Genomic DNA, 144,179 nt, shown 5'->3' on the forward strand with positions numbered 1-144,179 from the left:
AGCCATCCTGCGGTGTTGCGGCCAGGTCACAAGAAAGCGAGTTGAAGAAAGGAGCTCAGGGGCACTGTAATTCACAAACCTGCAGAGTTATAAATGACAGCTATCGTCCAAAAATAGACTGAAGTAAGGCTGCCAAGAGGACTTGAAAGCGGGGCAGAATTGCAGGAAACCCATTTCAGGAGGTAGACTGGAATTGCATTGAAAGCATAGGAAAAGAGGCAGAACGTCCACAATGATGCACTTGGCCAAAAAGGGCGTATGCGTTTTTTCCTGAATATATTCAGGAAAAAACGCATACGCCCTTTTTGGCCAACCAAGCAAGCTTGCAAAGGAAATCTGCACTACAATGAAGTCTCACTTCCCCCCGGTCAAAAGGGCCATCTGAAAAAAGTGTAAAGTCCAGAAAGGCAGGACAGGCCATGGAGAACTGGGAGCCTTGTTATGCTGATGGGCGGGATGTAAATTGCCAACAGACACTTGGGAGAAGTGTATGGTGTTTCCTGAAACATCTAAAAAACAAAGCAACAGAGCCTAGGGCACTTCCACTTATGGTCCTATAGCTTAGGGAAATTAAAATGAAAAAGACACAGCCACCCCAAAGTTTGGAACGGCTCTGTTTACAAGAACCTCGTTTACAGTACAAGTTCAACATCGCAGAAAGTGAAAAATGGATAAAGAAGTTGTGGTATTCACTTACAAAGCAATATCACTCAGCAATGAAATCTATGTCATCAGGCCCTTAGCAGCACAATGAGTGGATTCAGGTATGATGATTCTAACTGAAATAAGTCACACAGAAAAAGAAACATCATAAGATATCACTAATACACGGAATGTAAACTTGGCTACACAGGAACTGAATTACAGAACAGAACAGGGTCTCAAATTTAGAAAACCAACTTATGCTTGCTTAAGGGGAAAGGTGAGTTGGGGTGCTGCATAAAACCAGAGATTGAAATGAGCACAGATAAAGTTCCTTAAGCCAAATATGGAATAGACAAGAGCTACTCCTTGCTCAACGAAATGGACTCAACACCGCATATTAAACGCCTAAGAATGTACCTGACTAGTAAGTATCTTAAAACCTATAGATTGCTATGTCTCCGAAAGAGAATCAAGCATGTGTACAGGGGCATAAACGCAGCAGTGATAGGATTGGAGAGGTTCGGTGAGCAAATGAAGACCCTTTGAAGTCATATTGCATGGTACCCATTCCACGGGTTTCAACTACCCAGGTTTTAGGTATTCTTCCTTCAGCTAAAACATGCATGTGGAACCCAGAGTATGATCAACCATGTGATCGGGAGACGTGTTCAAATATGTCTCAGTTTTCCTCCCCTGGTACTCGGGTGCAACATTCCAGACGCTTTACTAACACTCTCCCCACTTGGAGAGTCAGCGCCTTTAACCTCCTGTTTGGCCCAGTTTGCAATTTCTGCGGAAGATGAACAGGAATAGCGAGAACCAATGAGAGACTAGCTGGAGGTGTCTGGACGGGCAAATTTAACTCTCATTTCCCACCAGGAAGAGGAAATAACCAGAGGCTCAGCGTGCCGTGCCGGAACCAGATTAGGGCCTGAAGCCATCCTGCGGTGTTGCGGCCAGGTCACAAGAAAGCGAGTTGAAGAAAGGAGCTCAGGGGCACTGTAATTCACAAACCTGCAGAGTTATAAATGACAGCTATTGTCCAAAAATAGACTGAAGTAAGGCTGCCAAGAGGACTTGAAAGCGGGGCAGAATTGCAGGAAACCGATTTCAGGAGGTAGACTGGAATTGCATTGAAAGCATAGGAAAAGAGGCAGAACGTCCACAATGATGCACTTGGCCAAAAAGGGCGTATGCGTTTTTTCCTGAATATATTCAGGAAAAAACGCATACGCCCTTTTTGGCCAACCAAGCAAGCTTGCAAAGGAAATCTGCACTACAATGAAGTCTCACTTCCCCCCGGTCAAAAGGGCCATCTGAAAAAAGTGTAATAAATCGAGAAAGGCAGGACAGGCCATGGAGAACTGGGAGCCTTGTTATGCTGATGGGGGGGATGTAAATTACCAACAGACACTCAGGAGAAGTGTATGGTGCTTCCTGAAACATCTAAAAAACAAAGCAATAGAGCCTAGGGCACTGCCACTTATGGTCCTATAGCTTAGGGAAATTAAAATCAAAAAGACACAGCCACCCCAAAGTTTGGGACGCCTCTGTTTACAAGAACCTCGTTTACAGTACAAGTTCAACATCGCAGAAAGTGAAAAATGGATAAAGAAGTTCTGGTATTTACTTACAAAGCAATATCACTCAGCAATGAAATCTATGTCATCAGGCCTTTAGCAGCACAATGAGTGGATTCAGGTATGATGATTCTAACTGAAATAAGTCACACAGAAAAAGAAACATCATAAGATATCAGTAATACACGGAATGTAAACTTGGCTACACAGGAACTGAATTACAGAACAGAACAGGGTCTCAAATTTAGAAAACCAACTTATGTTTGCTTAAGGGGAAAGGTGAGTTGGGGTGCTGCATAAAACCAGAGATTGAAATGAGCACAGATAAAGTTCCTTAAGCCAAATATGGAATAGACAAGAGCTACTCCTTGCTCAACGAAATGGACTCAACACCGCATATTAAACGCCTAAGAATGTACCTGACTAGTAAGTATCTTAAAACCTATAGATTGCTATGTCTCCGAAAGAGAATCAAGCATGTGTACAGGGGCATAAACGCAGCAGTGATAGGATTGGAGAGGTTCGGTGAGCAAATGAAGACCCTTTGAAGTCATATTGCATGGTACCCATTCCACGGGTTTCAACTACCCAGGTTTTAGGTATTCTTCCTTCAGCTAAAACATGCATGTGGAACCCAGAGTATGATCAACCATGTGAACGGGAGACGTGTTCAAATATGTCTCAGTTTTCCTCCCCTGGTACTCGGGTGCAACATTCCAGACGCTTTACTAACACTCTCCCCACTTGGAGAGTCAGCGCCTTTAACGTCCTGTTTGGCCCAGTTTGCAATTTCTGTGGAAGATGAACAGGAATAGCGAGAACCAATGAGAGACTAGCTGGAGGTGTCTGGACGGGCAAATTTAACTCTCATTTCCCACCAGGAAGAGGAATTAACCAAAGGCTCAGCATGCCGGGCCGGAACCAGATTAGGGCCTGAAGCCATCCTGCGGTGTTGCGGCCAGGTCACAAGAAAGCGAGTTGAAGAAAGGAGCTCAGGGGCACTGTAATTCACAAACCTGCAGAGTTATAAATGACAGCTATCGTCCAAAAATAGACTGAAGTAAGGCTGCCAAGAGGACTTGAAAGCGGGGCAGAATTGCAGGGAACCCATTTCAGGAGGTAGACTGGAATTGCATTGAAAGCATAGGAAAAGAGGCAGAACGTCCACAATGATGCACTTGGCCAAAAAGGGCGTATGCGTTTTTTCCTGAATATATTCAGGAAAAAACGCATACGCCCTTTTTGGCCAACCAAGCAAGCTTGCAAAGGAAATCTGCACTACAATGAAGTCTCACTTCCCCCCGGTCAAAAGGGCCATCTGAAAAAAGTGTAAAATCCAGAAAGGCAGGACAGGCCATGGAGAACAGGGAGCCTTGTTATGCTGAAGGGCGGGATGTAAATTGCCAACAAACACTCGGGAGAAGTGTATGGTGTTTCCTGAAACATCTAAAAAACAAAGCAACAGAGCCTAGGGCACTTCCACTTATGGTCCTATAGCTTAGGGAATTTAAAATCAAAAACACACAGCCACCCCAAAGTTTGGAACGGCTCTGTTTACAAGAACCTCGTTTACAGTACAAGTTCAACATCGCAGAAAGTGAAAAATGGATAAAAAAGTTGTGGTATTTACTTACAAAGCAATATCACTCAGCAATGAAATCTATGTCATCAGGCCCTTAGCAGCACAATGAGTGGATTCAGGTATGATGATTCTAACTGAAATAAGTGACACAGAAAAAGAAACATCATAAGATATCAGTAATACACGGAATGTAAACTTGGCTACACAGGAACTGAATTACAGAACAGAACAGGGTCTCAAATTTAGAAAACCAACTTATGCTTGCTTAAGGGTAAAGGTGAGTTGGGGTGCTGCATAAAACCAGAGATTGAAATGAGCACAGATAAAGTTCCTTAAGCCAAATATGGAATAGACAAGAGCTACTCCTTGCTCAAAGAAATGGACTCAACACCGCATATTAAACGCCTAAGAATGTACCTGACTAGTAAGTATCTTAAAACCTAGGGATTGCTATGTCTCTGAAAGAGAATCAAGCATGTGTACAGGGGCATAAACGCAGCAGTGATAGGATTGGAGAGGTTCGGTGAGCAAATGAAGACCCTTTGAAGTCATATTGCATGGTACCCATTCCACGGGTTTCAACTACCCAGGTTTTAGGTATTCTTCCTTCAGCTAAAACATGCATGTGGAACCCAGAGTATGATCAACCATGTGATCGGGAGACGTGTTCAAATATGTCTCAGTTTTCCTCCCCTGGTACTCGGGTGCAACATTCCAGACGCTTTACTAACACTCTCCCCACTTGGAGAGTCAGCGCCTTTAACCTCCTGTTTGGCCCAGTTTGCAATTTCTGCGGAAGATGAACCCGAATAGCGAGAACCAATAAGAGAGTAGCTGGAGGTGTCTGGACGGGCAAATTTAACTCTCATTTCCCACCAGGAAGAGGAAATAACCAGAGGCTCAGCGTGCCGTGCCAGAACCAGATTAGGGCCTGAAGCCATCCTGCGGTGTTGCGGCCAGGTCACAAGAAAGCGAGTTGAAGAAAGGAGCTCAGGGGCACTGTAATTCACAAACCTGCAGAGTTATAAATGACAGCTATCGTCCAAAAATAGACTGAAGTAAGGCTGCCAAGAGGACTTGAAAGCGGGGCAGAATTGCAGGAAACCCATTTCAGGAGGTAGACTGGAATTGCATTGAAAGCATAGGAAAAGAGGCAGAACGTCCACAATGATGCACTTGGCCAAAAAGGGCGTATGCGTTTTTTCCTGAATATATTCAGGAAAAAACGCATACGCCCTTTTTGGCCAACCAAGCAAGCTTGCAAAGGAAATCTGCACTACAATGAAGTCTCACTTCCCCCCGGTCAAAAGGGCCATCTGAAAAAAGTGTAAAATCCAGAAAGGCAGGACAGGCCATGGAGAACTGGGAGCCTTGTTATGCTGATGGGTGGGATGTAAATTGCCAACAGACACTCGGGAGAAGTGTATGATGTTTCCAGAAGCATCTAAAAAACAAAGCAACAGAGCCTAGGGCACTGCCACTTATGGTCCTATAGCTTAGGGAAATTAAAATCAAAAAGACACAGCCACCCCAAAGTTTGGGACGCCTCTGTTTACAAGAACCTCGTTTACCGTACAAGTTCAATATCACAGAAAGTGAAAAATGGATAAAGAAGTTGTGGTATTTACGTACAATGCAGTATCACTCAGCAATGAAATCTATGTCATCAGGCCCGTAGCAGCATAATGAGTAGATTCAGGTACGATGATTCTAACTGAAATAAGTCACACAGAAAAAGAAACATCATAAGATATCAGTAATACACGGAATGTAAACTTGGCTACACAGGAACTGAATTACAGAACAGAACAGGGTCTCAAATTTAGAAAACCAACTTATGCTTGCTTAAGGGGAAAGGTGAGTTGGGGTGCTGCATAAAACCAGAGATTGAAATGAGCACAGATAAAGTTCCTTAAGCCAAATATGGAATAGACAAGAGCTACTCCTTGCTCAACGAAATGGACTCAACACCGCATATAAAACGCCTAAGAATGTACCTGACTAGTAAGTATCTTAAAACCTATGGATTGCTATGTCTCCGAAAGAGAATCAAGCATGTGTACAGGGGCATAAACGCAGCAGTGATAGGATTGGAGAGGTTCGTGAGCAAATGAAGACCCTTTGAAGTCATATTGCATGGTACCCATTCCACGGGTTTCAACTACCCAGGTTTAAGGTATTCTTCCTTCAGCTAAAACATGCATATTGAACATACAGTATGATCAACCATGTGATCGGGAGACGTGTTCAAATATGTCTCAGTTTTCCTCCCCTGGTACTCGGGTGCAACATTCCAGACGCTTTACTAACACTCTCCCGACTTGGACAGTCAGTTCCTTTAACCTCCTGTTTGGCCCAGTTTGCAATTTCTGCGGAAGATGAACAGGAATAGCGAGAACCAATGAGAGACTAGCTGGAGGTGTCTGGACGGGCAAATTTAACTCTCATTTCCCACCAGGAAGAGGAAATAACCAAAGGCTCAGCGTGCCGTGCCAGAACCAGATTAGGGCCTGAAGCCATCCTGCGGTGTTGCGGCCAGGTCACAAGAAAGCGAGTTGAAGAAAGGAGCTCAGGGGCACTGTAATTCACAAACCTGCAGAGTTATAAATGACAGCTATCGTCCAAAAATAGACTGAAGTAAGGCTGCCAAGAGGACTTGAAAGCGGGGCAGAATTGCAGGAAACCTATTTCAGGAGGTAGACTGGAATTGCATTGAAAGCATAGGAAAAGAGGCAGAACGTCCACAATGATGCACTTGGCCAAAAAGGGCGTATGCGTTTTTTCCTGAATATATTCAGGAAAAAACGCATACGCCCTTTTTGGCCAACCAAGCAAGCTTGCAAAGGAAATCTGCACTACAATGAAGTCTCACTTCCCCCCGGTCAAAAGGGCCATCTGAAAAAAGTGTAAAATCCAGAAAGGCAGGACAGGCCATGGAGAACTGGGAGCCTTGTTATGCTGATGGGCGGGATGTAAATTGCCAGCAACCACTCGGGAGAAGTGTATGGTGTTTCCTGAAACATCTAAAAAACAAAACAACAGAGCCTAGGGCACTTCCACTTATGGTCCTATAGCTTAGGGAAATTAAAATCAAAAAGACACAGCCACCCCAAAGTTTGGAATGGCTCTGTTTACAAGAACCTCGCTTACAGTACAAGTTCAACTTCGCAGAAAGTGAAAAATGGATAAAGAAGTTGTGGTATTCACTTACAAAGCAATATCACTCAGCAATGAAATCTATGTCATCAGGCCCTTAGCAGCACAATGAGTGGATTCAGGTATGATGATTCTAACTGAAATAAGTCACACAGAAAAAGAAACATCATAAGATATCAGTAATACACGGAATGTAAACTTGGCTACACAGGAACTGAATTACAGAACAGAACAGGGTTTCAAATTTAGAAAACCAACTTATGCTTGCTTAAGGGTAAAGGTGAGTTGGGGTGCTGCATAAAACCAGAGATTGAAATGAGCACAGATAAAGTTCCTTAAGCCAAATATGGAATAGACAAGAGCTACTCCTTGCTCAACGAAATGGAATCAACACCGCATATTAAACGCCTAAGAATGTACCTGACTAGTAAGTATCTTAAAACCTATGGATTGCTATGTCTCCGAAAGAGAATCAAGCATGTGTACAGGGGCATAAACGCAGCAGTGATAGGATTGGAGAGGTTCGGTGAGCAAATGAAGACCCTTTGAAGTCATATTGTATGGTACCCATTCCACGGGTTTCACCTACCCAGGTTTAAGGTATTCTTCCTTCAGCTAAAACATGCATGTGGAACCTAGAGTATGATCAACCATGTGATCGGGAGACGTGTTCAAATATGTCTCAGTTTTCGTACCCTGGTACTCGGGTGCAACATTCCAGACGCTTTACTAACACTCTCCCGACTTGGAGAGTCAGTCCCTTTAACCTCCTGTTTGGCCCAGTTTGCAATTTCTGTGGAAGATGAACAGGAATAGCGAGAACCAATGAAAGACTAGCTGGAGGTGTCTGGATGGGCAAATTTAACTCTCATTTCCCACCAGGAAGAGGAATTAACCAAAGGCTCAGCGTGCCGTGCCAGAACCAGATTAGGGCCTGAAGACATCCTGCGGTGTTGCGGCCAGGTCACAAGAAAGCGAGTTGAAGAAAGGAGCTCAGGGGCACTGTAATTCACAAACCTGCAGAGTTATAAATGACAGCTATCGTCCAAAAATAGACTGAAGTAAGGCTGCCAAGAGGACTTGAAAGCGGGGCAGAATTGCAGGAAACCTATTTCAGGAGGTAGACTGGAATTGCATTGAAAACATAGGAAAAGAGGCAGAACGTCCACAATGATGCACTTGGCCAAAAAGGGCGTATGCATTTTTTCCTGAATATATTCAGGAAAAAACGCATACGCCCTTTTTGGCCAACCAAACAAGCTTGCAAAGGAAATCTGCACTACAATGAAGTCTCACTTCCCCCCGGTCAAAAGGGCCATCTGAAAAAAGTGTAAAATCCAGAAAGGCAGGACAGGCCATGGAGAACTGGGAGCCTTGTTATGCTGATGGGCGGGATGTAAATTGCCAACAGACACTCGGGAGAAGTGTATGGTGTTTCCTGAAACATCTAAAAAACAAAGCAACAGAGCCTAGGGCACTTCCACTTATGGTCCTATAGCTTAGGGAAATTAAAATCAAAAAGACACAGCCACCCCCAAGTTTGGGACGCCTCTGTTTACAAGAACCTCGTTTACCGTACAAGTTCAATATCACAGAAAGTGAAAAATGGATAAAGAACTTGTGGTACTTACGTACAATGCAGTATCACTCAGCAATGAAATCTATGTCATCAGGCCCTTAGCAGCATCATGAGTGGATTCAGGTACGATGATTCTAACTGAAATAAGTCACACAGAAAAAGAAACATCATAAGATATCAGTAATACACGGAATGTAAACTTGGCTACACAGGAACTGAATTACAGAACAGAACAGGGTCTCAAATTTAGAAAACCAACTTATGCTTGCTTAAGGGGAAAGGTGAGTTGGGGTGCTGCATAAAACCAGAGATTGAAATGAGCACAGATAAAGTTCCTTAAGCCAAATATGGAATAGACAAGAGCTACTCCTTGCTCAACGAAATGGACTCAACACCGCATATTAAACGCCTAAGACTGTACCTGACTAGTAAGTATCTTAAAACCTATGGATTGCTATGTCTCCAAAAGAGAATCAAGCGTGTGTACAGGGGCATAAACGCAGTAGTGATAGGATTGGAGAGGTTCAGTGAGCAAATGAAGACCCTTTGAAGTCATATTGCATGGTACCCATTACACGGGTCTCAACTCTCCAGGTTTAAGGTATTCTTCCTTCAGCTAAAACATGCATGTGGAACCCAGAGTATGATCAACCATGTGAACGGGAGACGTGTTCAAATATGTCTCAGTTTTCCTACCCTGGTACTCGGGTGCAACATTCCAGACGCTTTACTAACACTCTCCCGACTTGGAGAGTCAGTCCCTTTAACCTCCTGTTTGGCCCAGTTTGCAATTTCTGCGGAAGATGAACAGGAATAGCGAGAACCAATGAGAGACTAGCTGGAGGTGTCTGGACGGGCAAATTTAACTCTCATTTCCCACCAGGAAGAGGAAATAACCAAAGGCTCAGCGTGCCGTGCCGGAACCAGATTAGGGCCTGAAACCATTCTGCGGTGTTGCAGCCAGGTCACAAGAAAGCGAGTTGAAGAAAGGAGCTCAGGGGCACTGTAATTCACAAACCTGCAGAGTTATAAATGACAGCTATCGTCCAAAAATAGACTGAAGTAAGGCTGCCAAGAGGACTTGAAAGCGGGGCAGAATTGCAGGAATCCGATTTCAGGAGGTAGACTGGAATTGCATTGAAAGCATAGGAAAAGAGGCAGAATGTACACAATGATGCACTTGGCCAAAAAGGGCGTATGCGTTTTTTCCTGAATATATTCAGGAAAAAACGCATACGCCCTTTTTGGCCAACCAAGCAAACTTGCAAAGGAAATCTGCACTACAATGAAGTCTCACTTCCCCCCGGTCAAAAGGGCCATCTGAAAAAAGTGTAAAATCCAGAAAGGCAGGACAGGCCATGGAGAACTGGGAGCCTTGTTATGCTGATGGGCGGGATGTAAATTGCCAACAGACACTCGGGAGCAGTGTATGGTGTTTCCTGAAACATCTAAAAAACAAAACAACAGTGCCTAGGGCACTTCCACTTATGGTCCTATAGCTTAAGGAAATTAAAATCAAAAAGACACAGACACCCCAAAGTTTGGGACGCCTCTGTCTACAAGAACCTCGTTTACCGTACAAGTTCAATATCACAGAAAGTGAAAAATGGATAAAGAACTTGTGGTACTTACGTACAATGCAGTATCACTCAGCAATGAAATCTATGTCATCAGGCCCGTAGCAGCATCATGAGTGGATTCAGGTACGATGATTCTAACTGAAATAAGTCACACAGAAAAAGAAAAATCATAAGATATCAGTAATACACGGAATGTAAACTTGGCTACACAGGAACTGAATTACAGAACAGAACAGGTTCTCAAATTTCGAAAACCAACTTATGCTTGCTTAAGGGGAAAGGTGAGTTGGGGTGCTGCATAAAACCAGAGATTGAAATGAGCACAGATAAAGTTCCTTAAGCCAAATATGGAATAGACAAGAGCTACTCCTTGCTCAACGAAATGGACTCAACACCGCATATTAAACGCCTAAGAATGTACCTGACTAGTAAGTATCTTAAAACCTATGGATTGCTATGTCTCCGAAAGAGAATCAAGCATGTGTACAGGGGCATAAACGCAGCAGTGATAATTGGAGATGTTCGGTGAGCAAATGAAGACACTTTGAAGTCATATTGCATGGTACCCATTCCACGGGTTTCAACCACCCAGGTTTTAGGTATTCTTCCTTCAGCTAAAACATGCATGTGGAACCCAGAGTATGATCAACCATGTGATCGGGAGACGTGTTCAAATATGTCTCAGTTTTCGTACCCTGGTACTCGGGTGCAACATTCCAGACGCTTTACTAACACTCTCCCGACTTGGAGAGTCAGTCCCTTTAACCTCCTGTTTGGCCCAGTTTGCAATTTCTGTGGAAGATGAACAGGAATAGCGAGAACCAATGAGAGACTAGCTGGAGGTGTCTGGATGGGCAAATTTAACTCTCATTTCCCACCAGGAAGAGGAATTAACCAAAGGCTCAGCGTGCCGTGCCAGAACCAGATTAGGGCCTGAAGACATCCTGCGGTGTTGCGGCCAGGTCACAAGAAAGCGAGTTGAAGAAAGGAGCTCAGGGGCACTGTAATTCACAAACCTGCAGAGTTATAAATGACAGCTATCGTCCAAAAATAGACTGAAGTAAGGCTGCCAAGAGGACTTGAAAGCGGGGCAGAATTGCAGGAAACCAATTTCAGGAGGTAGACTGGAATTGCATTGAAAGCATAGGAAAAGAGGTAGAACGTCCACAATGATGCACTTGGCCAAAAAGGGCGTATGCGTTTTTTCCTGAATATATTCAGGAAAAAACGCATACGCCCTTTTTGGCCAACCAAGCAAGCTTGCAAAGGAAATCTGCACTACAATGAAGTCTCACTTCCCCCCGGTCAAAAGGGCCATCTGAAAAAAGTGTAAAATCCAGAAAGGCAGGACAGGCCATGGAGAACTGGGAGCCTTGTTATGCTGATGGGCGGGATGTAAATTGCCAACAACCACTCGGGAGAAGTGTATGGTGTTTCCTGAAACATCTAAAAAACAAAGCAACAGAGCCTAGGGCACTTCCACTTATGGTCCTATAGCTTAGGGAAATTAAAATCAAAAAGACACAGCCACCCCAAAGTTTGGGACGCCTCCGTTTACAAGAACCTCGTTTACCGTACAAGTTCAATATCACAGAAAGTGAAAAATGGATAAAGAACTTGTGGTACTTACGTACAATGCAGTATCACTCAGCAATGAAATCTATGTCATCAGGCCCGTAGCAGCATAATGAGTGGATTGAGGTACGATGATTCTAACTGAAATAAGTCACACAGAAAAAGAAACATCATAAGATATCACTAATACACGGAATGTAAACTTGGCTACACAGGAAATGCATTCCAAAACAGAACAGGGTCTCAAATTTAGAAAACCAACTTATGCTTGCTTAAGGGGAAAGGTGAGTTGGGGTGCTGCATAAAACCAGAGATTGAAATGAGCACAGATAAAGTTCCTTAAGCCAAATATGGAATAGACAAGAGCTACTCCTTGCTCAACGAAATGGACTCAACACCGCATATTAAACGCCTAAGAATGTACCTGACTAGTAAGTATCTTAAAACCTATGGATTGCTATGTCTCCGAAAGAGAATCAAGCATGTGTACAGGGGCATAAACGCAGCAGTGATAGGATTGGAGATGTTCAGTGAGCAAATGAAGACCCTTTGAAGTCATATTGCATGGTACCCATTCCACGGGTTTCAACTACCCAGGTTTTAGGTATTCTTCCTTCAGCTAAAACATGCATGTGGAACCCAGAGTATGATCAACCATGTGATTGGGAGACGTGTTCAAATATGTCTCAGTTTTCGTACCCTGGTACTCGGGTGCAACATTCCAGACGCTTTACTAACACTCTCCCCACTTGGAGAGTCAGCGCCTTTAACCTCCTGTTTGGCACAGTTTGCAATTTCTGCGGAAGATGAACAGGAATAGCGAGAACCAATGAGAGGCTAGCTGGAGGTGTCTGGACGGGCAAATTTAACTCTCATTTCCCACCAGGAAGAGGAAATAACCAAAGGCTCAGCGTGCCGTACCGGAACCAGATTAGGGCCTGAAGCCATCCTGCGGTGTTGCGGCCAGCTCAAAAGAAAGCGTGTTGAAGAAAGGAGCTCAGGGGCACTGTAATTCACAAACCTGCAGAGTTATAAATGACAGCTATCGTCCAAAAATAGACTGAAGTAAGGCTGCCAAGAGGACTTGAAAGCGGGGCAGAATTGCAGGAAACCGATTTCAGGAGGTAGACTGGAATTGCATTGAAAGCATAGGAAAAGAGGCAGAACGTCCACAATGATGCACTTGGCCAAAAAGGGCGTATGCTTTCTTTCCTGAATATATTCAGGAAAAAACGCATACGCCCTTTTTGGCCAACCAAGCAAGCTTGCAAAGGAAATCTGCACTACAATGAAGTCTCACTTCCCCCCGGTCAAAAGGGCCATCTGAAAAAAGTGTAAAATCCAGAAAGGCAGGACAGGCCATGGAGAACTGGGAGCCTTGTTATGCTGATGGGCGGGATGTAAATTGCCAACAGACACTCGGGAGAAGTGTATGGTGTTTCCTGAAACATCTAAAAAACAAAGCAACAGAGCCTAGTGCACTGCCACTTATGGTCCTATAGCTTAGGGAAATTAAAATCAAAAAGACACAGCCAGCCCAAAGTTTGGGATGCCTCTGTTTACAAGAACCTCGTTTACAGTACAAGTTCAACATCGCAGAAAGTGAAAAATGGATAAAGAAGTTGTGGTATTTACTTACAAAGCAATATCACGCAGCAATGAAATCTATGTCATCAGGCCCTTAGCAGCACAATGAGTGGATTCAGGTATGATGATTCTAACTGAAATAAGTCACACAGAAAAAGAAACATAATAAGATATCAGTAATACACGGAATGGAAACTTCACTACACAGGAACTGAATTACAGAACAGAACAGGGTCTCAAATTTAGAAAACGAACTTATGCTTGCTTAAGGGGAAAGGTGAGTTGGGGTGCTGCATAAAACCAGAGATTGAAATGAGCACAGATAAAGTTCATTAAGCCAAATATGGAATAGACAAGAGCTACTCCTTGCTCAACGAAATGGACTCAACACCGCATATTAAACGCCTAAGAATGTACCTGACTAGTAAGTATCTTAAAACCTATGGATTGCTATGTCTCCGAAAGAGAATCAAGCATGTGTACAGGGGCATAAACGCAGCAGTGATAGGATTGGATAGGTTCGGTGAGCATATGAAGACCCTTTGAAGTCATATTGCATGGTACCCATTCCACGGGTCTCAACTCTCCAGGTTTAAGGTATTCTTCCTTCAGCTAAAACATGCACGTGGAACCCAGAGTATGATCAACCATGTGAACGGGAGACGTGTTCAAATATGTCTCAGTTTTCCTCACCTGGTACTCGGGTGCAACATTCCAGACGCTTTAGTAACACTCTCCCGACTTGGAGAGTCAGTCCCTTTAACCTCCTGTTTGGCCCAGTTTGCAATTTCTGCGGAAGATAAACAGGAATAGCGAGAACCAATGAGAGGCTAGCTGGAGGTGTCTGGACGGGCAAATTTAACTCTCATTTCCCACCAGGAAGAGGAATTAACCAAAGGCTCAGCATGCCGGGCCGGAACCAGATTAGGGCCTGAAGCCATCCTGCGGTGTTGTGGCCAGGTCACAAGAAAGCGAGTTGAAGAAAGGAGCTCAGGGGCACTGTAATTCACAAACCTGCAGAGTTATAAATGACAGCTATCGTCCAAAAATAGACTGAAGTAAGGCTGCCAAGAGGACTTGAAAGCGGGGCAGAATTGCAGGAAACCCATTTCAGGAGGTAGACTGGAATTGCATTGAAAGCATAGGAAAAGAGGCAGAACGTCCACAATGATGCACTTGGCCAAAAAGGGCGTATGCGTTTTTTCCTGAATATATTCAGGAAAAAACGCATACGCCCTTTTTGGCCAACCAAGCAAGCTTGCAAAGGAAATCTGCACTACAATGAAGTCTCACTTCCCCCCGGTCAAAAGGGCCATCTGAAAAAAGTGTAAAATCCAGAAAGGCAACAGGCCATTGAGAACTGGGAGCCTTGTTATGCTGATGGGCGGGATGTAAATTGCCAACAGACACTCAGGAGAAGTGTATGGTGTTTCCTGAAACATCTAAAAAACAAAGCAACAGAGCCTAGGGCACTTCCACTTATGGTCCTATAGCTTAGGGAAATTAAAATCAAAAAGACACAGCCACCCCAAAGTTTGGGACGCCTCCGTTTACAAGAACCTCGTTTACCGTACAAGTTCAATATCACAGAAAGTGAAAAATGGATAAAGAACTTGTGGTACTTACGTACAATGCAGTATCAAGCAGCAATGAAATCTATGTCATCAGGCCCGTAGCAGCATAATGAGTGGATTCAGGTACGATGATTCTAACTGAAATAAGTCACACAGAAAAAGAAACATCATAAGATATCACTAATACACGGAATGTAAACTTGGCTACACAGGAACTGCATTCCAAAACAGAACAGGGTCTCAAATTTAGAAAACCAACTTATGCTTGCTTAAGGGTAAAGGTGAGTTGGGGTGCTGCATAAAACCAGAGATTGAAATGAGCACAAATAAAGTTCCTTAAGCCAAATATGGAATAGACAAGAGCTACTCCTTGCTCAATGAAATGGACTCAACACCCCATATTAAACGCCTAAGAATGTACCTGACTAGTAAGTATCTTAAAACCTATGGATTGCTATGTCTCCAAAAGAGAATCAAGCGTGTGTACAGGGGCATAAACGCAGGAGTGATAGGGTTGGAGAGGTTCGGTGAGCAAATGAAGACCCTTTGAAGTCATATTGCATGGTACCTATTCCACGGGTTTCAACTACCCAGGTTTTAGGTATTCTTCCTTCAGCTAAAACATGCATGTGGAACCCAGAGTATGATCAACCATGTGAACGGGAGACGTGTTCAAATATGTCTCAGTTTTCCTCCCCTGGTACTCGGGTACAACATTCCAGACGCTTTACTAACACTCTCCCGACTTGGAGAGTCAGTCCCTTTAACCTCCTGTTTGGCCCAGTTTGCAATTTCTGCGGAAGATAAACAGGAATAGCGAGAACCAATGAGAGGCTAGCTGGAGGTGTCTGGACGGGCAAATTTAACTCTCATTTCCCACCAGGAAGAGGAATTAACCAAAGGCTCAGCATGCCGGGCCGGAACCAGATTAGGGCCTGAAGCCATCCTGCGGTGTTGTGGCCAGGTCACAAGAAAGCGAGTTGAAGAAAGGAGCTCAGGGGCACTGTAATTCACAAACCTGCAGAGTTATAAATGACAGCTATCGTCCAAAAATAGACTGAAGTAAGGCTGCCAAGAGGACTTGAAAGCGGGGCAGAATTGCAGGAAACCCATTTCAGGAGGTAGACTGGAATTGCATTGAAAGCATAGGAAAAGAGGCAGAACGTCCACAATGATGCACTTGGCCAAAAAGGGCGTATGCGTTTTTTCCTGAATATATTCAGGAAAAAACGCATACGCCCTTTTTGGCCAACCAAGCAAGCTTGCAAAGGAAATCTGCACTACAATGAAGTCTCACTTCCCCCCGGTCAAAAGGGCCATCTGAAAAAAGTGTAAAATCCAGAAAGGCAGGACAGGCCATGGAGAACTGGGAGCCTTGTTATGCTGATGGGCGGGATGTAAATTGCCAACAACCACTCGGGAGAAGTGTATGGTGTTTCCTGAAACATCTAAAAAACAAAGCAACAGAGCCTAGGGCACTTCCACTTATGGTCCTATAGCTTAGGGAAATTAAAATCAAAAAGACACAGCCACCCCAAAGTTTGGGACGCCTCCGTTTACAAGAACCTCGTTTACCGTACAAGTTCAATATCACAGAAATTGAAAAATGGATAAAGAACTTGTGGTACTTACGTACAATGCAGTATCACTCAGCAATGAAATCTATGTCATCAGGCCCGTAGCAGCATAATGAGTGGATTGAGGTACGATGATTCTAACTGAAATAAGTCACACAGAAAAAGAAACATCATAAGATATCACTAATACACGGAATGTAAACTTGGCTACACAGGAACTGCATTCCAAAACAGAACAGGGTCTCAAATTTAGAAAACCAACTTATGCTTGCTTAAGCGGAAAGGTGAGTTGGGGTGCTGCATAAAACCAGAGATTGAAATGAGCACAGATAAAGTTCCTTAAGCCAAATATGGAATAGACAAGAGCTACTCCTTGCTCAACGAAATGGACTCAACACCCCATATTAAACGCCTAAGAATGTACCTGACTAGTAAGTATCTTAAAACCTATGGATTGCTATGTCTCCAAAAGAGAATCAAGCGTGTGTACAGGGGCATAAACACAGCAGTGATAGGATTGGAGAGGTTCGGTGAGCAAATGAAGACCCTTTGAAGTCATATTGCATGGTACCCATTACACGGGTTTCAACTACCCAGGTTCAAGGTATTCTTCCTTCAGCTAAAACATGCATGTGGAACCTAGAGTATGATCAACCATGTGATCGGGAGATGTGTTCAAATATGTCTCAGTTTTCGTACCCTGGTACTCGGGTGCAATATTCCAGACGCTTTACTAACACTCTCCCGACTTGGAGAGTCAGTCCCTTTAACCTCCTGTTTGGCCCAGTTTGCAATTTCTGCGGAAGATGAACAGGAATAGCGAGAACCAATGAGAGACTAGCTGGAGGTGTCTGGACGGGCAAATTTAACTCTCATTTCCCACCAGGAAGAGGAATTAACCAAAGGCTCAGCGTGCCGTGCCGGAACCAGATTAGGGCCTGAAGCCATCCTGCGGTGTTGCGGCCAGGTCACAAGAAAGCGAGTTGAAGAAAGGAGCTCAGGGGCACTGTAATTCACAAACCTGCAGAGTTATAAATGACAGCTATTGTCCAAAAATAGACTGAAGTAAGGCTGCCAAGAGGACTTGAAAGCAGGGCAGAATTGCAGGAAACCGATTTCAGGAGGTAGACTGGAATTGCATTGAAAGCATAGGAAAAGAGGCAGAACGTCCACAATGATGCACTTGGCCAAAAAGGGCGTATGCGTTTTTTCCTGAATATATTCAGGAAAAAACGCATACGCCCTTTTTGGCCAACCAAGCAAGCTTGCAAAGGAAATCTGCACTACAATGAAGTCTCACTTCCCCCTGGTCAAAAGGGCCATCTGAAAAAAGTGTAAAATCCAGAAAGGCAGGACAGGCCATGGAGAACTGGGAGCCTTGTTATGCTGATGGGCGGGATGTAAATTGCCAACAACCACTCGGGAGAAGTGTATGGTGTTTCCTGAAACATCTAAAAAACAAAGCAACAGAACCTAGGGCACATCCACTTATGGTCCTATAGCTTAGGGAAATTAAAATCAAAAAGACACAGCCACCCCAAAGTTTGGAACGGCTCTGTTTACAAGAACATCGTTTACAGTACAAGTTCAACATCGCAGAAAGTGAAAAATGGATAAAGAAGTTGTGGTATTCACTTACAAAGCAATATCACTCAGCAATGAAATCTATGTCATCAGGCCCGTAGCAGCATAATGAGTGGATTCAGGTATGATGATTCTAACTGATATAAGTCACACAGAAAAAGAAACATCATAAGATATCAGTAATACTCGGAATGGAAACTTGGCTACACAGGAACTGAATTACAGAACAGAACAGGGTCTCAAATTTAGAAAACAAACTTATGCTTGCTTAAGGGTAAAGGTGAGTTGGGGTGCTGCATAAAACCAGAGATTGAAATGAGCACAGATAAAGTTCCTTAAGCCAAATATGGAATAGACAAGAGCTACTCCTTGCTCAACGAAATGGACTCAACACCGCATATTAAATGCCTAAGAATGTACCTGACTAGTAAGTATCTTAAAACCTATGGATTGCTATGTCTCCGAAAGAGAATCAAGCATGTGTACAGGTGCATAAAGGCAGCAGTGATAGGATTGGAGAGGTTCGGTGAGCAAATGAAGACCCTTTGAAATCATATTGCATGGTACCCATTACACGGGTTTCAACTACCCAGGTTTTAGGTATTCTTCCTTCAGCTAAAACATGCATGTGGAACCTAGAGTATGATCAACCATGTGATCGGGAGACGTGTTCAAATATGTCTCAGTTTTCCTCCCCTGGTACTCGGGTGCAACATTCCAGACGCTTTACTAACACTCTCCCCACTTGGAGAGTCAGCGCCTTTAACCTCCTGTTTGGCACAGTTTGCAATTTCTGCGGAAGATGAACAGGAATAGCGAGAACCAATGAGAGGCTAGCTGGAGGTGTCTTGACGGGCAAATTTAACTCTCATTTCCCACCAGGAAGAGGAAATAACCAAAGGCTCAGCGTGCCGTGCCGGAACCTGATTAGGGCCTGAAGCCATCCTGCGGTGTTGCGGCCAGCTCAAAAGAAAGCGAGTTGAAGAAAGGAGCTCAGGGGCACTATAATTCACAAGCCTGCAGAGTTATAAATGACAGCTATCGTCCAAAAATAGACTGAAGTAAGGCTGCCAAGAGGACTTGAAAGCGGGGCAGAATTGCAGGAAACCGATTTCAGGAGGTAGACTGGAATTGCATTGAAAGCATAGGAAAAGAGGCAGAACGTCCACAATGATGCACTTGGCCAAAAAGGGCGTATGCGTTTTTTCCTGAATATATTCAGGAAAAAACGCATACGCCCTTTTTGGCCAACCAAGCAAGCTTGCAAAGGAAATCTGCACTACAATGAAGTCTCACTTCCCCCCGGACAAAAGGGCCATCTGAAAAAAGTGTAAAATCCAGAAAGGCAGGACAGGCCATGGAGAACTGGGAGCCTTGTTATGCTGATGGGCGGGATGTAAATTGCCAACAACCACTCGGGAGAAGTGTATGGTGTTTCCTGAAACATCTAAAAAACAAAGCAACAGAGCCTAGGGCACTGCCACTTATGGTCCTATACTTTAGGGAAATTAAAATCAAAAAGACACAGCCACCCCAAAGTTTGGAACGCCTCCGTTTACAAGAACCTCGTTTACAGTACAAGTTCAACATCGCAGAAAGTGAAAAATGGATTAAGAACTTGTGGTACTTACGTACAATGCAGTATCACTCAGCAATGAAATCTATGTCATCAGGCCCGTAGCAGCATAATGAGTGGATTAAGGTACGATGATTCTAACTGAAATAAGTCACACAGAAAAAGAAACATCATAAGATATCACTAATACACGGAATGTCAACTTGGCTACACAGGAACTGCATTCCAAAACAGAACAGGGTCTCAAATTTAGAAAACCAACTTATGCTTGCTTAAGGGGAAAGGTGAGTTGGGGTGCTGCATAAAACCAGAGATTGAAATGAGCACAGATAAAGTTCCTTAAGCCAAATATGGAATAGACAAGAGCTACTCCTTGCTCAACGAAATGGACTCAACACCGCATATTAAACGCCTAAGAATGTACCTGACTAGTAAGTATCTTAAAACCTATGGATTGCTATGTCTCCAAAAGACAATCAAGCGTGTGTACAGGGGCATAAACGCAGCACTGATAGGATTGGAGAGGTTTGGTGAGCAAATGAAGACCCTTTGAAGTCATATTGCATGGTACCCATTCCACGGGTTTCAACTACCCAGGTTTAAGGTATTCTTCCTTCATCTAAAACATGCATGTGGAACCTAGAGTATGATCAACCATGTGATCGGGAGACGTGTTCAAATATGTCTCAGTTTTCCTCCCCTGGTACTCGGGTGCAACATTCCAGACGCTTTACTAACACTCTCCCGACTTGGAGAGTCAGTCCCTTTAACCTCCTGTTTGGCCCAGTTTGCAATTTCTGCGGAAGTTGAACAGGAATAGCGAGAACCAATGTGAGGCTAGCTGGAGGTGTCTGCATGGGCAAATTTAACTCTCATTTCCCACCAGGAAGAGGAATTAACAAAAGGCTCAGCATGCCGGGCCGGAACCAGATTAGGGCCTGAAGCCAACCTGCGGTGTTTCCGCCAGGTCACAAGAAAGCGAGTTGAAGAAAGGAGCTCAGGGGCACTGTAATTCACAAACCTGCAGAGTTATAAATGACAGCTATCGTCCAAAAATAGACTGAAGTAAGGCTGCCAAGAGGACTTGAAAGCGGGGCAGAATTGCAGGAAACCGATTTCAGGAGGTAGACTGGAATTGCATTGAAAGCATAGGAAAAGAGGCAGAACGTCCACAATGATGCACTTGGCCAAAAAGGGCGTATGCGTTTTTTCCTGAATATATTCAGGAAAAAACGCATACGCCCTTTTTGGCCAACCAAGCAAGCTTGCAAAGGAAATCTGCACTACAATGAAGTCTCACTTCCCCCCGGTCAAAAGGGCCATCTGAAAAAAGTGTAAAATCCAGAAAGGCAGGACAGGCCATGGAGAACTGGGAGCCTTGTTATGCAGATGGGCGGGATGTAAATTGCCAACAGCCACTGGGGTGAAGTGTATGGTGTTTCCTGAAACATCTAAAAAACAAAGCAACAGAGCCTAGGGCACTTCCACTTATGGTCCTATAGCTTAGGGAAATTAAAATCAAAAAGACACAGCCACCCCAAATTTCGAACGGCTCTGTTTACAAGAACCTCGTTTACAGTACAAGTTCAACATCGCAGAAAGTGAAAAATGGATAAAGAAGTTGTGGTATTTACTTACAAAGCAATATCACTCAGCAATGAAATCTGTGTCACAAGGCCCTTAGCAGCACAATGAGTGGATTCAGGTATGATGATTCCAACTGAAATAAGTCACACAGAAAAAGAAACATCATAAGATATCAGTAATACACGGAATGTAAACTTGGCTACACAGGAACTGAATTACAGAACAGAACAGGGTCTCAAATTTAGAAAACCAACTTATGCTTGCTTAAGGGTAAAGGTGAGTTGGGGTGCTGCATAAAACCAGAGATTGAAATGAGCACAGATAAAGTTCCTTAAGCCAAATATGGAATAGACAAGAACTACTCCTTGCTCAACGAAATGGACTCAACACCCCATATTAAACGCCTAAGAATGTACCTGACTAGTAAGTATCGTAAAACCTATGGATTGCTATGTCTCCAAAAGAGAATCAAGCATGTGTACAGGGGCATAAACGCAGCAGTGATAGGATTGGAGAGGTTCGGTGAGCAAATGAAGACCCTTTGAAGTCATATTGCATGGTACCCATTACACGGGTCCTAACTCTCCAGGTTTAAGGTATTCTTCCTTCAGCTAAAACATGCATGTGGAACCCAAGTATGATCAACCATGTGAACGGGAGACGTGTTCAAATATGTCTCAGTTTTCCTCCCCTGGTACTCGGGTGCAACATTCCAGATGCTTTACTAACACTCTCCCGACTTGGAGAGTCAGTCCCTTTAACCTCCTGTTTGGCCCAGTTTGCAATTTCTGTGGAAGATGAACAGGAATACCGAGAACCAATGAGAGACTAGCTGGAGGTGTCTGGATGGGCAAATTTAACTCTCATTTCCCACCAGGAAGAGGAATTAACCGAAGGCTCAGCGTGCCGTGCCAGAACCAGATTAGGGCCTTAAGACATCCTGCAGTGTTGCGGCCAGCTCACAAGAAAGCGAGTTGAAGAAAGGAGCTCAGGGGCACTGTAATTCACAAACCTGCAGAGTTATAAATGACAGCTATCGTCCAAAAATAGACTGAAGTAAGGCTGCCAAGAGGACTTGAAAGCGGGGCAGAATTGCAGGAAACCGATTTCAGGAGGTAGACTGGAATTGCATTGAAAGCATAAGAAAAGAGGCAGAACGTCCACAATGATGCACTTGGCCAAAAAGGGCGTATGCGTTTTTTCCTGAATATATTCAGGAAAAAACGCATACGCCCTTTTTGGCCAACCAAGCAAACTTGCAAAGGAAATCTGCACTACAATGAAGTCTCACTTCCCCCCAGTCAAAAGGGCCATCTCAAAAAAGTGTAAAATCCAGAAAGGCAGGACAGGCCATGGAGAACTGGGAGCCTTGTTATGCTGATGGGCGGGATGTAAATTGCCAACAGACACTCAGGAGAAGTGTATGGTGTTTCCTGAAACATCTAAAAAACAAAGCAACAGAGCCTAGGGCACTTCCACTTATGGTCTTATAGCTTAGGGAAATTAAAATCAAAAAGACACAGCCACCCCAAAGTTTGGGACGCCTCCGTTTACAAGAACCTCTTTTACCGTACAAGTTCAATATCACAGAAAGTGAAAAATGGATAAAGAACTTGTGGTACTTACGTACAATGCAGTATCACTCAGCAATGAAATCTATGTCATCAGGCCCGTAGCAGCATAATGAGTGGATTCAGGTACGATGATTCTAACTGAAATAAGTCACACAGAAAAAGAAACATCATAAGATATCACTAATACACGGAATGTAAACTTGGCTACACAGGAACTGCATTCCAAAACAGAACAGGGTCTCAAATTTAGAAAACCAACTTATGCTTGCTTAAGCGGAAAGGTGAGTTGGGGTGCTGCATAAAACCAGAGATTGAAATGAGCACAGATAAAGTTCCTTAAGCCAAATATGAAATAGACAAGAGCTACTCCTTGCTCAACGAAATGGACTCAAAACCCCATATTAAAAGCCTAAGAATGTACCTGACTACTAAGTATCTTAAAACCTATGGATTGCTATGTCTCCAAAAGAGAATCAAGCGTGTGTACAGGTGCATAAACGCAGCAGTGATAGGATTGGAGAGGTTCGGTGAGCAAATGAAGACCCTTTGAAGTCATATTGCATGGTACCCATTACACGGGTCTCAGCTCTCCAGGTTTAAGGTATTCTTCCTTCAGCTAAAACATGCATGTGGAACCCAGAGTATGATCAACCATGTGAACGGGAGACGTGTTCAAATATGTCTCAGTTTTCGTACCCTGGTACTCGGGTGCAACATTCCAGACGCTTTACTAACACTCTCCCGACTTGGAGAGTCAGTCCCTTTAAACTCCTGTTTGGCCCAGTTTGCAATTTCTGCGGAAGATGAACAGGAATAGCGAGAACCAATGAGAGGCTAGCTGGAGGTGTCTGGACGGGCAAATTTAACTCTCATTTCCCACCAGGAAGAGGAATTAACCAAAGGCTCAGCATGCCGGGCCGGAACCAGATTAGGGCCTGAAGCCATCCTGCGGTGTTGCGGCCAGGTCACAAGAAAGCGAGTTGAAGAAAGGAGCTCAGGGGCACTGTAATTCACAAACCTGCAGAGTTATAAATGACAGCTATCGTCCAAAAATAGACTGAAGTAAGGCTGCCAAGAGGACTTGAAAGCGGGGCAGAATTGCAGGAAACCGATTTCAGGAGGTAGACTGGAATTGCATTGAAAGCATAGGAAAAGAGGCAGAACGTCCACAATGATGCACTTGGCCAAAAAGGGCGTATGCGTTTTTTCCTGAATATATTCAGGAAAAAACGCATACGCTCTTTTTGGCCAACCAAGCAAGCTTGCAAAGGAAATCTGCACTACAATGAAGTCTCACTTCCTCCCGGTCAAAAGGGCCATCTGAAAAAAGTGTAAAATCCAGAAAGGCAACAGGCATTGAGAACTGGGAGCCTTGTTATGTTGATGGGCGTGATGTAAATTGCCAACAGACACTCAGGAGAAGTGTATGGTGTTTCCTGAAACATCTAAAAAACAAAGGAACAGAGCCTAGGGCACTTCCACTTATGGTCCTATAGCTTCGGGAAATTAAAATCAAAAAGACACAGCCACCCCAAAGTTTGGGACGCCTCTGTTTACAAGAACCTCGTTTACCGTACAAGTTCAATATCACAGAAAGTGAAAAATGGATAAAGAACTTGTGGTACTTACGTACAATGCAGTATCACTCAGCAATGAAATCTATGTCATCAGGCCCGTAACAGCATAATGAGTGGATTCAGGTACGATGATTCTAACTGAAATAAGTCACACAGAAAAAGAAACATCATAAGATATCAGTAATACACGGAATGTAAACTTGGCTACACAGGAACTCAGTTACAGAACAGAACAGGGTCTCAAATTTAGAAAACCAACTTATGCTTGCTTAAGGGGAAAGGTGAGTTGGGGTGCTGCATAAAACCAGAGATTGAAATGAGCACAGATAAAGTTCCTTAAGCCAAATATGGAGTAGACAAGAGCTACTCCTTGCTCAATGAAATGGACTCAACACCCCATATTAAACGCCTAAGAATGTACCTGACTAGTAAGTATCTTAAAACCTATGGATTGCTATGTCTCCGAAAGAGAATCAAGCATGTGTACAGGGGCATAAACGCAGCAGTGATAGGATTGGAGAGGTTCGGTGAGCAAATAAAGACCCTTTGAAGTCATATTGCATTGTACCCATTCCAGGGGTCTCAACTCTCCAGGTTTAAGGTATTCTTCCTTCAGCTAAAACATGCATGTGGAACCCAGAGTATGATCAACCGTGTGATCGGGAGACGTGTTCAAATATGTCTCAGTTTTCGTACCCTGATAGTCGGGTGCAACATTCCAGACGCTTTACTAACACTCTCCCCACTTGGAGAATCAGTCCCTTTAACCTCCTGTTTGGCCCAGTTTGCAATTTCTGTGGAAGATGAACAGGAATAGCGAGAACCAATGAGAGACTAGCTGGAGGTGTCTGGATGGGCAAATTCAACTCTCATTTCCCACCAGGAAGAGGAATTAACCAAAGGCTCAGCGTGCCGTGCCAGAACCAGATTAGGGCCTGAAGCCATCCTGCGGTGTTGCGGCCAGGTCACAAGAAAGCGAGTTGAAGAAAGGAGCTCAGGGGCACTGTAATTCACAAACCTGCAGAGTTATAAATGACAGCTATCGTCCAAAAATAGACTGAAGTAAGGCTGCCAAGAGGACTTGAAAGCGGGGCAGAATTGCAGGAAACCCATTTCAGGAGGTAGACTGGAATTGCATTGAAAGCATAGGAAAAGAGGCAGAACGTCCACAATGATGCACTTGGCCAAAAAGGGCGTATGCGTTTTTTCCTGAATATATTCAGGAAAAAACGCATACGCCCTTTTTGGCCAACCAAGCAAGCTTGCAAAGGAAATCTGCACTACAATGAAGTCTCACTTCCCCCCAGTCAAAAGGGCCATCTCAAAAAAGTGTAAAATCCAGAAAGGCAGGACAGGCCATGGAGAACTGGGAGCCTTGTTATGCTGATGGGCGGGATGTAAATTGCCAACAGACACTCAGGAGAAGTGTATGGTGTTTCCTGAAACATCTAAAAAACAAAGCAACAGAGCCTAGGGCACTTCCACTTATGGTCTTATAGCTTAGGGAAATTAAAATCAAAAAGACACAGCCACCCCAAAGTTTGGGACGCCTCCGTTTACAAGAACCTCTTTTACCGTACAAGTTCAATATCACAGAAAGTGAAAAATGGATAAAGAACTTGTGGTACTTACGTACAATGCAGTATCACTCAGCAATGAAATCTATGTCATCAGGCCCGTAGCAGCATAATGAGTGGATTCAGGTACGATGATTCTAACTGAAATAAGTCACACAGAAAAAGAAACATCATAAGATATCACTAATACACGGAATGTAAACTTGGCTACACAGGAACTGCATTCCAAAACAGAACAGGGTCTCAAATTTAGAAAACCAACTTATGCTTGCTTAAGCGGAAAGGTGAGTTGGGGTGCTGCATAAAACCAGAGATTGAAATGAGCACAGATAAAGTTCCTTAAGCCAAATATGAAATAGACAAGAGCTACTCCTTGCTCAACGAAATGGACTCAAAACCCCATATTAAAAGCCTAAGAATGTACCTGACTACTAAGTATCTTAAAACCTATGGATTGCTATGTCTCCAAAAGAGAATCAAGCGTGTGTACAGGTGCATAAACGCAGCAGTGATAGGATTGGAGAGGTTCGGTGAGCAAATGAAGACCCTTTGAAGTCATATTGCATGGTACCCATTACACGGGTCTCAGCTCTCCAGGTTTAAGGTATTCTTCCTTCAGCTAAAACATGCATGTGGAACCCAGAGTATGATCAACCATGTGAACGGGAGACGTGTTCAAATATGTCTCAGTTTTCGTACCCTGGTACTCGGGTGCAACATTCCAGACGCTTTACTAACACTCTCCCGACTTGGAGAGTCAGTCCCTTTAAACTCCTGTTTGGCCCAGTTTGCAATTTCTGCGGAAGATGAACAGGAATAGCGAGAACCAATGAGAGGCTAGCTGGAGGTGTCTGGACGGGCAAATTTAACTCTCATTTCCCACCAGGAAGAGGAATTAACCAAAGGCTCAGCATGCCGGGCCGGAACCAGATTAGGGCCTGAAGCCATCCTGCGGTGTTGCGGCCAGGTCACAAGAAAGCGAGTTGAAGAAAGGAGCTCAGGGGCACTGTAATTCACAAACCTGCAGAGTTATAAATGACAGCTATCGTCCAAAAATAGACTGAAGTAAGGCTGCCAAGAGGACTTGAAAGCGGGGCAGAATTGCAGGAAACCGATTTCAGGAGGTAGACTGGAATTGCATTGAAAGCATAGGAAAAGAGGCAGAACGTCCACAATGATGCACTTGGCCAAAAAGGGCGTATGCGTTTTTTCCTGAATATATTCAGGAAAAAACGCATACGCTCTTTTTGGACAACCAAGCAAGCTTGCAAAGGAAATCTGCACTACAATGAAGTCTCACTTCCTCCCGGTCAAAAGGGCCATCTGAAAAAAGTGTAAAATCCAGAAAGGCAACAGGCATTGAGAACTGGGAGCCTTGTTATGTTGATGGGCGGGATGTAAATTGCCAACAGACACTCAGGAGAAGTGTATGGTGTTTCCTGAAACATCTAAAAAACAAAGGAACAGAGCCTAGGGCACTTCCACTTATGGTCCTATAGCTTCGGGAAATTAAAATCAAAAAGACACAGCCACCCCAAAGTTTGGGACGCCTCTGTTTACAAGAACCTCGTTTACCGTACAAGTTCAATATCACAGAAAGTGAAAAATGGATAAAGAACTTGTGGTACTTACGTACAATGCAGTATCACTCAGCAATGAAATCTATGTCATCAGGCCCGTAACAGCATAATGAGTGGATTCAGGTACGATGATTCTAACTGAAATAAGTCACACAGAAAAAGAAACATCATAAGATATCAGTAATACACGGAATGTAAACTTGGCTACACAGGAACTCAGTTACAGAACAGAACAGGGTCTCAAATTTAGAAAACCAACTTATGCTTGCTTAAGGGGAAAGGTGAGTTGGGGTGCTGCATAAAACCAGAGATTGAAATGAGCACAGATAAAGTTCCTTAAGCCAAATATGGAATAGACAAGAGCTACTCCTTGCTCAATGAAATGGACTCAACACCCCATATTAAACGCCTAAGAATGTACCTGACTAGTAAGTATCTTAAAACCTATGGATTGCTATGTCTCCGAAAGAGAATCAAGCATGTGTACAGGGGCATAAACGCAGCAGTGATAGGATTGGAGAGGTTCGGTGAGCAAATAAAGACCCTTTGAAGTCATATTGCATTGTACCCATTCCAGGGGTCTCAACTCTCCAGGTTTAAGGTATTCTTCCTTCAGCTAAAACATGCATGTGGAACCCAGAGTATGATCAACCGTGTGATCGGGAGACGTGTTCAAATATGTCTCAGTTTTCGTACCCTGATAGTCGGGTGCAACATTCCAGACGCTTTACTAACACTCTCCCCACTTGGAGAATCAGTCCCTTTAACCTCCTGTTTGGCCCAGTTTGCAATTTCTGTGGAAGATGAACAGGAATAGCGAGAACCAATGAGAGACTAGCTGGAGGTGTCTGGATGGGCAAATTCAACTCTCATTTCCCACCAGGAAGAGGAATTAACCAAAGGCTCAGCGTGCCGTGCCAGAACCAGATTAGGGCCTGAAGCCATCCTGCGGTGTTGCGGCCAGGTCACAAGAAAGCGAGTTGAAGAAAGGAGCTCAGGGGCACTGTAATTCACAAACCTGCAGAGTTATAAATGACAGCTATCGTCCAAAAATAGACTGAAGTAAGGCTGCCAAGAGGACTTGAAAGCGGGGCAGAATTGCAGGAAACCCATTTCAGGAGGTAGACTGGAATTGCATTGAAAGCATAGGAAAAGAGGCAGAACGTCCACAATGATGCACTTGGCCAAAAAGGGCGTATGCGTTTTTTCCTGAATATATTCAGGAAAAAACGCATACGCCCTTTTTGGCCAACCAAGCAAGCTTGCAAAGGAAATCTGCACTACAATGAAGTCTCACTTCCCCCCAGTCAAAAGGGCCATCTCAAAAAAGTGTAAAATCCAGAAAGGCAGGACAGGCCATGGAGAACTGGGAGCCTTGTTATGCTGATGGGCGGGATGTAAATTGCCAACAGACACTCAGGAGAAGTGTATGGTGTTTCCTGAAACATCTAAAAAACAAAGCAACAGAGCCTAGGGCACTTCCACTTATGGTCTTATAGCTTAGGGAAATTAAAATCAAAAAGACACAGCCACCCCAAAGTTTGGGACGCCTCCGTTTACAAGAACCTCTTTTACCGTACAAGTTCAATATCACAGAAAGTGAAAAATGGATAAAGAACTTGTGGTACTTACGTACAATGCAGTATCACTCAGCAATGAAATCTATGTCATCAGGCCCGTAGCAGCATAATGAGTGGATTCAGGTACGATGATTCTAACTGAAATAAGTCACACAGAAAAAGAAACATCATAAGATATCACTAATACACGGAATGTAAACTTGGCTACACAGGAACTGCATTCCAAAACAGAACAGGGTCTCAAATTTAGAAAACCAACTTATGCTTGCTTAAGCGGAAAGGTGAGTTGGGGTGCTGCATAAAACCAGAGATTGAAATGAGCACAGATAAAGTTCCTTAAGCCAAATATGAAATAGACAAGAGCTACTCCTTGCTCAACGAAATGGACTCAAAACCCCATATTAAAAGCCTAAGAATGTACCTGACTACTAAGTATCTTAAAACCTATGGATTGCTATGTCTCCAAAAGAGAATCAAGCGTGTGTACAGGTGCATAAACGCAGCAGTGATAGGATTGGAGAGGTTCGGTGAGCAAATGAAGACCCTTTGAAGTCATATTGCATGGTACCCATTACACGGGTCTCAGCTCTCCAGGTTTAAGGTATTCTTCCTTCAGCTAAAACATGCATGTGGAACCCAGAGTATGATCAACCATGTGAACGGGAGACGTGTTCAAATATGTCTCAGTTTTCGTACCCTGGTACTCGGGTGCAACATTCCAGACGCTTTACTAACACTCTCCCGACTTGGAGAGTCAGTCCCTTTAAACTCCTGTTTGGCCCAGTTTGCAATTTCTGCGGAAGATGAACAGGAATAGCGAGAACCAATGAGAGGCTAGCTGGAGGTGTCTGGACGGGCAAATTTAACTCTCATTTCCCACCAGGAAGAGGAATTAACCAAAGGCTCAGCATGCCGGGCCGGAACCAGATTAGGGCCTGAAGCCATCCTGTGGTGTTGCGGCCAGGTCACAAGAAAGCGAGTTGAAGAAAGGAGCTCAGGGGCACTGTAATTCACAAACCTGCAGAGTTATAAATGACAGCTATCGTCCAAAAATAGACTGAAGTAAGGCTGCCAAGAGGACTTGAAAGCGGGGCAGAATTGCAGGAAACCGATTTCAGGAGGTAGACTGGAATTGCATTGAAAGCATAGGAAAAGAGGCAGAACATCCACAATGATGCACTTGGCCAAAAAGGGCGTATGCGTTTTTTCCTGAATATATTCAGGAAAAAACGCATACGCTCTTTTTGGCCAACCAAGCAAGCTTGCAAAGGAAATCTGCACTACAATGAAGTCTCACTTCCTCCCGGTCAAAAGGGCCATCTGAAAAAAGTGTAAAATCCAGAAAGGCAACAGGCATTGAGAACTGGGAGCCTTGTTATGTTGATGGGCGGGATGTAAATTGCCAACAGACACTCAGGAGAAGTGTATGGTGTTTCCTGAAACATCTAAAAAACAAAGCAACAGAGCCTAGGGCACTTCCACTTATGGTCCTATAGCTTCGGGAAATTAAAATCAAAAAGACACAGCCACCCCAAAGTTTGGGACGCCTCTGTTTACAAGAACCTCGTTTACAGTACAAGTTCAATATCACAGAAAGTGAAAAATGGATAAAGAACTTGTGGTACTTACGTACAATGCAGTATCACTCAGCAATGAAATCTATGTCATCAAGCCCGTAACAGCATAATGAGTGGATTCAGGTACGATGATTCTAACTGAAATAAGTCACACAGAAAAAGAAACATCATAAGATATCAGTAATACACGGAATGTAAACTTGGCTACACAGGAACTCAGTTACAGAACAGAACAGGGTCTCAAATTTAGAAAACCAACTTATGCTTGCTTAAGGGGAAAGGTGAGTTGGGGTGCTGCATAAAACCAGAGATTGAAATGAGCACAGATAAAGTTCCTTAAGCCAAATATGGAATAGACAAGAGCTACTCCTTGCTCAATGAAATGGACTCAACACCCCATATTAAACGCCTAAGAATGTACCTGACTAGTAAGTATCTTAAAACCTATGGATTGCTATGTCTCCGAAAGAGAATCAAGCATGTGTACAGGGGCATAAACGCAGCAGTGATAGGATTGGAGAGGTTCGGTGAGCAAATAAAGACCCTTTGAAGTCATATTGCATTGTACCCATTCCAGGGGTCTCAACTCTCCAGGTTTAAGGTATTCTTCCTTCAGCTAAAACATGCATGTGGAACCCAGAGTATGATCAACCGTGTGATCGGGAGACGTGTTCAAATATGTCTCAGTTTTCGTACCCTGATAGTCGGGTGCAACATTCCAGACGCTTTACTAACACTCTCCCCACTTGGAGAATCAGTCCCTTTAACCTCCTGTTTGGCCCAGTTTGCAATTTCTGTGGAAGATGAACAGGAATAGCGAGAACCAATGAGAGACTAGCTGGAGGTGTCTGGATGGGCAAATTCAACTCTCATTTCCCACCAGGAAGAGGAATTAACCAAAGGCTCAGCGTGCCGTGCCAGAACCAGATTAGGGCCTGAAGCCATCCTGCGGTGTTGCGGCCAGGTCACAAGAAAGCGAGTTGAAGAAAGGAGCTCAGGGGCACTGTAATTCACAAACCTGCAGAGTTATAAATGACAGCTATCGTCCAAAAATAGACTGAAGTAAGGCTGCCAAGAGGACTTGAAAGCGGGGCAGAATTGCAGGAAACCCATTTCAGGAGGTAGACTGGAATTGCATTGAAAGCATAGGAAAAGAGGCAGAACGTCCACAATGATGCACTTGGCCAAAAAGGGCGTATGCGTTTTTTCCTGAATATATTCAGGAAAAAACGCATACGCCCTTTTTGGCCAACCAAGCAAGCTTGCAAAGGAAATCTGCACTACAATGAAGTCTCACTTCCCCCCGGTCAAAAGGGCCATCTGAAAAAAGTGTAAAGTCCAGAAAGGCAGGACAGGCCATGGAGAACTGGGAGCCTTGTTATGCTGATGGGCGGGATGTAAATTGCCAACAGACACTCAGGAGAAGTGTATGGTGTTTCCTGAAACATCTAAAAAACAAAGCAACAGAGCCTAGGGCACTTCCACTTATGGTCCTATAGCTTAGGGAAATTAAAATCAAAAAGACACAGCCACCCCAAAGTTTGGGACGCCTCCATTTACAAGAACCTCATTTACTGTACAAGTTCAATATCACAGAAAGTGAAAAATGGATAAAGAACTTGTGGTACTTACGTACAATGCAGTATCACTCAGCAATGAAATCTATGTCATCAGGCCCGTAGCAGCATAATGAGTGGATTCAGGTACGATGATTCTAACTGAAATAAGTCACACAGAAAAAGAAACATCATAAGATATCACTAATACACAGAATGTAAACTTGGCTACACAGGAACTGCATTCCAAAACAGAACAGGGTCTCAAATTTAGAAAACCAACTTATGCTTGCTTAAGGGGAAAGGTGAGTTGGGGTGCTGCATAAAACCAGAGATTGAAATGAGCACAGATAAAGTTCCTTAAGCCAAATATGGAATAGACAAGAGCTACTCCTGCTCAACGAAATGGACTCAACACCCCATATTAAACGCTTAAGAATGTACCTGACTAGTAAGTATCTTAAAACCTATGGATTGCTATGTCTCCAAAAGAGAATCAAGCGTGTGTACAGGGGCATAAACGCAGCAGTGATAGGATTGGAGAGGTTCGGTGAGCACATGAAGACCCTTTGAAGTCATATTGCATGGTACCCATTACACGGGTCTCAACTCTCCAGGTTTAAGGTATTCTTCCTTCAGCTAAAACATGCATGTGGAACCCAAGTATGATCAACAATGTGAATGGGAGACGTGTTCAAATATGTCTCAGTTTTCCTCCCCTGGTACTCGGGTGCAACATTCCAGACGCTTTACTAACACTCTCCCGACTTGGAGAGTCAGTCCCTTTAACCTCCTGTTTGGCCCAGTTTGCAATTTCTGTGGAAGATGAACAGGAATAGCGAGAACCAATGAGAGACTAGCTGGAGGTGTCTGGATGGGCAAATTTAACTCTCATTTCCCACCAGGAAGAGGAATTAACCAAAGGCTCCGCGTGCCGTGCCAGTACCAGATTAGGGTCTGAAGACATCCTGCGGTGTTGCGGCCAGCTCAAAAGAAAGCGAGTTGAAGAAAGGAACTCAGGGGCACTGTAATTCACAAACCTGCAGAGTTATAAATGACAGCTATCATCCAAAAATAGACTGAAGTAAGGTTGCCAAGAGGACTTGAAAGCGGGGCAGAATTGCAGGAAACCGATTTCAGGAGGTAGACTGGAATTGCATTGAAAGCATAGGAAAAGAGGCAGAACGTCCACAATGATGCACTTGGCCAAAAAGGGCGTATGCGTTTTTTCCTGAATATATTCAGGAAAAAACGCATACGCCCTTTTTGGCCAACCAAGCAAGCTTGCAAAGGAAATCTGCACTACAATGAAGTCTCACTTCCCCCCGGTCAAAAGGGCCATCTGAAAAAAGTGTAAAATCCAGAAAGGCAGGAGAGGCCATTGAGAACTGGGAGCCTTGTTATGCTGAAGGGCGGGATGTAAATTGCCAACAAACACTCGGGAGAAGTGTATGGTGTTTCCTGAAACATCTAAAAAACAAAGCAACAGAGCCTAGGGCACTTCCACTTATGGTCCTATAGCTTAGGGAATTTAAAATCAAAAAGACACAGCCACCCCAAAGTTTCGAACGGCTCTGTTTACAAGAACCTCGTTTACAGTACAAGTTCAACATCGCAGAAAGTGAAAAATGGATAAAAAAGTTGTGGTATTTACTTACAAAGCAATATCACTCAGCAATGAAATCTGTGTCATCAGGCCCTTAGCAGCACAATGAGTGGATTCAGGTATGATGATTCTAACTGAAATAAGTCACACAGGAAAAGAAACATCATAAGATATCAGTAATACACGGAATGGAAACTTGGCTACACAGGAACTGAATTACAGAACAGAACAGGGTCTCAAATTTAGAAAACCAACTTATGCTTGCTTAAGGGGAAAGGTGAGTTGGGGTGCTGCATAAAACCAGAGATTGAAATGAGCACAGATAAAGTTCCTTAAGCCAAATATGGAATAGACAAGAGCTACTCCTTGCTCAACAAAATGGACTCAACACCGCATATTAAACGCCTAAGAATGTACCTGACTAGTAAGTATCTTAAAACCTATGGATTGCTATGTCTCCGAAAGAGAATCAAGCATGTGTACAGGGGCATAAATGCAGCAGTGATAGGATTGGAGAGGTTCGGTGAGCAAATGAAGACCCTTTGAAGTCATATTGCATGGTACCCATTCCAAGGGTTTCAAATACCCAGGTTTAAGGTATTCTTCCTTCAGCTAAAAGATGCATGTGGAAACCAAGTATGATCAACCATGTGAACGGGAGACGTGTTCAAATATGTCTCAGTTTTCCTCCCCTGGTACTCGGGTGCAACATTTCAGACGCTTTACTAACACTCTCCCCACTTGGAGAGTCAGCGCCTTTAACCTCCTGTTTGGCCCAGTCTGCAATTTCTTGGAAGATGAACAGGAATAGCGAGAAACAATGAGAGACTAGCTGGAGGTGTCTGGACGGGCAAATTTAACTCTCATTTCCCACCAGGAAGAGGAAATAACCAAAGGCTCAGTGTGCCATGCCGGAACCAGATTAGGGCCTGAAGCCATCCTGCGGTGTTGCGGCCAGGTCACAAGAAAGCAAGTTGAAGAAAGGAGCTCAGGGGCACTGTAATTCACAAACCTGCAGAGGTATAAATGACAGCTATCGTCCAAAAATAGACTGAAGTAAGGCTGCCAAGAGGACTTGAAAGCGGGGCAGAATTGCAGGAAACCGATTTCAGGAGGTAGACTGGAATTGCATTGAAAGCATAGGAAAAGAGGCAGAACGTCCACAATGATGCACTTGGCCAAAAAAAGGCGTATGCGTTTTTTCCTGAATATATTCAGGAAAAAACGCATACGCCCTTTTTGGCCAACCAAGCAAGCTTGCAAAGGAAATCTGCACTACAATGAAGTCTCACTTCCCCCCTGTCAAAAGGGCCATCTGAAAAAAGTGTAAAATCCAGAAAGGCAGGACAGGCCATGGAGAACTGGGAGCCCTGTTATGCTGATGGGCGGGATGTAAATTGCCAACAACCACTCGGGAGAATTGTATGGTGTTTCCTGAAACATCTAAAAAACAAAGCAACAGAACCTAGGGCACTTCCACTTATGGTCCTATAGCTTAGGGAAATTAAAATCAAAAAGACACAGCCACCCCAAAGTTTGGAACGGCTCTGTTTACAAGAACCTCGTTTACAGTACAAGTTCAACATCGCAGAAAGTGAAAAATGGATAAAGAAGTTGTGGTATTTACTTACAAAGCAATATCACTCAGCAATGAAATATGTGTCATCAGGCCCTTAGCAGCACAATGAGTGGATTCAGGTATGATGATTCTAACTGAAATAAGTCACACAGGAAAAGAAACATCATAAGATATCAGTAATACACGGAATGGAAACTTGGCTACACAGGAACTGAATTACAGAACAGAACAGGGTCTCAAATTTAGAAAACCAACTTATGCTTGCTTAAGGGGAAAGGTGAGTTGGGGTGCTGCATAAAACCAGAGATTGAAATGAGCACAGATAAAGTTCCTTAAGCCAAATATGGAATAGACAAGAGCTACTCCTTGCTCAACGAAATGGACTCAACACCCCATATTAAACGCCTAAGAATGTACCTGACTAGTAAGTATCTTAAAACCTATGGATTGCTATGTCTCCAAAAGAGAATCAAGCATGTGTACAGGGGCATAAACGCAGCAGTGATAGGATTGGAGAGGTTCGGTGAGCAAATGAAGACCCTTTGAAGTCATATTGCATGGTACCCATTCCACGGGTTTCAACTACCCAGGTTTTAGGTATTCTTCCTTCAGCTAAAACATGCATGTGGAACCCAAGTATGATCAACAATGTGAATGGGAGACGTGTTCAAATATGTCTCAGTTTTCCTCCCCTGGTACTCGGGTGCAACATTCCAGACGCTTTACTAACACTCTCCCGACTTGGAGAGTCAGTCCCTTTAACCTCCTGTTTGGCCCAGTTTGCAATTTCTGTGGAAGATGAACAGGAATAGCGAGAACCAATGAGAGACTAGCTGGAGGTGTCTGGATGGGCAAATTTAACTCTCATTTCCCACCAGGAAGAGGAATTAACCAAAGGCTCCGCGTGCCGTGCCAGTACCAGATTAGGGTCTGAAGACATCCTGCGGTGTTGCGGCCAGCTCAAAAGAAAGCGAGTTGAAGAAAGGAACTCAGGGGCACTGTAATTCACAAACCTGCAGAGTTATAAATGACAGCTATCATCCAAAAATAGACTGAAGTAAGGTTGCCAAGAGGACTTGAAAGCGGGGCAGAATTGCAGGAAACCGATTTCAGGAGGTAGACTGGAATTGCATTGAAAGCATAGGAAAAGAGGCAGAACGTCCACAATGATGCACTTGGCCAAAAAGGGCGTATGCGTTTTTTCCTGAATATATTCAGGAAAAAACGCATACGCCCTTTTTGGCCAACCAAGCAAGCTTGCAAAGGAAATCTGCACTACAATGAAGTCTCACTTCCCCCCGGTCAAAAGGGCCATCTGAAAAAAGTGTAAAATCCAGAAAGGCAGGAGAGGCCATTGAGAACTGGGAGCCTTGTTATGCTGAAGGGCGGGATGTAAATTGCCAACAAACACTCGGGAGAAGTGTATGGTGTTTCCTGAAACATCTAAAAAACAAAGCAACAGAGCCTAGGGCACTTCCACTTATGGTCCTATAGCTTAGGGAATTTAAAATCAAAAAGACACAGCCACCCCAAAGTTTCGAACGGCTCTGTTTACAAGAACCTCGTTTACAGTACAAGTTCAACATCGCAGAAAGTGAAAAATGGATAAAAAAGTTGTGGTATTTACTTACAAAGCAATATCACTCAGCAATGAAATCTGTGTCATCAGGCACTTAGCAGCACAATGAGTGGATTCAGGTATGATGATTCTAACTGAAATAAGTCACACAGGAAAAGAAACATCATAAGATATCAGTAATACACGGAATGGAAACTTGGCTACACAGGAACTGAATTACAGAACAGAACAGGGTCTCAAATTTAGAAAACCAACTTATGCTTGCTTAAGGGGAAAGGTGAGTTGGGGTGCTGCATAAAACCAGAGATTGAAATGAGCACAGATAAAGTTCCTTAAGCCAAATATGGAATAGACAAGAGCTACTCCTTGCTCAACAAAATGGACTCAACACCGCATATTAAACGCCTAAGAATGTACCTGACTAGTAAGTATCTTAAAACCTATGGATTGCTATGTCTCCGAAAGAGAATCAAGCATGTGTACAGGGGCATAAATGCAGCAGTGATAGGATTGGAGAGGTTCGGTGAGCAAATGAAGACCCTTTGAAGTCATATTGCATGGTACCCATTCCAAGGGTTTCAAATACCCAGGTTTAAGGTATTCTTCCTTCAGCTAAAAGATGCATGTGGAAACCAAGTATGATCAACCATGTGAACGGGAGACGTGTTCAAATATGTCTCAGTTTTCCTCCCCTGGTACTCGGGTGCAACATTTCAGACGCTTTACTAACACTCTCCCCACTTGGAGAGTCAGCGCCTTTAACCTCCTGTTTGGCCCAGTCTGCAATTTCTTGGAAGATGAACAGGAATAGCGAGAAACAATGAGAGACTAGCTGGAGGTGTCTGGACGGGCAAATTTAACTCTCATTTCCCACCAGGAAGAGGAAATAACCAAAGGCTCAGTGTGCCATGCCGGAACCAGATTAGGGCCTGAAGCCATCCTGCGGTGTTGCGGCCAGGTCACAAGAAAGCGAGTTGAAGAAAGGAGCTCAGGGGCACTGTAATTCACAAACCTGCAGAGGTATAAATGACAGCTATCGTCCAAAAATAGACTGAAGTAAGGCTGCCAAGAGGACTTGAAAACGGGGCAGAATTGCAGGAAACCGATTTCAGGAGGTAGACTGGAATTGCATTGAAAGCATAGGAAAAGAGGCAGAACGTCCACAATGATGCACTTGGCCAAAAAAAGGCGTATGCGTTTTTTCCTGAATATATTCAGGAAAAAACGCATACGCCCTTTTTGGCCAACCAAGCAAGCTTGCAAAGGAAATCTGCACTACAATGAAGTCTCACTTCCCCCCTGTCAAAAGGGCCATCTGAAAAAAGTGTAAAATCCAGAAAGGCAGGACAGGCCATGGAGAACTGGGAGCCCTGTTATGCTGATGGGCGGGATGTAAATTGCCAACAACCACTCGGGAGAATTGTATGGTGTTTCCTGAAACATCTAAAAAACAAAGCAACAGAACCTAGGGCACTTCCACTTATGGTCCTATAGCTTAGGGAAATTAAAATCAAAAAGACACAGCCACCCCAAAGTTTGGAACGGCTCTGTTTACAAGAACCTCGTTTACAGTACAAGTTCAACATCGCAGAAAGTGAAAAATGGATAAAGAAGTTGTGGTATTTACTTACAAAGCAATATCACTCAGCAATGAAATATGTGTTATCAGGCCCTTAGCAGCACAATGAGTGGATTCAGGTATGATGATTCTAACTGAAATAAGTCACACAGGAAAAGAAACATCATAAGATATCAGTAATACACGGAATGGAAACTTGGCTACACAGGAACTGAATTACAGAACAGAACAGGGTCTCAAATTTAGAAAACCAACTTATGCTTGCTTAAGGGGAAAGGTGAGTTGGGGTGCTGCATAAAACCAGAGATTGAAATGAGCACAGATAAAGTTCCTTAAGCCAAATATGGAATAGACAAGAGCTACTCCTTGCTCAACGAAATGGACTCAACACCCCATATTAAACGCCTAAGAATGTACCTGACTAGTAAGTATCTTAAAACCTATGGATTGCTATGTCTCCAAAAGAGAATCAAGCATGTGTACAGGGGCATAAACGCAGCAGTGATAGGATTGGAGAGGTTCGGTGAGCAAATGAAGACCCTTTGAAGTCATATTGCATGGTACCCATTCCACGGGTTTCAACTACCCAGGTTTTAGGTATTCTTCCTTCAGCTAAAACATGCATGTGGAACCTAGAGTATGATCAACCATGAGATCGGGAGACGTGTTCAAATATGTCCCAGTTTTCGTACCCTGGTACTCGGGTGCAACATTCCAGACGCTTTACTAACACTCTCCCCACTTGGAGAGTCAGCGCCTTTAACGTCCTGTTTGGCCCAGTTTGCAATTTCTGCGGAAGATGAACAGGAATAGCGAGAACCAATGAGAGGCTAGCTGGAGGTGTCTGGACGGGCAAATTTAACTCTCATTTCCCACCAGGAAGAGGAATTAACCAAAGGCTCAGCGTGCCGTGCCGGAACCAGATTAGGGCCTGAAGCCATCCTGCGGTGTTGCGGCCAGCTCAAAAGAAAGCGAGTTGAAGAAAGGAGCTCAGGGGCACTGTAATTCACAAACCTGCAGAGTTATAAATGACAGCTATCGTCCAAAAATAGACTGAAGTAAGGCTGCCAAGAGGACTTGAAAGCGGGGCAGAATTGCAGGAAACCGATTTCAGGAGGTAGACTGGAATTGCATTGAAAGCATAGGAAAAGAGGCAGAACGTCCACAATGATGCACTTGGCCAAAAAGGGCGTATGCGTTTTTTCCTGAATATATTCAGGAAAAAACGCATACGCCCTTTTTGGCCAACCAAGCAAGCTTGCAAAGGAAATCTGCACTACAATGAAGTCTCACTTCCCCCCGGTCAAAAGGGCCATCTGAAAAAAGTGTAAAATCCAGAAAGGCAGGACAGGCCATGGAGAACTGGGAGCCTTGTTATGCTGAAGGGCGGGATGTAAATTGCCAACAAACACTCGGGAGAAGTGTATGGTGTTTCCTGAAACATCTAAAAAACAAAGCAACAGAGCCTAGGGCACTTCCACTTATGGTCCTATAGCTTAGGGAATTTAAAATCAAAAAGACACAGCCACCCAAAAGGTTCGAACGGCTCTGTTTACAAGAACCTCGTTTACAGTACAAGTTCAACATCGCAGAAAGTGAAAAATGGATAAAGAACTTGTGGTACTTACGTACAATGCAGTATCACTCAGCAATGAAATCTATGTCATCAAGCCCGTAGCAGCATAATGAGTGGATTCAGCTACGATGATTCTAACTGAAATAAGTCACACAGAAAAAGAAACATCATAAGATATCACTAATACACGGAATGTAAACTTGGCTACACAGGAACTGAATTACAGAACAGAACAGGGTCTCAAATTTAGAAAACCAACTTATGCTTGCTTAAGGGGAAAGGTGAGTTGGGGTGCTGCATAAAACCAGAGATTGAAATGAGCACAGATAAAGTTCCTTAAGCCAAATATGGAATAGACAAGAGCTACTCCTTGCTCAACGAAATGGACTCAAAACCCCATATTAAATGCCTAAGAATGTACCTGACTAGTAAGTATCTTAAAACCTATGGATTGCTATGCCTCCAAAAGAGAATAAAGCATGTGTACTGGGGCATAAACGCAGCAGTGATAGGATTGGAGAGCTTCGGTGAGCAAATGAAGACCCTTTGAAGTCATATTGCATGGTACCCATTCCACGGGTTTCAACTACCCAGGTTTAAGGTATTCTTCCTTCAGCTAAAACATGCATGTGGAACCCAGAGTATGATCAACCATGTGAACGGGAGATGTGTTCAAATATGTCTCAGTTTTCCTCCCCTGGTACTCGGGTGCAACATTCCAGACGCTTTACTAACACTCTCCCCACTTGGAGAGTCAGCGCCTTTAACCTCCTGTTTGGCATAGTTTGCAATTTCTGCGGAAGATGAACAGGAATAGCGAGAACCAATGAGAGGCTAGCTGGAGGTGTCTGGACGGGCAAATTTAACTCTCATTTCCCACCAGGAAGAGGAAATAACCAAAGGCTCAGCGTGCCGTACTGGAACCAGATTAGGGCCTGAAGCCATCCTGCGGTGTTGCGGCCAGCTCAAAAGAAAGCGAGTTGAAGAAAGGAGCTCAGGGGCACTGTAATTCACAAACCTGCAGAGTTATAAATGACAGCTATCGTCCCAAAATATACTGAAGTAAGGCTGCCAAGAGGACTTGAAAGCGGAGCAGAATTGTACGAAACCGATTTCAGGAGGTAGACTGGAATTGCATTGAAAGCATAGGAAAAGAGGCAGAACGTCCACAATGATGCACTTGGCCAAAAAGGGCGTATGCGTTTTTTCCTGAATATATTCAGGAAAAAACGCATACGCCCTTTTTGGCCAACCAAGCAAGCTTGCAAAGGAAATCTGCACTACAATGAAGTCTCACTTCCCCCCGGTCAAAAGGGCCATCTGAAAACAGTGTAAAATCCAGAAAGGCAGGACAGGCCATGGAGAACTGGGAGCCTTGTTATGCTGATGGGCGGGATGTAAATTACCAACAGACACTCAGGAGAAGTGTATGGTGTTTCCTGAAACATCTAAAAAACAAAGAAACAGAGCCTAGGGCACTTCCACTTATGGTCCTATAGCTTAGGGAAATTAAAATCAAAAAGACACAGCCACCCCAAAGTTTGGGACGCCTCTGTTTACAACAACCTCGTTTACAGTACAAGTTCAACATCGCAGAAATTGAAAAATGGATAAAGAAGTTGTGGTATATACTTACAAAGCAATATCACTCAGCAATGAAATCTGTGTCATCAGACCCTTAGCAGCACAATGAGTGGATTCAGGTATGATGATTCTATCTGAAATAAGTCACACAGAAAAAGAAACATCATAAGATATCAGTAATACACGGAATGTAAACTTGGCTACACAGGAACTGAATTACAGAACAGAACAGGGTCTCAAATTTAGAAAACCAACTTATGCTTGCTTAAGGGGAAAGGTGAGTTGGGGTGCTGCATAAAACCAGAGATTGAAATGAGCACAGATAAAGTTCCTTAAGCCAAATATGGAATAGACAAGAGCTACTCCTTGCTCAACGAAATGGACTCAACACCCCATATTAAACGCCTAAGAATGTACCTGACTAGTAAGTATCTTAAAACCTATGGATTGCTATGTCTCCGAAAGAGAATCAAGCATGTGTACAGGGGCATAAACGCAGCAGTGATAGGATTGGAGAGGTTCGGTGAGCAAATGAAGACGCTTTGAAGTCATATTGCATGGTACCCATTCCACGGGTTTCAACTACACAAGTTTTAGGTATTCTTCCTTCAGCTAAAACATGCATGTGGAACCCAAGTATGATCAACCATGTGAATGGGAGACGTGTTCAAATATGTCTCAGTTTTCCTCCCCTGGTACTCGGGTGCAACATTCCAGACGCTTTACTAACACTCTCCCCACTTGGAGAGTCAGCGCCTTTAACCTCTTGTTTGGCACAGTTTGCAATTTCTGCGGAAGATGAACAGGAATAGCGAGAACCAATGAGAGGCTAGCTGGAGGTGTCTGGACGGGCAAATTTAACTCTCATTTCCCACCAGGAAGAGGAAATAACCAAAGGCTCAGTGTGCCGTGCCGGAACCAGATTAGGGCTTGAAGCCATCCTGCAGTGTTGTGGCCAGCTCAAAAGAAAGCGAGTTGAAGAAAGGAGCTCAGGGGCACTGTAATTCACAAACCTGCAGAGTTATAAATGACAGCTATCGTCCAAAATATACTGAAGTAAGGCTGCCAAGAGAACTTGAAAGCGGGGCAGAATTGCAGGAAACCGATTTCAGGAGGTAGACTGGAATTGCATTGAAAGCATAGGAAAAGAGGCAGAACGTCCACAATGATGCACTTGGCCAAAAAGGGCGTATGCGTTTTTTCCTGAATATATTCAGGAAAAAAACGCATACGCCCTTTTTGGCCAACCAAGCAAGCTTGCAAAGGAAATCTGCACTACAATGAAGTCTCACTTCCCCCCGGTCAAAAGGGCCATCTGAAAAAAGTGTAAAATCCAAAAAGGCAGGACAGGCCATGGAGAACTGGGAGCCTTGTTATGCTGAAGGGCGGGATGTAAATTGCCAACAACCACTCGGGAGAAGTGTATGGTGTTTCCTGAAACATCTAAAAAACAAAGCAACGGAGCCTAGGGCACTTCCATTTATGGTCCTATAGCTTAGGGAAATTAAAATCAAAAAGACACAGCCACCCCAAAGTTTGGAATGGCTCTGTTTACAACAACCTCGTTTACAGTACAAGTTCAACATCGCAGAAAGTGAAAAATGGATAAAGAAGTTGTGGTATTTACTTAAAAAGCAATATGACTCAGCAATGAAATCTATGTCATCAGGCCCTTAGCAGCACAATGAGTGGATTCAGGTATGATGATTCTAACTGAAATAAGTCACACAGAAAAAGAAACATCATAAGATATCAGTAATACACGGAATGTAAACTTGGCTACACAGGAACTGAATTACAGAACAGAACAGGGTCTCAAATTTCGAAAACCAACTTATGCTTGCTTAAGGGGAAAGGTGAGTTGGGGTGCTGCATAAAACCAGAGATTGAAATGAGCACAGATATAGTTCCTTAAGCCAAATATGGAATAGACAAGAGCTACTCCTTGCTCAACGAAATGGACTCAACACCGCATATTAAACGCCTAAGAATGTACCTGACTAGTAAGTATCTTAAAACCTATGGATTGCTATGTCTCCAAAAGAGAATCAAGCATGTGTACAGGGGCATAAACGCAGCAGTGAAAGGATTGGAGAGGTTCGGTGAGCAAATGAAGACCCTTTGAAGTCATATTGCATGGTACCCATTCCACGGGTTTCAACTACCCAGGTTTAAGGTACTCTTCCTTCAGCTAAAACATGCATGTGGAACCCAGAGTATGATCAACCATATGAACGGGAGACGTGTTCAAATATGTCTCAGTTTTCCTCCCCTGGTACTCGGGTGCAACATTCCAGACGCTTTACTAACACTCTCCCGACTTAGAGAGTCAGTCCCTTTAACCTCCTGTTTGGCCCAGTTTGCAATTTCTGCGGAAGATGAACAGGAATAGCGAGAACCAATGAGAGGCTAGCTGGAGGTGTCTGGACGGGCAAATTTAACTCTCATTTCCCACCAGGAAGAGGAATTAACCAAAGGCTCAGCGTGCCGTGCCGGAACCAGATTAGGGCCTGAAGCCATCCTGCGGTGTTGCGGCCAGCTCAAAAGAAAGCGAGTTGAAGAAAGGAGCTCAGGGGCACTATAATTCACAAGCCTGCAGAGTTATAAATGACAGCTATCGTCCAAAAATAGACTGAAGTAAGGCTGCCAAGAGGACTTGAAAGCGGGGCAGAATTGCAGGAAACCGATTTCAGGAGGTAGACTGGAATTGCATTGAAAGCATAGGAAAAGAGGCAGAACGTCCACAATGATGCACTTGGCCAAAAAGGGCGTATGCGTTTTTTCCTGAATATATTCAGGAAAAAACGCATACGCCCTTTTTGGCCAACCAAGCAAGCTTGCAAAGGAAATCTGCACTACAATGAAGTCTCACTTCCCCCCGGTCAAAAGGGCCATCTGAAAAAAGTGTAAAATCGAGAAAGGCAGGACAGGCCATGGAGAACTGGGAGCCTTGTTATGCTGATGGGGGGGATGTAAATTACCAACAGACACTCAGGAGAAGTGTATGGTGCTTCCTGAAACATCTAAAAAACAAAGCAATAGAGCCTAGGGCACTGCCACTTATGGTCCTATAGCTTAGGGAAATTAAAATCAAAAAGACACAGCCACCCCAAAGTTTGGGACGCCTCTGTTTACAAGAACCTCGTTTACAGTACAAGTTCAACATCGCAGAAAGTGAAAAATGGATAAAGAAGTTCTGGTATTTACTTACAAAGCAATATCACTCAGCAATGAAATCTATGTCATCAGGCCTTTAGCAGCACAATGAGTGGATTCAGGTATGATGATTCTAACTGAAATAAGTCACACAGAAAAAGAAACATCATAAGATATCAGTAATACACGGAATGTAAACTTGGCTACACAGGAACTGAATTACAGAACAGAACAGGGTCTCAAATTTAGAAAACCAACTTATGTTTGCTTAAGGGGAAAGGTGAGTTGGGGTGCTGCATAAAACCAGAGATTGAAATGAGCACAGATAAAGTTCCTTAAGCCAAATATGGAATAGACAAGAGCTACTCCTTGCTCAACGAAATGGACTCAACACCGCATATTAAACGCCTAAGAATGTACCTGACTAGTAAGTATCTTAAAACCTATAGATTGCTATGTCTCCGAAAGAGAATCAAGCATGTGTACAGGGGCATAAACGCAGCAGTGATAGGATTGGAGAGGTTCGGTGAGCAAATGAAGACCCTTTGAAGTCATATTGCATGGTACCCATTCCACGGGTTTCAACTACCCAGGTTTTAGGTATTCTTCCTTCAGCTAAAACATGCATGTGGAACCCAGAGTATGATCAACCATGTGAACGGGAGACGTGTTCAAATATGTCTCAGTTTTCCTCCCCTGGTACTCGGGTGCAACATTCCAGACGCTTTACTAACACTCTCCCCACTTGGAGAGTCAGCGCCTTTAACGTCCTGTTTGGCCCAGTTTGCAATTTCTGTGGAAGATGAACAGGAATAGCGAGAACCAATGAGAGACTAGCTGGAGGTGTCTGGACGGGCAAATTTAACTCTCATTTCCCACCAGGAAGAGGAATTAACCAAAGGCTCAGCATGCCGGGCCGGAACCAGATTAGGGCCTGAAGCCATCCTGCGGTGTTGCGGCCAGGTCACAAGAAAGCGAGTTGAAGAAAGGAGCTCAGGGGCACTGTAATTCACAAACCTGCAGAGTTATAAATGACAGCTATCGTCCAAAAATAGACTGAAGTAAGGCTGCCAAGAGGACTTGAAAGCGGGGCAGAATTGCAGGGAACCCATTTCAGGAGGTAGACTGGAATTGCATTGAAAGCATAGGAAAAGAGGCAGAACGTCCACAATGATGCACTTGGCCAAAAAGGGCGTATGCGTTTTTTCCTGAATATATTCAGGAAAAAACGCATACGCCCTTTTTGGCCAACCAAGCAAGCTTGCAAAGGAAATCTGCACTACAATGAAGTCTCACTTCCCCCCGGTCAAAAGGGCCATCTGAAAAAAGTGTAAAATCCAGAAAGGCAGGACAGGCCATGGAGAACAGGGAGCCTTGTTATGCTGAAGGGCGGGATGTAAATTGCCAACAAACACTCGGGAGAAGTGTATGGTGTTTCCTGAAACATCTAAAAAACAAAGCAACAGAGCCTAGGGCACTTCCACTTATGGTCCTATAGCTTAGGGAATTTAAAATCAAAAACACACAGCCACCCCAAAGTTTGGAACGGCTCTGTTTACAAGAACCTCGTTTACAGTACAAGTTCAACATCGCAGAAAGTGAAAAATGGATAAAAAAGTTGTGGTATTTACTTACAAAGCAATATCACTCAGCAATGAAATCTATGTCATCAGGCCCTTAGCAGCACAATGAGTGGATTCAGGTATGATGATTCTAACTGAAATAAGTGACACAGAAAAAGAAACATCATAAGATATCAGTAATACACGGAATGTAAACTTGGCTACACAGGAACTGAATTACAGAACAGAACAGGGTCTCAAATTTAGAAAACCAACTTATGCTTGCTTAAGGGTAAAGGTGAGTTGGGGTGCTGCATAAAACCAGAGATTGAAATGAGCACAGATAAAGTTCCTTAAGCCAAATATGGAATAGACAAGAGCTACTCCTTGCTCAAAGAAATGGACTCAACACCGCATATTAAACGCCTAAGAATGTACCTGACTAGTAAGTATCTTAAAACCTAGGGATTGCTATGTCTCTGAAAGAGAATCAAGCATGTGTACAGGGGCATAAACGCAGCAGTGATAGGATTGGAGAGGTTCGGTGAGCAAATGAAGACCCTTTGAAGTCATATTGCATGGTACCCATTCCACGGGTTTCAACTACCCAGGTTTTAGGTATTCTTCCTTCAGCTAAAACATGCATGTGGAACCCAGAGTATGATCAACCATGTGATCGGGAGACGTGTTCAAATATGTCTCAGTTTTCCTCCCCTGGTACTCGGGTGCAACATTCCAGACGCTTTACTAACACTCTCCCCACTTGGAGAGTCAGCGCCTTTAACCTCCTGTTTGGCCCAGTTTGCAATTTCTGCGGAAGATGAACCCGAATAGCGAGAACCAATAAGAGAGTAGCTGGAGGTGTCTGGACGGGCAAATTTAACTCTCATTTCCCACCAGGAAGAGGAAATAACCAGAGGCTCAGCGTGCCGTGCCAGAACCAGATTAGGGCCTGAAGCCATCCTGCGGTGTTGCGGCCAGGTCACAAGAAAGCGAGTTGAAGAAAGGAGCTCAGGGGCACTGTAATTCACAAACCTGCAGAGTTATAAATGACAGCTATCGTCCAAAAATAGACTGAAGTAAGGCTGCCAAGAGGACTTGAAAGCGGGGCAGAATTGCAGGAAACCGATTTCAGGAGGTAGACTGGAATTGCATTGAAAGCATAGGAAAAGAGGCAGAACGTCCACAATGATGCACTTGGCCAAAAAGGGCGTATGCGTTTTTTCCTGAATATATTCAGGAAAAAACGCATACGCCCTTTTTGGCCAACGAAGCAAGCTTGCAAAGGAAATCTGCACTACAATGAAGTCTCACTTCCCCCCGGTCAAAAGGGCCATCTGAAAAAAGTGTAAAATCCAGAAAGGCAGGACAGGCCATGGAGAACTGGGAGCCTTGTTATGCTGATGGGTGGGATGTAAATTGCCAACAGACACTCGGGAGAAGTGTATGATGTTTCCAGAAGCATCTAAAAAACAAAGCAACAGAGCCTAGGGCACTGCCACTTATGGTCCTATAGCTTAGGGAAATTAAAATCAAAAAGACACAGCCACCCCAAAGTTTGGGACGCCTCTGTTTACAAGAACCTCGTTTACCGTACAAGTTCAATATCACAGAAAGTGAAAAATGGATAAAGAAGTTGTGGTATTTACGTACAATGCAGTATCACTCAGCAATGAAATCTATGTCATCAGGCCCGTAGCAGCATAATGAGTAGATTCAGGTACGATGATTCTAACTGAAATAAGTCACACAGAAAAAGAAACATCATAAGATATCAGTAATACACGGAATGTAAACTTGGCTACACAGGAACTGAATTACAGAACAGAACAGGGTCTCAAATTTAGAAAACCAACTTATGCTTGCTTAAGGGGAAAGGTGAGTTGGGGTGCTGCATAAAACCAGAGATTGAAATGAGCACAGATAAAGTTCCTTAAGCCAAATATGGAATAGACAAGAGCTACTCCTTGCTCAACGAAATGGACTCAACACCGCATATAAAACGCCTAAGAATGTACCTGACTAGTAAGTATCTTAAAACCTATGGATTGCTATGTCTCCGAAAGAGAATCAAGCATGTGTACAGGGGCATAAACGCAGCAGTGATAGGATTGGAGAGGTTCGTGAGCAAATGAAGACCCTTTGAAGTCATATTGCATGGTACCCATTCCACGGGTTTCAACTACCCAGGTTTAAGGTATTCTTCCTTCAGCTAAAACATGCATATTGAACATACAGTATGATCAACCATGTGATCGGGAGACGTGTTCAAATATGTCTCAGTTTTCCTCCCCTGGTACTCGGGTGCAACATTCCAGACGCTTTACTAACACTCTCCCGACTTGGACAGTCAGTTCCTTTAACCTCCTGTTTGGCCCAGTTTGCAATTTCTGCGGAAGATGAACAGGAATAGCGAGAACCAATGAGAGACTAGCTGGAGGTGTCTGGACGGGCAAATTTAACTCTCATTTCCCACCAGGAAGAGGAAATAACCAAAGGCTCAGCGTGCCGTGCCAGAACCAGATTAGGGCCTGAAGCCATCCTGCGGTGTTGCGGCCAGGTCACAAGAAAGCGAGTTGAAGAAAGGAGCTCAGGGGCACTGTAATTCACAAACCTGCAGAGTTATAAATGACAGCTATCGTCCAAAAATAGACTGAAGTAAGGCTGCCAAGAGGACTTGAAAGCGGGGCAGAATTGCAGGAAACCTATTTCAGGAGGTAGACTGGAATTGCATTGAAAGCATAGGAAAAGAGGCAGAACGTCCACAATGATGCACTTGGCCAAAAAGGGCGTATGCGTTTTTTCCTGAATATATTCAGGAAAAAACGCATACGCCCTTTTTGGCCAACCAAGCAAGCTTGCAAAGGAAATCTGCACTACAATGAAGTCTCACTTCCCCCCGGTCAAAAGGGCCATCTGAAAAAAGTGTAAAATCCAGAAAGGCAGGACAGGCCATGGAGAACTGGGAGCCTTGTTATGCTGATGGGCGGGATGTAAATTGCCAGCAACCACTCGGGAGAAGTGTATGGTGTTTCCTGAAACATCTAAAAAACAAAACAACAGAGCCTAGGGCACTTCCACTTATGGTCCTATAGCTTAGGGAAATTAAAATCAAAAAGACACAGCCACCCCAAAGTTTGGAATGGCTCTGTTTACAAGAACCTCGCTTACAGTACAAGTTCAACTTCGCAGAAAGTGAAAAATGGATAAAGAAGTTGTGGTATTCACTTACAAAGCAATATCACTCAGCAATGAAATCTATGTCATCAGGCCCTTAGCAGCACAATGAGTGGATTCAGGTATGATGATTCTAACTGAAATAAGTCACACAGAAAAAGAAACATCATAAGATATCAGTAATACACGGAATGTAAACTTGGCTACACAGGAACTGAATTACAGAACAGAACAGGGTTTCAAATTTAGAAAACCAACTTATGCTTGCTTAAGGGTAAAGGTGAGTTGGGGTGCTGCATAAAACCAGAGATTGAAATGAGCACAGATAAAGTTCCTTAAGCCAAATATGGAATAGACAAGAGCTACTCCTTGCTCAACGAAATGGAATCAACACCGCATATTAAACGCCTAAGAATGTACCTGACTAGTAAGTATCTTAAAACCTATGGATTGCTATGTCTCCGAAAGAGAATCAAGCATGTGTACAGGGGCATAAACGCAGCAGTGATAGGATTGGAGAGGTTCGGTGAGCAAATGAAGACCCTTTGAAGTCATATTGTATGGTACCCATTCCACGGGTTTCACCTACCCAGGTTTAAGGTATTCTTCCTTCAGCTAAAACATGCATGTGGAACCTAGAGTATGATCAACCATGTGATCGGGAGACGTGTTCAAATATGTCTCAGTTTTCGTACCCTGGTACTCGGGTGCAACATTCCAGACGCTTTACTAACACTCTCCCGACTTGGAGAGTCAGTCCCTTTAACCTCCTGTTTGGCCCAGTTTGCAATTTCTGTGGAAGATGAACAGGAATAGCGAGAACCAATGAAAGACTAGCTGGAGGTGTCTGGATGGGCAAATTTAACTCTCATTTCCCACCAGGAAGAGGAATTAACCAAAGGCTCAGCGTGCCGTGCCAGAACCAGATTAGGGCCTGAAGACATCCTGCGGTGTTGCGGCCAGGTCACAAGAAAGCGAGTTGAAGAAAGGAGCTCAGGGGCACTGTAATTCACAAACCTGCAGAGTTATAAATGACAGCTATCGTCCAAAAATAGACTGAAGTAAGGCTGCCAAGAGGACTTGAAAGCAGGGCAGAATTGCAGGAAACCTATTTCAGGAGGTAGACTGGAATTGCATTGAAAACATAGGAAAAGAGGCAGAACGTCCACAATGATGCACTTGGCCAAAAAGGGCGTATGCGTTTTTTCCTGAATATATTCAGGAAAAAACGCATACGCCCTTTTTGGCCAACCAAACAAGCTTGCAAAGGAAATCTGCACTACAATGAAGTCTCACTTCCCCCCGGTCAAAAGGGCCATCTGAAAAAAGTGTAAAATCCAGAAAGGCAGGACAGGCCATGGAGAACTGGGAGCCTTGTTATGCTGATGGGCGGGATGTAAATTGCCAACAGACACTCGGGAGAAGTGTATGGTGTTTCCTGAAACATCTAAAAAACAAAGCAACAGAGCCTAGGGCACTTCCACTTATGGTCCTATAGCTTAGGGAAATTAAAATCAAAAAGACACAGCCACCCCCAAGTTTGGGACGCCTCTGTTTACAAGAACCTCGTTTACCGTACAAGTTCAATATCACAGAAAGTGAAAAATGGATAAAGAACTTGTGGTACTTACGTACAATGCAGTATCACTCAGCAATGAAATCTATGTCATCAGGCCCTTAGCAGCATCATGAGTGGATTCAGGTACGATGATTCTAACTGAAATAAGTCACACAGAAAAAGAAACATCATAAGATATCAGTAATACACGGAATGTAAACTTGGCTACACAGGAACTGAATTACAGAACAGAACAGGGTCTCAAATTTAGAAAACCAACTTATGCTTGCTTAAGGGGAAAGGTGAGTTGGGGTGCTGCATAAAACCAGAGATTGAAATGAGCACAGATAAAGTTCCTTAAGCCAAATATGGAATAGACAAGAGCTACTCCTTGCTCAACGAAATGGACTCAACACCGCATATTAAACGCCTAAGACTGTACCTGACTAGTAAGTATCTTAAAACCTATGGATTGCTATGTCTCCAAAAGAGAATCAAGCGTGTGTACAGGGGCATAAACGCAGTAGTGATAGGATTGGAGAGGTTCAGTGAGCAAATGAAGACCCTTTGAAGTCATATTGCATGGTACCCATTACACGGGTCTCAACTCTCCAGGTTTAAGGTATTCTTCCTTCAGCTAAAACATGCATGTGGAACCCAGAGTATGATCAACCATGTGAACGGGAGACGTGTTCAAATATGTCTCAGTTTTCCTACCCTGGTACTCGGGTGCAACATTCCAGACGCTTTACTAACACTCTCCCGACTTGGAGAGTCAGTCCCTTTAACCTCCTGTTTGGCCCAGTTTGCAATTTCTGCGGAAGATGAACAGGAATAGCGAGAACCAATGAGAGACTAGCTGGAGGTGTCTGGACGGGCAAATTTAACTCTCATTTCCCACCAGGAAGAGGAAATAACCAAAGGCTCAGCGTGCCGTGCCGGAACCAGATTAGGGCCTGAAACCATTCTGCGGTGTTGCAGCCAGGTCACAAGAAAGCGAGTTGAAGAAAGGAGCTCAGGGGCACTGTAATTCACAAACCTGCAGAGTTATAAATGACAGCTATCGTCCAAAAATAGACTGAAGTAAGGCTGCCAAGAGGACTTGAAAGCGGGGCAGAATTGCAGGAATCCGATTTCAGGAGGTAGACTGGAATTGCATTGAAAGCATAGGAAAAGAGGCAGAATGTACACAATGATGCACTTGGCCAAAAAGGGCGTATGCGTTTTTTCCTGAATATATTCAGGAAAAAACGCATACGCCCTTTTTGGCCAACCAAGCAAACTTGCAAAGGAAATCTGCACTACAATGAAGTCTCACTTCCCCCCGGTCAAAAGGGCCATCTGAAAAAAGTGTAAAATCCAGAAAGGCAGGACAGGCCATGGAGAACTGGGAGCCTTGTTATGCTGATGGGCGGGATGTAAATTGCCAACAGACACTCGGGAGCAGTGTATGGTGTTTCCTGAAACATCTAAAAAACAAAACAACAGTGCCTAGGGCACTTCCACTTATGGTCCTATAGCTTAAGGAAATTAAAATCAAAAAGACACAGACACCCCAAAGTTTGGGACGCCTCTGTCTACAAGAACCTCGTTTACCGTACAAGTTCAATATCACAGAAAGTGAAAAATGGATAAAGAACTTGTGGTACTTACGTACAATGCAGTATCACTCAGCAATGAAATCTATGTCATCAGGCCCGTAGCAGCATCATGAGTGGATTCAGGTACGATGATTCTAACTGAAATAAGTCACACAGAAAAAGAAAAATCATAAGATATCAGTAATACACGGAATGTAAACTTGGCTACACAGGAACTGAATTACAGAACAGAACAGGTTCTCAAATTTCGAAAACCAACTTATGCTTGCTTAAGGGGAAAGGTGAGTTGGGGTGCTGCATAAAACCAGAGATTGAAATGAGCACAGATAAAGTTCCTTAAGCCAAATATGGAATAGACAAGAGCTACTCCTTGCTCAACGAAATGGACTCAACACCGCATATTAAACGCCTAAGAATGTACCTGACTAGTAAGTATCTTAAAACCTATGGATTGCTATGTCTCCGAAAGAGAATCAAGCATGTGTACAGGGGCATAAACGCAGCAGTGATAATTGGAGATGTTCGGTGAGCAAATGAAGACACTTTGAAGTCATATTGCATGGTACCCATTCCACGGGTTTCAACCACCCAGGTTTTAGGTATTCTTCCTTCAGCTAAAACATGCATGTGGAACCCAGAGTATGATCAACCATGTGATCGGGAGACGTGTTCAAATATGTCTCAGTTTTCGTACCCTGGTACTCGGGTGCAACATTCCAGACGCTTTACTAACACTCTCCCGACTTGGAGAGTCAGTCCCTTTAACCTCCTGTTTGGCCCAGTTTGCAATTTCTGTGGAAGATGAACAGGAATAGCGAGAACCAATGAGAGACTAGCTGGAGGTGTCTGGATGGGCAAATTTAACTCTCATTTCCCACCAGGAAGAGGAATTAACCAAAGGCTCAGCGTGCCGTGCCAGAACCAGATTAGGGCCTGAAGACATCCTGCGGTGTTGCGGCCAGGTCACAAGAAAGCGAGTTGAAGAAAGGAGCTCAGGGGCACTGTAATTCACAAACCTGCAGAGTTATAAATGACAGCTATCGTCCAAAAATAGACTGAAGTAAGGCTGCCAAGAGGACTTGAAAGCGGGGCAGAATTGCAGGAAACCAATTTCAGGAGGTAGACTGGAATTGCATTGAAAGCATAGGAAAAGAGGTAGAACGTCCACAATGATGCACTTGGCCAAAAAGGGCGTATGCGTTTTTTCCTGAATATATTCAGGAAAAAACGCATACGCCCTTTTTGGCCAACCAAGCAAGCTTGCAAAGGAAATCTGCACTACAATGAAGTCTCACTTCCCCCCGGTCAAAAGGGCCATCTGAAAAAAGTGTAAAATCCAGAAAGGCAGGACAGGCCATGGAGAACTGGGAGCCTTGTTATGCTGATGGGCGGGATGTAAATTGCCAACAACCACTCGGGAGAAGTGTATGGTGTTTCCTGAAACATCTAAAAAACAAAGCAACAGAGCCTAGGGCACTTCCACTTATGGTCCTATAGCTTAGGGAAATTAAAATCAAAAAGACACAGCCACCCCAAAGTTTGGGACGCCTCCGTTTACAAGAACCTCGTTTACCGTACAAGTTCAATATCACAGAAAGTGAAAAATGGATAAAGAACTTGTGGTACTTACGTACAATGCAGTATCACTCAGCAATGAAATCTATGTCATCAGGCCCGTAGCAGCATAATGAGTGGATTGAGGTACGATGATTCTAACTGAAATAAGTCACACAGAAAAAGAAACATCATAAGATATCACTAATACACGGAATGTAAACTTGGCTACACAGGAAATGCATTCCAAAACAGAACAGGGTCTCAAATTTAGAAAACCAACTTATGCTTGCTTAAGGGGAAAGGTGAGTTGGGGTGCTGCATAAAACCAGAGATTGAAATGAGCACAGATAAAGTTCCTTAAGCCAAATATGGAATAGACAAGAGCTACTCCTTGCTCAACGAAATGGACTCAACACCGCATATTAAACGCCTAAGAATGTACCTGACTAGTAAGTATCTTAAAACCTATGGATTGCTATGTCTCCGAAAGAGAATCAAGCATGTGTACAGGGGCATAAACGCAGCAGTGATAGGATTGGAGATGTTCAGTGAGCAAATGAAGACCCTTTGAAGTCATATTGCATGGTACCCATTCCACGGGTTTCAACTACCCAGGTTTTAGGTATTCTTCCTTCAGCTAAAACATGCATGTGGAACCCAGAGTATGATCAACCATGTGATTGGGAGACGTGTTCAAATATGTCTCAGTTTTCGTACCCTGGTACTCGGGTGCAACATTCCAGACGCTTTACTAACACTCTCCCCACTTGGAGAGTCAGCGCCTTTAACCTCCTGTTTGGCACAGTTTGCAATTTCTGCGGAAGATGAACAGGAATAGCGAGAACCAATGAGAGGCTAGCTGGAGGTGTCTGGACGGGCAAATTTAACTCTCATTTCCCACCAGGAAGAGGAAATAACCAAAGGCTCAGCGTGCCGTACCGGAACCAGATTAGGGCCTGAAGCCATCCTGCGGTGTTGCGGCCAGCTCAAAAGAAAGCGTGTTGAAGAAAGGAGCTCAGGGGCACTGTAATTCACAAACCTGCAGAGTTATAAATGACAGCTATCGTCCAAAAATAGACTGAAGTAAGGCTGCCAAGAGGACTTGAAAGCGGGGCAGAATTGCAGGAAACCGATTTCAGGAGGTAGACTGGAATTGCATTGAAAGCATAGGAAAAGAGGCAGAACGTCCACAATGATGCACTTGGCCAAAAAGGGCGTATGCTTTCTTTCCTGAATATATTCAGGAAAAAACGCATACGCCCTTTTTGGCCAACCAAGCAAGCTTGCAAAGGAAATCTGCACTACAATGAAGTCTCACTTCCCCCCGGTCAAAAGGGCCATCTGAAAAAAGTGTAAAATCCAGAAAGGCAGGACAGGCCATGGAGAACTGGGAGCCTTGTTATGCTGATGGGCGGGATGTAAATTGCCAACAGACACTCGGGAGAAGTGTATGGTGTTTCCTGAAACATCTAAAAAACAAAGCAACAGAGCCTAGTGCACTGCCACTTATGGTCCTATAGCTTAGGGAAATTAAAATCAAAAAGACACAGCCAGCCCAAAGTTTGGGATGCCTCTGTTTACAAGAACCTCGTTTACAGTACAAGTTCAACATCGCAGAAAGTGAAAAATGGATAAAGAAGTTGTGGTATTTACTTACAAAGCAATATCACGCAGCAATGAAATCTATGTCATCAGGCCCTTAGCAGCACAATGAGTGGATTCAGGTATGATGATTCTAACTGAAATAAGTCACACAGAAAAAGAAACATAATAAGATATCAGTAATACACGGAATGGAAACTTCACTACACAGGAACTGAATTACAGAACAGAACAGGGTCTCAAATTTAGAAAACGAACTTATGCTTGCTTAAGGGGAAAGGTGAGTTGGGGTGCTGCATAAAACCAGAGATTGAAATGAGCACAGATAAAGTTCATTAAGCCAAATATGGAATAGACAAGAGCTACTCCTTGCTCAACGAAATGGACTCAACACCGCATATTAAACGCCTAAGAATGTACCTGACTAGTAAGTATCTTAAAACCTATGGATTGCTATGTCTCCGAAAGAGAATCAAGCATGTGTACAGGGGCATAAACGCAGCAGTGATAGGATTGGATAGGTTCGGTGAGCATATGAAGACCCTTTGAAGTCATATTGCATGGTACCCATTCCACGGGTCTCAACTCTCCAGGTTTAAGGTATTCTTCCTTCAGCTAAAACATGCACGTGGAACCCAGAGTATGATCAACCATGTGAACGGGAGACGTGTTCAAATATGTCTCAGTTTTCCTCACCTGGTACTCGGGTGCAACATTCCAGACGCTTTAGTAACACTCTCCCGACTTGGAGAGTCAGTCCCTTTAACCTCCTGTTTGGCCCAGTTTGCAATTTCTGCGGAAGATAAACAGGAATAGCGAGAACCAATGAGAGGCTAGCTGGAGGTGTCTGGACGGGCAAATTTAACTCTCATTTCCCACCAGGAAGAGGAATTAACCAAAGGCTCAGCATGCCGGGCCGGAACCAGATTAGGGCCTGAAGCCATCCTGCGGTGTTGTGGCCAGGTCACAAGAAAGCGAGTTGAAGAAAGGAGCTCAGGGGCACTGTAATTCACAAACCTGCAGAGTTATAAATGACAGCTATCGTCCAAAAATAGACTGAAGTAAGGCTGCCAAGAGGACTTGAAAGCGGGGCAGAATTGCAGGAAACCCATTTCAGGAGGTAGACTGGAATTGCATTGAAAGCATAGGAAAAGAGGCAGAACGTCCACAATGATGCACTTGGCCAAAAAGGGCGTATGCGTTTTTTCCTGAATATATTCAGGAAAAAACGCATACGCCCTTTTTGGCCAACCAAGCAAGCTTGCAAAGGAAATCTGCACTACAATGAAGTCTCACTTCCCCCCGGTCAAAAGGGCCATCTGAAAAAAGTGTAAAATCCAGAAAGGCAACAGGCCATTGAGAACTGGGAGCCTTGTTATGCTGATGGGCGGGATGTAAATTGCCAACAGACACTCAGGAGAAGTGTATGGTGTTTCCTGAAACATCTAAAAAACAAAGCAACAGAGCCTAGGGCACTTCCACTTATGGTCCTATAGCTTAGGGAAATTAAAATCAAAAAGACACAGCCACCCCAAAGTTTGGGACGCCTCCGTTTACAAGAACCTCGTTTACCGTACAAGTTCAATATCACAGAAAGTGAAAAATGGATAAAGAACTTGTGGTACTTACGTACAATGCAGTATCAAGCAGCAATGAAATCTATGTCATCAGGCCCGTAGCAGCATAATGAGTGGATTCAGGTACGATGATTCTAACTGAAATAAGTCACACAGAAAAAGAAACATCATAAGATATCACTAATACACGGAATGTAAACTTGGCTACACAGGAACTGCATTCCAAAACAGAACAGGGTCTCAAATTTAGAAAACCAACTTATGCTTGCTTAAGGGTAAAGGTGAGTTGGGGTGCTGCATAAAACCAGAGATTGAAATGAGCACAAATAAAGTTCCTTAAGCCAAATATGGAATAGACAAGAGCTACTCCTTGCTCAATGAAATGGACTCAACACCCCATATTAAACGCCTAAGAATGTACCTGACTAGTAAGTATCTTAAAACCTATGGATTGCTATGTCTCCAAAAGAGAATCAAGCGTGTGTACAGGGGCATAAACGCAGGAGTGATAGGGTTGGAGAGGTTCGGTGAGCAAATGAAGACCCTTTGAAGTCATATTGCATGGTACCTATTCCACGGGTTTCAACTACCCAGGTTTTAGGTATTCTTCCTTCAGCTAAAACATGCATGTGGAACCCAGAGTATGATCAACCATGTGAACGGGAGACGTGTTCAAATATGTCTCAGTTTTCCTCCCCTGGTACTCGGGTACAACATTCCAGACGCTTTACTAACACTCTCCCGACTTGGAGAGTCAGTCCCTTTAACCTCCTGTTTGGCCCAGTTTGCAATTTCTGCGGAAGATAAACAGGAATAGCGAGAACCAATGAGAGGCTAGCTGGAGGTGTCTGGACGGGCAAATTTAACTCTCATTTCCCACCAGGAAGAGGAATTAACCAAAGGCTCAGCATGCCGGGCCGGAACCAGATTAGGGCCTGAAGCCATCCTGCGGTGTTGTGGCCAGGTCACAAGAAAGCGAGTTGAAGAAAGGAGCTCAGGGGCACTGTAATTCACAAACCTGCAGAGTTATAAATGACAGCTATCGTCCAAAAATAGACTGAAGTAAGGCTGCCAAGAGGACTTGAAAGCGGGGCAGAATTGCAGGAAACCCATTTCAGGAGGTAGACTGGAATTGCATTGAAAGCATAGGAAAAGAGGCAGAACGTCCACAATGATGCACTTGGCCAAAAAGGGCGTATGCGTTTTTTCCTGAATATATTCAGGAAAAAACGCATACGCCCTTTTTGGCCAACCAAGCAAGCTTGCAAAGGAAATCTGCACTACAATGAAGTCTCACTTCCCCCCGGTCAAAAGGGCCATCTGAAAAAAGTGTAAAATCCAGAAAGGCAGGACAGGCCATGGAGAACTGGGAGCCTTGTTATGCTGATGGGCGGGATGTAAATTGCCAACAACCACTCGGGAGAAGTGTATGGTGTTTCCTGAAACATCTAAAAAACAAAGCAACAGAGCCTAGGGCACTTCCACTTATGGTCCTATAGCTTAGGGAAATTAAAATCAAAAAGACACAGCCACCCCAAAGTTTGGGACGCCTCCGTTTACAAGAACCTCGTTTACCGTACAAGTTCAATATCACAGAAATTGAAAAATGGATAAAGAACTTGTGGTACTTACGTACAATGCAGTATCACTCAGCAATGAAATCTATGTCATCAGGCCCGTAGCAGCATAATGAGTGGATTGAGGTACGATGATTCTAACTGAAATAAGTCACACAGAAAAAGAAACATCATAAGATATCACTAATACACGGAATGTAAACTTGGCTACACAGGAACTGCATTCCAAAACAGAACAGGGTCTCAAATTTAGAAAACCAACTTATGCTTGCTTAAGCGGAAAGGTGAGTTGGGGTGCTGCATAAAACCAGAGATTGAAATGAGCACAGATAAAGTTCCTTAAGCCAAATATGGAATAGACAAGAGCTACTCCTTGCTCAACGAAATGGACTCAACACCCCATATTAAACGCCTAAGAATGTACCTGACTAGTAAGTATCTTAAAACCTATGGATTGCTATGTCTCCAAAAGAGAATCAAGCGTGTGTACAGGGGCATAAACACAGCAGTGATAGGATTGGAGAGGTTCGGTGAGCAAATGAAGACCCTTTGAAGTCATATTGCATGGTACCCATTACACGGGTTTCAACTACCCAGGTTCAAGGTATTCTTCCTTCAGCTAAAACATGCATGTGGAACCTAGAGTATGATCAACCATGTGATCGGGAGATGTGTTCAAATATGTCTCAGTTTTCGTACCCTGGTACTCGGGTGCAATATTCCAGACGCTTTACTAACACTCTCCCGACTTGGAGAGTCAGTCCCTTTAACCTCCTGTTTGGCCCAGTTTGCAATTTCTGCGGAAGATGAACAGGAATAGCGAGAACCAATGAGAGACTAGCTGGAGGTGTCTGGACGGGCAAATTTAACTCTCATTTCCCACCAGGAAGAGGAATTAACCAAAGGCTCAGCGTGCCGTGCCGGAACCAGATTAGGGCCTGAAGCCATCCTGCGGTGTTGCGGCCAGGTCACAAGAAAGCGAGTTGAAGAAAGGAGCTCAGGGGCACTGTAATTCACAAACCTGCAGAGTTATAAATGACAGCTATTGTCCAAAAATAGACTGAAGTAAGGCTGCCAAGAGGACTTGAAAGCAGGGCAGAATTGCAGGAAACCGATTTCAGGAGGTAGACTGGAATTGCATTGAAAGCATAGGAAAAGAGGCAGAACGTCCACAATGATGCACTTGGCCAAAAAGGGCGTATGCGTTTTTTCCTGAATATATTCAGGAAAAAACGCATACGCCCTTTTTGGCCAACCAAGCAAGCTTGCAAAGGAAATCTGCACTACAATGAAGTCTCACTTCCCCCTGGTCAAAAGGGCCATCTGAAAAAAGTGTAAAATCCAGAAAGGCAGGACAGGCCATGGAGAACTGGGAGCCTTGTTATGCTGATGGGCGGGATGTAAATTGCCAACAACCACTCGGGAGAAGTGTATGGTGTTTCCTGAAACATCTAAAAAACAAAGCAACAGAACCTAGGGCACATCCACTTATGGTCCTATAGCTTAGGGAAATTAAAATCAAAAAGACACAGCCACCCCAAAGTTTGGAACGGCTCTGTTTACAAGAACATCGTTTACAGTACAAGTTCAACATCGCAGAAAGTGAAAAATGGATAAAGAAGTTGTGGTATTCACTTACAAAGCAATATCACTCAGCAATGAAATCTATGTCATCAGGCCCGTAGCAGCATAATGAGTGGATTCAGGTATGATGATTCTAACTGATATAAGTCACACAGAAAAAGAAACATCATAAGATATCAGTAATACTCGGAATGGAAACTTGGCTACACAGGAACTGAATTACAGAACAGAACAGGGTCTCAAATTTAGAAAACAAACTTATGCTTGCTTAAGGGTAAAGGTGAGTTGGGGTGCTGCATAAAACCAGAGATTGAAATGAGCACAGATAAAGTTCCTTAAGCCAAATATGGAATAGACAAGAGCTACTCCTTGCTCAACGAAATGGACTCAACACCGCATATTAAATGCCTAAGAATGTACCTGACTAGTAAGTATCTTAAAACCTATGGATTGCTATGTCTCCGAAAGAGAATCAAGCATGTGTACAGGTGCATAAAGGCAGCAGTGATAGGATTGGAGAGGTTCGGTGAGCAAATGAAGACCCTTTGAAATCATATTGCATGGTACCCATTACACGGGTTTCAACTACCCAGGTTTTAGGTATTCTTCCTTCAGCTAAAACATGCATGTGGAACCTAGAGTATGATCAACCATGTGATCGGGAGACGTGTTCAAATATGTCTCAGTTTTCCTCCCCTGGTACTCGGGTGCAACATTCCAGACGCTTTACTAACACTCTCCCCACTTGGAGAGTCAGCGCCTTTAACCTCCTGTTTGGCACAGTTTGCAATTTCTGCGGAAGATGAACAGGAATAGCGAGAACCAATGAGAGGCTAGCTGGAGGTGTCTTGACGGGCAAATTTAACTCTCATTTCCCACCAGGAAGAGGAAATAACCAAAGGCTCAGCGTGCCGTGCCGGAACCTGATTAGGGCCTGAAGCCATCCTGCGGTGTTGCGGCCAGCTCAAAAGAAAGCGAGTTGAAGAAAGGAGCTCAGGGGCACTATAATTCACAAGCCTGCAGAGTTATAAATGACAGCTATCGTCCAAAAATAGACTGAAGTAAGGCTGCCAAGAGGACTTGAAAGCGGGGCAGAATTGCAGGAAACCGATTTCAGGAGGTAGACTGGAATTGCATTGAAAGCATAGGAAAAGAGGCAGAACGTCCACAATGATGCACTTGGCCAAAAAGGGCGTATGCGTTTTTTCCTGAATATATTCAGGAAAAAACGCATACGCCCTTTTTGGCCAACCAAGCAAGCTTGCAAAGGAAATCTGCACTACAATGAAGTCTCACTTCCCCCCGGACAAAAGGGCCATCTGAAAAAAGTGTAAAATCCAGAAAGGCAGGACAGGCCATGGAGAACTGGGAGCCTTGTTATGCTGATGGGCGGGATGTAAATTGCCAACAACCACTCGGGAGAAGTGTATGGTGTTTCCTGAAACATCTAAAAAACAAAGCAACAGAGCCTAGGGCACTGCCACTTATGGTCCTATACTTTAGGGAAATTAAAATCAAAAAGACACAGCCACCCCAAAGTTTGGAACGCCTCCGTTTACAAGAACCTCGTTTACAGTACAAGTTCAACATCGCAGAAAGTGAAAAATGGATTAAGAACTTGTGGTACTTACGTACAATGCAGTATCACTCAGCAATGAAATCTATGTCATCAGGCCCGTAGCAGCATAATGAGTGGATTAAGGTACGATGATTCTAACTGAAATAAGTCACACAGAAAAAGAAACATCATAAGATATCACTAATACACGGAATGTCAACTTGGCTACACAGGAACTGCATTCCAAAACAGAACAGGGTCTCAAATTTAGAAAACCAACTTATGCTTGCTTAAGGGGAAAGGTGAGTTGGGGTGCTGCATAAAACCAGAGATTGAAATGAGCACAGATAAAGTTCCTTAAGCCAAATATGGAATAGACAAGAGCTACTCCTTGCTCAACGAAATGGACTCAACACCGCATATTAAACGCCTAAGAATGTACCTGACTAGTAAGTATCTTAAAACCTATGGATTGCTATGTCTCCAAAAGACAATCAAGCGTGTGTACAGGGGCATAAACGCAGCACTGATAGGATTGGAGAGGTTTGGTGAGCAAATGAAGACCCTTTGAAGTCATATTGCATGGTACCCATTCCACGGGTTTCAACTACCCAGGTTTAAGGTATTCTTCCTTCATCTAAAACATGCATGTGGAACCTAGAGTATGATCAACCATGTGATTGGGAGACGTGTTCAAATATGTCTCAGTTTTCCTCCCCTGGTACTCGGGTGCAACATTCCAGACGCTTTACTAACACTCTCCCGACTTGGAGAGTCAGTCCCTTTAACCTCCTGTTTGGCCCAGTTTGCAATTTCTGCGGAAGTTGAACAGGAATAGCGAGAACCAATGTGAGGCTAGCTGGAGGTGTCTGCATGGGCAAATTTAACTCTCATTTCCCACCAGGAAGAGGAATTAACAAAAGGCTCAGCATGCCGGGCCGGAACCAGATTAGGGCCTGAAGCCAACCTGCGGTGTTTCCGCCAGGTCACAAGAAAGCGAGTTGAAGAAAGGAGCTCAGGGGCACTGTAATTCACAAACCTGCAGAGTTATAAATGACAGCTATCGTCCAAAAATAGACTGAAGTAAGGCTGCCAAGAGGACTTGAAAGCGGGGCAGAATTGCAGGAAACCGATTTCAGGAGGTAGACTGGAATTGCATTGAAAGCATAGGAAAAGAGGCAGAACGTCCACAATGATGCACTTGGCCAAAAAGGGCGTATGCGTTTTTTCCTGAATATATTCAGGAAAAAACGCATACGCCCTTTTTGGCCAACCAAGCAAGCTTGCAAAGGAAATCTGCACTACAATGAAGTCTCACTTCCCCCCGGTCAAAAGGGCCATCTGAAAAAAGTGTAAAATCCAGAAAGGCAGGACAGGCCATGGAGAACTGGGAGCCTTGTTATGCAGATGGGCGGGATGTAAATTGCCAACAGCCACTGGGGTGAAGTGTATGGTGTTTCCTGAAACATCTAAAAAACAAAGCAACAGAGCCTAGGGCACTTCCACTTATGGTCCTATAGCTTAGGGAAATTAAAATCAAAAAGACACAGCCACCCCAAATTTCGAACGGCTCTGTTTACAAGAACCTCGTTTACAGTACAAGTTCAACATCGCAGAAAGTGAAAAATGGATAAAGAAGTTGTGGTATTTACTTACAAAGCAATATCACTCAGCAATGAAATCTGTGTCACAAGGCCCTTAGCAGCACAATGAGTGGATTCAGGTATGATGATTCCAACTGAAATAAGTCACACAGAAAAAGAAACATCATAAGATATCAGTAATACACGGAATGTAAACTTGGCTACACAGGAACTGAATTACAGAACAGAACAGGGTCTCAAATTTAGAAAACCAACTTATGCTTGCTTAAGGGTAAAGGTGAGTTGGGGTGCTGCATAAAACCAGAGATTGAAATGAGCACAGATAAAGTTCCTTAAGCCAAATATGGAATAGACAAGAACTACTCCTTGCTCAACGAAATGGACTCAACACCCCATATTAAACGCCTAAGAATGTACCTGACTAGTAAGTATCGTAAAACCTATGGATTGCTATGTCTCCAAAAGAGAATCAAGCATGTGTACAGGGGCATAAACGCAGCAGTGATAGGATTGGAGAGGTTCGGTGAGCAAATGAAGACCCTTTGAAGTCATATTGCATGGTACCCATTACACGGGTCCTAACTCTCCAGGTTTAAGGTATTCTTCCTTCAGCTAAAACATGCATGTGGAACCCAAGTATGATCAACCATGTGAACGGGAGACGTGTTCAAATATGTCTCAGTTTTCCTCCCCTGGTACTCGGGTGCAACATTCCAGATGCTTTACTAACACTCTCCCGACTTGGAGAGTCAGTCCCTTTAACCTCCTGTTTGGCCCAGTTTGCAATTTCTGTGGAAGATGAACAGGAATACCGAGAACCAATGAGAGACTAGCTGGAGGTGTCTGGATGGGCAAATTTAACTCTCATTTCCCACCAGGAAGAGGAATTAACCGAAGGCTCAGCGTGCCGTGCCAGAACCAGATTAGGGCCTTAAGACATCCTGCAGTGTTGCGGCCAGCTCACAAGAAAGCGAGTTGAAGAAAGGAGCTCAGGGGCACTGTAATTCACAAACCTGCAGAGTTATAAATGACAGCTATCGTCCAAAAATAGACTGAAGTAAGGCTGCCAAGAGGACTTGAAAGCGGGGCAGAATTGCAGGAAACCGATTTCAGGAGGTAGACTGGAATTGCATTGAAAGCATAAGAAAAGAGGCAGAACGTCCACAATGATGCACTTGGCCAAAAAGGGCGTATGCGTTTTTTCCTGAATATATTCAGGAAAAAACGCATACGCCCTTTTTGGCCAACCAAGCAAACTTGCAAAGGAAATCTGCACTACAATGAAGTCTCACTTCCCCCCAGTCAAAAGGGCCATCTCAAAAAAGTGTAAAATCCAGAAAGGCAGGACAGGCCATGGAGAACTGGGAGCCTTGTTATGCTGATGGGCGGGATGTAAATTGCCAACAGACACTCAGGAGAAGTGTATGGTGTTTCCTGAAACATCTAAAAAACAAAGCAACAGAGCCTAGGGCACTTCCACTTATGGTCTTATAGCTTAGGGAAATTAAAATCAAAAAGACACAGCCACCCCAAAGTTTGGGACGCCTCCGTTTACAAGAACCTCTTTTACCGTACAAGTTCAATATCACAGAAAGTGAAAAATGGATAAAGAACTTGTGGTACTTACGTACAATGCAGTATCACTCAGCAATGAAATCTATGTCATCAGGCCCGTAGCAGCATAATGAGTGGATTCAGGTACGATGATTCTAACTGAAATAAGTCACACAGAAAAAGAAACATCATAAGATATCACTAATACACGGAATGTAAACTTGGCTACACAGGAACTGCATTCCAAAACAGAACAGGGTCTCAAATTTAGAAAACCAACTTATGCTTGCTTAAGCGGAAAGGTGAGTTGGGGTGCTGCATAAAACCAGAGATTGAAATGAGCACAGATAAAGTTCCTTAAGCCAAATATGAAATAGACAAGAGCTACTCCTTGCTCAACGAAATGGACTCAAAACCCCATATTAAAAGCCTAAGAATGTACCTGACTACTAAGTATCTTAAAACCTATGGATTGCTATGTCTCCAAAAGAGAATCAAGCGTGTGTACAGGTGCATAAACGCAGCAGTGATAGGATTGGAGAGGTTCGGTGAGCAAATGAAGACCCTTTGAAGTCATATTGCATGGTACCCATTACACGGGTCTCAGCTCTCCAGGTTTAAGGTATTCTTCCTTCAGCTAAAACATGCATGTGGAACCCAGAGTATGATCAACCATGTGAACGGGAGACGTGTTCAAATATGTCTCAGTTTTCGTACCCTGGTACTCGGGTGCAACATTCCAGACGCTTTACTAACACTCTCCCGACTTGGAGAGTCAGTCCCTTTAAACTCCTGTTTGGCCCAGTTTGCAATTTCTGCGGAAGATGAACAGGAATAGCGAGAACCAATGAGAGGCTAGCTGGAGGTGTCTGGACGGGCAAATTTAACTCTCATTTCCCACCAGGAAGAGGAATTAACCAAAGGCTCAGCATGCCGGGCCGGAACCAGATTAGGGCCTGAAGCCATCCTGCGGTGTTGCGGCCAGGTCACAAGAAAGCGAGTTGAAGAAAGGAGCTCAGGGGCACTGTAATTCACAAACCTGCAGAGTTATAAATGACAGCTATCGTCCAAAAATAGACTGAAGTAAGGCTGCCAAGAGGACTTGAAAGCGGGGCAGAATTGCAGGAAACCGATTTCAGGAGGTAGACTGGAATTGCATTGAAAGCATAGGAAAAGAGGCAGAACGTCCACAATGATGCACTTGGCCAAAAAGGGCGTATGCGTTTTTTCCTGAATATATTCAGGAAAAAACGCATACGCTGTTTTTGGCCAACCAAGCAAGCTTGCAAAGGAAATCTGCACTACAATGAAGTCTCACTTCCTCCCGGTCAAAAGGGCCATCTGAAAAAAGTGTAAAATCCAGAAAGGCAACAGGCATTGAGAACTGGGAGCCTTGTTATGTTGATGGGCGTGATGTAAATTGCCAACAGACACTCAGGAGAAGTGTATGGTGTTTCCTGAAACATCTAAAAAACAAAGGAACAGAGCCTAGGGCACTTCCACTTATGGTCCTATAGCTTCGGGAAATTAAAATCAAAAAGACACAGCCACCCCAAAGTTTGGGACGCCTCTGTTTACAAGAACCTCGTTTACCGTACAAGTTCAATATCACAGAAAGTGAAAAATGGATAAAGAACTTGTGGTACTTACGTACAATGCAGTATCACTCAGCAATGAAATCTATGTCATCAGGCCCGTAACAGCATAATGAGTGGATTCAGGTACGATGATTCTAACTGAAATAAGTCACACAGAAAAAGAAACATCATAAGATATCAGTAATACACGGAATGTAAACTTGGCTACACAGGAACTCAGTTACAGAACAGAACAGGGTCTCAAATTTAGAAAACCAACTTATGCTTGCTTAAGGGGAAAGGTGAGTTGGGGTGCTGCATAAAACCAGAGATTGAAATGAGCACAGATAAAGTTCCTTAAGCCAAATATGGAATAGACAAGAGCTACTCCTTGCTCAATGAAATGGACTCAACACCCCATATTAAACGCCTAAGAATGTACCTGACTAGTAAGTATCTTAAAACCTATGGATTGCTATGTCTCCGAAAGAGAATCAAGCATGTGTACAGGGGCATAAACGCAGCAGTGATAGGATTGGAGAGGTTCGGTGAGCAAATAAAGACCCTTTGAAGTCATATTGCATTGTACCCATTCCAGGGGTCTCAACTCTCCAGGTTTAAGGTATTCTTCCTTCAGCTAAAACATGCATGTGGAACCCAGAGTATGATCAACCGTGTGATCGGGAGACGTGTTCAAATATGTCTCAGTTTTCGTACCCTGATAGTCGGGTGCAACATTCCAGACGCTTTACTAACACTCTCCCCACTTGGAGAATCAGTCCCTTTAACCTCCTGTTTGGCCCAGTTTGCAATTTCTGTGGAAGATGAACAGGAATAGCGAGAACCAATGAGAGACTAGCTGGAGGTGTCTGGATGGGCAAATTCAACTCTCATTTCCCACCAGGAAGAGGAATTAACCAAAGGCTCAGCGTGCCGTGCCAGAACCAGATTAGGGCCTGAAGCCATCCTGCGGTGTTGCGGCCAGGTCACAAGAAAGCGAGTTGAAGAAAGGAGCTCAGGGGCACTGTAATTCACAAACCTGCAGAGTTATAAATGACAGCTATCGTCCAAAAATAGACTGAAGTAAGGCTGCCAAGAGGACTTGAAAGCGGGGCAGAATTGCAGGAAACCCATTTCAGGAGGTAGACTGGAATTGCATTGAAAGCATAGGAAAAGAGGCAGAACGTCCACAATGATGCACTTGGCCAAAAAGGGCGTATGCGTTTTTTCCTGAATATATTCAGGAAAAAACGCATACGCCCTTTTTGGCCAACCAAGCAAGCTTGCAAAGGAAATCTGCACTACAATGAAGTCTCACTTCCCCCCAGTCAAAAGGGCCATCTCAAAAAAGTGTAAAATCCAGAAAGGCAGGACAGGCCATGGAGAACTGGGAGCCTTGTTATGCTGATGGGCGGGATGTAAATTGCCAACAGACACTCAGGAGAAGTGTATGGTGTTTCCTGAAACATCTAAAAAACAAAGCAACAGAGCCTAGGGCACTTCCACTTATGGTCTTATAGCTTAGGGAAATTAAAATCAAAAAGACACAGCCACCCCAAAGTTTGGGACGCCTCCGTTTACAAGAACCTCTTTTACCGTACAAGTTCAATATCACAGAAAGTGAAAAATGGATAAAGAACTTGTGGTACTTACGTACAATGCAGTATCACTCAGCAATGAAATCTATGTCATCAGGCCCGTAGCAGCATAATGAGTGGATTCAGGTACGATGATTCTAACTGAAATAAGTCACACAGAAAAAGAAACATCATAAGATATCACTAATACACGGAATGTAAACTTGGCTACACAGGAACTGCATTCCAAAACAGAACAGGGTCTCAAATTTAGAAAACCAACTTATGCTTGCTTAAGCGGAAAGGTGAGTTGGGGTGCTGCATAAAACCAGAGATTGAAATGAGCACAGATAAAGTTCCTTAAGCCAAATATGAAATAGACAAGAGCTACTCCTTGCTCAACGAAATGGACTCAAAACCCCATATTAAAAGCCTAAGAATGTACCTGACTAGTAAGTATCTTAAAACCTATGGATTGCTATGTCTCCAAAAGAGAATCAAGCGTGTGTACAGGTGCATAAACGCAGCAGTGATAGGATTGGAGAGGTTCGGTGAGCAAATGAAGACCCTTTGAAGTCATATTGCATGGTACCCATTACACGGGTCTCAGCTCTCCAGGTTTAAGGTATTCTTCCTTCAGCTAAAACATGCATGTGGAACCCAGAGTATGATCAACCATGTGAACGGGAGACGTGTTCAAATATGTCTCAGTTTTCGTACCCTGGTACTCGGGTGCAACATTCCAGACGCTTTACTAACACTCTCCCGACTTGGAGAGTCAGTCCCTTTAAACTCCTGTTTGGCCCAGTTTGCAATTTCTGCGGAAGATGAACAGGAATAGCGAGAACCAATGAGAGGCTAGCTGGAGGTGTCTGGACGGGCAAATTTAACTCTCATTTCCCACCAGGAAGAGGAATTAACCAAAGGCTCAGCATGCCGGGCCGGAACCAGATTAGGGCCTGAAGCCATCCTGCGGTGTTGCGGCCAGGTCACAAGAAAGCGAGTTGAAGAAAGGAGCTCAGGGGCACTGTAATTCACAAACCTGCAGAGTTATAAATGACAGCTATCGTCCAAAAATAGACTGAAGTAAGGCTGCCAAGAGGACTTGAAAGCGGGGCAGAATTGCAGGAAACCGATTTCAGGAGGTAGACTGGAATTGCATTGAAAGCATAGGAAAAGAGGCAGAACGTCCACAATGATGCACTTGGCCAAAAAGGGCGTATGCGTTTTTTCCTGAATATATTCAGGAAAAAACGCATACGCTCTTTTTGGACAACCAAGCAAGCTTGCAAAGGAAATCTGCACTACAATGAAGTCTCACTTCCTCCCGGTCAAAAGGGCCATCTGAAAAAAGTGTAAAATCCAGAAAGGCAACAGGCATTGAGAACTGGGAGCCTTGTTATGTTGATGGGCGGGATGTAAATTGCCAACAGACACTCAGGAGAAGTGTATGGTGTTTCCTGAAACATCTAAAAAACAAAGGAACAGAGCCTAGGGCACTTCCACTTATGGTCCTATAGCTTCGGGAAATTAAAATCAAAAAGACACAGCCACCCCAAAGTTTGGGACGCCTCTGTTTACAAGAACCTCGTTTACCGTACAAGTTCAATATCACAGAAAGTGAAAAATGGATAAAGAACTTGTGGTACTTACGTACAATGCAGTATCACTCAGCAATGAAATCTATGTCATCAGGCCCGTAACAGCATAATGAGTGGATTCAGGTACGATGATTCTAACTGAAATAAGTCACACAGAAAAAGAAACATCATAAGATATCAGTAATACACGGAATGTAAACTTGGCTACACAGGAACTCAGTTACAGAACAGAACAGGGTCTCAAATTTAGAAAACCAACTTATGCTTGCTTAAGGGGAAAGGTGAGTTGGGGTGCTGCATAAAACCAGAGATTGAAATGAGCACAGATAAAGTTCCTTAAGCCAAATATGGAATAGACAAGAGCTACTCCTTGCTCAATGAAATGGACTCAACACCCCATATTAAACGCCTAAGAATGTACCTGACTAGTAAGTATCTTAAAACCTATGGATTGCTATGTCTCCGAAAGAGAATCAAGCATGTGTACAGGGGCATAAACGCAGCAGTGATAGGATTGGAGAGGTTCGGTGAGCAAATAAAGACCCTTTGAAGTCATATTGCATTGTACCCATTCCAGGGGTCTCAACTCTCCAGGTTTAAGGTATTCTTCCTTCAGCTAAAACATGCATGTGGAACCCAGAGTATGATCAACCGTGTGATCGGGAGACGTGTTCAAATATGTCTCAGTTTTCGTACCCTGATAGTCGGGTGCAACATTCCAGACGCTTTACTAACACTCTCCCCACTTGGAGAATCAGTCCCTTTAACCTCCTGTTTGGCCCAGTTTGCAATTTCTGTGGAAGATGAACAGGAATAGCGAGAACCAATGAGAGACTAGCTGGAGGTGTCTGGATGGGCAAATTCAACTCTCATTTCCCACCAGGAAGAGGAATTAACCAAAGGCTCAGCGTGCCGTGCCAGAACCAGATTAGGGCCTGAAGCCATCCTGCGGTGTTGCGGCCAGGTCACAAGAAAGCGAGTTGAAGAAAGGAGCTCAGGGGCACTGTAATTCACAAACCTGCAGAGTTATAAATGACAGCTATCGTCCAAAAATAGACTGAAGTAAGGCTGCCAAGAGGACTTGAAAGCGGGGCAGAATTGCAGGAAACCCATTTCAGGAGGTAGACTGGAATTGCATTGAAAGCATAGGAAAAGAGGCAGAACGTCCACAATGATGCACTTGGCCAAAAAGGGCGTATGCGTTTTTTCCTGAATATATTCAGGAAAAAACGCATACGCCCTTTTTGGCCAACCAAGCAAGCTTGCAAAGGAAATCTGCACTACAATGAAGTCTCACTTCCCCCCAGTCAAAAGGGCCATCTCAAAAAAGTGTAAAATCCAGAAAGGCAGGACAGGCCATGGAGAACTGGGAGCCTTGTTATGCTGATGGGCGGGATGTAAATTGCCAACAGACACTCAGGAGAAGTGTATGGTGTTTCCTGAAACATCTAAAAAACAAAGCAACAGAGCCTAGGGCACTTCCACTTATGGTCTTATAGCTTAGGGAAATTAAAATCAAAAAGACACAGCCACCCCAAAGTTTGGGACGCCTCCGTTTACAAGAACCTCTTTTACCGTACAAGTTCAATATCACAGAAAGTGAAAAATGGATAAAGAACTTGTGGTACTTACGTACAATGCAGTATCACTCAGCAATGAAATCTATGTCATCAGGCCCGTAGCAACATAATGAGTGGATTCAGGTACGATGATTCTAACTGAAATAAGTCACACAGAAAAAGAAACATCATAAGATATCAGTAATACACGGAATGTAAACTTGGCTACACAGGAACTGCATTCCAAAACAGAACAGGGTCTCAAATTTAGAAAACCAACTTATGCTTGCTTAAGCGGAAAGGTGAGTTGGGGTGCTGCATAAAACCAGAGATTGAAATGAGCACAGATAAAGTTCCTTAAGCCAAATATGAAATAGACAAGAGCTACTCCTTGCTCAACGAAATGGACTCAAAACCCCATATTAAAAGCCTAAGAATGTACCTGACTACTAAGTATCTTAAAACCTATGGATTGCTATGTCTCCAAAAGAGAATCAAGCGTGTGTACAGGTGCATAAACGCAGCAGTGATAGGATTGGAGAGGTTCGGTGAGCAAATGAAGACCCTTTGAAGTCATATTGCATGGTACCCATTACACGGGTCTCAGCTCTCCAGGTTTAAGGTATTCTTCCTTCAGCTAAAACATGCATGTGGAACCCAGAGTATGATCAACCATGTGAACGGGAGACGTGTTCAAATATGTCTCAGTTTTCGTACCCTGGTACTCGGGTGCAACATTCCAGACGCTTTACTAACACTCTCCCGACTTGGAGAGTCAGTCCCTTTAAACTCCTGTTTGGCCCAGTTTGCAATTTCTGCGGAAGATGAACAGGAATAGCGAGAACCAATGAGAGGCTAGCTGGAGGTGTCTGGACGGGCAAATTTAACTCTCATTTCCCACCAGGAAGAGGAATTAACCAAAGGCTCAGCATGCCGGGCCGGAACCAGATTAGGGCCTGAAGCCATCCTGCGGTGTTGCGGCCAGGTCACAAGAAAGCGAGTTGAAGAAAGGAGCTCAGGGGCACTGTAATTCACAAACCTGCAGAGTTATAAATGACAGCTATCGTCCAAAAATAGACTGAAGTAAGGCTGCCAAGAGGACTTGAAAGCGGGGCAGAATTGCAGGAAACCGATTTCAGGAGGTAGACTGGAATTGCATTGAAAGCATAGGAAAAGAGGCAGAACATCCACAATGATGCACTTGGCCAAAAAGGGCGTATGCGTTTTTTCCTGAATATATTCAGGAAAAAACGCATACGCTCTTTTTGGCCAACCAAGCAAGCTTGCAAAGGAAATCTGCACTACAATGAAGTCTCACTTCCTCCCGGTCAAAAGGGCCATCTGAAAAAAGTGTAAAATCCAGAAAGGCAACAGGCATTGAGAACTGGGAGCCTTGTTATGTTGATGGGCGGGATGTAAATTGCCAACAGACACTCAGGAGAAGTGTATGGTGTTTCCTGAAACATCTAAAAAACAAAGCAACAGAGCCTAGGGCACTTCCACTTATGGTCCTATAGCTTCGGGAAATTAAAATCAAAAAGACACAGCCACCCCAAAGTTTGGGACGCCTCTGTTTACAAGAACCTCGTTTACAGTACAAGTTCAATATCACAGAAAGTGAAAAATGGATAAAGAACTTGTGGTACTTACGTACAATGCAGTATCACTCAGCAATGAAATCTATGTCATCAAGCCCGTAACAGCATAATGAGTGGATTCAGGTACGATGATTCTAACTGAAATAAGTCACACAGAAAAAGAAACATCATAAGATATCAGTAATACACGGAATGTAAACTTGGCTACACAGGAACTCAGTTACAGAACAGAACAGGGTCTCAAATTTAGAAAACCAACTTATGCTTGCTTAAGGGGAAAGGTGAGTTGGGGTGCTGCATAAAACCAGAGATTGAAATGAGCACAGATAAAGTTCCTTAAGCCAAATATGGAATAGACAAGAGCTACTCCTTGCTCAATGAAATGGACTCAACACCCCATATTAAACGCCTAAGAATGTACCTGACTAGTAAGTATCTTAAAACTTATGGATTGCTATGTCTCCGAAAGAGAATCAAGCATGTGTACAGGGGCATAAACGCAGCAGTGATAGGATTGGAGAGGTTCGGTGAGCAAATAAAGACCCTTTGAAGTCATATTGCATTGTACCCATTCCAGGGGTCTCAACTCTCCAGGTTTAAGGTATTCTTCCTTCAGCTAAAACATGCATGTGGAACCCAGAGTATGATCAACCGTGTGATCGGGAGACGTGTTCAAATATGTCTCAGTTTTCGTACCCTGATAGTCGGGTGCAACATTCCAGACGCTTTACTAACACTCTCCCCACTTGGAGAATCAGTCCCTTTAACCTCCTGTTTGGCCCAGTTTGCAATTTCTGTGGAAGATGAACAGGAATAGCGAGAACCAATGAGAGACTAGCTGGAGGTGTCTGGATGGGCAAATTCAACTCTCATTTCCCACCAGGAAGAGGAATTAACCAAAGGCTCAGCGTGCCGTGCCAGAACCAGATTAGGGCCTGAAGCCATCCTGCGGTGTTGCGGCCAGGTCACAAGAAAGCGAGTTGAAGAAAGGAGCTCAGGGGCACTGTAATTCACAAACCTGCAGAGTTATAAATGACAGCTATCGTCCAAAAATAGACTGAAGTAAGGCTGCCAAGAGGACTTGAAAGCGGGGCAGAATTGCAGGAAACCCATTTCAGGAGGTAGACTGGAATTGCATTGAAAGCATAGGAAAAGAGGCAGAACGTCCACAATGATGCACTTGGCCAAAAAGGGCGTATGCGTTTTTTCCTGAATATATTCAGGAAAAAACGCATACGCCCTTTTTGGCCAACCAAGCAAGCTTGCAAAGGAAATCTGCACTACAATGAAGTCTCACTTCCCCCCGGTCAAAAGGGCCATCTGAAAAAAGTGTAAAGTCCAGAAAGGCAGGACAGGCCATGGAGAACTGGGAGCCTTGTTATGCTGATGGGCGGGATGTAAATTGCCAACAGACACTCAGGAGAAGTGTATGGTGTTTCCTGAAACATCTAAAAAACAAAGCAACAGAGCCTAGGGCACTTCCACTTATGGTCCTATAGCTTAGGGAAATTAAAATCAAAAAGACACAGCCACCCCAAAGTTTGGGACGCCTCCATTTACAAGAACCTCATTTACTGTACAAGTTCAATATCACAGAAAGTGAAAAATGGATAAAGAACTTGTGGTACTTACGTACAATGCAGTATCACTCAGCAATGAAATCTATGTCATCAGGCCCGTAGCAGCATAATGAGTGGATTCAGGTACGATGATTCTAACTGAAATAAGTCACACAGAAAAAGAAACATCATAAGATATCACTAATACACAGAATGTAAACTTGGCTACACAGGAACTGCATTCCAAAACAGAACAGGGTCTCAAATTTAGAAAACCAACTTATGCTTGCTTAAGGGGAAAGGTGAGTTGGGGTGCTGCATAAAACCAGAGATTGAAATGAGCACAGATAAAGTTCCTTAAGCCAAATATGGAATAGACAAGAGCTACTCCTGCTCAACGAAATGGACTCAACACCCCATATTAAACGCTTAAGAATGTACCTGACTAGTAAGTATCTTAAAACCTATGGATTGCTATGTCTCCAAAAGAGAATCAAGCGTGTGTACAGGGGCATAAACGCAGCAGTGATAGGATTGGAGAGGTTCGGTGAGCACATGAAGACCCTTTGAAGTCATATTGCATGGTACCCATTACACGGGTCTCAACTCTCCAGGTTTAAGGTATTCTTCCTTCAGCTAAAACATGCATGTGGAACCGAAGTATGATCAACAATGTGAATGGGAGACGTGTTCAAATATGTCTCAGTTTTCCTCCCCTGGTACTCGGGTGCAACATTCCAGACGCTTTACTAACACTCTCCCGACTTGGAGAGTCAGTCCCTTTAACCTCCTGTTTGGCCCAGTTTGCAATTTCTGTGGAAGATGAACAGGAATAGCGAGAACCAATGAGAGACTAGCTGGAGGTGTCTGGATGGGCAAATTTAACTCTCATTTCCCACCAGGAAGAGGAATTAACCAAAGGCTCCGCGTGCCGTGCCAGTACCAGATTAGGGTCTGAAGACATCCTGCGGTGTTGCGGCCAGCTCAAAAGAAAGCGAGTTGAAGAAAGGAACTCAGGGGCACTGTAATTCACAAACCTGCAGAGTTATAAATGACAGCTATCATCCAAAAATAGACTGAAGTAAGGTTGCCAAGAGGACTTGAAAGCGGGGCAGAATTGCAGGAAACCGATTTCAGGAGGTAGACTGGAATTGCATTGAAAGCATAGGAAAAGAGGCAGAACGTCCACAATGATGCACTTGGCCAAAAAGGGCGTATGCGTTTTTTCCTGAATATATTCAGGAAAAAACGCATACGCCCTTTTTGGCCAACCAAGCAAGCTTGCAAAGGAAATCTGCACTACAATGAAGTCTCACTTCCCCCCGGTCAAAAGGGCCATCTGAAAAAAGTGTAAAATCCAGAAAGGCAGGAGAGGCCATTGAGAACTGGGAGCCTTGTTATGCTGAAGGGCGGGATGTAAATTGCCAACAAACACTCGGGAGAAGTGTATGGTGTTTCCTGAAACATCTAAAAAACAAAGCAACAGAGCCTAGGGCACTTCCACTTATGGTCCTATAGCTTAGGGAATTTAAAATCAAAAAGACACAGCCACCCCAAAGTTTCGAACGGCTCTGTTTACAAGAACCTCGTTTACAGTACAAGTTCAACATCGCAGAAAGTGAAAAATGGATAAAAAAGTTGTGGTATTTACTTACAAAGCAATATCACTCAGCAATGAAATCTGTGTCATCAGGCCCTTAGCAGCACAATGAGTGGATTCAGGTATGATGATTCTAACTGAAATAAGTCACACAGGAAAAGAAACATCATAAGATATCAGTAATACACGGAATGGAAACTTGGCTACACAGGAACTGAATTACAGAACAGAACAGGGTCTCAAATTTAGAAAACGAACTTATGCTTGCTTAAGGGGAAAGGTGAGTTGGGGTGCTGCATAAAACCAGAGATTGAAATGAGCACAGATAAAGTTCCTTAAGCCAAATATGGAATAGACAAGAGCTACTCCTTGCTCAACAAAATGGACTCAACACCGCATATTAAACGCCTAAGAATGTACCTGACTAGTAAGTATCTTAAAACCTATGGATTGCTATGTCTCCGAAAGAGAATCAAGCATGTGTACAGGGGCATAAATGCAGCAGTGATAGGATTGGAGAGGTTCGGTGAGCAAATGAAGACCCTTTGAAGTCATATTGCATGGTACCCATTCCAAGGGTTTCAAATACCCAGGTTTAAGGTATTCTTCCTTCAGCTAAAAGATGCATGTGGAAACCAAGTATGATCAACCATGTGAACGGGAGACGTGTTCAAATATGTCTCAGTTTTCCTCCCCTGGTACTCGGGTGCAACATTTCAGACGCTTTACTAACACTCTCCCCACTTGGAGAGTCAGCGCCTTTAACCTCCTGTTTGGCCCAGTCTGCAATTTCTTGGAAGATGAACAGGAATAGCGAGAAACAATGAGAGACTAGCTGGAGGTGTCTGGACGGGCAAATTTAACTCTCATTTCCCACCAGGAAGAGGAAATAACCAAAGGCTCAGTGTGCCATGCCGGAACCAGATTAGGGCCTGAAGCCATCCTGCGGTGTTGCGGCCAGGTCACAAGAAAGCGAGTTGAAGAAAGGAGCTCAGGGGCACTGTAATTCACAAACCTGCAGAGGTATAAATGACAGCTATCGTCCAAAAATAGACTGAAGTAAGGCTGCCAAGAGGACTTGAAAGCGGGGCAGAATTGCAGGAAACCGATTTCAGGAGGTAGACTGGAATTGCATTGAAAGCATAGGAAAAGAGGCAGAACGTCCACAATGATGCACTTGGCCAAAAAAAGGCGTATGCGTTTTTTCCTGAATATATTCAGGAAAAAACGCATACGCCCTTTTTGGCCAACCAAGCAAGCTTGCAAAGGAAATCTGCACTACAATGAAGTCTCACTTCCCCCCTGTCAAAAGGGCCATCTGAAAAAAGTGTAAAATCCAGAAAGGCAGGACAGGCCATGGAGAACTGGGAGCCCTGTTATGCTGATGGGCGGGATGTAAATTGCCAACAACCACTCGGGAGAATTGTATGGTGTTTCCTGAAACATCTAAAAAACAAAGCAACAGAACCTAGGGCACTTCCACTTATGGTCCTATAGCTTAGGGAAATTAAAATCAAAAAGACACAGCCACCCCAAAGTTTGGAACGGCTCTGTTTACAAGAACCTCGTTTACAGTACAAGTTCAACATCGCAGAAAGTGAAAAATGGATAAAGAAGTTGTGGTATTTACTTACAAAGCAATATCACTCAGCAATGAAATATGTGTCATCAGGCCCTTAGCAGCACAATGAGTGGATTCAGGTATGATGATTCTAACTGAAATAAGTCACACAGGAAAAGAAACATCATAAGATATCAGTAATACACGGAATGGAAACTTGGCTACACAGGAACTGAATTACAGAACAGAACAGGGTCTCAAATTTAGAAAACCAACTTATGCTTGCTTAAGGGGAAAGGTGAGTTGGGGTGCTGCATAAAACCAGAGATTGAAATGAGCACAGATAAAGTTCCTTAAGCCAAATATGGAATAGACAAGAGCTACTCCTTGCTCAACGAAATGGACTCAACACCCCATATTAAACGCCTAAGAATGTACCTGACTAGTAAGTATCTTAAAACCTATGGATTGCTATGTCTCCAAAAGAGAATCAAGCATGTGTACAGGGGCATAAACGCAGCAGTGATAGGATTGGAGAGGTTCGGTGAGCAAATGAAGACCCTTTGAAGTCATATTGCATGGTACCCATTCCACGGGTTTCAACTACCCAGGTTTTAGGTATTCTTCCTTCAGCTAAAACATGCATGTGGAACCCAAGTATGATCAACAATGTGAATGGGAGACGTGTTCAAATATGTCTCAGTTTTCCTCCCCTGGTACTCGGGTGCAACATTCCAGACGCTTTACTAACACTCTCCCGACTTGGAGAGTCAGTCCCTTTAACCTCCTGTTTGGCCCAGTTTGCAATTTCTGTGGAAGATGAACAGGAATAGCGAGAACCAATGAGAGACTAGCTGGAGGTGTCTGGATGGGCAAATTTAACTCTCATTTCCCACCAGGAAGAGGAATTAACCAAAGGCTCCGCGTGCCGTGCCAGTACCAGATTAGGGTCTGAAGACATCCTGCGGTGTTGCGGCCAGCTCAAAAGAAAGCGAGTTGAAGAAAGGAACTCAGGGGCACTGTAATTCACAAACCTGCAGAGTTATAAATGACAGCTATCATCCAAAAATAGACTGAAGTAAGGTTGCCAAGAGGACTTGAAAGCGGGGCAGAATTGCAGGAAACCGATTTCAGGAGGTAGACTGGAATTGCATTGAAAGCATAGGAAAAGAGGCAGAACGTCCACAATGATGCACTTGGCCAAAAAGGGCGTATGCGTTTTTTCCTGAATATATTCAGGAAAAAACGCATACGCCCTTTTTGGCCAACCAAGCAAGCTTGCAAAGGAAATCTGCACTACAATGAAGTCTCACTTCCCCCCGGTCAAAAGGGCCATCTGAAAAAAGTGTAAAATCCAGAAAGGCAGGAGAGGCCATTGAGAACTGGGAGCCTTGTTATGCTGAAGGGCGGGATGTAAATTGCCAACAAACACTCGGGAGAAGTGTATGGTGTTTCCTGAAACATCTAAAAAACAAAGCAACAGAGCCTAGGGCACTTCCACTTATGGTCCTATAGCTTAGGGAATTTAAAATCAAAAAGACACAGCCACCCCAAAGTTTCGAACGGCTCTGTTTACAAGAACCTCGTTTACAGTACAAGTTCAACATCGCAGAAAGTGAAAAATGGATAAAAAAGTTGTGGTATTTACTTACAAAGCAATATCACTCAGCAATGAAATCTGTGTCATCAGGCCCTTAGCAGCACAATGAGTGGATTCAGGTATGATGATTCTAACTGAAATAAGTCACACAGGAAAAGAAACATCATAAGATATCAGTAATACACGGAATGGAAACTTGGCTACACAGGAACTGAATTACAGAACAGAACAGGGTCTCAAATTTAGAAAACCAACTTATGCTTGCTTAAGGGGAAAGGTGAGTTGGGGTGCTGCATAAAACCAGAGATTGAAATGAGCACAGATAAAGTTCCTTAAGCCAAATATGGAATAGACAAGAGCTACTCCTTGCTCAACAAAATGGACTCAACACCGCATATTAAACGCCTAAGAATGTACCTGACTAGTAAGTATCTTAAAACCTATGGATTGCTATGTCTCCGAAAGAGAATCAAGCATGTGTACAGGGGCATAAATGCAGCAGTGATAGGATTGGAGAGGTTCGGTGAGCAAATGAAGACCCTTTGAAGTCATATTGCATGGTACCCATTCCAAGGGTTTCAAATACCCAGGTTTAAGGTATTCTTCCTTCAGCTAAAAGATGCATGTGGAAACCAAGTATGATCAACCATGTGAACGGGAGACGTGTTCAAATATGTCTCAGTTTTCCTCCCCTGGTACTCGGGTGCAACATTTCAGACGCTTTACTAACACTCTCCCCACTTGGAGAGTCAGCGCCTTTAACCTCCTGTTTGGCCCAGTCTGCAATTTCTTGGAAGATGAACAGGAATAGCGAGAAACAATGAGAGACTAGCTGGAGGTGTCTGGACGGGCAAATTTAACTCTCATTTCCCACCAGGAAGAGGAAATAACCAAAGGCTCAGTGTGCCATGCCGGAACCAGATTAGGGCCTGAAGCCATCCTGCGGTGTTGCGGCCAGGTCACAAGAAAGCGAGTTGAAGAAAGGAGCTCAGGGGCACTGTAATTCACAAACCTGCAGAGGTATAAATGACAGCTATCGTCCAAAAATAGACTGAAGTAAGGCTGCCAAGAGGACTTGAAAACGGGGCAGAATTGCAGGAAACCGATTTCAGGAGGTAGACTGGAATTGCATTGAAAGCATAGGAAAAGAGGCAGAACGTCCACAATGATGCACTTGGCCAAAAAAAGGCGTATGCGTTTTTTCCTGAATATATTCAGGAAAAAACGCATACGCCCTTTTTGGCCAACCAAGCAAGCTTGCAAAGGAAATCTGCACTACAATGAAGTCTCACTTCCCCCCTGTCAAAAGGGCCATCTGAAAAAAGTGTAAAATCCAGAAAGGCAGGACAGGCCATGGAGAACTGGGAGCCCTGTTATGCTGATGGGCGGGATGTAAATTGCCAACAACCACTCGGGAGAATTGTATGGTGTTTCCTGAAACATCTAAAAAACAAAGCAACAGAACCTAGGGCACTTCCACTTATGGTCCTATAGCTTAGGGAAATTAAAATCAAAAAGACACAGCCACCCCAAAGTTTGGAACGGCTCTGTTTACAAGAACCTCGTTTACAGTACAAGTTCAACATCGCAGAAAGTGAAAAATGGATAAAGAAGTTGTGGTATTTACTTACAAAGCAATATCACTCAGCAATGAAATATGTGTCATCAGGCCCTTAGCAGCACAATGAGTGGATTCAGGTATGATGATTCTAACTGAAATAAGTCACACAGGAAAAGAAACATCATAAGATATCAGTAATACACGGAATGGAAACTTGGCTACACAGGAACTGAATTACAGAACAGAACAGGGTCTCAAATTTAGAAAACCAACTTATGCTTGCTTAAGGGGAAAGGTGAGTTGGGGTGCTGCATAAAACCAGAGATTGAAATGAGCACAGATAAAGTTCCTTAAGCCAAATATGGAATAGACAAGAGCTACTCCTTGCTCAACGAAATGGACTCAACACCCCATATTAAACGCCTAAGAATGTACCTGACTAGTAAGTATCTTAAAACCTATGGATTGCTATGTCTCCAAAAGAGAATCAAGCATGTGTACAGGGGCATAAACGCAGCAGTGATAGGATTGGAGAGGTTCGGTGAGCAAATGAAGACCCTTTGAAGTCATATTGCATGGTACCCATTCCACGGGTTTCAACTACCCAGGTTTTAGGTATTCTTCCTTCAGCTAAAACATGCATGTGGAACCTAGAGTATGATCAACCATGAGATCGGGAGACGTGTTCAAATATGTCCCAGTTTTCGTACCCTGGTACTCGGGTGCAACATTCCAGACGCTTTACTAACACTCTCCCCACTTGGAGAGTCAGCGCCTTTAACGTCCTGTTTGGCCCAGTTTGCAATTTCTGCGGAAGATGAACAGGAATAGCGAGAACCAATGAGAGGCTAGCTGGAGGTGTCTGGACGGGCAAATTTAACTCTCATTTCCCACCAGGAAGAGGAATTAACCAAAGGCTCAGCGTGCCGTGCCGGAACCAGATTAGGGCCTGAAGCCATCCTGCGGTGTTGCGGCCAGCTCAAAAGAAAGCGAGTTGAAGAAAGGAGCTCAGGGGCACTGTAATTCACAAACCTGCAGAGTTATAAATGACAGCTATCGTCCAAAAATAGACTGAAGTAAGGCTGCCAAGAGGACTTGAAAGCGGGGCAGAATTGCAGGAAACCGATTTCAGGAGGTAGACTGGAATTGCATTGAAAGCATAGGAAAAGAGGCAGAACGTCCACAATGATGCACTTGGCCAAAAAGGGCGTATGCGTTTTTTCCTGAATATATTCAGGAAAAAACGCATACGCCCTTTTTGGCCAACCAAGCAAGCTTGCAAAGGAAATCTGCACTACAATGAAGTCTCACTTCCCCCCGGTCAAAAGGGCCATCTGAAAAAAGTGTAAAATCCAGAAAGGCAGGACAGGCCATGGAGAACTGGGAGCCTTGTTATGCTGAAGGGCGGGATGTAAATTGCCAACAAACACTCGGGAGAAGTGTATGGTGTTTCCTGAAACATCTAAAAAACAAAGCAACAGAGCCTAGGGCACTTCCACTTATGGTCCTATAGCTTAGGGAATTTAAAATCAAAAAGACACAGCCACCCAAAAGGTTCGAACGGCTCTGTTTACAAGAACCTCGTTTACAGTACAAGTTCAACATCGCAGAAAGTGAAAAATGGATAAAGAACTTGTGGTACTTACGTACAATGCAGTATCACTCAGCAATGAAATCTATGTCATCAAGCCCGTAGCAGCATAATGAGTGGATTCAGCTACGATGATTCTAACTGAAATAAGTCACACAGAAAAAGAAACATCATAAGATATCACTAATACACGGAATGTAAACTTGGCTACACAGGAACTGAATTACAGAACAGAACAGGGTCTCAAATTTAGAAAACCAACTTATGCTTGCTTAAGGGGAAAGGTGAGTTGGGGTGCTGCATAAAACCAGAGATTGAAATGAGCACAGATAAAGTTCCTTAAGCCAAATATGGAATAGACAAGAGCTACTCCTTGCTCAACGAAATGGACTCAAAACCCCATATTAAATGCCTAAGAATGTACCTGACTAGTAAGTATCTTAAAACCTATGGATTGCTATGCCTCCAAAAGAGAATAAAGCATGTGTACTGGGGCATAAACGCAGCAGTGATAGGATTGGAGAGCTTCGGTGAGCAAATGAAGACCCTTTGAAGTCATATTGCATGGTACCCATTCCACGGGTTTCAACTACCCAGGTTTAAGGTATTCTTCCTTCAGCTAAAACATGCATGTGGAACCCAGAGTATGATCAACCATGTGAACGGGAGATGTGTTCAAATATGTCTCAGTTTTCCTCCCCTGGTACTCGGGTGCAACATTCCAGACGCTTTACTAACACTCTCCCCACTTGGAGAGTCAGCGCCTTTAACCTCCTGTTTGGCATAGTTTGCAATTTCTGCGGAAGATGAACAGGAATAGCGAGAACCAATGAGAGGCTAGCTGGAGGTGTCTGGACGGGCAAATTTAACTCTCATTTCCCACCAGGAAGAGGAAATAACCAAAGGCTCAGCGTGCCGTACTGGAACCAGATTAGGGCCTGAAGCCATCCTGCGGTGTTGCGGCCAGCTCAAAAGAAAGCGAGTTGAAGAAAGGAGCTCAGGGGCACTGTAATTCACAAACCTGCAGAGTTATAAATGACAGCTATCGTCCCAAAATATACTGAAGTAAGGCTGCCAAGAGGACTTGAAAGCGGAGCAGAATTGTACGAAACCGATTTCAGGAGGTAGACTGGAATTGCATTGAAAGCATAGGAAAAGAGGCAGAACGTCCACAATGATGCACTTGGCCAAAAAGGGCGTATGCGTTTTTTCCTGAATATATTCAGGAAAAAACGCATACGCCCTTTTTGGCCAACCAAGCAAGCTTGCAAAGGAAATCTGCACTACAATGAAGTCTCACTTCCCCCCGGTCAAAAGGGCCATCTGAAAACAGTGTAAAATCCAGAAAGGCAGGACAGGCCATGGAGAACTGGGAGCCTTGTTATGCTGATGGGCGGGATGTAAATTACCAACAGACACTCAGGAGAAGTGTATGGTGTTTCCTGAAACATCTAAAAAACAAAGCAACAGAGCCTAGGGCACTTCCACTTATGGTCCTATAGCTTAGGGAAATTAAAATAAAAAAGACACAGCCACCCCAAAGTTTGGGACGCCTCTGTTTACAACAACCTCGTTTACAGTACAAGTTCAACATCGCAGAAATTGAAAAATGGATAAAGAAGTTGTGGTATATACTTACAAAGCAATATCACTCAGCAATGAAATCTGTGTCATCAGACCCTTAGCAGCACAATGAGTGGATTCAGGTATGATGATTCTATCTGAAATAAGTCACACAGAAAAAGAAACATCATAAGATATCAGTAATACACGGAATGTAAACTTGGCTACACAGGAACTGAATTACAGAACAGAACAGGGTCTCAAATTTAGAAAACCAACTTATGCTTGCTTAAGGGGAAAGGTGAGTTGGGGTGCTGCATAAAACCAGAGATTGAAATGAGCACAGATAAAGTTCCTTAAGCCAAATATGGAATAGACAAGAGCTACTCCTTGCTCAACGAAATGGACTCAACACCCCATATTAAACGCCTAAGAATGTACCTGACTAGTAAGTATCTTAAAACCTATGGATTGCTATGTCTCCGAAAGAGAATCAAGCATGTGTACAGGGGCATAAACGCAGCAGTGATAGGATTGGAGAGGTTCGGTGAGCAAATGAAGACGCTTTGAAGTCATATTGCATGGTACCCATTCCACGGGTTTCAACTACACAAGTTTTAGGTATTCTTCCTTCAGCTAAAACATGCATGTGGAACCCAAGTATGATCAACCATGTGAATGGGAGACGTGTTCAAATATGTCTCAGTTTTCCTCCCCTGGTACTCGGGTGCAACATTCCAGACGCTTTACTAACACTCTCCCCACTTGGAGAGTCAGCGCCTTTAACCTCTTGTTTGGCACAGTTTGCAATTTCTGCGGAAGATGAACAGGAATAGCGAGAACCAATGAGAGGCTAGCTGGAGGTGTCTGGACGGGCAAATTTAACTCTCATTTCCCACCAGGAAGAGGAAATAACCAAAGGCTCAGTGTGCCGTGCCGGAACCAGATTAGGGCTTGAAGCCATCCTGCAGTGTTGTGGCCAGCTCAAAAGAAAGCGAGTTGAAGAAAGGAGCTCAGGGGCACTGTAATTCACAAACCTGCAGAGTTATAAATGACAGCTATCGTCCAAAATATACTGAAGTAAGGCTGCCAAGAGAACTTGAAAGCGGGGCAGAATTGCAGGAAACCGATTTCAGGAGGTAGACTGGAATTGCATTGAAAGCATAGGAAAAGAGGCAGAACGTCCACAATGATGCACTTGGCCAAAAAGGGCGTATGCGTTTTTTCCTGAATATATTCAGGAAAAAAACGCATACGCCCTTTTTGGCCAACCAAGCAAGCTTGCAAAGGAAATCTGCACTACAATGAAGTCTCACTTCCCCCCGGTCAAAAGGGCCATCTGAAAAAAGTGTAAAATCCAAAAAGGCAGGACAGGCCATGGAGAACTGGGAGCCTTGTTATGCTGAAGGGCGGGATGTAAATTGCCAACAACCACTCGGGAGAAGTGTATGGTGTTTCCTGAAACATCTAAAAAACAAAGCAACGGAGCCTAGGGCACTTCCATTTATGGTCCTATAGCTTAGGGAAATTAAAATCAAAAAGACACAGCCACCCCAAAGTTTGGAATGGCTCTGTTTACAACAACCTCGTTTACAGTACAAGTTCAACATCGCAGAAAGTGAAAAATGGATAAAGAAGTTGTGGTATTTACTTAAAAAGCAATATGACTCAGCAATGAAATCTATGTCATCAGGCCCTTAGCAGCACAATGAGTGGATTCAGGTATGATGATTCTAACTGAAATAAGTCACACAGAAAAAGAAACATCATAAGATATCAGTAATACACGGAATGTAAACTTGGCTACACAGGAACTGAATTACAGAACAGAACAGGGTCTCAAATTTCGAAAACCAACTTATGGTTGCTTAAGGGGAAAGGTGAGTTGGGGTGCTGCATAAAACCAGAGATTGAAATGAGCACAGATATAGTTCCTTAAGCCAAATATGGAATAGACAAGAGCTACTCCTTGCTCAACGAAATGGACTCAACACCGCATATTAAACGCCTAAGAATGTACCTGACTAGTAAGTATCTTAAAACCTATGGATTGCTATGTCTCCAAAAGAGAATCAAGCATGTGTACAGGGGCATAAACGCAGCAGTGAAAGGATTGGAGAGGTTCGGTGAGCAAATGAAGACCCTTTGAAGTCATATTGCATGGTACCCATTCCACGGGTTTCAACTACCCAGGTTTAAGGTACTCTTCCTTCAGCTAAAACATGCATGTGGAACCCAGAGTATGATCAACCATATGAACGGGAGACGTGTTCAAATATGTCTCAGTTTTCCTCCCCTGGTACTCGGGTGCAACATTCCAGACGCTTTACTAACACTCTCCCGACTTAGAGAGTCAGTCCCTTTAACCTCCTGTTTGGCCCAGTTTGCAATTTCTGCGGAAGATGAACAGGAATAGCGAGAACCAATGAGAGGCTAGCTGGAGGTGTCTGGACGGGCAAATTTAACTCTCATTTCCCACCAGGAAGAGGAATTAACCAAAGGCTCAGCGTGCCGTGCCGGAACCAGATTAGGGCCTGAAGCCATCCTGCGGTGTTGCGGCCAGCTCAAAAGAAAGCGAGTTGAAGAAAGGAGCTCAGGGGCACTATAATTCACAAGCCTGCAGAGTTATAAATGACAGCTATCGTCCAAAAATAGACTGAAGTAAGGCTGCCAAGAGGACTTGAAAGCGGGGCAGAATTGCAGGAAACCGATTTCAGGAGGTAGACTGGAATTGCATTGAAAGCATAGGAAAAGAGGCAGAACGTCCACAATGATGCACTTGGCCAAAAAGGGCGTATGCGTTTTTTCCTGAATATATTCAGGAAAAAACGCATACGCCCTTTTTGGCCAACCAAGCAAGCTTGCAAAGGAAATCTGCACTACAATGAAGTCTCACTTCCCCCCGGTCAAAAGGGCCATCTGAAAAAAGTGTAAAATCCAGAAAGGCAGGACAGGCCATGGAGAACTGGGAGCCTTGTTATGCTGATGGGCGGGATGTAAATTGCCAACAACCACTCGGGAGAAGTGTATGGTGTTTCCTGAAACATCTAAAAAACAAAGAAACAGAGCCTAGGGCACTTCCACTTATGGTCCTATAGCTTAGGAAAATTAAAATCAAAAAGACACAGCCACCCCAAAGTTTGGAACGGCTCTGTTTACAAGAACCTCGTTTACAGTACAAGTTCAACATCGCAGAAAGTGAAAAATGGATAAAGAAGTTGTGGTATTTACTTACAAAACAATATCACTCAGCAATGAAATCTGTGTCATCAGGCCCTTAGCAGCACAATGAGTGGATTCAGGTATGATGATTCTAACTGAAGTAAGTCACACAGAAAAAGAAACATCATAAGATATCAGTAATACACGGAATGTAAACTTGGCTACACAGGAACTGAATTACAGAACAGAACAGGGTCTCAAATTTAGAAAAGCAACTTATGCTTGCTTAAGGGTAAAGGTGAGTTGGGGTGCTGCATAAAACCAGAGATTGAAATGAGCACAGATAAAGTTCCTTAAGCCAAATATAGAATAGACAAGAGCTACTCCTTGCTCAACGAAATGGACTCAACACCGCATATTAAACGCCTAAGAATGTACCTGACTAGTAAGTATCTTAAAACCTATGGATTGCTATGTCTCCGAAAGAGAATCAAGCATGTGTACAGGGGCATAAACGCAGCAGTGATAGGATTGGAGAGGTTCGGTGAGCAAATGAAGACCCTTTGAAGTCATATTGCATGGTACCCATTCCACGGGTTTCAACTACCCAGGTTTAAGGTACTCTTCCTTCAGCTAAAACATGCATGTGGAACCCAGAGTATGATCAACCATATGAACGGGAGACGTGTTCAAATATGTCTCAGTTTTCCTCTCCTGGTACTCGGGTGCAACATTCCAGACGCTTTACTAACACTCTCCCGACTTGGAGAGTCAGTCCCTTTAACCTCCTGTTTGGCCCAGTTTGCAATTTCTGCGGAAGATGAACAGGAATAGCGAGAACCAATGAGAGGCTAGCTGGAGGTGTCTGGACGGGCAAATTTAACTCTCATTTCCCACCAGGAAGAGGAATTAACCAAAGGCTCAGCGTGCCGTGCCGGAACCAGATTAGGGCCTGAAGCCATCCTGCGGTGTTGCGGCCAGCTCAAAAGAAAGCGAGTTGAAGAAAGGAGCTCAGGGGCACTATAATTCACAAGCATGCAGAGTTATAAATGACAGCTATCGTCCAAAAATAGACTGAAGTAAGGCTGCCAAGAGGACTTGAAAGCGGGGCAGAATTGCAGGAAACCGATTTCAGGAGGTAGACTGGAATTGCATTGAAAGCATAGGAAAAGAGGCAGAACGTCCACAATGATGCACTTGGCCAAAAAGGGCGTATGCGTTTTTTCCTGAATATATTCAGGAAAAAACGCATACGCCCTTTTTGGCCAACCAAGCAAGCTTGCAAAGGAAATCTGCACTACAATGAAGTCTCACTTCCCCCCGGTCAAAAGGGCCATCTGAAAAAAGTGTAAAATCCAGAAAGGCAAGACAGGCCATGGAGAACTGGGAGCCTTGTTATGCTGATGGGCGGGATGTCAATTGCCAACAACCACTCGGGAGAAGTGTATGGTGTTTCCTGAAACATCTAAAAAACAAAGAAACAGAGCCTAGGGCACTGCCACTTATGGTCCTATAGCTTAGGGAAATTAAAATCAAAAAGACACAGCCACCCCAAAGTTTGGAACGGCTCTGTTTACAAGAACCTCGTTTACAGTACAAGTTCAACATCGCAGAAAGTGAAAAATGGATAAAGAAGTTGTGGTATTTACTTACAAAACAATATCACTCAGCAATGAAATCTGTGTCATCAGGCCCTTAGCAGCACAATGAGTGGATTCAGGTATGATGATTCTAACTGAAGTAAGTCACACAGAAAAAGAAACATCATAAGATATCAGTAATACACGGAATGTAAACTTGGCTACACAGGAACTGAATTACAGAACAGAACAGGGTCTCAAATTTAGAAAAGCAACTTATGCTTGCTTAAGGGTAAAGGTGAGTTGGGGTGCTGCATAAAACCAGAGATTGAAATGAGCACAGATAAAGTTCCTTAAGCCAAATATAGAATAGACAAGAGCTACTCCTTGCTCAACGAAATGGACTCAACACCGCATATTAAACGCCTAAGAATGTACCTGACTAGTAAGTATCTTAAAACCTATGGATTGCTATGTCTCCGAAAGAGAATCAAGCGTGTGTACAGGGGCATAAACGCAGCAGTGATAGGATTGGAGAGGTTCGGTGAGCAAATGAAGACCCTTTGAAGTCATATTGCATGGTACCCATTACACGGGTCTCAACTACCCAGGTTTAAGGTATTCTTCCTTCAGCTAAAACATGCATGTGGAACCTAGAGTATGATCAACCAAGTGATCGGGAGACGTGTTCAAATATGTCTCAGTTATCCTCCCCTGGTACTCGGGTGCAACATTCCAGACGCTTTACTAGCACTCTCCCGACTTGGAGAGTCAGTCCTTTAACCTCCTGTTTGGCCCAGTTTGCAATTTCTGTGGAAGATGAACAGGAATAGCGAGAACCAATGAGAGGCTAGCTGGAGGTGTCTGGACGGGCAAATTTAACTCTCATTTCCCACCAGGAAGAGGAAATAACCAAAGGCTCAGCGTGCCATGCCAGAACCAGATTAGGGCCTGAAGCCATCCTGCGGTGTTGCGGCCAGGTCACAAGAAAGCGAGTTGAAGAAAGGAGCTCAGGGGCACTGTAATTCACAAACCTGCAGAGTTATAAATGACAGCTATCGTCCAAAAATAGACTGAAGTAAGGCTGCCAAGAGGACTTGAAAGCGGGGCAGAATTGCAGGAAACCGATTTCAGGAGGTAGACTGGAATTGCATTGAAAGCATAGGAAAAGAGGCAGAACGTCCACAATGATGCACTTGGCCAAAAAGGGCGTATGCGTTTTTTCCTGAATATATTCAGGAAAAAACGCATACGCCCTTTTTGGCCAACCAAGCAAACTTGCAAAGGAAATCTGCACTACAATGAAGTCTCACTTCCCCCCGGTCAAAAGGGCCATCTGAAAAAAGTGTAAAATCCAGAAAGGCAGGACAGGCCATGGACAACTGGGAGCCTTGTTATGCTGATGGGCGGGATATAAATTACCAACAGACACTCAGGAGAAGTGTATGGTGTTTCCTGAAACATCTAAAAAACAAAGCAACAGAGCCTAGGGCACTGCCACTTATGGTCCTATAGCTTAGGGAAATTAAAATCAAAAAGACACAGCCACCCCAAAGTTTCGAACGGCTCTGTTTACAAGAACCTCGTTTACAGTACAAGTTCAACATCACAGAAAGTGAAAAATGGATAAAGAAGTTGTGGTATTTACTTACAAAGCAATATCACTCAGCAATGAAATCTGTGTCATCAGGCCCTTAGCAGCACAATGAGTGGATTCAGGTATGATGATTCTAACTGAAATAAGTCACACAGAAAAAGAAACATCATAAGATATCAGTAATACACGGAATGTAAACTTGGCTACACAGGAACTGAATTACAGAACAGAACAGGGTCTCAAATTTAGAAAACCAACTTATGCTTGCTTAAGGGGAAAGGTGAGTTGGGGTGCTGCATAAAACCAGAGATTGAAATGAGCACAGATAAAGTTCCTTAAGCCAAATATGGAATAGACAAGAGCTACTCCTTGCTCAACGAAATGGACTCAACACCGCATATTAAACGCCTAAGAATGTACCTGACTAGTAAGTATCTTAAAACCTATGGATTGCTATGTCTCCGAAAGAGAATCAAGCATGTGTACAGGGGCATAAACGCAGCAGTGATAGGATTGGAGATGTTCGTGAGCAAATGAAGACCCTTTGAAGTCATATTGCATGGTACCCATTCCACGGGTTTCAACTACCCAGGTTTAAGGTATTCTTCCTTCAGCTAAAACATGCATGTGGAACCTAGAGTATGATCAACCATGTGATCGGGAGACGTGTTCAAATATGTCTCAGTTTTCGTACCCTGGTACTCGGGTGCAACATTCCAGACGCTTTACTAACACTCTCCCCACTTGGAGAGTCAGTCCCTTTAACCTCCTGTTTGGCCCAGTTTGCAATTTCTGTGGAAGATGAACAGGAATAGCGAGAACCAATGAGAGGCTAGCTGGAGGTGTCTGGATGGGCAAATTTAACTCTCATTTCCCACCAGGAAGAGGAAATAACCAAAGGCTCAGCATGCCGTGCCAGAACCAGATTAGGGCCTGAAGCCATCCTGCGGTGTTGCGGCCAGGTCACAAGAAAGCGAGTTGAAGAAAGGAGCTCAGGGGCACTGTAATTCACAAACCTGCAGAGTTATAAATGACAGCTATCGTCCAAAAATAGACTGAAGTAAGGCTGCCAAGAGGACTTGAAAGCGGGGCAGAATTGCAGGAAACCGATTTCAGGAGGTAGACTGGAATTGCATTGAAAGCATAGGAAAAGAGGCAGAACGTCCACAATGATGCACTTGGCCAAAAAGGGCGTATGCGTTTTTTCCTGAATATATTCAGGAAAAAACGCATACGCCCTTTTTGGCCAACCAAGCAAACTTGCAAAGGAAATCTGCACTACAATGAAGTCTCACTTCCCCCCGGTCAAAAGGGCCATCTGAAAAAAGTGTAAAATCCAGAAAGGCAGGACAGGCCATGGACAACTGGGAGCCTTGTTATGCTGATGGGCGGGATATAAATTACCAACAGACACTCAGGAGAAGTGTATGGTGTTTCCTGAAACATCTAAAAAACAAAGCAACAGAGCCTAGGGCACTGCCACTTATGGTCCTATAGCTTAGGGAAATTAAAATCAAAAAGACACAGCCACCCAAAGTTTGGGACGCCTCTGTTTACAAGAACCTCGTTTACAGTACAAGTTCAACATCACAGAAAGTGAAAAATGGATAAAGAAGTTGTGGTATTTACTTACAAAGCAATATCACTCAGCAATGAAATCTGTGTCATCAGGCCCTTAGCAGCACAATGAGTGGATTCAGGTATGATGATTCTAACTGAAATAAGTCACACAGAAAAAGAAACATCATAAGATATCAGTAATACACGGAATGGAAACTTGGCTACACAGGAACTGAATTACAGAACAGAACAGGGTCTCAAATTTAGAAAACCAACTTATGCTTGCTTAAGGGGAAAGGTGAGTTGGGGTGCTGCATAAAACCAGAGATTGAAATGAGCACAGATAAAGTTCCTTAAGCCAAATATGGAATAGACAAGAGCTACTCCTTGCTCAACGAAATGGACTCAACACCGCATATTAAACGCCTAAGAATGTACCTGACTAGTAAGTATCTTAAAACCTATGGATTGCTATGTCTCCGAAAGAGAATCAAGCATGTGTACAGGGGCATAAACGCAGCAGTGATAGGATTGGAGATGTTCGTGAGCAAATGAAGACCCTTTGAAGTCATATTGCATGGTACCCATTCCACGGGTTTCAACTACCCAGGTTTAAGGTATTCTTCCTTCAGCTAAAACATGCATGTGGAACCTACAGTATGATCAACCATGTGATCGGGAGACGTGTTCAAATATGTCTCAGTTTTCGTACCCTGGTACTCGGGTGCAACATTCCAGACGCTTTACTAACACTCTCCCCACTTGGAGAGTCAGTCCCTTTAACCTCCTGTTTGGCCCAGTTTGCAATTTCTGTGGAAGATGAACAGGAATAGCGAGAACCAATGAGAGACTAGCTGCAGGTGTCTGGATGGGCAAATTTAACTCTCATTTCCCACCAGGAAGAGGAAATAACCAAAGGCTCGGCGTGCCGTGCTGGAACCAATTAGGGCCTGAAGCCATCCTGCGGTGTTGCGGCCAGCTCACCAGAAAGCGAGTTGAAGAAAGGAGCTCAGGGGCACTGTAATTCACAAACCTGCAGAGTTATAAATGACAGCTATCGTCCAAAAATAGACTGAAGTAAGGCTGCCAAGAGGACTTGAAAGCGGGGCAGAATTGCAGGAAACCGATTTCAGGAGGTAGACTGGAATTGCATTGAAAGCATAGGAAAAGAGGCAGAACGTCCACAATGATGCACTTGGCCAAAAAGGGCGTATGCGTTTTTTCCTGAATATATTCAGGAAAAAACGCATACGCCCTTTTTGGCCAACCAAGCAAGCTTGCAAAGGAAATCTGCACTACAATGAAGTCTCACTTCCCCCCGGTCAAAAGGGCCATCTGAAAAAAGTGTAAAATCCAGAAAGGCAGGACAGGCCATGGAGAACTGGGAGCCTTGTTATGCTGATGGCCGGGATGTAAATTCCCAACAACCACTCGGGAGAAGTGTATGGTGTTTCCTGAAACATCTAAAAAACAAAGCAACAGAACCTAGGGCACTTCCACTTATGGTCCTATAGCTTAGGGAAATTAAAATCAAAAAGACACAGCCACCCCAAAGTTTGGAACGGCTCTGTTTACAAGAACCTCGTTTACAGTACAAGTTCAACATCGCAGAAAGTGAAAAATGGATAAAGAACTTGTGGTACTTACGTACAATGCAATATCACTCAGCAATGAAATCTGTGTCATCAGGCCCTTAGCAGCACAATGAGTGGATTCAGGTATGATGATTCTAACTGAAATAAGTGACACAGAAAAAGAAACATCATAAGATATCAGTAATACACGGAATGTAAACTTGGCTACACAGGAACTGAATTACAGAACAGAACAGGGTCTCAAATTTAGAAAACCAACTTATGCTTGCTTAAGGGTAAAGGTGAGTTGGGGTGCTGCATAAAACCAGAGATTGAAATGAGCACAGATAAAGTTCCTTAAGCCAAATATGGAATAGACAAGAGCTACTCCTTGCTCAAAGAAATGGACTCAACACCGCATATTAAACGCCTAAGAATGTACCTGACTAGTAAGTATCTTAAAACCTATGGATTGCTATGTCTCCGAAAGAGAATCAAGCATGTGTACAGGGGCATAAACGCAGCAGTGATAGGATTGGAGAGGTTCGGTGAGCAAATGAAGACCCTTTGAAATCATATTGCATGGTACCCATTCCACGGGTTTCAACTACCCAGGTTTTAGGTATTCTTCCTTCAGCTAAAACATGCATGTGGAACCCAGAGTATGATCAACCATGTGATCGGGAGACGTGTTCAAATATGTCTCAGTTTTCCTCCCCTGGTACTCGGGTGCAACATTCCAGACGCTTTACTAACACTCTCCCCACTTGGAGAGTCAGCGCCTTTAACCTCCTGTTTGGCCCAGTTTGCAATTTCTGCGGAAGATGAACAGGAATAGCGAGAACCAATGAGAGACTAGCTGGAGGTGTCTGGACGGGCAAATTTAACTCTCATTTCCCACCAGGAAGAGGAATTAACCAAAGGCTCAGCGTGCCGTGCCGGAACCAGATTAGGGCCTGAAGCCATCCTGCGGTGTTGCGGCCAGGTCACAAGAAAGCGAGTTGAAGAAAGGAGCTCAGGGGCACTGTAATTCACAAACCTGCAGAGTTATAAATGGCAGCTATCGTCCAAAAATAGACTGAAGTAAGGCTGCCAAGAGGACTTGAAAGCGGGGCAGAATTGCAGGGAACCCATTTCAGGAGGTAGACTGGAATTGCATTGAAAGCATAGGAAAAGAGGCAGAACGTCCACAATGATGCACTTGGCCAAAAAGGGCGTATGCGTTTTTTCCTGAATATATTCAGGAAAAAACGCATACGCCCTTTTTGGCCAACCAAGCAAGCTTGCAAAGGAAATCTGCACTACAATGAAGTCTCACTTCCCCCCGGTCAAAAGGGCCATCTGAAAAAAGGGTAAAATCCAGAAAGGCAGGACAGGCCATGGAGAACTGGGAGCCTTGTTATGCTGATGGGTGGGATGTAAATTGCCAACAGACACTCTGGAGAAGTGTATGGTGTTTCCTGAAACATCTAAAAAACAAAGCAACAGAGCCTAGGGCACTTCCACTTATGGTCCTATAGCTTAGGGAAATTAAAATAAAAAAGACACAGCCACCCCAAAGTTTGGGACGGCTCTTTTACAAGAACCTCGTTTACCGTACAATTTCAATATCACAGAAAGTGAAAAATGGATAAAGAACTTGTGGAACTTACGTACAATGCAGTATCACTCAGCAATGAAATCTATGTCATCAGGCCCGTAGCAGCATAATGAGTGGATTCAGGTACGATGATTCTAACTGAAATAAGTCACACAGAAAAAGAAACATCATAAGATATCAGTAATACACGGAATGTAAACTTGGCTACACAGGAACTGAATTACAGAACAGAACAGGGTCTCAAATTTAGAAAACCAACTTATGCTTGCTTAAGGGGAAAGGTGAGTTGGGGTGCTGCATAAAACCAGAGATTGAAATGAGCACAGATAAAGTTCCTTAAGCCAAATATGGAATAGACAAGAGCTACTCCTTGCTCAACGAAATGGACTCAACACCGCATATTAAACGCCTAAGAATGTACCTGACTAGTAAGTATCTTAAAACCTATGGATTGCTATGTCTCCAAAAGAGAATCAAGCGTGTGTACAGGGGCATAAACGCAGCAGTGATAGGATTGGAGAGGTTCGGTGAGCAAATGAAGACCCTTTGAAGTCATATTGCATGGTACCCATTCCACGGGTCTCAACTCTCCAGGTTTAAGGTATTCTTCCTTCAGCTAAAACATGCATGTGGAACCCAGAGTATGATCAACCATGTGAACGGGAGACGTGTTCAAATATGTCTCAGTTTTCCTACCCTGGTACTCGGGTGCAACATTCCAGACGCTTTACTAACACTCTCCCGACTTGGAGAGTCAGTTCCTTTAACCTCCTGTTTGGCCCAGTTTGCAATTTCTGCGGAAGATGAACAGGAATAGCGAGAACCAATGAGAGGCTAGCTGGAGGTGTCTGGACGGGCAAATTTAACTCTCATTTCCCACCAGGAAGAGGAATTAACCAAAGGCTCAGCATGCCGGGCCGGAACCAGATTAGGGCCTGAAGCCATCCTGCGGTGTTGCGGCCAGGTCACAAGAAAGCGAGTTGAAGAAAGGAGCTCAGGGGCACTGTAATTCACAAACCTGCAGAGTTATAAATGACAGCTATCGTCCAAAAATAGACTGAAGTAAGGCTGCCAAGAGGACTTGAAAGCGGGACAGAATTGCAGGAAACCGATTTCAGGAGGTAGACTGGAATTGCATTGAAAGCATAGGAAAAGAGGCAGAACGTCCACAATGATGCACTTGGCCAAAAAGGGCGTATGCGTTTTTTCCTGAATATATTCAGGAAAAAACGCATACGCACTTTTTGGCCAACCAAGCAAGCTTGCAAAGGAAATCTGCACTACAATGAAGTCTCACTTCCCCCCGGTCAAAAGGGCCATCAGAAAAAAGTGTAAAATCCAGAAAGTCAGGACAGGCCATGGAGAACTGGGAGCCTTGTTATGCTGATGGGCGGGATGTAAATTGCCAACAGACACTCGGGAGAAGTGTATGGTGTTTCCTGATACATCTAAAAAACAAAACAACAGAGCCTAGGGCACTTCCACTTATGGTCCTATAGCTTAGGGAAATTAAAATCAAAAAGACACAGCCACCCCAAAGTTTGGGACGCCTCTGTTTACAAGAACCTCGTTTACCATACAAGTTCAATATCACAGAAAGTGAAAAATGGATAAAGAACTTGTGGTACTTACGTACAATGCAGTATCACTCAGCAATGAAATCTATGTCATCAGGCCCGTAGCAGCATCATGAGTGGATTCAGGTACGATGATTCTAACTGAAATAAGTCACACAGAAAAAGAAACATCATAAGATATCACTAATACACGGAATGTAAACTTGGCTACACAGGAACTGAATTACAGAACAGAACAGGGTCTCAAATTTAGAAAACCAACTTATGCTTGCTTAAGGGGAAAGGTGAGTTGGGGTGCTGCATAAAACCAGAGATTGAAATGAGCACAGATAAAGTTCCTTAAGCCAAATATGGAATAGACAAGAGCTACTCCTTGCTCAACGAAATGGACTCAACACCGCACATTAAACGCCTAAGAATGTACCTGACTAGTAAGTATCTTAAAACCTATGGATTGCTATGTCTCCAAAAGAGAATCAAGCGTGTGTACAGGGGCATAAACGCAGCAGTGATAGGATTGGAGAGGTTCGGTGAGCAAATGAAGACCCTTTGAAGTCATATTGCATGGTACCCATTCCACGGGTCTCAACTCTCCAGGTTTAAGGTATTCTTCCTTCAGCTAAAATATGCATGTGGAACCCAGAGTATGATCAACCATGTGAACGGGAGACGTGTTCAAATATGTCTCAGTTTTCCTACCCTGGTACTCGGGTGCAACATTCCAGACGCTTTACTAACACTCTCCCGACTTGGAGAGTCAGTTCCTTTAACCTCCTGTTTGGCCCAGTTTGCAATTTCTGCGGAAGATGAACAGGAATAGCGAGTACCAATGAGAGGCTAGCTGGAGGTGTCTGGACGGGCAAATTTAACTCTCATTTCCCACCAGGAAGAGGAATTAACCAAAGGCTCAGCATGCCGGGCCGGAACCAGATTAGGGCCTGAAGCCATCCTGCGGTGTTGCGGCCAGGTCACAAGAAAGCGAGTTGAAGAAAGGAGCTCAGGGGCACTGTAATTCACAAACCTGCAGAGTTATAAATGACAGCTATCGTCCAAAAATAGACTGAAGTAAGGCTGCCAAGAGGACTTGAAAGCGGGGCAGAATTGCAGGAAACCGATTTCAGGAGGTAGACTGGAATTGCATTGAAAGCATAGGAAAAGAGGCAGAACGTCCACAATGATGCACTTGGCCAAAAAGGGCGTATGCGTTTTTTCCTGAATATATTCAGGAAAAAACGCATACGCCCTTTTTGGCCAACCAAGCAAGCTTGCAAAGGAAATCTGCACTACAATGAAGTCTCACTTCCCCCCGGTCAAAAGGGCCATCAGAAAAAAGTGTAAAATCCAGAAAGGCAGGACAGGCCATGGAGAACTGGGAGCCTTGTTATGCTGATGGGCGGGATGTAAATTGCCAACAGACACTCGGGAGAAGTGTATGGTGTTTCCTGATACATCTAAAAAACAAAACAACAGAGCCTAGGGCACTTCCACTTATGGTCCTATAGCTTAGGGAAATTAAAATCAAAAAGACACAGCCACCCCAAAGTTTGGGACGCCTCTGTTTACAAGAACCTCGTTTACCATACAAGTTCAATATCACAGAAAGTGAAAAATGGATAAAGAACTTGTGGTACTTACGTACAATGCAGTGAGTTGGGGTGCTGCATAAAACCAGAGATTGAAATGAGCACAGATAAAGTTCCTTAAGCCAAATATGGAATAGACAAGAGCTACTCCTTGCTCAACGAAATGGACTCAACACCGCACATTAAACGCCTAAGAATGTACCTGACTAGTAAGTATCTTAAAACCTATGGATTGCTATGTCTCCAAAAGAGAATCAAGCATGTGTACAGGGGCATAAACGCAGCAGTGATAGGATTGGAGAGGTTCGGTGAGCAAATGAAGACCCTTTGAAGTCATATTGCATGGTACCCATTCCACGGGTCTCAACTCTCCAGGTTTAAGGTATTCTTCCTTCAGCTAAAATATGCATGTGGAACCCAGAGTATGATCAACCATGTGAACGGGAGACGTGTTCAAATATGTCTCAGTTTTCCTACCCTGGTACTCGGGTGCAACATTCCAGACGCTTTACTAACACTCTCCCGACTTGGAGAGTCAGTTCCTTTAACCTCCTGTTTGGCCCAGTTTGCAATTTCTGCGGAAGATGAACAGGAATAGCGAGTACCAATGAGAGGCTAGCTGGAGGTGTCTGGACGGGCAAATTTAACTCTCATTTCCCACCAGGAAGAGGAATTAACCAAAGGCTCAGCATGCCGGGCCGGAACCAGATTAGGGCCTGAAGCCATCCTGCGGTGTTGCGGCCAGGTCACAAGAAAGCGAGTTGAAGAAAGGAGCTCAGGGGCACTGTAATTCACAAACCTGCAGAGTTATAAATGACAGCTATCGTCCAAAAATAGACTGAAGTAAGGCTGCCAAGAGGACTTGAAAGCGGGGCAGAATTGCAGGAAACCGATTTCAGGAGGTAGACTGGAATTGCATTGAAAGCATAGGAAAAGAGGCAGAACGTCCACAATGATGCACTTGGCCAAAAAGGGCGTATACGTTTTTTCCTGAATATATTCAGGAAAAAACGCATATGCCCTTTTTGGCCAACCAAGCAAGCTTGCAAAGGAAATCTGCACTACAATGAAGTCTCACTTCCCCCCGGTCAAAAGGGCCATCTGAAAAAAGTGTAAAATCCAGAAAGGCAGGACAGGCCATGGAGAACTGGGAGCCTTGTTATGCTGATGGGCGGGATGTAAATTGCCAACAGACACTCGGGAGAAGTGTATGGTGTTTCCTGAAACATCTAAAAAACAAAACAACAGAGCCTAGGGAACTTCCACTTATGGTCCTATAGCTTAGGGAAATTAAAATCAAAAAGACACAGCCACCCCAAAGTTTGGGACGCCTCTGTTTACAAGAAGCTCGTTTACCATACAAGTTCAATATCACAGAAAGTGAAAAATGGATAAAGAACTTGTGGTACTTACGTACAATGCAGTATCACTCAGCAATGAAATCTATGTCATCAGGCCCGTAGCAGCATCATGAGTGGATTCAGGTACGATGATTCTAACTGAAATAAGTCACACAGAAAAAGAAACATCATAAGATATCAGTAATACACGGAATGTAAACTTGGCTACACAGGAACTGAATTACAGAACAGAACAGGGTCTCAAATTTAGAAAACCAACTTATGCTTGCTTAAGGGGAAAGGTGAGTTGGGGTGCTGCATAAAACTAGAGATTGAAATGAGCACAGATAAAGTTCCTTAAGCCAAATATGGAATAGACAAGAGCTACTCCTTGCTCAACGAAATGGACTCAACACCGCATATTAAACGCCTAAGAATGTACCTGACTAGTAAGTATCTTAAAACCTATGGATTGCTATGTCTCCAAAAGAGAATCAAGCGTGTGTACAGGGGCATAAACGCAGTAGTGATAGGATTGGAGAGGTTCGGTGAGCAAATGAAGACCCTTTGAAGTCATATTGCATGGTACCCATTCCACGGGTCTCAACTCTCCAGGTTTAAGGTATTCTTCCTTCAGCTAAAACATGCATGTGGAACCCAGAGCATGATCAACCATGTGAACGGGAGACGTGTTCAAATATGTCTCTGTTTTCGTACCCTGGTACTCGGGTGCAACATTCCAGACGCTTTACTAACACTCTCCCGACTTGGAGAGTCAGTACCTTTAACCTCCTGTTTGGCCCAGTTTTGCAATTTCTGTGGAAGAAGAACAGGAATAGCGAGAACCAATGAGAGACTAGCTGGAGGTGTCTGGATGGGCAAATTTAACTCTCATTTCCCACCAGGAAGAGGAATTAACCAAAGGCTCAGCGTGCCGTGCCAGAACCAGATTAGGGCCTGAAGACATCCTGCGGTGTTGCGGCCAGGTCACAAGAAAGCGAGTTGAAGAAAGGAGCTCAGGGGCACTGTAATTCACAAACCTGCAGAGTTATAAATGACAGCTATCGTCCAAAAATAGACTGAAGTAAGGCTGCCAAGAGGACTTGAAAGCGGGGCAGAATTGCAGGAAACCCATTTCAGGAGGTAGACTGGAATTGCATTGAAAGCATAGGAAAAGAGGCAGAACGTCCACAATGATGCACTTGGCCAAAAAGGGCGTATGCGTTTTTTCCTGAATATATTCAGGAAAAAACGCATACGCCCTTTTTGGCCAACCAAGCAAGCTTGCAAAGGAAATCTGCACTACAATGAAGTGTCACTTTCCCCTGGTCAAAAGGGACATCTGAAAAAAGTGTAAAATCCAGAAAGGCAGGACAGGCCATGGAGAACTGGGAGCCTTGTTATGCTGATGGGCGGGATGTAAATTGCCAACAACCACTCGGGAGAAGTGTATGGTGTTTCCTGAAACATCTAAAAAACAAAGCAACAGAGCCTAGGGCACTTCCACTTATGGTCCTATAGCTTAGGGAAATTAAAATCAAAAAGACACAGCCACCCCAAAGTTTGGGACGCCTCCGTTTACAAGAACCTCGTTTACCATACAAGTTCAATATCACAGAAAGTGAAAAATGGATAAAGAACTTGTGGTACTTACGTACAATGCAGTATCACTCAGCAATGAAATCTATGTCATCAGGCCCGTAACAGCATAATGAGTGGATTGAGGTACGATGATTCTAACTGAAATAAGTCACACAGAAAAAGAAACATCATAAGATATCACTAATACACGGAATGTAAACTTGGCTACACAGGAACTGCATTCCAAAACAGAACAGGGTCTCAAATTTAGAAAACCAACTTATGCTTGCTTAAGGGTAAAGGTGAGTTGGGGTGCTGCATAAAACCAGAGATTGAAATGAGCACAAATAAAGTTCCTTAAGCCAAATATGGAATAGACAAGAGCTACTCCTTGCTCAATGAAATGGACTCAACACCCCATATTAAACGCCTAAGAATGTACCTGACTAGTAAGTATCTTAAAACCTATGGATTGCTATGTCTCCAAAAGAGAATCAAGCGTGTGTACAGGGGCATAAACGCAGGAGTGATAGGGTTGGAGAGGTTCGGTGAGCAAATGAAGACCCTGTGAAGTCATATTGCATGGTACCTATTCCACGGGTTTCAACTACCCAGGTTTTAGGTATTCTTCCTTCAGCTAAAACATGCATGTGGAACCCAGAGTATGATCAACCATGTGAACGGGAGACGTGTTCAAATATGTCTCAGTTTTCCTCACCTGGTACTCAGGTGCAACATTCCAGACGCTTTACTAACACTCTCCCGACTTGGAGAGTCAGTCCCTTTAACCTCCTGTTTGGCCCAGTTTGCAATTTCTGCGGAAGATGAACAGGAATAGCGAGAACCAATGAGAGACTAGCTGGAGGTCTCTGAACGGGCAAATTTAACTCTCATTTCCCACCAGGAAGAGGAATTAACCAAAGGCTCAGCATGCCGGGCCGGAACCATATTAGGGCCTGAAGCCATCCTGCGGTGTTGCGGCCAGGTCACAAGAAAGCGAGTTGAAGAAAGGAGCTCAGGGGCACTGTAACTCACAAACCTGCAGAGTTATAAATGACAGCTATCGTCCAAAAATAGACTGAAGTAAGGCTGCCAAGAGGACTTGAAAGCGGGGCAGAATTGCAGGAAACCGATTTCAGGAGGTAGACTGGAATTGCATTGAAAGCATAGGAAAAGAGGCAGAACGTCCACAATGATGCACTTGGCCAAAAAGGGCGTATGCGTTTTTTCCTGAATATATTCAGGAAAAAACGCATACGCCCTTTTTGGCCAACCAAGCAAGCTTGCAAAGGAAATCTGCACTACAATGAAGTCTCACTTCCCCCCGGTCAAAAGGGCCATCTGAAAAAAGTGTAAAATCCAGAAAGGCAGGACAGGCCATGGAGAACTGGGAGCCTTGTTATGCTGATGGGCGGGATGTAAATTGCCAACAACCACTCGGGAGAAGTGTATGGTGTTTCCTGAAACATCTAAAAAACAAAGCAACAGAGCCTAGGGCACTTCCACTTATGGTCCTATAGCTTCGGGAAATTAAAATCAAAAAGACACAGCCACCCCAAAGTTTGGGATGCCTCCGTTTACAAGAACCTCGTTTACCGTACAAGTTCAATATCACAGAAAGTGAAAAATGGATAAAGAAGTTGTGGTATTCACTTACAAAGCAATATCACTCAGCAATGAAATCTATGTCATCAGGCCCGTAGCAGCACAATGAGTGGATTCAGGTACGATGATTCTAAGTGAAATAAGTCACACAGAAAAAGAAACATCATAAGATATCAGTAATACACGGAATGTAACCTTGGCTACACAGGAACTGCATTCCAAAACAGAACAGGGTCTCAAATTTAGAAAACCAACTTATGCTTGCTTAAGGGGAAAGGTGAGTTGGGGTGCTGCATAAAACCAGAGATTGAAATGAGCACAGATAAAGTTCCTTAAGCCAAATATGGAATAGACAAGAGCTACTCCTTGCTCAATGAAATGGACTCAACACCCCATATTAAACGCATAAGAATGTACCTGACTAGTAAGTATCTTAAAACCTATGGATTGCTATGTCTCCAAAAGAGAATCAAGCGTGTGTACAGGGGCATAAACGTAGCAGTGATAGGGTTGGAGAGGTTCGGTGAGCAAATGAAGACCCTTTGAAGTCATATTGCATGGTACCCATTCCACGGGTTTCAACTACCCAGGTTTTAGGTATTCTTCCTTCAGCTAAAACATGCATGTGAAACCCAGAGTATGATCAACCATGTGAACGGGAGACGTGTTCAAATATGTCTCAGTTTTCCTCACCTGGTACTCGGGTGCAACATTCCAGACGCTTTACTAACACTCTCCCGACTTGGAGAGTCAGTCCCTTTAACCTCCTGTTCGGCCCAGTTTGCAATTTCTGCGGAAGATGAACAGGAATAGCGAGAACCAATGAGAGACTAGCTGGAGGTCTCTGAACGGGCAAATTTAACTCTCATTTCCCACCAGGAAGAGGAATTAACCAAAGGCTCAGCATGCCGGGCCGGAACCAGATTAGGGCCTGAAGCCATCCTGCGGTGTTGCGGCCAGGTCACAAGAAAGCGAGTTGAAGAAAGGAGCTCAGGGGCACTGTAATTCACAAACCTGCAGAGTTATAAATGACAGCTATCGTCCAAAAATAGACTGAAGTAAGGCTGCCAAGAGGACTTGAAAGCGGGGCAGAATTGCAGGAAACCGATTTCAGGAGGTAGACTGGAATTGCATTGAAAGCATAGGAAAAGAGGCAGAACGTCCACAATGATGCACTTGGCCAAAAAGGGCGTTTACGTTTTTTCCTGAATATATTCAGGAAAAAACGCATACGCCCTTTTTGGCCAACCAAGCAAGCTTGCAAAGGAAATCTGCACTACAATGAAGTCTCACTTCCCCCCGGTCAAAAGGGCCATTTGAAAAAAGTGTAAAATCCAGAAAGGCAGGACAGGCCATGGAGAACTGGGAGCCTTGTTATGCTGATGGGCGGGATGTAAATTGCCAACAGACACTCGGGAGAAGTGTATTTTGTTTCCTGAAACATCTAAAACACAAAGCAACAGAGCCTAGGGCACTTCCACTTATGGTCCTATAGCTTAGGGAAATTAAAATCAAAAAGACACAGCCACCCCAAAGTTTGGGACGCCTCTGTTTACAAGAACCTCGTTTACAGTACAGGTTCAACATCGCAGAAAGTGAAAAATGGATAAAGAAGTTGTGGTATTTACTTACAAAGCAGTATCACCCAGCAATGAAATCTGTGTCATCAGGCCCTTAGCAGCACAATGAGTGGATTCAGGTATGATGATTCTAACTGAAATAAGTCACACAGAAAAAGAAACATCATAAGATATCAGTAATACACGGAATGTAAACTTGGCTACACAGGAACTGAATTACAGAACAGAACAGGGTCTCAAATTTAGAAAACCAACTTATGCTTGCTTAAGGGGAAAGGTGAGTTGGGGTGCTGCATAAAACCAGAGATTGAAATGAGCACAGATAAAGTTCCTTAAGCCAAATATGGAATAGACAAGAGCTACTCCTTGCTCAACGAAATGGACTCAACACCCCATATTAAAGGCCTAAGAATGTACCTGACTAGTAAGTATCTTAAAACCTATGGATTGCTATGTCTCCGAAAGAGAATCAAGCATGTGTACAGGGGCATAAACGCAGCAGTGATAGGATTGGAGAGGTTCGGTGAGCAAATGAAGACCCTTTGAAGTCATATTGCATGGTACCCATTCCACGGGTTTCAACTACCCAGGTTTTAGGTATTCTTCCTTCAGCTAAAACATGCATGTGGAACCCAAGTATGATCAACCATGTGATCGGGAGACGTGTTCAAATATGTCTCAGTTTTCCTCCCCTGGTACTCGGGTGCAACATTCCAGACGCTTTACTAACACTCTCCGCACTTGGAGAGTCAGCGCCTTTAACCTCCTGCTTGGCCCAGTTTGCAATTTCTGCGGAAGATGAACAGGAATAGCGAAAACCAATGAGAGACTAGCTGGAGGTGTCTGGACAGGCAAATTTAACTCTCATTTCCCACCAGGAAGAGGAAATAACCAAAGGCTCAGCGTGCCGTGCCGGAACCAGATTAGGGCCTGAAGCCATCCTGCGGTGTTGCGGCCAGGTCACAAGAAAGCGAGTTGAAGAAATGAGCTCAGGGGCACTGTAATTTACAAACCTGCAGAGTTATAAATGACAGCTATCGTCCAAAAATAGACTGAAGTAAGGCTGCCAAGAGGACTTGAAAGCGGGGCAGAATTGCAGGAAACCGATTTCAGGAGGTAGACTGGAACTGCATTGAAAGCATAGGAAAAGAGGCAGAACGTCCACAATGATGCACTTGGCCAAAAAGGGCGTATGCATTTTTTCCTGAATATATTCAGGAAAAAACGCATACGCCCTTTTTGGCCAACCAAGCAAGCTTGCAAAGGAAATCTGCACTACAATGAAGTCTCACTTCCCCCCGGTCAAAAGGGCCATCTGAGAAAAGTGTAAAATCCAAAAAGGCAGGACAGGCCATGGAGAACTGGGAGCCTTGTTATGCTGAAGGGCGGGAATTAAATTGCCAACAAACACTCGGGAGAAGTGTATGGTGTTTCCTGAAACATCCAAAAAACAAAGCAACAGAGCCTAGGGCACTTCCACTTATGGTCCTATAGCTTAGGGAAATTAAAATCAAAAAGACACAGCCACCCCAAAGTTTCGAACGGCTCTGTTTACAAGAACCTCGTTTACAGTACAAGTTCAACATCGCAGAAAGTGAAAAATGCATTAAAAAGTTGTGGTATTTACTTACAAAGCAATATCACTCAGCAATGAAATCTGTGTCATCAGGCCCTTAGCAGCACAATGAGTGGATTCAGGTATGATGATTCTAACTGAAATAAGTCACACAGAAAAAGAAACATCATAAGATATCAGTAATACACGGAATGTAAACTTGGCTACACAGGAACTGAATTACAGAACAGAACAGGGTCTCAAAGTTAGAAAACCAACTTATGCTTGCTTAAGGGTAAAGGTGAGTTGGGGTGCTGCATAAAACCAGAGATTGAAATGAGCACAGATAATGTTCCTTAAGCCAAATATGGAATAGACAAGAGCTACTCCTTGCTCAACGAAATGGACTCAACACCGCATACTAAACGCCTAAGAATGTACCTGACTAGTAAGTATCTTAAAACCTATGGATTGCTATGTCTCCGAAAGAGAATCAAGCATGTGTACAGGGGCATAAACGCAGCAGTGATAGGATTGGAGAGGTTCAGTGAGCAAATGAAGACCCTTTGAAGTCATATTGCATGGTACCCATTCCACGGGTCTCAACTCTCCAGGTTTAAGGTATTCTTCCTTCAGCTAAAACATGCATGTGGAACCCAGAGTATGATCAACCATGTGAACGGGAGACGTGTTCAAATATGTCTCAGTTTTCCTCCCCTGGTACTCGGGTGCAACATTCCAGACGCTTTATTAACACTCTCCCGACTTGGAGAGTCAGTCCCTTTAACCTCCTGTTTGGCCCAGTTTGCAATTTCTGCGGAAGATGAACAGGAATAGCGAGAACCAATGAGAGACTAGCTGGAGGTGTCTGGACGGGCAAATTTAACTCTCATTTCCCACCAGGAAGAGGAATTAACCAAAGGCTCAGCATGCCGGGCCGGAACCAGATTAGGGCCTTAAGCCATCCTGCGGTGTTGTGGCCAGGTCACAAGAAAGCGAGTTGAAGAAAGGAGCTCAGGGGCACTGCAATTCACAAACCTGCAGAGTTATAAATGACAGCTATCGTCCAAAAATAGACTGAAGTAAGGCTGCCAAGAGGACTTGAAAGCGGGGCAGAATTGCAGGAAACCGATTTCAGGAGGTAGACTGGAATTGCATTGAAAGCATAGGAAAAGAGGCAGAACGTCCACAATGATGCACTTGGCCAAAAAGGGCGTATGCGTTTTTTCCTGAATATATTCAGGAAAAAACGCATACGCCCTTTTTGGCCAACCAAGCAAGCTTGCAAAGGAAATCTGCACTACAATGAAGTCTGACTTCCCCCCGGTCAAAAGGGCCATCTGAAAAAAGTGTAAAATCCAGGAAGACAACAGGCCATGGAGAACTGGGAGCCTTGTTATGCTGATGGGCGGGATGTAAATTGCCAACAGACACTTGGGAGAAGTGTATTTTGTTTCCTGAAACATCTAAAACACAAAGCAACAGAGCCTAGGGCACTTCCACTTATGGTCCTATAGCATAGGGAAATTAAAATCAAAAAGACACAGCCACCCCAATGTTTGGAACGGCTCTGTTTACAAGAACCTCGTTTACAGTACAAGTTCAACATCGCAGAAAGTGAAAAATGGATAAAGAAGTTGTGGTATTCACTTACAAAGCAATATCACTCAGCAGTGAAATCTATGTCATCAGGCCCTTAACAGCACAATGAGTGGATTCAGGTATGATGATTCTAACTGAAATAAGTCACACAGAAAAAGAAACATCATAAGATATCACTAATACACGGAATGTAAACTTGGCTACACAGGAACTGCATTCCAAAACAGAACAGGGTCTCAAATTTAGAAAACCAACTTATGCTTGCTTAAGGGGAAAGGTGAGTTGGGGTGCTGCATAAAACCAGAGATTGAAATGAGCACAGATAAAGTTCCTTAAGCCAAATATGGAATAGACAAGAGCTACTCCTTGCTCAACGAAATGGACTCAACACCCCATATTAAACGCCTAAGAATGTACCTGACTAGTAAGTATCTTAAAACCTATGGATTGCTATGTCTCCAAAAGACAATCAAGCGTGTGTACAGGGGCATAAACGCAGCACTGATAGGATTGGAGAGGTTTGGTGAGCAAATGAAGACCCTTTGAAGTCATATTGCATGGTACCCATTCCACGGGTTTCAACTACCCAGGTTTAAGGTATTCTTCCTTCATCTAAAACATGCATGTGGAACCTAGAGTATGATCAACCATGTGATCGGGAGACGTGTTCAAATATGTCTCAGTTTTCGTACCCTGATACTCGGGTGCAACATTCCAGACGCTTTACTAACACTCTCCCCACTTGGAGAGTCAGTCCCTTTAACCTCCTGTTTGGCCCAGTTTGCAATTTCTGTGGAAGATGAACAGGAATAGCGAGAACCAATGAGAGACTAGCTGGAGGTGTCTGGATGGGCAAATTCAACTCTCATTTCCCACCAGGAAGAGGAATTAACCAAAGGCTCAGCGTGCCGTGCCGGAACCAGATTAGGGCCTGAAGCCATCCTGCGGTGTTGCGGCCAGGTCACAAGAAAGCGAGTTGAAGAAAGGAGCTCAGGGGCACTGTAATTCACAAACCTGCAGAGTTATAAATGACAGCTATCGTCCAAAAATAGACTGAAGTAAGGCTGCCAAGAGGACTTGAAAGCGGGGCAGAATTACAGGAAACCGATTTCAGGAGGTAGACTGGAATTGCATTGAAAGCATAGGAAAAGAGGCAGAACGTCCACAATGATGCACTTGGCCAAAAAGGGCGTATGCGTTTTTTCCTGAATATATTCAGGAAAAAACGCATACGCCCTTTTTGGCCAACCAAGCAAGCTTGCAAAGGAAATCTGCACTACAATGAAGTCTCACTTCCCCCCGGTCAAAAGGGCCATCTGAAAAAAGTGTAAAATCCAGAAAGGCAGGACAGGCCATGGAGAACTGGGAGCCTTGTTATGCTGATGGGCGGGATGTAAATTGCCAACAACCACTCGGGAGAAGTGTATGGTGTTTCCTGAAACATCTAAAAAACAAAGCAACAGAGCCTAGGGCACTTCCACTTATGGTCCTATAGCTTAGGGAATTCAAAATGAAAAAGACACAGCCACCCCAAAGTTTGGAACGGCTCTGTTTACAAGAACCTCGTTTACAGTACAAGTTCAACATCGCAGAAAGTGAAAAATGGATAAAGAAGTTGTGGTATTTACTTACAAAGCAATATCACTCAGCAATGAAATCTGTGTCATCAGGCCCTTAGCAGCACAATGAGTGGATTCAGGTATGATGATTCTAACTGAAATAAGTGACACAGAAAAAGAAACATCATAAGATATCAGTAATACACGGAATGTAAACTTGGCTACACAGGAACTGAATTACAGAACAGAACAGGGTCTCATATTTAGAAAACCAACTTATGCTTGCTTAAGGGTAAAGGTGAGTTGGGGTGCTGCATAAAACCAGAGATTGAAATGAGCACAGATATAGTTCCTTAAGCCAAATATGGAATAGACAAGAGCTACTCCTTGCTCAAGGAAATGGACTCAACACCGCATATTAAACGCCTAAGAATGTACCTGACTAGTAAGTATCTTAAAACCTATGGATTGCTATGTCTCCGAAAGAGAATCAAGCATGTGTACAGGGGCATAAACGCAGCAGTGATAGGATTGGAGATGTTCGGTGAGCAAATGAAGACCCTTTGAAGTCATATTGCATGGTACCCATTCCACGGGTTTCAACTACCCAGGTTTTAGGTATTCTTCCTTCAGCTAAAACATGCATGTGGAACCCAAGTATGATCAACCATGTGAACGGGACACGTGTTCAAATATGTCTCAGTTTTCCTCCCCTGGTACTCGGGTGCAACATTCCAGACGCTTTACTAACACTCTCCCCACTTGGAGAGTCAGTACCTTTAACCTCCTGTTTGGCCCAGTTTGCAATTTCTGCGGAAGATGAACAGGAATAGCGAGAACCAATGAGAGGCTAGCTGGAGGTGTCTGGACGGGCAAATTTAACTCTCATTTCCCACCAGGAAGAGGAAATAACCAAAGGCTCAGCATGCCGTGCCGGAACCAGATTAGGGCCTGAAGCCATCCTGCGGTGTTGCGGCCAGGTCACAAGAAAGCCAGTTGAAGAAAGGAGCTCAGGGGCACTGTAATTCACAAACCTGCAGAGTTATAAATGACAGCTATCGTCCAAAAATAGACTGAAGTAAGGCTGCCAAGAGGACTTGAAAGCGGGGCAGAATTGCAGGAAACCGATTTCAGGAGGTAGACTGGAATTGCATTGAAAGCATAGGAAAAGAGGCAGAACGTCCACAATGATGCACTTGGCCAAAAAGGGCGTATGCGTTTTTTCCTGAATATATTCAGGAAAAAACGCATACGCCCTTTTTGGCCAACCAAGCAAGCTTGCAAAGGAAATCTGCACTACAATGAAGTCTCACTTCCCCCCGGTCAAAAGGGCCATCTGAAAAAAGTGTAAAATCCAGAAAGGCAGGACAGGCCATGGAGAACTGGGAGCCTTGTTATGCTGATGGGCGGGATGTAAATTGCCAACAACCACTGGGGAGAAGTGTATGGTGTTTCCTGAAACATCTAAAAAACAAAGCAACAGAGCCTAGGGCACTGCCACTTATGGTCCTAAGGCTTAGGGAATTTAAAATCAAAAAGACACAGCCACCCCAAAGTTTGGAACGGCTCTGTTTACAAGAACCTCGTTTAAAGTACAAGTTCAACATCGCAGAAAGTGAAAAATGGATAAAGAAGTTGTGGTATTTACTTACAAAGCAATATCACTCAGCAATGAAATCTGTGTCATCAGGCCCTTAGCAGCACAATGAGTGGATTCAGGTACGATGATTCTAACTGAAATAAGTCACACAGAAAAAGAAACATCATAAGATATCACTAATACACGGAATGTAAACCTGGCTACACAGGAACTGAATTCCAAAACAGAACAGGGTGGCAAATTTAGAAAACCAACTTATGCTTGCTTAAGGGGAAAGGTGAGTTGGGGTGCTGCATAAAACCAGAGATTGAAATGAGCACAGATAAAGTTCCTTAAGCCAAATATGGAATAGACAAGAGCTACTCCTTGCTCAACGAAATGGACTCAACACCGCATATTAAACGCCTAAGAATGTACCTGACTAGTAAGTATCTTAAAACCTATGGATTGCTATGTCTCCAAAAGAGAATCAAGCGTGTGTACAGGGGCATAAACGCAGCAGTGATAGGATTGGAGATGTTCGGTGAGCAAATGAAGACCCTTTGAAGTCATATTGCATGGTACCCATTACATGGGTCTCAACTCTCCAGGTTTAAGGTATTCTTCCTTCAGCTAAAACATGCATGTGGAACCCAGAGTATGATCAACCGTGTGAACGGGAGACGTGTTCAAATATGTCTCAGTTTTCCTCCCCTGGTACTCGGGTGCAACATTCCAGACGCTTTACTAACACTCTCCCCACTTGGAGAGTCAGCGCCTTTAACCTCCTGTTTGGCCCAGTTTGCAATTTCTGCGGAAGATGAACAGGAATAGCGAGAACCAATGAGAGACTAGCTGGAGGTGTCTGGACGGGCAAATTTAACTCTCATTGCCCACCAGGAAGAGGAAATAACCAAAGGCTCAGCATGCCGTGCCGGAACCAGATTAGGGCCTGAAGCCATCCTGCAGTGTTGCGGCTAGCTCACAAGAAAGCGAGTTGAAGAAAGGAGCTAAGGGACACTGTAATTCACAAACCTACAGAGTTATAAATGACAGCTATCGTCCAAAAATAGACTGAAGTAAGGCTGCCAAGAGGACTTGAAAGCAGGGCAGAATTGCAGGAAACCGATTTCAGGAGGTAGACTGGAATTGCATTGAAAGCATAGGAAAAGAGGCAGAACGTCCACAATGATGCACTTGGCCAAAAAGGGCGTATGCGTTTTTTCCTGAATATATTCAGGAAAAAACGCATACGCCCTTTTTGGCCAACCAAGCAAGCTTGCAAAGGAAATCTGCACTACAATGAAGTCTCACTTCCCCCCGGTCAAAAGGGCCATCTGAAAAAAGTGTAAAATCCAGAAAGGCAGGACAGGCCATGGAGAACTGGGAGCCTTGTTATGCTGATGGGCGGGATGTAAATTGCCAACAACCACTCGGGAGAAGTGTATGGTGTTTCCTGAAACATCTAAAAAACAAAGCAACAGAGCCTAGGGCACTGCCACTTATGGTCCTATAGCTTAGGGAAATCAAAATCAAAAAGACACAGCCACCCCAAAGTTTGGGACACCTCTGTTTACAACAACCTCGTTTACAGTACAAGTTCAACATCACAGAAAGTGAAAAATGGATAAAGAAGTTGTGGTATTTACTTACAAAGCAATATCACTCAGCAATGAAATCTATGTCATCAGGCCCTTAGCAGCACAATGAGTGGATTCAGGTATGATGTTTCTAACTGAAATAAGTCACACAGAAAAAGAAACATCATAAGATATCACTAATACACGGAATGTAAACTTGGCTACACAGGAACTGAATTACAGAACAGAACAGGGTCTCAAATTTAGAAAACCAACTTATGCTTGCTTAAGGGGAAAGGTGAGTTGGGGTGCTGCATAAAACCAGAGATTGAAATGAGCACAGATAAAGTTCCTTAAGTCAAACATGGAATAGACAAGAGCTACTCCTTGCTCAACGAAATGGACTCAACACCCCATATTAAACGCCTAAGAATGTACCTGACTAGTAAGTATCTTAAAACCTATGGATTGCTATGTCTCCAAAAGAGAATCAAGCATGTGTACAGGGGCATAAACGCAGCAGTGAAAGGATTGGAGAGGTTCGGTGAGCAAATGAAGACCCTTTGAAGTCATAATGCATGGTACCCATTCCACGGGTTTCAATTACCCAGGTTTAAGGTATTCTTCCTTCAGCTAAAACATGCATGTGGAACCCAGAGTATGATCAACCATATGAACGGGAGACATGTTCAAATATGTCTCAGTTTTCCTCCCCTGGTACTCGGGTGCAACATTCCAGACGCTTTACTAACACTCTCCCGACTTGGAGAGTCAGTCCCTTTAACCTCCTGTTTGGCCCAGTTTGCAATTTCTGCGGAAGATGAACAGGAATAGCGAGAACCAATGAGAGGCTAGCTGGAGGTGTCTGGACGGGCAAATTTAACTCTCATTTCCCACCAGGAAGAGGAATTAACCAAAGGCTCAGCGTGCCATGCCGGAACCAGATTAGGGCCTGAAGCCATCCTGCGGTGTTGCGGCCAGCTCAAAAGAAAGCGAGTTGAAGAAAGGAGCTCAGGGGCACTATAATTCACAAGCCTGCAGAGTTATAAATGACAGCTATCGTCCAAAAATAGACTGAAGTAAGGCTGCCAAGAGGACTTGAAAGCGGGGCAGAATTGCAGGAAACCGATTTCAGGAGGTAGACTGGAATTGCATTGAAAGCATAGGAAAAGAGGCAGAACGTCCACAATGATGCACTTGGCCAAAAAGGGCGTATGCGTTTTTTCCTGAATATATTCAGGAAAAAACGCATACGCCCTTTTTGGCCAACCAAGCAAGCTTGCAAAGGAAATCTGCACTACAATGAAGTCTCACTTCCCCCCGGTCAAAAGGGCCATCTGAAAAAAGTGTAAAATCCAGAAAGGCAGGACAGGCCATGGAGAACTGGGAGCCTTGTTATGCTGATGGGCGGGATGTAAATTGCCAACAACCACTCGGGAGAAGTGTATGGTGTTTCCTGAAACATCTAAAAAACAAATCAACAGAGCCTAGGGCACTTCCACTTATGGTCCTATAGCTTAGGGAAATTAAAATCAAAAAGACACAGCCACCCCAAAGTTTGGAACGGCTCTGTTTACAAGAACCTCGTTTACAGTACAAGTTCAACATCGCAGAAAGTGAAAAATGGATAAAGAAGTTGTGGTATTTACTTACAAAACAATATCACTCAGCAATGAAATCTGTGTCATCAGGCCCTTAGCAGCACAATGAGTGGATTCAGGTATGATGATTCTAACTGAAGTAAGTCACACAGAAAAAGAAACATCATAAGATATCAGTAATACACGGAATGTAAACTTGGCTACACAGGAACTGAATTACAGAACAGAACAGGGTCTCAAATTTAGAAAAGCAACTTATGCTTGCTTAAGGGTAAAGGTGAGTTGGGGTGCTGCATAAAACCAGAGATTGAAATGAGCACAGATAAAGTTCCTTAAGCCAAATATAGAATAGACAAGAGCTACTCCTTGCTCAACGAAATGGACTCAACACCGCATATTAAACGCCTAAGAATGTACCTGACTAGTAAGTATCTTAAAACCTATGGATTGCTATGTCTCCGAAAGAGAATCAAGCGTGTGTACAGGGGCATAAACGCAGCAGTGATAGGATTGGAGAGGTTCGGTGAGCAAATGAAGACCCTTTGAAGTCATATTGCATGGTACCCATTACACGGGTCTCAACTACCCAAGTTTAAGGTATTCTTCCTTCAGCTAAAACATGCATGTGGAACCTAGAGTATGATCAACCAAGTGATCGGGAGACGTGTTCAAATATGTCTCAGTTATCCTCCCCTGGTACTCGGGTGCAACATTCCAGACGCTTTACTAGCACTCTCCCGACTTGGAGAGTCAGTCCCTTTAACCTCCTGTTTGGCCCAGTTTGCAATTTCTGCGGAAGATGAACAGGAATAGCGAGAACCAATGAGAGGCTAGCTGCAGGTGTCTGGACGGGCAAATTTAACTCTCATTTCCCACCAGGAAGAGGAATTAACCAAAGGCTCAGCATGCCGGGCCGGAACCAGATTAGGGCCTGAAGCCATCCTGCGGTGTTGCGGCCAGCTCAAAAGAAAGCGAGTTGAAGAAAGGAGCTCAGGGGCACTGTAATTCACAAACCTGCAGAGTTATAAATGACAGCTATCGTCCAAAAATAGACTGAAGTAAGGCTGCCAAGAGGACTTGAAAGCGGGGCAGAATTGCAGGAAACCGATTTCAGGAGGTAGACTGGAATTGCATTGAAAGCATAGGAAAAGAGGCAGAACGTCCACAATGATGCACTTGGCCAAAAAGGGCGTATGCGTTTTTTCCTGAATATATTCAGGAAAAAACGCATACGCCCTTTTTGGCCAACCAAGCAAGCTTGCAAAGGAAATCTGCACTACAATGAAGTCTGACTTCCCCCCGGTCAAAAGGGCCATCTGAAAAAAGTGTAAAATCCAGAAAGGCAGGACAGGCCATGGAGAACTGGGAGCCTTGTTATGCTGATGGGCGGGATGTAAATTGCCAACAACCACTCGGGAGAAGTGTATGGTGTTTCCTGAAACATCTAAAAAACAAAGCAACAGAGCCTAGGGCACTTCCACTTATGGTCCTATAGCTTAGGGAAATTAAAATCAAAAAGACACAGCCACCCCAAAGTTTGGGACGTCTCTGTTTACAACAACCTCGTTTACAGTACAAGTTCAACATCGCAGAAAGTGAAAAATGGATAAAGAAGTTGTGGTATTTACTTACAAAGCAATATCACTCAGCAATGAAATCTATGTCATCAGGCCCTTAGCAGCACAATGAGTGGATTCAGGTATGATGATTCTAACTGAAATAAGTCACACAGAAAAAGAAACATCATAAGATATCAGTAATACACGGAATGTAAAGTTGGCTACACAGGAACTGAATTACAGAACAGAACAGGGTCTCAAATTTAGAAAACCAACTTATGCTTGCTTAAGGGTAAAGGTGAGTTGGGGTGCTGCATAAAACCAGAGATTGAAATGAGCACAGATAAAGTTCCTTAAGCCAAATATGGAATAGACAAGAGCTACTCCTACTCAACGAAATGGACTCAACACCGCATATTAAACGCCTAAGAATGTACCTGACTAGTAAGTATCTTAAAACCTATGGATTGCTATGTCTCCGAAAGAGAATCAAGCATGTGTACAAGGGCATAAACGCAGCAGTGATAGGATTGGAGAGGTTCGTGAGCAAATGAAGACCCTTTGAAGTCATATTGCATGGTACCCATTCCACGGGTTTCAACTATCCAGGTTTAAGGTATTCTTCCTTCAGCTAAAACATGCATGTGGAACCTAGAGTATGATCAACCATGTGATCGGGAGACGTGTTCAAATATGTCTCAGTTTTCGTACCCTGGTACTCGGGTGCAACATTCCAGACGCTTTACTAACACTCTCCCCAGTTGGAGAGTCAGTCCCTTTAACCTCCTGTTTGGCCCAGTTTGCAATTTCTGCGGAAGATGAACAGGAATAGCGAGAACCAATGAGAGGCTAGCTGGAGGTGTCTGGACGGGCAAATTTAACTCTCATTTCCCACCAGGAAGAGGAAATAACCAAAGGCTCAGCGTGCCGTGCCAGAACCAGATTAGGGCCTGAAGCCATCTTGCGGTGTTGCGGCCAGGTCACAAGAAAGCGAGTTGAAGAAAGGAGCTCAGGGGTACTGTAATTCACAAACCTGCAGAGTTATAAATGACAGCTATCGTCCAAAAATAGACTGAAGTAAGGCTGCCAAGAGGACTTGAAAGCGGGGCAGAATTGCAGGAAACCGATTTCAGGAGGTAGACTGGAATTGCATTGAAAGCATAGGAAAAGAGGCAGAACGTCCACAATGATGCACTTGGCCAAAAAGGGCGTATGCGTTTTTTCCTGAATATATTCAGGAAAAAACGCATACGCCCTTTTTGTCCAACCAAGCAAGCTTGCAAAGGAAATCTGCACTACAATGAAGTCTCACTTCCCCCCGGTCAAAAGGGCCATCTGAAAAAAGTGTAAAATCCAGAAAGGCAGGACAGGCCATGGAGAACTGGGAGCCTTGTTATGCTGATGGGTGGGATGTAAATTACCAACAGACACTCAGGAGAAGTGTATGGTGTTTCCTGAAACATCTAAAAAACAAAGCAACAGAGCCTAGGGCACTGCCACTTATGGTCCTATAGCTTAGGGAAATTAAAATCAAAAAGACACAGCCACCTCAAAGTTTGTTACGCCTCTGTTTACAAGAACCTCGTTTACAGTACAAGTTCAACATCGCAGAAAGTGAAAAATGGATAAAGAAGTTGTGGTATTTACTTACAAAGCAATATCACTCAGCAATGAAATCTATGTCATCAGGCCCTTAGCAGCACAATGAGTGGATTCAGGTATGATGATTCTAACTGAAATAAGTCACACAGAAAAAGAAACATCATAAGATATCAGTAATACAAGGAATGTAAACTTGGCTACACAGGAACTGAATTACAGAACAGAACAGGGTCTCAAATTTAGAAAACCAACTTATGCTTGCTTAAGGGTAAAGGTGAGTTGGGGTGCTGCATAAAACCAGAGATTGAAATGAGCACAGATAAAGTTCCTTAAGCCAAATATGGAATAGACAAGAGCTACTCCTACTCAACGAAATGGACTCAAAACCGCATATTAAACGCCTAAGAATGTACCTGACTAGTAAGTATCTTAAAACCTATGGATTGCTATGTCTCCGAAAGAGAATCAAGCATGTGTACAAGGGCATAAACGCAGCAGTGATAGGATTGGAGAGGTTCGTGAGCAAATGAAGACCCTTTGAAATCATATTGCATGGTACCCATTCCACGGGTTTCAACTATCCAGGTTTAAGGTATTCTTCCTTCAGCTAAAACATGCATGTGGAACCTAGAGTATGATCAACCATGTGATCGGGAGACGTGCTTAAATATGTCTCAGTTTTCGTACCCTGGTACTCGGGTGCAACATTCCAGACGCTTTACTAACACTCTCCCCAGTTGGAGAGTCAGTCCCTTTAACCTCCTGTTTGGCCCAGTTTGCAATTTCTGTGGAAGATGAACAGGAATAGCGAGAACCAATGAGAGGCTAGCTGGAGGTGTCTGGACGGGCAAATTTAACTCTCATTTCCCACCAGGAAGAGGAAATAACCAAAGGCTCAGCGTGCCGTGCCAGAACCAGATTAGGGCCTGAAGCCATCCTGCGGTGTTGCGGCCAGGTCACAAGAAAGCGAGTTGAAGAAAGGAGCTCAGGGGCACTGTAATTCACAAACCTGCAGAGTTATAAATGACAGCTATCGTCCAAAAATAGACTGAAGTAAGGCTGCCAAGAGGACTTGAAAGCGGGGCAGAATTGCAGGAAACCGATTTCAGGAGGTAGACTGGAATTGCATTGAAAGCATAGGAAAAGAGGCAGAACGTCCACAATGATGCACTTGGCCAAAAAGGGCGTATGCGTTTTTTCCTGAATATATTCAGGAAAAAACGCATACGCCCTTTTTGGCCAACCAAGCAAACTTGCAAAGGAAATCTGCACTACAATGAAGTCTCACTTCCCCCCGGTCAAAAGGGCCATCTGAAAAAAGTGTAAAATCCAGAAAGGCAGGACAGGCCATGGAGAACTGGGAGCCTTGTTATGCTGATGGGCGGGATGTAAATTACCAACAGACACTCAGGAGAAGTGTATGGTGTTTCCTGAAACATCTAAAAAACAAAGCAACAGAGCCTAGGGCACTGCCACTTATGGTCCTATAGCTTAGGGAAATTAAAATCAAAAAGACACAGCCACCCCAAAGTTTGGGACGCCTCTGTTTACAAGAACCTCGTTTACAGTACAAGTTCAACATCGCAGAAAGTGAAAAATGGATAAAGAAGTTGTGGTATTTACTTACAAAGCAATATCACTCAGCAATGAAATCTATGTCATCAGGCCCTTAGCAGCACAATGAGTGGATTCAGGTATGATGATTCTAACTGAAATAAGTCACACAGAAAAAGAAACATCATAAGATATCAGTAATACACGGAATGTAAACTTGGCTACACAGGAACTGAATTACAGAACAGAACAGGGTCTCAAATTTAGAAAACCAACTTATGCTTGCTTAAGGGGAAAGGTGAGTTGGGGTGCTGCATAAAACCAGAGATTGAAATGAGCACAGATAAAGTTCCTTAAGCCAAATATGGAATAGACAAGAGCTACTCCTTGCTCAACGAAATGAACTCAACACCCCATATTAAACGCCTAAGAATGTACCTGACTAGTAAGTATCTTAAAACCTATGGATTGCTATGTCTCCGAAAGAGAATCAAGCATGTGTACAGGGGCATAAACGCAGCAGTGATAGGATTGGAGAGGTTCGTGAGCAAATGAAGACCCTTTGAAGTCATATTGCATGGTACCCATTCCACGGGTTTCAACTACCCAGGTTTTAGGTATTCTTCCTTCAGCTAAAACATGCATGTGGAACCTAGAGTATGATCAACCATGTGATCGGGAGACGTGTTCAAATATGTCTCAGTTTTCGTACCCTGGTACTCGGGTGCAACATTCCAGACGCTTTACTAACACTCTCCCGACTTGGAGAGTCAGTCCCTTTAACCTCCTGTTTGGCCCAGTTTGCAATTTCTGTGGAAGATGAACAGGAATAGCGAGAACCAATGAGAGGCTAGCTGGAGGTGTCTGGACGGGCAAATTTAACTCTCATTTCCCACCAGGAAGAGGAATTAACCAAAGGCTCAGCGTGCCATGCCGGAACCAGATTAGGGCCTGAAGACATCCTGCGGTGTTGCGGCCAGCTCAAAAGAAAGCGAGTTGAAGAAAGGAGCTCAGGGGCACTGTAATTCACAAACCTGCAGAGTTATAAATGACAGCTATCGTCCAAAAATAGACTGAAGTAAGGCTGCCAAGAGGACTTGAAAGCGGGGCAGAATTGCAGGAAACCGATTTCAGGAGGTAGACTGGAATTGCATTGAAAGCATAGGAAAAGAGGTAGAACGTCCACAATGATGCACTTGGCCAAAAAGGGCGTATGCGTTTTTTCCTGAATATATTCAGGAAAAAACGCATACGCCCTTTTTGGCCAACCAAGCAAGCTTGCAAAGGAAATCTGCACTACAATGAAGTCTCACTTCCCCCCGGTCAAAAGGGCCATCTGAAAAAAGTGTAAAATCCAGAAAGGCAGGACAGGCCATGGAGAACTGGGAGCCTTGTTATGCTGATGGGCGGGATGTAAATTCCCAACAACCACTCGGGAGAAGTGTATGGTGTTTCCTGAAACATCTAAAAAACAAAGCAACAGAACCTAGGACACTTCCACTTATGGTCCTATAGCTTAGGGAAATTAAAATCAAAAAGACACAGCCACCCCAAAGTTTGGAATGGCTCTGTTTACAAGAACCTCGTTTACAGTACAAGTTCAACATCGCAGAAAGTGAAAAATGGATAAAGAAGTTGTGGTATTTACTTACAAAGCAATATCACTCAGCAATGAAATCTGTGTCATCAGGCCCTTAGCAGCACAATGAGTGGATTCAGGTACGATGATTCTAACTGAAATAAGTCACACAGAAAAAGAAACATCATAAGATATCACTAATACACGGAATGTAAACTTGGCTACACAGGAACTGAATTACAGAATAGAACAGGGTCTCAAATTTAGAAAACCAACTTATGCTTGCTTAAGGGTAAAGGTGAGTTGGGGTGCTGCATAAAACCAGAGATTGAAATGAGCACAGATAAAGTTCCTTAAGCCAAATATGGAATAGACAAGAGCTACTCCATGCTCAACGAAATGAACTTAACACCCCATATTAAACGCCTAAGAATGTACCTGACTAGTAAGTATCTTAAAACCTATGGATTGCTATGTCTCCGAAAGAGAATCAAGCATGTGTACAGGGGCATAAACGCAGCAGTGATAGGATTGGAGAGGTTCGTGAGCAAATGAAGACCCTTTGAAGTCATATTGCATGGTACCCATTCCACGGGTTTCAACTACCCAGGTTTTAGGTATTCTTCCTTCAGCTAAAACATGCATGTGGAACCTAGAGTATGATCAACCATGTGATCGGGAGACGTGTTCAAATATGTCTCAGTTTTCGTACCCTGGTACTCGGGTGCAACATTCCAGACGCTTTACTAACACTCTCCCGACTTGGAGAGTCAGTCCCTTTAACCTCCTGTTTGGCCCAGTTTGCAATTTCTGCGGAAGATGAACAGGAATAGCGAGAACCAATGAGAGGCTAGCTGGAGGTGTCTGGACGGGCAAATTTAACTCTCATTTCCCACCAGGAAGAGGAATTAACCAAAGGCTCAGCGTGCCGTGCCGGAACCAGATTAGGGCCTGAAGACATCCTGCGGTGTTGCGGCCAGCTCAAAAGAAAGCGAGTTGAAGAAAGGAGCTCAGGGGCACTGTAATTCACAAACCTGCAGAGTTATAAATGACAGCTATCGTCCAAAAATAGACTGAAGTAAGGCTGCCAAGAGGACTTGAAAGCGGGGCAGAATTGCAGGAAACCGATTTCAGGAGGTAGACTGGAATTGCATTGAAAGCATAGGAAAAGAGGCAGAACGTCCACAATGATGCACTTGGCCAAAAAGGGCGTATGCGTTTTTTCCTGAATATATTCAGGAAAAAACGCATACGCCCTTTTTGGCCAACCAAGCAAGCTTGCAAAGGAAATCTGCACTACAATGAAGTCTCACTTCCCCCCAGTCAAAAGGGCCATCTGAAAAAAGTGTAAAATCCAGAAAGGCAGGACAGGCCATGGAGAACTGGGAGCCTTGTTATGCTGATGGGTGGGATGTAAATTACCAACAGACACTCAGGAGAAGTGTATGGTGTTTCCTGAAACATCTAAAAAACAAAGCAACAGAGCCTAGGGCACTGCCACTTATGGTCCTATAGCTTAGGGAAATTAAAATCAAAAAGACACAGCCACCTCAAAGTTTGTTACGCCTCTGTTTACAAGAACCTCGTTTACAGTACAAGTTCAACATCGCAGAAAGTGAAAAATGGATAAAGAAGTTGTGGTATTTACTTACAAAGCAATATCACTCAGCAATGAAATCTATGTCATCAGGCCCTTAGCAGCACAATGAGTGGATTCAGGTATGATGATTCTAACTGAAATAAGTCACACAGAAAAAGAAACATCATAAGATATCAGTAATACAAGGAATGTAAACTTGGCTACACAGGAACTGAATTACAGAACAGAACAGGGTCTCAAATTTAGAAAACCAACTTATGCTTGCTTAAGGGTAAAGGTGAGTTGGGGTGCTGCATAAAACCAGAGATTGAAATGAGCACAGATAAAGTTCCTTAAGCCAAATATGGAATAGACAAGAGCTACTCCTTGCTCAACGAAATGGACTCAACACCGCATATTAAACGCCTAAGAATGTACCTGACTAGTAAGTATCTTAAAACCTATGGATTGCTATGTCTCCGAAAGAGAATCAAGCATGTGTACAGGGGCATAAACGCAGTAGTGATAGGATTGGAGAGGTTCGTGAGCACATGAAGACCCTTTGAAGACATATTGCATGGTACCCATTCAACGGGTTTCAACTACCCAGGTTTAAGGTATTCTTCCTTCAGCTAAAACATGCATGTGGAACCCAGAGTATGATCAACCATGTGATCGGGAGACGTGTTCAAATATGTCTCAGTTTTCATACCCTGGTACTCGGGTGCAACATTCCAGACGCTTTACTAACACTCTCCCCACTTGGAGAGTCAGTCCCTTTAACCTCCTGTTTGGCCCAGTTTGCAATTTCTGCGGAAGATGAACAGGAATAGCGAGAACCAATGAGAGACTAGCTGGAGGTGTCTGGATGGGCAAATTTAACTCTCATTTCCCACCAGGAAGAGGAATTAACCAAAGGCTCAGCGTGCCGTGCCAGAACCAGATTAGGGCCTGAAGACATCCTGCGGTGTTGCGGCCAGGTCACAAGAAAGCGAGTTGAAGAAAGGAGCTCAGGGGCACTGTAATTCACAAACCTGCAGAGTTATAAATGACAGCTATCGTCCAAAAATAGACTGAAGTAAGGCTGCCAAGAGGACTTGAAAGCGGGGCAGAATTGCAGGAAACCCATTTCAGGAGGTAGACTGGAATTGCATTGAAAGCATAGGAAAAGAGGCAGAACGTCCACAATGATGCACTTGGCCAAAAAGGGCGTATGCGTTTTTTCCTGAATATATTCAGGAAAAAACGCATACGCCCTTTTTGGCCAACCAAGCAAGCTTGCAAAGGAAATCTGCACTACAATGAAGTCTCACTTCCCCCCGGTCAAAAGGGCCATCTGAAAAAAGTGTAAAGTCCAGAAAGGCAGGACAGGCCATGGAGAACTGGGAGCCTTGTTATGCTGATGGGCGGGATGTAAATTGCCAACAGACACTTGGGAGAAGTGTATGGTGTTTCCTGAAACATCTAAAAAACAAAGCAACAGAGCCTAGGGCACTTCCACTTATGGTCCTATAGCTTAGGGAAATTAAAATGAAAAAGACACAGCCACCCCAAAGTTTGGAACGGCTCTGTTTACAAGAACCTCGTTTACAGTACAAGTTCAACATCGCAGAAAGTGAAAAATGGATAAAGAAGTTGTGGTATTCACTTACAAAGCAATATCACTCAGCAATGAAATCTATGTCATCAGGCCCTTAGCAGCACAATGAGTGGATTCAGGTATGATGATTCTAACTGAAATAAGTCACACAGAAAAAGAAACATCATAAGATATCAGTAATACACGGAATGTAAACTTGGCTACACAGGAACTGAATTACAGAACAGAACAGGGTCTCAAATTTAGAAAACCAACTTATGCTTGCTTAAGGGGAAAGGTGAGTTGGGGTGCTGCATAAAACCAGAGATTGAAATGAGCACAGATAAAGTTCCTTAAGCCAAATATGGAATAGACAAGAGCTACTCCTTGCTCAACGAAATGGACTCAACACCGCATATTAAACGCCTAAGAATGTACCTGACTAGTAAGTATCTTAAAACCTATAGATTACTATGTCTCCAAAAGAGAATCAAGCATGTGTACAGGGGCATAAACGCAGCAGTGATAGGATTGGAGAGGTTCGGTGAGCAAATGAAGACCCTTTGAAGTCATATTGCATGGTACCCATTCCACGGGTTTCAACTACCCAGGTTTTAGGTATTCTTCCTTCAGCTAAAACATGCATGTGGAACCCAGAGTATGATCAACCATGTGATCGGGAGACGTGTTCAAATATGTCTCAGTTTTCCTCCCCTGGTACTCGGGTGCAACATTCCAGACGCTTTACTAACACTCTCCCCACTTGGAGAGTCAGCGCCTTTAACGTCCTGTTTGGCCCAGTTTGCAATTTCTGCGGAAGATGAACAGGAATAGCGAGAACCAATGAGAGGCTAGCTGGAGGTGTCTGGACGGGCAAATTTAACTCTCATTTCCCACCAGGAAGAGGAATTAACCAAAGGCTCAGCATGCCGGGCCGGAACCAGATTAGGGCCTGAAGCCATCCTGCGGTGTTGCGGCCAGCTCAAAAGAAAGCGAGTTGAAGAAAGGAGTTCAGGGGCACTGTAATTCACAAACCTGCAGAGTTATAAATGACAGCTATCGTCCAAAAATAGACTGAAGTAAGGCTGCCAAGAGGACTTGAAAGCGGGGCAGAATTGCAGGGAACCCATTTCAGGAGGTAGACTGGAATTGCATTGAAAGCATAGGAAAAGAGGCAGAACGTCCACAATGATGCACTTGGCCAAAAAGGGCGTATGCGTTTTTTCCTGAATATATTCAGGAAAAAACGCATACGCCCTTTTTGGCCAACCAAGCAAGCTTGCAAAGGAAATCTGCACTACAACGAAGTCTCACTTCCCCCCGGTCAAAAGGGCCATCTGAAAAAAGGGTAAAATCCAGAAAGGCAGGACAGGCCATGGAGAACAGGGAGCCTTGTTATGCTGATGGGCGGGATGTAAATTGCCAACAAACACTCGGGAGAAGTGTATGGTGTTTCCTGAAACATCTAAAAAACAAAGCAACAGAGCCTAGGGCACTTCCACTTATGGTCTTATAGCTTAGGGAATTTAAAATCAAAAAGACACAGCCACCCCAAAGTTTGGAACGGCTCTGTTTACAAGAACCTCGTTTACAGTACAAGTTCAACATCGCAGAAAGTGAAAAATGGATAAAAAAGTTGTGGTATTTACTTACAAAGCAATATCACTCAGCAATGAAACCTGTGTCATCAGGCCCTTAGCAGCACAATGAGTGGATTCAGGTATGATGATTCTAACTGAAATAAGTCACACAGAAAAAGAAACATCATAAGATATCACTAATACACGGAATGTAAACTTGGCTACACAGGAACTGAATTACAGAACAGAACAGGGTCTCAAATTTAGAAAACCAACTTATGCTTGCTTAAGGGGAAAGGTGAGTTGGGGTGCTGCATAAAACCAGAGATTGAAATGAGCACAGATAAAGTTCCTTAAGCCAAATATGGAATAGACAAGAGCTACTCCTTGCTCAACGAAATGGACTCAACACCGCATATTAAACGCCTAAGAATGTACCTGACTAGTAAGTATCTTAAAACCTATGGATTGCTATGTCTCCGAAAGAGAATCAAGCATGTGTACAGGGGCATAAACGCAGCAGTGATAGGATTGGAGATGTTCGTGAGCAAATGAAGACCCTTTGAAGTCATATTGCATGGTACCCATTCCACGGGTTTCAACTACCCAGGTTTAAGGTATTCTTCCTTCAGCTAAAACATGCATGTGGAACCTACAGTATGATCAACCATGTGATCGGGAGACGTGTTCAAATATGTCTCAGTTTTCATACCCTGGTACTCGGGTGCAACATTCCAGACGCTTTACTAACACTCTCCCCACTTGGAGAGTCAGTCCCTTTAACCTCCTGTTTGGCCCAGTTTGCAATTTCTGTGGAAGATGAACAGGAATAGCGAGAACCAATGAGAGACTAGCTGCAGGTGTCTGGATGGGCAAATTTAACTCTCATTTCCCACCAGGAAGAGGAAATAACCAAAGGCTCAGCGTGCCGTGCCGGAACCAATTAGGGCCTGAAGCCATCCTGCGGTGTTACGGCCAGCTCACCAGAAAGCGAGTTGAAGAAAGGAGCTCAGGGGCACTGTAATTCACAAACCTGCAGAGTTATAAATGACAGCTATCGTCCAAAAATAGACTGAAGTAAGGCTGCCAAGAGGACTTGAAAGCGGGGCAGAATTGCAGGAAACCGATTTCAGGAGGTAGACTGGAATTGCATTGAAAGCATAGGAAAAGAGGCAGAACGTCCACAATGATGCACTTGGCCAAAAAGGGCGTATGCGTTTTTTCCTGAATATATTCAGGAAAAAACGCATACGCCCTTTTTGGCCAACCAAGCAAGCTTGCAAAGGAAATCTGCACTACAATGAAGTCTCACTTCCCCCCGGTCAAAAGGGCCATCTGAAAAAAGTGTAAAATCCAGAAAGGCAGGACAGGCCATGGACAACTGGGAGCCTTGTTATGCTGATGGGCGGGATGTAAATTCCCAACAACCACTCGGGAGAAGTGTATGGTGTTTCCTGAAACATCTAAAAAACAAAGCAACAGAACCTAGGACACTTCCACTTATGGTCCTATAGCTTAGGGAAATTAAAATCAAAAAGACACAGCCACCCCAAAGTTTGGAACGGCTCTGTTTACAAGAACCTCGTTTACAGTACAAGTTCAACATCGCAGAAAGTGAAAAATGGATAAAGAAGTTGTGGTATTTACTTACAAAGCAATATCACTCAGCAATGAAATCTGTGTCATTAGGCCCTTAGCAGCACAATGAGTGGATTCAGGTACGATGATTCTAACTGAAATAAGTCACACAGAAAAAGAAACATCATAAGATATCACTAATACACGGAATGTAAACTTGGCTACACAGGAACTGAATTACAGAACAGAACAGGGTCTCAAATTTAGAAAACCAACTTATGCTTGCTTAAGGGTAAAGGTGAGTTGGGGTGCTGCATAAAACCAGAGATTGAAATGAGCACAGATAAAGTTCCTTAAGCCAAATATGGAATAGACAAGAGCTACTCCTTGCTCAACGAAATGGACTCAACACCGCATATTAAACGCCTAAGAATGTACCTGACTAGTAAGTATCTTAAAACCTATGGATTGCTATGTCTCCGAAAGAGAATCAAGCATGTGTACAGGGGCATAAACGCAGTAGTGATAGGATTGGAGAGGTTCGTGAGCACATGAAGACCCTTTGAAGACATATTGCATGGTACCCATTCCACGGGTTTCAACTACCCAGGTTTAAGGTATTCTTCCTTCAGCTAAAACATGCATGTGGAACCCAGAGTATGATCAACCATGTGATCGGGAGACGTGTTCAAATATGTCTCAGTTTTCATACCCTGGTACTCGGGTGCAACATTCCAGACGCTTTACTAACACTCTCCCCACTTGGAGAGTCAGTCCCTTTAACCTCCTGTTTGGCCCAGTTTGCAATTTCTGCGGAAGATGAACAGGAATAGCGAGAACCAATGAGAGACTAGCTGGAGGTGTCTGGATGGGCAAATTTAACTCTCATTTCCCACCAGGAAGAGGAATTAACCAAAGGCTCAGCATGCCGTGCCAGAACCAGATTAGGGCCTGAAGACATCCTGCGGTGTTGCGGCCAGGTCACAAGAAAGCGAGTTGAAGAAAGGAGCTCAGGGGCACTGTAATTCACAAACCTGCAGAGTTATAAATGACAGCTATCGTCCAAAAATAGACTGAAGTAAGGCTGCCAAGAGGACTTGAAAGCGGGGCAGAATTGCAGGAAACCCATTTCAGGAGGTAGACTGGAATTGCATTGAAAGCATAGGAAAAGAGGCAGAACGTCCACAATGATGCACTTGGCCAAAAAGGGCGTATGCGTTTTTTCCTGAATATATTCAGGAAAAAACGCATACGCCCTTTTTGGCCAACCAAGCAAGCTTGCAAAGGAAATCTGCACTACAATGAAGTCTCACTTCCCCCCGGTCAAAAGGGCCATCTGAAAAAAGTGTAAAGTCCAGAAAGGCAGGACAGGCCATGGAGAACTGGGAGCCTTGTTATGCTGATGGGCGGGATGTAAATTGCCAACAGACACTCGGGAGAAGTGTATGGTGTTTCCTGAAACATCTAAAAAACAAAGCAACAGAGCCTAGGGCACTTCCACTTATGGTCCTATAGCTTAGGGAAATTAAAATGAAAAAGACACAGCCACCCCAAAGTTTGGAACGGCTCTGTTTACAAGAACCTCGTTTACAGTACAAGTTCAACATCGCAGAAAGTGAAAAATGGATAAAGAAGTTGTGGTATTCACTTACAAAGCAATATCACTCAGCAATGAAATCTATGTCATCAGGCCCTTAGCAGCACAATGAGTGGATTCAGGTATGATGATTCTAACTGAAATAAGTCACACAGAAAAAGAAACATCATAAGATATCAGTAATACACGGAATGTAAACTTGGCTACACAGGAACTGAATTACAGAACAGAACAGGGTCTCAAATTTAGAAAACCAACTTATGCTTGCTTAAGGGGAAAGGTGAGTTGGGGTGCTGCATAAAACCAGAGATTGAAATGAGCACAGATAAAGTTCCTTAAGCCAAATATGGAATAGACAAGAGCTACTCCTTGCTCAACGAAATGGACTCAACACCGCATATTAAACGCCTAAGAATGTACCTGACTAGTAAGTATCTTAAAACCTATAGATTACTATGTCTCCGAAAGAGAATCAAGCATGTGTACAGGGGCATAAACGCAGCAGTGATAGGATTGGAGAGGTTCGGTGAGCAAATGAAGACCCTTTGAAGTCATATTGCATGGTACCCATTCCACGGGTTTCAACTACCCAGGTTTTAGGTATTCTTCCTTCAGCTAAAACATGCATGTGGAACCCAGAGTATGATCAACCATGTGATCAGGAGACGTGTTCAAATATGTCTCAGTTTTCCTCCCCTGGTACTCGGGTGCAACATTCCAGACGCTTTACTAACACTCTCCCCACTTGGAGAGTCAGCGCCTTTAACGTCCTGTTTGGCCCAGTTTGCAATTTCTGCGGAAGATGAACAGGAATAGCGAGAACCAATGAGAGGCTAGCTGGAGGTGTCTGGACGGGCAAATTTAACTCTCATTTCCCACCAGGAAGAGGAATTAACCAAAGGCTCAGCATGCCGGGCCGGAACCAGATTAGGGCCTGAAGCCATCCTGCGGTGTTGCGGCCAGCTCAAAAGAAAGCGAGTTGAAGAAAGGAGCTCAGGGGCACTGTAATTCACAAACCTGCAGAGTTATAAATGACAGCTATCGTCCAAAAATAGACTGAAGTAAGGCTGCCAAGAGGACTTGAAAGCGGGGCAGAATTGCAGGGAACCCATTTCAGGAGGTAGACTGGAATTGCATTGAAAGCATAGGAAAAGAGGCAGAACGTCCACAATGATGCACTTGGCCAAAAAGGGCGTATGCGTTTTTTCCTGAATATATTCAGGAAAAAACGCATACGCCCTTTTTGGCCAACCAAGCAAGCTTGCAAAGGAAATCTGCACTACAACGAAGTCTCACTTCCCCCCGGTCAAAAGGGCCATCTGAAAAAAGTGTAAAATCCAGAAAGGCAGGACAGGCCATGGAGAACAGGGAGCCTTGTTATGCTGATGGGCGGGATGTAAATTGCCAACAAACACTCGGGAGAAGTGTATGGTGTTTCCTGAAACATCTAAAAAACAAAGCAACAGAGCCTAGGGCACTTCCACTTATGGTCCTATAGCTTAGGGAATTTAAAATCAAAAAGACACAGCCACCCCAAAGTTTGGAACGGCTCTGTTTACAAGAACCTCGTTTACAGTACAAGTTCAACATCGCAGAAAGTGAAAAATGGATACAAAAGTTGTGGTATTTACTTACAAAGCAATATCACTCAGCAATGAAACCTGTGTCATCAGGCCCTTAGCAGCACAATGAGTGGATTCAGGTATGATGATTCTAACTGAAATAAGTGACACAGAAAAAGAAACATCATAAGATATCAGTAATACACGGAATGTAAACTTGGCTACACAGGAACTGAATTACAGAACAGAACAGGGTCTCAAATTTAGAAAACCAACTTATGCTTGCTTAAGGGTAAAGGTGAGTTGGGGTGCTGCATAAAACCAGAGATTGAAATGAGCACAGATAAAGTTCCTTAAGCCAAATATGGAATAGACAAGAGCTACTCCTTGCTCAACGAAATGGACTCAACACCGCATATTAAACGCCTAAGAATGTACCTGACTAGTAAGTATCTTAAAACCTATGGATTGCTATGTCTCCGAAAGAGAATCAAGCATGTGTACAGGGGCATAAACGCAGCAGTGATAGGATTGGAGAGGTTCGTGAGCACATGAAGACCCTTTGAAGACATATTGCATGGTACCCATTCCACGGGTTTCAACTACCCAGGTTTAAGGTATTCTTCCTTCAGCTAAAACATGCATGTGGAACCTAGAGTATGATCAACCATGTGATCGGGAGACGTGTTCAAATATGTCTCAGTTTTCATACCCTGGTACTCGGGTGCAACATTCCAGACGCTTTACTAACACTCTCCCCACTTGGAGAGTCAGCGCCTTTAACGTCCTGTTTGGCCCAGTTTGCAATTTCTACGGAAGATGAACAGGAATAGCGAGAACCAATGAGAGGCTAGCTGGAGGTGTCTGGACGGGCAAATTTAACTCTCATTTCCCACCAGGAAGAGGAATTAACCAAAGGCTCAGCATGCCGGGCCGGAACCAGATTAGGGCCTGAAGCCATCCTGCGGTGATGCGGCCAGCTCAAAAGAAAGCGAGTTGAAGAAAGGAGCTCAGGGGCACTGTAATTCACAAACCTGCAGAGTTATAAATGACAGCTATCGTCCAAAAATAGACTGAAGTAAGGCTGCCAAGAGGACTTGAAAGCGGGGCAGAATTGCAGGGAACCCATTTCAGGAGGTAGACTGGAATTGCATTGAAAGCATAGGAAAAGAGGCAGAACGTCCACAATGATGCACTTGGCCAAAAAGGGCGTATGCGTTTTTTCCTGAATATATTCAGGAAAAAACGCATACGCCCTTTTTGGCCAACCAAGCAAGCTTGCAAAGGAAATCTGCACTACAACGAAGTCTCACTTCCCCCCGGTCAAAAGGGCCATCTGAAAAAAGTGTAAAATCCAGAAAGGCAGGACAGGCCATGGAGAACTGGGAGCCTTGTTATGCTGATGGGCGGGATGTAAATTGCCAACAAACACTCGGGAGAAGTGTATGGTGTTTCCTGAAACATCTAAAAAACAAAGCAACAGAGCCTAGGGCACTTCCACTTATGGTCCTATAGCTTAGGGAATTTAAAATCAAAAAGACACAGCCACCCCAAAGTTTGGAACGGCTCTGTTTACAAGAACCTCGTTTACAGTACAAGTTCAACATCGCAGAAAGTGAAAAATGGATAAAAAAGTTGTGGTATTTACTTACAAAGCAATATCACTCAGCAATGAAATCTGTGTCATCAGGCCCTTAGCAGCACAATGAGTGGATTCAGGTATGATGATTCTAACTGAAATAAGTGACACAGAAAAAGAAACATCATAAGATATCAGTAATACACGGAATGTAAACTTGGCTACACAGGAACTGAATTACAGAACAGAACAGGGTCTCAAATTTAGAAAACCAACTTATGCTTGCTTAAGGGTAAAGGTGAGTTGGGGTGCTGCATAAAACCAGAGATTGAAATGAGCACAGATAAAGTTCCTTAAGCCAAATATGGAATAGACAAGAGCTACTCCTTGCTCAACGACATGGACTCAACACCGCATATTAAACGCCTAAGAATGTACCTGACTAGTAAGTATCTTAAAACCTATGGATTGCTATGTCTCCGAAAGAGAATCAAGCATGTGTACAGGGGCATAAACGCAGCAGTGATAGGATTGGAGAGGTTCGTGAGCACATGAAGACCCTTTGAAGACATATTGCATGGTACCCATTCCACGGGTTTCAACTACCCAGGTTTAAGGTATTCTTCCTTCAGCTAAAACATGCATGTGGAACCTAGAGTATGATCAACCATGTGATCGGGAGACGTGTTCAAATATGTCTCAGTTTTCATACCCTGGTACTCGGGTGCAACATTCCAGACGCTTTACTAACACTCTCCCCACTTGGAGAGTCAGTCCCTTTAACCTCCTGTTTGGCCCAGTTTGCAATTTCTGCGGAAGATGAACAGGAATAGCGAGAACCAATGAGAGACTAGCTGGAGGTGTCTGGATGGGCAAATTTAACTCTCATTTCCCACCAGGAAGAGGAATTAACCAAAGGCTCAGCGTGCCGTCCCAGAACCAGATTAGGGCCTGAAGCCATCCTGCGGTGTTGCGGCCAGGTCACAAGAAAGCGAGTTGAAGAAAGGAGCTCAGGGGCACTGTAATTCACAAACCTGCAGAGTTATAAATGACAGCTATCGTCCAAAAATAGACTGAAGTAAGGCTGCCAAGAGGACTTGAAAGCGGGGCAGAATTGCAGGAAACCCATTTCAGGAGGTAGACTGGAATTGCATTGAAAGCATAGGAAAAGAGGCAGAACGTCCACAATGATGCACTTGGCCAAAAAGGGCGTATGCGTTTTTTCCTGAATATATTCAGGAAAAAACGCATACGCCCTTTTTGGCCAACCAAGCAAGCTTGCAAAGGAAATCTGCACTACAATGAAGTCTCACTTCCCCCCGGTCAAAAGGGCCATCTGAAAAAAGTGTAAAGTCCAGAAAGGCAGGACAGGCCATGGAGAACTGGGAGCCTTGTTATGCTGATGGGCGGGATGTAAATTGCCAACAGACACTTCGGAGAAGTGTATGGTGTTTCCTGAAACATCTAAAAAACAAAGCAACAGAGCCTAGGGCACTGCCACTTATGGTCCTATAGCTTAGGGAAATTAAAATAAAAAAGACACAGCCACCCCAAAGTTTCGAACGGCTCTGTTTACAAGAACCTCGTTTACAGTACAAGTTCAACATCGCAGAAAGTGAAAAATGGATAAAGAAGTTGTGGTATTCACTTACAAAGCAATATCACTCAGCAATGAAATCTATGTCATCAGGCCCTTAGCAGCACAATGAGTGGATTCAGGTATGATGATTCTAACTGAAATAAGTCACACAGAAAAAGAAACATCATAAGATATCAGTAATACACGGAATGTAAACTTGGCTACACAGGAACTGAATTACAGAACAGAACAGGGTCTCAAATTTAGAAAACCAACTTATGCTTGCTTAAGGGGAAAGGTGAGTTGGGGTGCTGCATAAAACCAGAGATTGAAATGAGCACAGATAAAGTTCCTTAAGCCAAATATGGAATAGACAAGAGCTACTCCTTGCTCAACGAAATGGACTCAACACCGCATATTAAACGCCTAAGAATGTACCTGACTAGTAAGTATCTTAAAACCTATAGATTGCTATGTCTCCGAAAGAGAATCAAGCATGTGTACAGGGGCATAAACGCAGCAGTGATAGGATTGGAGAGGTTCGGTGAGCAAATGAAGACCCTTTGAAGTCATATTGCATGGTACCCATTCCACGGGTTTCAACTACCCAGGTTTTAGGTATTCTTCCTTCAGCTAAAACATGCATGTGGAACCCAGAGTATGATCAACCATGTGATCGGGAGACGTGTTCAAATATGTCTCAGTTTTCCTCCCCTGGTACTCGGGTGCAACATTCCAGATGCTTTACTAACACTCTCCCCACTTGGAGAGTCAGCGCCTTTAACGTCCTGTTTGGCCCAGTTTGCAATTTCTGCGGAAGATGAACAGGAATAGCGAGAACCAATGAGAGGCTAGCTGGAGGTGTCTGGACGGGCAAATTTAACTCTCATTTCCCACCAGGAAGAGGAATTAACCAAAGGCTCAGCATGCCGGGCCGGAACCAGATTAGGGCCTGAAGCCATCCTGCGGTGTTGCGGCCAGCTCAAAAGAAAGCGAGTTGAAGAAAGGAGCTCAGGGGCACTGTAATTCACAAACCTGCAGAGTTATAAATGACAGCTATCGTCCAAAAATAGACTGAAGTAAGGCTGCCAAGAGGACTTGAAAGCGGGGCAGAATTGCAGGGAACCCATTTCAGGAGGTAGACTGGAATTGCATTGAAAGCATAGGAAAAGAGGCAGAACGTCCACAATGATGCACTTGGCCAAAAAGGGCGTATGCGTTTTTTCCTGAATATATTCAGGAAAAAACGCATACGCCCTTTTTGGCCAACCAAGCAAGCTTGCAAAGGAAATCTGCAACAATGAAGTCTCACTTCCCCCCGGTCAAAAGGGCCATCTGAAAAAAGTGTAAAATCCAGAAAGGCAGGACAGGCCATGGAGAACAGGGAGCCTTGTTATGCTGATGGGCGGGATGTAAATTGCCAACAAACACTCGGGAGAAGTGTATGGTGTTTCCTGAAACATCTAAAAAACAAAGCAACAGAGCCTAGGGCACTTCCACTTATGGTCCTATAGCTTAGGGAATTTAAAATCAAAAAGACACAGCCACCCCAAAGTTTGGAACGGCTCTGTTTACAAGAACCTCGTTTACAGTACAAGTTCAACATCGCAGAAAGTGAAAAATGGATAAAAAAGTTGTGGTATTTACTTACAAAGCAATATCACTCAGCAATGAAATCTGTGTCATCAGGCCCTTAGCAGCACAATGAGTGGATTCAGGTATGATGATTCTAACTGAAATAAGTGACACAGAAAAAGAAACATCATAAGATATCAGTAATACACGGAATGTAAACTTGGCTACACAGGAACTGAATTACAGAACAGAACAGGGTCTCAAATTTAGAAAACCAACTTATGCTTGCTTAAGGGTAAAGGTGAGTTGGGGTGCTGCATAAAACCAGAGATTGAAATGAGCACAGATAAAGTTCCTTAAGCCAAATATGGAATAGACAAGAGCTACTCCTTGCTCAACGAAATGGACTCAACACCGCATATTAAACGCCTAAGAATGTACCTGACTAGTAAGTATCTTAAAACCTATGGATTGCTATGTCTCCGAAAGAGAATCAAGCATGTGTACAGGGGCATAAACGCAGCAGTGATAGGATTGGAGAGGTTCGTGAGCACATGAAGACCCTTTGAAGACATATTGCATGGTACCCATTCCACGGGTTTCAACTACCCAGGTTTAAGGTATTCTTCCTTCAGCTAAAACATGCATGTGGAACCTAGAGTATGATCAACCATGTGATCGGGAGACGTGTTCAAATATGTCTCAGTTTTCATACCCTGGTACTCGGGTGCAACATTCCAGACGCTTTACTAACACTCTCCCCACTTGGAGAGTCAGTCCCTTTAACCTCCTGTTTGGCCCAGTTTGCAATTTCTGCGGAAGATGAACAGGAATAGCGAGAACCAATGAGAGACTAGCTGGAGGTGTCTGGATGGGCAAATTTAACTCTCATTTCCCACCAGGAAGAGGAATTAACCAAAGGCTCAGCGTGCCGTCCCAGAACCAGATTAGGGCCTGAAGCCATCCTGCGGTGTTGCGGCCAGGTCACAAGAAAGCGAGTTGAAGAAAGGAGCTCAGGGGCACTGTAATTCACAAACCTGCAGAGTTATAAATGACAGCTATCGTCCAAAAATAGACTGAAGTAAGGCTGCCAAGAGGACTTGAAAGCGGGGCAGAATTGCAGGAAACCCATTTCAGGAGGTAGACTGGAATTGCATTGAAAGCATAGGAAAAGAGGCAGAACGTCCACAATGATGCACTTGGCCAAAAAGGGCGTATGCGTTTTTTCCTGAATATATTCAGGAAAAAACGCATACGCCCTTTTTGGCCAACCAAGCAAGCTTGCAAAGGAAATCTGCACTACAATGAAGTCTCACTTCCCCCCGGTCAAAAGGGCCATCTGAAAAAAGTGTAAAGTCCAGAAAGGCAGGACAGGCCATGGAGAACTGGGAGCCTTGTTATGCTGATGGGCGGGATGTAAATTGCCAACAGACACTTGGGAGAAGTGTATGGTGTTTCCTGAAACATCTAAAAAACAAAGCAACAGAGCCTAGGGCACTTCCACTTATGGTCCTATAGCTTAGGGAAATTAAAATAAAAAAGACACAGCCACCCCAAAGTTTGGAACGGCTCTGTTTACAAGAACCTCGTTTACAGTACAAGTTCAACATCGCAGAAAGTGAAAAATGGATAAAGAAGTTGTGGTATTCACTTACAAAGCAATATCACTCAGCAATGAAATCTATGTCATCAGGCCCTTAGCAGCACAATGAGTGGATTCAGGTATGATGATTCTAACTGAAATAAGTCACACAGAAAAAGAAACATCATAAGATATCAGTAATACACGGAATGTAAACTTGGCTACACAGGAACTGAATTACAGAACAGAACAGGGTCTCAAATTTAGAAAACCAACTTATGCTTGCTTAAGGGTAAAGGTGAGTTGGGGTGCTGCATAAAACCAGAGATTGAAATGAGCACAGATAAAGTTCCTTAAGCCAAATATGGAATAGACAAGAGCTACTCCTTGCTCAACGAAATGGACTCAACACCGCATATTAAACGCCTAAGAATGTACCTGACTAGTAAGTATCTTAAAACCTATAGATTGCTATGTCTCCGAAAGAGAATCAAGCATGTGTACAGGGGCATAAACGCAGCAGTGATAGGATTGGAGAGGTTCGGTGAGCAAATGAAGACCCTTTGAAGTCATATTGCATGGTACCCATTCCACGGGTTTCAACTACCCAGGTTTTAGGTATTCTTCCTTCAGCTAAAACATGCATGTGGAACCCAGAGTATGATCAACCATGTGATCGGGAGACGTGTTCAAATATGTCTCAGTTTTCCTCCCCTGGTACTCGGGTGCAACATTCCAGACGCTTTACTAACACTCTCCCCACTTGGAGAGTCAGCGCCTTTAACGTCCTGTTTGGCCCAGTTTGCAATTTCTGCGGAAGATGAACAGGAATAGCGAGAACCAATGAGAGGCTAGCTGGAGGTGTCTGGACGGGCAAATTTAACTCTCATTTCCCACCAGGAAGAGGAATTAACCAAAGGCTCAGCATGCCGGGCCGGAACCAGATTAGGGCCTGAAGCCATCCTGCGGTGTTGCGGCCAGCTCAAAAGAAAGCGAGTTGAAGAAAGGAGCTCAGGGGCACTGTAATTCACAAACCTGCAGAGTTATAAATGACAGCTATCGTCCAAAAATAGACTGAAGTAAGGCTGCCAAGAGGACTTGAAAGCGGGGCAGAATTGCAGGGAACCCATTTCAGGAGGTAGACTGGAATTGCATTGAAAGCATAGGAAAAGAGGCAGAACGTCCACAATGATGCACTTGGCCAAAAAGGGCGTATGCGTTTTTTCCTGAATATATTCAGGAAAAAACGCATACGCCCTTTTTGGCCAACCAAGCAAGCTTGCAAAGGAAATCTGCACTACAACGAAGTCTCACTTCCCCCCCGGTCAAAAGGGCCATCTGAAAAAAGTGTAAAATCCAGAAAGGCAGGACAGGCCATGGAGAACAGGGAGCCTTGTTATGCTGATGGGCGGGATGTAAATTGCCAACAAACACTCGGGAGAAGTGTATGGTGTTTCCTGAAACATCTAAAAAACAAAGCAACAGAGCCTAGGGCACTTCCACTTATGGTCCTATAGCTTAGGGAATTTAAAATCAAAAAGACACAGCCACCCCAAAGTTTGGAACGGCTCTGTTTACAAGAACCTCGTTTACAGTACAAGTTCAACATCGCAGAAAGTGAAAAATGGATAAAGAAGTTGTGGTATTCACTTACAAAGCAATATCACTCAGCAATGAAATCTATGTCATCAGGCCCTTAGCAGCACAATGAGTGGATTCAGGTATGATGATTCTAACTGAAATAAGTCACACAGAAAAAGAAACATCATAAGATATCACTAATACACGGAATGTAAACTTGGCTACACAGGAACTGAATTACAGAACAGAACAGGGTCTCAAATTTAGAAAACCAACTTATGCTTGCTTAAGGGGAAAGGTGAGTTGGGGTGCTGCATAAAACCAGAGATTGAAATGAGCACAGATAAAGTTCCTTAAGCCAAATATGGAATAGACAAGAGCTACTCCTTGCTCAACGAAATGGACTCAACACCGCATATTAAACGCCTAAGAATGTACCTGACTAGTAAGTATCTTAAAACCTATCGATTGCTATGTCTCCGAAAGAGAATCAAGCATGTGTACAGGGGCATAAACGCAGCAGTGATAGGATTGGAGAGGTTCGGTGAGCAAATGAAGACCCTTTGAAGTCATATTGCATGGTACCCATTCCACGGGTTTCAACTACCCAGGTTTTAGGTATTCTTCCTTCAGCTAAAACATGCATGTGGAACCCAGAGTATGATCAACCATGTGATCGGGAGACGTGTTCAAATATGTCTCAGTTTTCCTCCCCTGGTACTCGGGTGCAACATTCCAGACGCTTTACTAACACTCTCCCCACTTGGAGAGTCAGCGCCTTTAACCTCCTGTTTGGCCCAGTTTGCAATTTCTGCGGAAGATGAACAGGAATAGCGAGAACCAATGAGAGACTAGCTGGAGGTGTCTGGACGGGCAAATTTAACTCTCATTTCCCACCAGGAAGAGGAAATAACCAGAGGCTCAGCGTGCCGTGCCGGAACCAGATTAGGGCCTGAAGCCATCCTGCGGTGTTGCGGCCAGGTCACAAGAAAGCGAGTTGAAGAAAGGAGCTCAGGGGCACTGTAATTCACAAACCTGCAGAGTTATAAATGACAGCTATCGTCCAAAAATAGACTGAAGTAAGGCTGCCAAGAGGACTTGAAAGCGGGGCAGAATTGCAGGAAACCCATTTCAGGAGGTAGACTGGAATTGCATTGAAAGCATAGGAAAAGAGGCAGAACGTCCACAATGATGCACTTGGCCAAAAAGGGCGTATGCGTTTTTTCCTGAATATATTCAGGAAAAAACGCATACGCCCTTTTTGGCCAACCAAGCAAGCTTGCAAAGGAAATCTGCACTACAATGAAGTCTCACTTCCCCCCGGTCAAAAGGGCCATCTGAAAAAAGTGTAAAATCCAGAAAGGCAGGACAGGCCATGGAGAACTGGGAGCCTTGTTATGCTGATGGGGGGGATGTAAATTACCAACAGACACTCAGGAGAAGTGTATGGTGCTTCCTGAAACATCTAAAAAACAAAGCAATAGAGCCTAGGGCACTGCCACTTATGGTCCTATAGCTTAGGGAAATTAAAATCAAAAAGACACAGCCACCCCAAAGTTTGGGACGCCTCTGTTTACAAGAACCTCGTTTACAGTACAAGTTCAACATCGCAGAAAGTGAAAAATGGATAAAGAAGTTGTGGTATTTACTTACAAAGCAATATCACTCAGCAATGAAATCTATGTCATCAGGCCCTTAGCAGCACAATGAGTGGATTCAGGTATGATGATTCTAACTGAAATAAGTCACACAGAAAAAGAAACATCATAAGATATCAGTAATACAAGGAATGTAAACTTGGCTACACAGGAACTGAATTACAGAACAGAACAGGGTCTCAAATTTAGAAAACCAACTTATGCTTGCTTAAGGGTAAAGGTGAGTTGGGGTGCTGCATAAAACCAGAGATTGAAATGAGCACAGATAAAGTTCCTTAAGCCAAATATGGAATAGACAAGAGCTACTCCTTGCTCAACGAAATGGACTCAACACCGCATATTAAACGCCTAAGAATGTACCTGACTAGTAAGTATCTTAAAACCTATGGATTGCTATGTCTCCGAAAGAGAATCAAGCATGTGTACAGGGGCATAAACGCAGTAGTGATAGGATTGGAGAGGTTCGTGAGCACATGAAGACCCTTTGAAGACATATTGCATGGTACCCATTCCACGGGTTTCAACTACCCAGGTTTAAGGTATTCTTCCTTCAGCTAAAACATGCATGTGGAACCCAGAGTATGATCAACCATGTGATCGGGAGACGTGTTCAAATATGTCTCAGTTTTCATACCCTGGTACTCGGGTGCAACATTCCAGACGCTTTACTAACACTCTCCCCACTTGGAGAGTCAGTCCCTTTAACCTCCTGTTTGGCCCAGTTTGCAATTTCTGCGGAAGATGAACAGGAATAGCGAGAACCAATGAGAGACTAGCTGGAGGTGTCTGGATGGGCAAATTTAACTCTCATTTCCCACCAGGAAGAGGAATTAACCAAAGGCTCAGCGTGCCTTGCCAGAACCAGATTAGGGCCTGAAGCCATCCTGCGGTGTTGCGGCCAGGTCACAAGAAAGCGAGTTGAAGAAAGGAGCTCAGGGGCACTGTAATTCACAAACCTGCAGAGTTATAAATGACAGCTATCGTCCAAAAATAGACTGAAGTAAGGCTGCCAAGAGGACTTGAAAGCGGGGCAGAATTGCAGGAAACCCATTTCAGGAGGTAGACTGGAATTGCATTGAAAGCATAGGAAAAGAGGCAGAACGTCCACAATGATGCACTTGGCCAAAAAGGGCGTATGCGTTTTTTCCTGAATATATTCAGGAAAAAACGCATACGCCCTTTTTGGCCAACCAAGCAAGCTTGCAAAGGAAATCTGCACTACAATGAAGTCTCACTTCCCCCCGGTCAAAAGGGCCATCTGAAAAAAGTGTAAAGTCCAGAAAGGCAGGACAGGCCATGGAGAACTGGGAGCCTTGTTATGCTGATGGGCGGGATGTAAATTGCCAACAGACACTTGGGAGAAGTGTATGGTGTTTCCTGAAACATCTAAAAAACAAAGCAACAGAGCCTAGGGCACTTCCACTTATGGTCCTATAGCTTAGGGAAATTAAAATGAAAAAGACACAGCCACCCCAAAGTTTGGAACGGCTCTGTTTACAAGAACCTCGTTTACAGTACAAGTTCAACATCGCAGAAAGTGAAAAATGGATAAAGAAGTTGTGGTATTCACTTACAAAGCAATATCACTCAGCAATGAAATCTATGTCATCAGGCCCTTAGCAGCACAATGAGTGGATTCAGGTATGATGATTCTAACTGAAATAAGTCACACAGAAAAAGAAACATCATAAGATATCAGTAATACACGGAATGTAAACTTGGCTACACAGGAACTGAATTACAGAACAGAACAGGGTCTCAAATTTAGAAAACCAACTTATGCTTGCTTAAGGGGAAAGGTGAGTTGGGGTGCTGCATAAAACCAGAGATTGAAATGAGCACAGATAAAGTTCCTTAAGCCAAATATGGAATAGACAAGAGCTACTCCTTGCTCAACGAAATGGACTCAACACCGCATATTAAACGCCTAAGAATGTACCTGACTAGTAAGTATCTTAAAACCTATAGATTGCTATGTCTCCGAAAGAGAATCAAGCATGTGTACAGGGGCATAAACGCAGCAGTGATAGGATTGGAGAGGTTCGGTGAGCAAATGAAGACCCTTTGAAGTCATATTGCATGATACCCATTCCACGGGTTTCAACTACCCAGGTTTAAGGTATTCTTCCTTCAGCTAAAACATGCATGTGGAACCCAGAGTATGATCAACCATGTGATCGGGAGACGTGTTCAAATATGTCTCAGTTTTCCTCCCCTGGTACTCGGGTGCAACATTCCAGACGCTTTACTAACACTCTCCCCACTTGGAGAGTCAGCGCCTTTAACGTCCTGTTTGGCCCAGTTTGCAATTTCTGCGGAAGATGAACAGGAATAGTGAGAACCAATGAGAGGCTAGCTGGAGGTGTCTGGACGGGCAAATTTAACTCTCATTTCCCACCAGGAAGAGGAATTAACCAAAGGCTCAGCATGCCGGGCCGGAACCAGATTAGGGCCTGAAGCCATCCTGCGGTGTTGCGGCCAGGTCACAAGAAAGCGAGTTGAAGAAAGGAGCTCAGGGGCACTGTAATTCACAAACCTGCAGAGTTATAAATGACAGCTATCGTCCAAAAATAGACTGAAGTAAGGCTGCCAAGAGGACTTGAAAGCGGGGCAGAATTGCAGGAAACCGATTTCAGGAGGTAGACTGGAATTGCATTGAAAGCATAGGAAAAGAGGCAGAACATCCACAATGATGCACTTGGCCAAAAAGGGCGTATGCGTTTTTTCCTGAATATATTCAGGAAAAAACGCATACGCCCTTTTTGGCCAACCAAGCAAGCTTGCAAAGGAAATCTGCACTACAACGAAGTCTCACTTCCCCCCGGTTAAAAGGGCCATCTGAAAAAAGTGTAAAATCCAGAAAGGCAGGACAGGCCATGGAGAACAGGGAGCCTTGTTATGCTGATGGGCGGGATGTAAATTGCCAACAAACACTCGGGAGAAGTGTATGGTGTTTCCTGAAACATCTAAAAAACAAAGCAACAGAGCCTAGGGCACTTCCACTTATGGTCCTATAGCTTAGGGAATTTAAAATCAAAAAGACACAGCCACCCCAAAGTTTGGAACGGCTCTGTTTACAAGAACCTCGTTTACAGTACAAGTTCAACATCACAGAAAGTGAAAAATGGATAAAAAAGTTGTGGTATTTACTTACAAAGCAATATCACTCAGCAATGAAATCTGTGTCATCAGGCCCTTAGCAGCACAATGAGTGGATTCAGGTATGATGATTCTAACTGAAATAAGTCACACAGAAAAAGAAACATCATAAGATATCAGTAATACACGGAATGTAAACTTGGCTACACAGGAACTGAATTACAGAACAGAACAGGGTCTCAAATTTAGAAAACCAACTTATGCTTGCTTAAGGGTAAAGGTGAGTTGGGGTGCTGCATAAAACCAGAGATTGAAATGAGCACAGATAAAGTTCCTTAAGCCAAATATGGAATAGACAAGAGCTACTCCTTGCTCAACGACATGGACTCAACACCGCATATTAAACGCCTAAGAATGTACCTGACTAGTAAGTATCTTAAAACCTATGGATTGCTATGTCTCCGAAAGAGAATCAAGCATGTGTACAGGGGCATAAACGCAGCAGTGATAGGATTGGAGAGGTTCGTGAGCACATGAAGACCCTTTGAAGACATATTGCATGGTACCCATTCCACGGGTTTCAACTACCCAGGTTTAAGGTATTCTTCCTTCAGCTAAAACATGCATGTGGAACCTAGAGTATGATCAACCATGTGATCGGGAGATGTGTTCAAATATGTCTCAGTTTTCATACCCTGGTACTCGGGTGCAACATTCCAGACGCTTTACTAACACTCTCCCCACTTGGAGAGTCAGTCCCTTTAACCTCCTGTTTGGCCCAGTTTGCAATTTCTGCGGAAGATGAACAGGAATAGCGAGAACCAATGAGAGACTAGCTGGAGGTGTCTGGATGGGCAAATTTAACTCTCATTTCCCACCAGGAAGAGGAATTAACCAAAGGCTCAGCGTGCCGTGCCAGAACCAGATTAGGGCCTGAAGACATCCTGCGGTGTTGCGGCCAGGTCACAAGAAAGCGAGTTGAAGAAAGGAGCTCGGGGGCACTGTAATTCACAAACCTGCAGAGTTATAAATGACAGCTATCGTCCAAAAATAGACTGAAGTAAGGCTGCCAAGAGGACTTGAAAGCGGGGCAGAATTGCAGGAAACCCATTTCAGGAGGTAGACTGGAATTGCATTGAAAGCATAGGAAAAGAGGCAGAACGTCCACAATGATGCACTTGGCCAAAAAGGGCGTATGCGTTTTTTCCTGAATATATTCAGGAAAAAACGCATACGCCCTTTTTGGCCAACCAAGCAAGCTTGCAAAGGAAATCTGCACTACAATGAAGTCTCACTTCCCCCCGGTCAAAAGGGCCATCTGAAAAAAGTGTAAAGTCCAGAAAGGCAGGACAGGCCATGGAGAACTGGGAGCCTTGTTATGCTGATGGGCGGGATGTAAATTGCCAACAGACACTTGGGAGAAGTGTATGGTGTTTCCTGAAACATCTAAAAAACAAAGCAACAGAGCCTAGGGCACTTCCACTTATGGTCCTATAGCTTAGGGAAATTAAAATAAAAAAGACACAGCCACCCCAAAGTTTGGAACGGCTCTGTTTACAAGAACCTCGTTTACAGTACAAGTTCAACATCGCAGAAAGTGAAAAATGGATAAAGAAGTTGTG

Source organism: Delphinus delphis, chromosome 8 (genome assembly GCF_949987515.2).
Source record: "Delphinus delphis chromosome 8, mDelDel1.2, whole genome shotgun sequence".
In the NCBI taxonomy this organism is placed as follows: Eukaryota; Metazoa; Chordata; class Mammalia; order Artiodactyla; family Delphinidae; genus Delphinus; species Delphinus delphis.